The 144,179-nt window shown below is 41.4% G+C and overlaps 1 long non-coding RNA gene across 1 annotated transcript, besides 1 other annotated feature; it reads left to right on the top strand.

The window, feature by feature from the left end:
- Positions 1–54,517: 54,517 nt before the first annotated feature.
- 4930546C10Rik (RIKEN cDNA 4930546C10 gene) lies at positions 54,518–116,559 on the top strand. The gene is made up of 7 exons (NR_038051.1): positions 54,518–56,048; positions 58,551–58,696; positions 61,341–61,415; positions 111,321–111,482; positions 112,783–112,871; positions 115,607–115,667; positions 116,302–116,559. It is a non-coding gene; the product is annotated as an RIKEN cDNA 4930546C10 gene (long non-coding RNA).
- Positions 94,205–96,717: an enhancer, noted in NCBI's record as "VISTA enhancer mm708". NCBI's record gives its function as "enhancer in: limb[6/6]" and the evidence as "EXISTENCE:transgenic organism evidence [ECO:0001131][PMID:17130149]".
- Positions 116,560–144,179: the final 27,620 nt, after the last annotated feature.

Here is a 144,179-nt window from a genome sequence, read left to right as displayed (position 1 = left end):
AACATTTTAGTAGAAATTTAAGTAAATTATATTTAATATTCTTGTTAGATGAATTTAAATATATTAATTTTATATATATATATATATATATATATATATATATATATATATATATATATATATATATATTATTTCTTTTTTTTCCTTCTGTGATGGCTAGTATTCATTGTCAATTTGACATAACCTAGAATCATCTGGGAGAGAAAGGGTTAATGTGGGGATTGCCCACATCAGATTGGCTTTCGGGTATGTCTCCTGAGGGGTTGTCTTGGTTTCCATAATTGATGTAGAAATATCCAGCCCACTGTGGGTAGCACCATTCCCTAGGCTGGGCTCTGAACTATTTAAGAATGAAGAAAGCAGAAAACAAGCAAGCAGGGTTTATGCATTCATTTCTCTCTGGAAAGTGGATATAGTGTGACCAACTGTCCAAGATTCTTCTGTGATTTCCCTGCAATGATGAATTGTGACCTGGCATTATCAGCCAAATACTCTGGAGTACTGTGCATTATTCTTCATTTCACTTCTCTCCATTCCTCAGACAGAATATTCCCATGGACTTACCTTTAGATTTTCTGATTCTTTCTTATAACAGTTCATCTTTTGACTTAGCTAAGAAACCCTGTCAATTATGTCTCTCCAGCTCTCCTTATGATTTTCATATTGTTGACACATTTGTTGACACATTTCCCTAATACAGTGTTCTTCCTTTTGAGTATTTAAAGATGGATATGGAGGTGAAGATCCATAATGTCAGCAACTAGGAAATAACAGTGATGTCCATGGCTATTCTCATCTACATGAGTTCATGGCTAGCGCCAATGATAATGAATCTCTATCTCAAACCTCCAATCTCTCCTAAGCTACAGGAATGATACCTCCATGTATCTTTGTATGCCTTCCACTTTTTGTTTTTACTGGAAAATCCACACTTCATTTTCTTCAATTTTAGCTTTACTGACGCATAGTTAACATTCCAGAATTTGATATATTTAGTGTACAGCCTGTTTTGACACATGAGTACATTGTGAAATGATCACTATTATTAAGCTAATTAATATATTCAGTACCTTATGTAGTTAGTGGCATGAGTATTGTGACAACATTTGGGGTTGATTTCCTAGCCAGTTTTCACTATATAACACAATATTATTACCTGTGATCATCATGTTGTTCATGAAGTCTCCCGCGCTTAGTCACTGTTTATTTATGAGCTAAATTGTCACGTTTGCATCGTCTATTCTCTCATTAATTGGCATTTGGGTTGATTCTGTATCTCTCCTTATTGCAGGAATAATACCACAGCGAACACAGGGCTGGAGATATTATTTCGACATGGTCATTTCAGCTCCCTTCAATGTATACCTGGAAGTGGATTATCTGGATCATACACGAGCTTCTCCTTCCTCTCTGTACACAGCCCCTCACTCACACTGGACATTCTTGAACCTAGGGGCTTACTGGATACTAGGCAAGTAATCTACCAGTATTCGATTTTTTAAAATGATATCAATTCTAACAATTACCAAATGACATCCAGTTATGTCTTTAATTTGAATTTCCTGATTATTAGTAGTGATGAGTGTCACCTTTTCCCCCCCAATAGTCATATAAGTCCTTTGCTTGTTTTTAATTCTAGTCATTTGCTTTCTTGCTATTGGCTTTTTGATTTCCTTATCTATTTGGACACTGACCCATAATTATCCATCATTGCCTACATGTTTAAAAATATTCCCCCATTGGCTGTTTGTCTCTTCACTGTGTTATTTCCTCTTGGCCACCCCTGCCCTTTTCTTCTTTGTTGTCTCTCTCTTAGTTGGAGTTACACATAAATGTCAGAGGTCACTGTGGACACACACCATTGTCACAAAAGCTTTCTCATGTTTTCCAGTAGTTTCTGGTCTCACGTTTAAATATATTGATAGATAGATAGATAGATAGATAGATAGATAGATCTGATTTCATTCTTTTTAGTATTGACATGTAGTTTACACAATACCACTTAAAAATCAAAATACAATGTGTACATGAATGTTTTCCTGCTTGTATGTATAGAACACATATGTTGGTCTAGTACTTATAGGGTCCAGAAATGGATGTCAGATCCCCCGGAATTAGAGCTACAGACAGTCAGCTGTGTGGTTGTGGGTGCTCTAAACAGGTGAGCCCCTCCCAACAGCAGACTGTCTAACCCCTACCATATCATCTCAGCAGTTTGTGGAACAACAGAAAATAGACATGTGTGTTGATTTCTGAACTCTATTCTCTCTCTTTGTTTTTGTTTTGTTTTTGTTTTTATGCTTCTACCATGCACCTTTAATCTCCAGAGCTTTCTACTGCATTGTGAAATTAGTTATCATGATGCCTTGGGCCCTGTTCTTTGAGTCCAAAGGTACTTAATCCATGTGGGTCTTGATAGTATATAAATTTTAGTGTTTTTTTTTTTTCTATTTCTGTTCAAATGTTACCAGAATTTTGAAAAGCAAAACAAAACAGGGCAGATTAGTTTGGATAGTATTAAAGAATATAACACTTTTAATTTTTCCAATTCTTGTAAAAAGGGTATTGCCTCACTTTTTTCCAGTTTATTTGATTAATGCTTTTAGGCTTACATTTACAAATATATCACCTTGTAGTTAATTTATATTTTGCTTATTGTATTTTTTGATACTATATACACAGGAATATTTTATCAACTCTCCCCACCTCTTGCCAGTAATTTTTTTACAAGTGTGTAGATAGAGGTCACATTAGCCCACTGTCTGGTACCAGCTCCTTTGTTAGTTTGCTTTCTGTTGATGTGATAACACATTACCATCAAAAGCAACTTGGGGAGGATTTGCCAGGGATGATCTCTGCTTACTGGTTTGTTCCTCCTGGTTTAGTCAGCTTGCTTTCTTATACAACCCATGGCACCACCCATAGTAGGCTGGGTCCTCCCCCATCAATCACTGGAAAAGCAAACAAAAGACAAAACAAAGCAAAATCAACAAACAAACAGTTCCACAGATGTCCCAACAGGTCAATCATATGAAAGCTTTTTCTCAATTGAGATTTCCTCTTCCCAGATGATTCTAGCTTATTTTAAGTTGATAAACAACTAGCCTGTACTCTTAAGTTATCCAATTCTTTGTATTTTGTTGCTCACATTAGCATCATGATCTTTTATGTGTCTTTAGTGTCACTGTGGTGGTTTGAATAGGTATGGCCCTTCATAGATTCATGTGTTTGAATACTTGATTTATGGAGAGTAGCAATATTAGGAGGTGTACCTTGTTGGAGTATGTATAGACTTGTTGGAGGAAGTATGTCACTATGGTGGTGGGCTTTGAGGTCTCATGTTGAAGCTACATTCAGTGCAGGAGAGTCTCCTGGTGCCTGCAGATCAAGATGTAGATCTCTCAACCCATTCTCTAGCACCATGTCTGCTTGAATGTTGTCATGCTTCCTGCCATAACATTAATGGACTAAACCTCTGAAACTGTAAGCCAGCCCCAAATTAAATGCTTTCCACTGGAAGAGGTGCCATGGTCATGGTGTCTCTTCATAGCAATAGAACAGTGACAAAGGCAGCACCCAATGTTTTCTTATTGATTGTTCCATTTGAATGATCTACCCACTATAAAATATAGGATGACTTTCTTACTATTATTGTATTACTGTCTACTTCTCCATTCAGTTCTGTTCACATTTGTTTTATATATTTACATGCCTTAATGTTGGGTCTGTATATATTTAAATGTGTTATATTTTATTAATGAATTAACTCTTTTATCTTTTTACATCTTCACTTTCTTTGTCCTCCTGTAGAAGTTTTAGCTGAAAGCTATTTTATCCTCTGTCAGTCTACTTACCATTACTTCACTGGAGACTTAGGTTATGGGCATAACTTGGTACTGAGTTGAGCATGGAATTCGGATTTGTAGAAATGCACCTATGATGGTTGGCTTTTAACTATCAATTTGCAGTGACCTCAAACTCACCTGGCAATGATTCTTAATGAGAAATTATCTAGATTAGTTTGGCCTGTGTGCATGTCTATGGAGACCTGTCTTGATTGTTAATGTAGAAAGACACAACCCACTGTGGGTAGCATCATTCCCTAGTTTAGGAACTTCTGAACTACCTATGCACACAAGCGAGGATTCACATATATATTCTCTTTCTCTCTCTTTGATCTTGTTATGGATGTGAACTAATTAGATACTTGAGTTCTTGCTTTGACTTCTCCCAAATGACAGACTGGGACCTGGAAGCATAAGAAAAAAAATATATATCCCTTTCTTCCCTAAGCTGCATTTGTCAAGCTAATCTTTCCTAACAACAAAAATGGAACTGGAACAGAGCATCATCCTGAGGTAGTTGGAGCTAGCTTCATACTGGGGTGGGCCTATGTAGACGGATCTGTGGGGCCCTGTCTGATATTCACAGTCACTGAGGTACATCAAGTTTATTCCATATGCTGAACTACAAAACCCAGATGCTTGTCTCTGGCAAACACCTTAGCAACAGAGTTTTCCATGAGAAAGATTGGTTATGACTAACAATAACTAGTATGAGAACTTATTTATGTATTTAGTCTTTTTTTTATTAGATATTTCTTTATTTACGTTTCAAATGTTATCCCCTTTTCTGGTTTTCCCTCCAAAAATTCTCTCCCCTTATCCCTTTCCCCCTCCCCCTGCTCACCAACCCACCCACTCCTGCTTCCTGGCCCTGGCATTCCCCTACATTGGGTCATAGAGCCTTCACAGTACCAAGGGCCTCTCCTCCTATTGATGACCAACAAGGCCATCCTCTGCTACATATCCAGCTAGAGCCATGAGTCCCTACATGTGTACTTTTTGGTTGGTGGTTTAGTCTCAGGGAGGTCTGGGGGTTTATTCTTCATGTGAGATCTTATCTAGGCATTTAATCTTCCAGGAAGCTATAAGGTGGGGTTAATAGTTGTGACTGAGGTTTCAGGTCACTGCAAAAGTTTGTTTTACGTGTTTGTGCATGTATGTATGTGTGTGTCTATGTATGTATGTTTGTATGTATATATGTGTGTGAGTATGTATGTATATATGTAGATATACCACATCCTTCCTGTAAGTGTCTACAGAGGCCAGAATATATTCCTCTAGAACTGGAGTTTCAGACAGTTGTGAGCCACCATGTGGGTGGCCAATGTGAGTCTTCTACAAGACCACTGGGCCATCTCTGTACCTCCAGTGAGTTCTACTTATATAAAGTTGGTCAATTGTTCCAACTCAATGGCATTATCAGGTTGTCTAAAACTGACATTTCCATATGAATTTTCTTCTTCCTGCTTGGAATTTATCAAGATTTCTTAAATCTCAGTGTCTCCAAGCTACTGTGCTTTGCATGTCTCTTGGGCGGAGAAGAGACCATTAGATTTTATGTTTATTGCAAGAAGAGTATTGTTTTTGCAAAGAAATTAAATCTATTTTGAGCATGGTTTTATTTGTATGTTTTCCACCATTAGATTGCTTGACCCTCTCTCATTAGAGGTACCCAAACATCTGTGGTGCATTCATGAACACTGCCTAAGCTTCTCTTACTTTCTCTTGAGTCTACAGTGAATTTTACAGGCCCTTTCTAACATTAAGTTTCTCTACTTTCTCTCCTTTCAATATAAATATTGTAAAATTTGCTCTTGTCTTCTGCAGATATCTTGTTTGTAATTTTATCATAGTTAATTAGAGGTTTTTAGAATATATTCTATTTGTGTGTATGTTCTCAAGCTTTATAAATACCTATTTAAACTGTCATCACAATTCTGAAGTGTGTGGTGTTTTTGAGTACAAAGCAGGCTATAATTGGCAGTCTTCATCTTAGAGGAAGAAAGAATTTAAAAGAATCTGGTATACAGCGCTAGTGAGATGGTTCAGTAGGTAAAGTCACGTGTCACCAAGACTGACATGCTGGAAAGAGAGAACCAACTCCTGAAGGTTGTCCTCTAACCTACATATGTATTCCATATAATTTGCCTCTGTGTGCCTGTGTGTGTGTGTGTGTGTGTGTGTGTGTGTGAGAGAGAGAGAGAGAGAGAGAGAGAGAGAGAGAGAGAGAGAGAGAGAGAGGACAAATGGAGAGAGTTGACTCTCATTCCACCTGTGGGTCCAGGAGCTTAGAGGCAAGTGCCTCTACCCACTGAGCTGTCTCATTCATCATTTTTAAATATTTGAATGTAGACAAAGGTTACATTATTCACATTCTGATAAAAAAAGGAAGGTGAGCCCACAAAGTAAGAAACCAGTAACTACAATGTAGGACAAAAGCGAAAGGATGATACTCTAGATCTTGACTATAGAAACATGTTTCCTTTTTACTCCCAAAGGGAAAAATACCCCATGCAGAAATTGTGTGAGAATCCTAAGAGTTGGGACAACAAAAATGTTCCATAAGGTTTCATTTCGGTGCCACTAAGAGGGGCTCCTGTTTGATCATTTACATACCTAGGCTGTTTTATGAGCGTGTGGGTCCTCCCCTTACATCAACCTCCCTAGCCCCATCAGCATCCAGGAAAGATGTTGTATCCTTGGGAACAAAACCTTGATCTCCCTTGCTTCCCCATTCCTTGGGTCTATCTCATTAGCAAATCTGGATACAATTACTGCATGCAGTGGAAATGAGACAATATTTTGTGAATTTTACATAACTTTCGAACTTTCCGTTTTGGCAGAGCCCAGGACCAGCCACTACAGCTGTCAGGATGATTTATGATGTTCTTCAGCAAGCTGACAGCAAGTTGAGAAAAAAAAGACTCCATGCAAGAAAAATTTCTTATATTTATTCTACCCAGTTTAATACCTGATGAACCATGTTATAAGAACAATTCTTAAAATAGCCTTGAGGAGAGCATCTCTATACTTCCCAGGACATTCAATCCATCATAGAAACACTCCTGGGGAGTACAGGGTTGACGGTGGCTCTGTTGTGAGTCTGACTCCATTACAGAAGAGACAGTGATTGGAGTCATGACAATTAAAAACAGCAGGCTAATATACATTACATACTAGCTGACGCTCCCACTTACTTCCAATTATCCTATTCTTCCTGTAAGCCTACATCCCAGGTGATACTGTTGCCTTGTAAATATGACTGTAAATAGGATGAAAGAATAAATCTGAGGGAGATAAGTTAAGATGACCTCCAGAGACACCAGGGAAAAGGAGAGAGGGAAAACAACTGGTCTTTGGTAAGGTCATCTATGCTTTGTGAATTCTGAAATCTTGGACTCTTGGCCATAATAAACTTCATCTAAATAAGGCACTGCATATTGGCTTGCTTACCTTGTCTCATAAAGCTATTTGACTTGTGAGTGCCATTTCTTCTCACCTAGAGAGGCGTGCAACCAAACCTTCATAACCCTTCCTCCAGTGCAACCAAACTCTTGTAAACTTTACCTCCGTGCAACCAAACCCTCAGAACCCTTCCTTCAGGGCAGCCAAACTCTTGTAACCATGTTGCAACCTGATGGTAAATATGAAAATCTGTTTCAGAGAACCGATTAAACAAACTATCAAACAAATAGAGAACACCATTTCCTGTTTGCTTTCTTTAGTTCCTAATCTAGCCGAGCATTCCATACTCTGAAAGAGCAGGCTACCCTCGCTGTCTTAGTTTGAGCTTTGTATCTGCTGGGCTTTGAAGCATCCCTCTCTTGCTTCTGTCTGGTGCTCTTTTCTGCTCTCTGCTCCACTGATGGTATTTCTCGTTAAAAACTGACCAGTTCTGGGGCTCACTTATTTTTAACATTCTAACAAAACCTTCTTTAATCAGATATTAACTGTTGTCAAATTTGTATTTCTAATGCAACATATTGATGAACTCTAGGAATTTGTTTTCCATTATTTTTATGCTACAAACATGACATGTTAGTAAGATCTGGCATTCTTTTCCAAAGATTCTTTAATCTTTTTGGCACTTAAAAAGATCAATTCTTTGGAGTTTTGTCCAATGTGTTTTTGCGTTTTGAACACAGTGACCCTTCAACTCTACCCAGATCCATTCCTTTCTCAACTGATCCAACTTGATTTCATTTTATTTTTAAATCCTTCCAGATCAAAATGTTCTGTCCTAATATCCTTGAATATGTGGTCTAGCTCCATTGGAAGACACCAGGATGTCTTGCTCTGATCGCTGAATGCATGTGTCCACAAGCATGCACTGTATACATAAAGTGCACATACAGCAAAAGAAGAAGATGAAGAAATGGAGAAGGAGGAGGAGGAGAAGGGGGAGGAGGAGGAGGAAGAAGAAGAAGAGAGGAAAGGAGGGAGGAAGGAAGGAAAAAGGAAATGGAATGAAGGAAAGCATTTCTGGTTGTGTTATTTTCCTGTTAAAAATTCTTGGATAATTCTGTTGATTACAAGGCAAAGATAAAGCATTTTGAATAAAAATTAAGTTTGTTCTCTTTATCTAATCAGCAACCTCTCCCTCTGTAGTCTTTGATCTGCCTTAAGCCAATTTTTTGCCTTCTAGGCTTTTCTTTATATATACTCAATTTCCATTTAAAAAATTTTTTTGTTTTGTTTTGTTTTCAGAATGTCCCCCCACTGCTGTTGTTCTGACATTCTAACTGCTTCTCCTTTCAAAGTCTATTCTACCACAACTTCTTTTAGGACAACCGCCATTAAGATAGCACTGTGAGGTTGAACGACAAAATGACAGTTTGTGAAATTTTTGTCTGCTCCGTTACTACTTGCTGAAATGGTAATTTAGCCAAAGTTCATTTCGCAACGTTAGCTACTAGTAGGTAATGGATTGAATCCAATTCCTCATTATATGAAGACATCATCCTTTGGAGAAGTTCCAAACATGTGGTGTTAGGTGACTTATCAAAGCAGAGATACGAGCATTAAAGAGAGCCTACACATAACAGGTCATTTATAGGAGTCAGTGATTCAAATGCACACAATAAATAGGTTGGGTTTTATTATCAGAATGCACTCACATCTCTGTTTAAGAATCTACTGTTTGACTTCATGGTGAGGTATAGAAAAAGTCTATAGGTAGCCAAGGACATATAGTGTACTGTCCATATGGAAAGTTTTGGGATTCTTCAACGGGATACCCAACTAATAGGAACCTTTTAGTTCTTCTGAAGGCATCATCTTAAATAAGACCTCTCCTTGCTGATACTGCTGTTCAAGGGTTTCCTTCTGATGTAATTCATTTAAAGTGTGGCCAATCTTTATGACTAATTCACATGTGGGTGGAAGAGGGAAGAGCATGATCTTTTCTCTACACATACGCAGCAAGGAAAAGTCATGTGAACACATAGCAAGAAGGGACCATCTGTAATGCAAAGAGAGAGAGATTGTCAGAAAACATGTAGGATAGAACCTTGATGCTGGACTACCTGGCCCCACACTGTGAGAGAAAGTGCTGTTGCTCAACCATCCAAGTTACCGTACTCCACTAGAACAAGCTGACCATGAACGCAAACCCCATCAGTCATTCCCAATCTCCCTTGCTTTCACATATATAGCAGGAAAATATATATCCATTTATGTTGATGTTCCTATCCTGAGAATTTCATATACGTGGAATATTTCAAAATAGACAGCTCCCTTCATTTAGCATAAATTTTCCAACAGCTCTTCTTAGAATTGTGCATTTCAGTACTTCATTACTTTTTGTTGTTACATAATATCACTTGAAAGGGATGTGTAACATGGATCCATCTGCCAGAAGATGAGTATTTAGGTAATTTCTACTTTGGGGGGTCATTATAAATTATGTTTCTGTGAATATTTTTATGTAGACCATTTTTCAACACTTTTCCATATGTACCTAGCCTTGGAACTACTCTATGGTAGCAGTGTTCATTATTTTGAGGGGCTGCTATGCTATATTTCAAAGTAGCAGAAGCATTTGTATTCCCATCAAGAGAAGTTTCCCGTTTCTCCATTCTTATGAACTCTTGCAATTATCTGCTTTACACTGTAGAATTTTTTATAGTAACAAAATCCTGTTTGATTATAGTTTTCATTTGCCTTACTCTAATGACTGATGGTGTTGAATATCATTGCATAGGGCTATTGTCCATTTGCACGTATTATTTGGAGCCGTGTTTATGCAAGTCCTTTAACTCATTTATTAGTATTTTTTAAGGTGACATCTTGCTATGCTACACAGGCAAGTGCCAAACTCCTGGACTCAAGGGATCTCACCTTTTCAGTTTCAGTGGTAGCCGGGAAACAATGTGTGGACCACCACATATTTTTTTAATATTTTAAATTGTTGAATGGTAATACATGCTTGATGAGAGCTCTTGATAAATTTGACAAAGTGAAAATATTTTTCCTATTTGGTGGGGTATCTCTTTCTTTCTTTCCTTCCTTTTTTCTTCCTCCTCCTTCTCCTCCTCCTCTTCTCCTTCTTCTCCACCTGCTCCTCCTCCTCCTCTTTTTCCTTCTTCAAAATTTGACTAGGTTCAACTTACATGGTTTATTTTGACCATCATTTAATCCTAAATCAGAAAGAATTTTGCTGCATTTTCCTAAGAATGTTCTGGATTCCACACTTATATTTCGGTCAAAGGTCTATTTTGAGCAAGTTTCTTCCATAGAGTACTTGTTGGGTCAAGAGAGTCTGATCAGAAACTCCTTTTTCTGGTGCCCATCACTTCCAATATTCACTAAAGTTCTGTACGTTTCCTGGGACTCCTCAGGACACATGACACCTGTGCGAATTGTGGCGTGGCTGCTTATTGAGAGGAGTTCCATTCACGATGTCAGAGGGCTTACATTTCCAGTGCAACAAAGAAACATTTGTACCCACGTGAAGAATGTTAGTAAAGTTTCAAAGGAGCTTTTAAACTCTGCAAGCTGGACAGGTGACCCAAAAATTACTATCACTGATCCATTTCGAAAATATTTTGAGTTGCTCTGAATGAGTTGTTTAATCTTGTGTAAAATTTTGGAAGATTTATTCCATATGAGTTGGATAAATTTACACAGAAGTCTTCAAAAGTGTCTACATCACATTGTTGATATCCAAGAAGCTCTTTGAATTTCCACCACAGTTGTGTTAAAAACACAACATCCCCATGTTAACAACACTGGGTCCAAGTTGAAATCCTTCCATTTCAACCTAAGAATCAGGATGAGTCTAAGGCACGAAAGCCTATTTTTCTATTTTGAGGAGAAACCTTTTTTTTTTCCTCTGGGATTCTTCTTGAAGGTAACATCTGGGCTTAGGATTAAGCCCAACCCTTGGTGGACAAGTTAATGCTTTCATCTGCACTTTCCATTGGTCATGTAAACTGAAAAGTCCCAAGATCTGGTTGCTGACCAGAGGTACCATAAAGGAGAGCCCACTAAGAAGATAAGTACACACACCCATCCACAGGGTATTTATTAGGGTCACCATTCTCCCTTCAAGGAGCACCATCGATTGAGAAGGTCTTCATAGATTACATGGGTACATTGCAGGTCTTTAGTAAACGATGGTTTCTGTTCACTCTATGGAAAGACAGTCATAAAAGTGGTTTTCATTTGCTCAGCTATTGGGAGGAATAGCTGTGCCTGCAGGAGAATTAGTTAAGTGCCACATCACTGAGCACATTACCTAACCGTTATGTAAGTAGTGATACCCTCCCAGCATTAATGAGCCAATGGGAATCAATAAGAACACAGGTAAGGACTTCTTCTCCTACCTGGAATAGAGGGCTAGGGCTTATAAGGCAATAGATCACACTATTTGCATCCCAGGCAATATTGTTGTCATCACTAATTCTAATGAGCATTTTCTAATTTATGTGTTTAATGTATTTATCCTGAGAACGAACGCAGAATATGTTACATAAGCTGCAAGCTATACAGGGATAGATATTTTGGAGGCTTAGTTTTCTGACTCAGCTTGTTCACTCACTAATTATTTGTTGTTTATTATTTTTTATTTTTAACATGTCCAAAAAAAAAGAGGTTTGCTAAGAAAACATACTGCAGTGGCAAAAAAAAATGTATAGTGTCTTAATATCTGCTTGAACATAGAAAACTGGATTAAAAATGAATTACTGGAAAATTATGAAAACACAGGACCACAGAGTCCACTTGCTTCTCTTCAATAGATAAAGAGGCAACATAATTTAGCTGCAAATAGTTGGTAAGACTCATGGCAAACATTTTCGGGAGGTGATCGATGGAAACAAAGAATGAACAGGAGGGAATTGGCATGGAGTGTGAAATTATTTTCTGGGGAACAGGAAGTCGTGGTTCAGTGCTATGCAAGCAACAGGATCTAAGTCCAGAGCACCTCTTTAGAAGGGCTTTTGTAGCAGCAGCACCCGAAATCTTAGAACTGTGCCAGGCCAAGACAGGAGAATTCTTAGGACTGGCTGGCCACTGTCCCAGCTTCAGGTTTATGGAAATAGTCTCAAAGCAAAGCGAAGAATGGTGGAGCAGGGTACTCAATAGATTCCTCTGATATCTGGACTCATGTACATGCATGTAACACAAACTTGATTCACATGTAATACAACACACACACACACACACACACACACACACACACACGAAACGATGCTTGTTTCATTATTGCCTGAATTTGTTTAGATTGAGAAGGGACTAAAAAATTTTGCCTCTGAACCTTATTGCACTAGGATTTCTTCTTTCAACTCCATCTCCAGAGGCTTGTGTGGGGGTTTAGAAAAGATAATGTAATCTCTAAAGAGGATGCACTTTCAGTGTGTTGACGGAAAGCACACAGAATCAACTTAACTACAACTCTCTCAAACCTGAAAAGTCATAGAACACTTCTTACCATGGAATTATTAGGGAATAACTGATTTCAAGCATTATCGACCTGCCTCATATTCTGTGACATTGGACTTCCTTTCATGGCTAGATCACATTAGATTGATCTTCTACCACACTTCACACAGAGGGTTCAGGATTCCTTACCTATATATTTATTTCTAAGGGTCCCCAGAGAATACTTTCAAAGTTCTGTTTTGGGCTAGAGTGTTCTATTTCCTTCTTAAATTAATTCAATTGTGTGTTTTGGTCTAGAATACTCCTTTTAGCACATCCTGTTGAATCCGCAATATCAGTGCATATCCTCAATCTGAATTATGTGGGGTATCAAAACACTGCAGATTGATATCCATAGAGTAGTGAAGGTTGTCTTCAGGTGTCTTTATGTGGACAGTATACATGACATTCTTTCATAATATTAAATAGTGAAGAAATGCATCTATGTCCAGTGTCTAATGTGCATTAAACATTGAATGTTTGTAAAAGAGAAAAATTAATACATGCATACCAGGAATAAAACTCATATCTGGAAAGTAAACCATTTTGAAAAATTAAGATCTACTGAGATATAATTCTACGTACAAAACAACGCAGCCATCATGAGTATGGTACACACAGAGAGGACGTTTCAACCAACTCTTGGTGAACCCAGAGCTCTATGAAATGATTTCCTCATAGCCAAAGTACAACCTTTCTAAAGATAATCCCAACGTTTGCCCTCTGGGCATGCTGTTTTCTTACAATGAGGGTCCTGTCTGTGTCCTTCCGGCAATTGACGATTAAACATTATGAGGATTCAACTTTATCCAAAACACAGCACCCCCTAAAGTAGTGGGGCCAAATAGGAGGCAAGAGGGAGATGATAGAAGGGCATGACTGATCCTTTCCTGTGCCATCAAAGAGTCACATGGATATAGAAATATCACTTTGCTGGCATTCAGTTTTCAAGACCTGCCTCTAACTTACTCTATAGCTAAGAAGAGTTGAACTTAATATCATTCTGCATCTCCCAAATGTGAGGAGACACGTGTAGACCACCATAACTGATTTGTGTAGTGCTGGGCTATGTACCCAGAATCATATGTATGTTGGGTAAGCACTGTGACAACCGAGCTATATGCCCCAGGCTCAATACTTGATTTCTTAAAAAAGTCAAATCTTAGAGTAATACAGAATGCCTCTAGATCTAGAGGAAGAAGGGGAAGGAGGAGGAGGAGGAAGAGGAGGAGGAGGAGGAGGAGGAGGAGGAGGAGGAGGAGGAGGAGGAAGAGAAAAGAAAGAAGAAGAAGAAGAAGAACAACAACAACAACAAAAACAAAAACAACAACACCCCAAATTCAGAAGAAAGTGCACAGGCTTTGGAATCCAAAAGTTTGAGTCTAAATTTGAACTTGTCCATCCTCCCTGAATTTAGTACCCGATCCATAAATGCTATGTTTCTTAGGTGGTATCTTGGATGAGTCCTTTTGAATGCCTGGAACACACACAGGCTCACATTAAATGGTAGCTAATTTTAAACCTACCAAAGAAACATTTGCTGTATGCCAGGAGCTCCTGGTATATGGTTTCACTTAATCCTGACAGTCCCGCTGCAGAGAAACTTAAGCTACGGGAATGTGGGCCATTTGCCCACTACCTCTCATGGGACTAGGTCGTAAAAGAGCTGAGACTTAACTAAGTAGGCTTGGCCTAACTTTTGTACCTCAGTCAATTGTGTGACATTCTGAAGCTCTGGACTAGCTAAGGGATTGTCTTGGGAAGAATGGTTAAGAGTCCAAAGACTTCCAGCTTTTCTGAGACCCAGAAGCCTCTCTTTCCCATCCCACTGTCACTCCAAGATAAATCACTTTGGAAAATCTTATCCCTCCAGTGTGCATCAGCTTTTCCATATGACTCCATATTTCTGAGCAGACTGCAAGTGACTCATTCCAAGCCCAGAGAACACACTCTGAGAAGAGGACTCAATGGAATTCAACTGATTATAGGGACAAGATAGTCTTCCTGCTGGCATCCCTCTTCCTCACACTCCTGGCTGCTTGCTGGTCGTCAGCATCTTTTGCGCAGGCATCCGAGCAAAGGCAGGTTGGCAAGATAATCGATACAAGAGAGAGCAGGTGATTGCCGAGGGCAGTGAAGGCAAAGGTTATCGTCACCAGGTGACTCTGAAATAATCTACTGCAAAATACTCAGTTAATCTACCAATTACCACATTGCACTATAATACATTTAAAGAGGCACTTGTTTCCTTTTGTAAAAGTCATGCATCTAATTCTAACAAGCTGTTTCCTTTGCAATGTGAAAAAAAGCCTAATATGCTAAAAATTAAATTGCCTATGTATAGAAAACCAAGCTAATAAAAGCCTATGCCACAAAAGACTCCTTAAGATTATGCCTTTGGCTGCAATGAATTTAATAGTAGGGAATGATAGAGATGCAAATATTCTTCCTGTACTTGTATTTTATTGTGTGTGTGTGTGTGTGTGTGCGTGTGTGTGTGTGTGTGTGTGTGTGTGTGTGTGTGTGCATGAATGCAGGTGCCCCAGGAAGCTAGAGACCCCAGATTACTTTAGGATAGAGTTAATGCCTGCCTTGCATGTTGGGAGCTCAACTCATGTCTTCTGCAAAATCAGGAAGTGCTCTTGACTGTTTTACATCCCCACGAATGTTCTTTATTAATCAAAAAGATTATCAAATAATAAAAAATTGAAATAGATTTTGTGAGAACCAGATTCCTGTTTGTTTTTGTTTTTGTTTGTTTGTTTGTTTCTTTTCAGGGCCAATTACATCTAGAACCAGGTGTTAGCTATTGTAGAGTGCTCAGTCACAAGGAACAAAATGCCATCTTAGTTTTCAGGGAACAGTTGATATATTTACAATATTGTCTTAAATGTTGAAGTACTGCTATGGATCCTCACGAAGGGTATTATTTTCCTCTGCACCGGTGGTCGTTTTCTGCTCAAACGTTAGGAAATCTAACACACCCTAATTTCAATTACTTCACTAGCAAAAATTCTCAGCTTGATTATGATTTAGAAATGATAATACGATGAGAAGCTAGAGTGTTTTCTTTTTTCATTTCCCTTTCAAAGGTTTGCCTAAGGTCGCCAGCCTATTCCGTGCCTTCATGGAGAAACCTAAGGCAGCATCTATACATGCCACGCAGAATCCTGCTTCCTCAAAGACAGAATTGGCCTTTTCCTTCAGTGGGATGATTTTTAAAGTTAACATGATACTCCTGTGAAAATGTCAAGGGCTCCTAGGTCACATGACTGTTTAAACTCATGGCTAGCTGACATCTGGATCTGGATCAGTTTGGACTGGGGAGATGCAGGAGGTCTGAGTCTAGAATACTGGGAACAAAGGTGCCTTTGAAGGCTGACACCATCTGTTGTTTTGTTCATGGAGAGTCCACCCTTCACCTTCTGAAGGCAACCCCCAACCTCCTTTTGTAGACTTTCCATCCTCCATTACCTACAGTCCTGGCAAATCTGTTAATCAAAATGACCTGCTTGTCTCCGGTCATGAATGGACAAAAGATATAAGTTTTGAAATCTGAATGTTGAACAAAATAACAACAACAACAATTAAAATGGATTTATTCCAAGGTTGACATGCTGCAAAGATTGTCAATTAGTTCTTGCCATTTAGACAGCAGTATAACTCTTATCTTTCCAATCCTATAAATCTCCTTTTTTGTTGTTTTTTTTTTTACCTTATATCCCAGCTTTCCAGTAAGTTCCCTTTGTTTAAAGGTAGCCTCAGTGATTGTCTGTTCCTAACAACTGTGAGTTTTAACCAGCACAGATTTGCTTAAGGAGCTGTGGATACTGTAGGTCCCTAGCAGCCCAAGAATAATAACTTTCCTTTAAAAACAAAGACAAGAGATGAATGAAAAAGAGACTAAGATAACCCCATAAAGGCAGCAGCTGCACATAGACTAATCTGCCTCCATTAAAGGTAAGATGACCCCAAAACACAGACAACTTCTCTTTACAGACTCCAGGACCAGATCAGAAAAGCCATAAGAGCATTTGCAAAGTCTACAGGGGAAAACTTGCATTCTTGGCATCTCAGAAGCTTAAGGAAACCTCAATTTATATTCTTCTGATTTTCCTCAATTTGCTGTGTGCCTACAAGGAAGATCCAAGTGCTGACCAAATAGGCTATCCTTTCTCATAGCACCCATGTAGACTGAAGCCTTGTTTGAACTTCCCAGGCTTATCTTTAGGAGAAAATTACCAACTACAGCCACTGGGCCAGTGTCACAAGCATACAGGAGCCCGTGGACACCAGAAGACACAGATCCCTTGGAGATAGAGTTACAGGTAGTTGTAGGCTGCCTTGTGAGTACTGGTACCCAAATACAGATCCTATACACTCTAAATTGCTGATCCATCTTTCAGTCTTGGCTTTATGCTCTTAACAGAAACCTCTATACTCATGTATAATGTATCTATAAGTACATTATATAATGAATGTCTGGGGCCGGCTGGAGAAGCCTGTGGGCTCTCCTGCCTCCTATTCCTGTCCACCTTCTGAACTCTTGCTTTTTAAGTTTTGTTTGTGAATTTGGCTTTGGTTCTGTTTTTGTTTATTTTCATACACAATCTTCATCCCTCCGCTCAATCTCCTCATATAAATGTTGCTTGCTTTCATTCATCTCTACAGAGAACCCTAAGTGATGTGGTTTTGGTTTTTACCCTTTGTTTTTGGTTTTTGTCCTACACTCCTCCAGACTAATTCTTGAACACCTAGGACTCCATCTTGAGTTCTAGATACTTCTTTGCATACTTGATAAACATGTCCCAGATGGGATTTAGGATAACCAATTGAGTCCCTGCCGAACATGACAAATTATGTGTTTAATCTGGTTTATTTGGGATGTTGTAACAAAATACATTAGACTGGGTCATTTATGAGCAACAGAGTGTTCTAGAGGATCCTATGTGTATGATCAAGGTACTATCACATTTAAGTATCTGATAGGGGTTTCACAGATAGTACTTCATTCCTACAACCTCTCACGATGGAAATGCAATTATAGCACCTTTCCATAAGAGCACTAATACAACAAGATGCTAGAACTTGTGGTTGCTTATTGCATGTACTTTTGCTCTACTCACCTTTGCTCCAGGATCTGAAGAACTACCAGCCCTCACTCTGCTTCCCTTGATTCCCTGGTTAAAACACACACACACACACACACACACACACACACACACACACATAATTGTTCATTTTCAACTTGCCTTGGAACACAGTTGCCGGGTGTTACAATCATCTGCCTAGAAAACCCTGCCCTAAACTTCCGTTGGTCAGTTGGATCTAGTCCCTGTTAAATATCTCTGACCACCCACCTAAAGGAGCTGCCACGGCCCACTGCTCCTCCCAAGATCTCACATGGTTGCCTGGTTTTCCTCTCTTCAAAGCATGGTAAACTCCTGCCTCCAGGTATCCAGAAATCCTGCCTGTCCTTCCCCCCAGGAACTGGCCCATGGCTTTCTTTACTGACAGATCAAGAACCAATTGGGGAACAGAATCTTAGCATCAGAACCGCTCCCTAAAGGTTGGTTTTAATATTAACTTGTTAGACATTAGAGTCACCTGGGTGAGCTGAAGTCTCAGCTGAAGAAGTGTCCTGGTTGCCTTGATTATTGCAGGAAGGGCTGCCCTGATTGTGAGTGGGAACTTCTGCTTGCAGTTCTGCTTAAAAGAGAAAGAAGAGTAAATGGAGAGAAGCTGGAAGCAATCCCACTAAAATCAGGGACTAGACAAGGCTGCCCACTTTCTCCCTACCTTTTCAACATAGTACTTGAAGTATTAGCCAGAGCAATTCGACAACAAAAGGAGATCAAGGGGATACAAATTGGAAAAGAGGAAGTCAAAATATCACTTTTTGCAGATGATATGATAGTATATATAAGTGACCCTAAAAATTCTACCAGAGAACTCCTAAACCTGATAAACAGCTTCGGTGAAGTAGCTGGATATAAAATAAACTCAAACAAGTCAATGGCCTTTCTCTATACAAAGAATAAACAGGCTGAGAAAGAAATTAGGGAAACAACACCCTTCTCAATAGTCACAAATAATATAAAATATCTTGGCGTGACTCTAACTAAGGAGGTGAAAGATCTGTATGATAAAAACTTCAAATCTCTGAAGAAAGAAATTAAAGAAGATCTCAGAAGATGGAAAGATCTCCCATGCTCATGGATTGGCAGGATCAACATTGTAAAAATGGCTATCTTGCCAAAAGCAATCTACAGATTCAATGCAATCCCCATCAAAATTCCAACTCAATTCTTCAACGAATTGGAAGGAGCAATTTGCAAATTTGTCTGGAATAACAAAAAACCTAGGATAGCAAAAAGTCTTCTCAAGGATAAAAGAACTTCTGGCGGAATCACCATGCCAGACCTAAAGCTTTACTACAGAGCAATTGTGATAAAAACTGCATGGTACTGGTATAGAGACAGACAAGTAGACCAATGGAATAGAATTGAAGACCCAGAAATGAACCCACACACCTATGGTCACTTGATCTTCGACAAGGGAGCTAAAACCATCCAGTGGAAGAAAGACAGCATTTTCAACAATTGGTGCTGGCACAACTGGTTGTTATCGTGTAGAAGAATGCGAATCGATCCATACTTATCTCCTTGTACTAAGGTCAAATCTAAGTGGATCAAGGAACTACACATAAAACCAGAGACACTGAAACTTATAGAGGAGAAAGTGGGGAAAAGCCTTGAAGATATGGGCACAGGGGAAAAATTCCTGAACAGAACAGCAATGGCTTGTGCTGTAAGATCGAGAATTGACAAATGGGACCTAATGAAACTCCAAAGTTTCTGCAAGGCAAAAGACACCGTCAATAAGACAAAAAGACCACCAACAGATTGGGAAAGGATCTTTACCTATCCTAAATCAGATAGGGGACTAATATCCAACATATATAAAGAACTCAAGAAGGTGGACTTCAGAAAATCAAATAACCCCATTAAAAAATGGGGCACAGAACTGAACAAAGAATTCTCACCTGAGGAATACCGAATGGCAGAGAAGCACCTGAAAAAATGTTCAACATCCTTAATCATCAGGGAAATGCAAATCAAAACAACCCTGAGATTCCACCTCACACCAGTCAGAATGGCTAAGATCAAAAATTCAGGTGACAGCAGATGCTGGCGTGGATGTGGAGAAAGAGGAACACTCCTCCATTGTTGGTGGGAGTGCAGGCTTGTACAACCACTCTGGAAATCAGTCTGGCGGTTCCTCAGAAAACTGGACATAGTACTACCGGAGGATCCAGCAATACCTCTCCTGGGCATATATCCAGAAGATGCCCCAACAGGTAAGAAGGACACATGCTCCACTATGTTCATAGCAGCCTTATTTATAATAGCCAGAAGCTGGAAAGAACCTAGATGCCCCTCAACAGAGGAATGGATACAGAAAATGTGGTACATCTACACAATGGAGTACTACTCAGCTATTAAAAAGAATGAATTTATGAAATTCCTAGCCAAATGGATGGACCTGGAGGGCATCATCCTGAGTGAGGTAACACATTCACACAGAAACTCACACAATATGTACTCACTGATAAGTGGATATTAGCCCCAAACCTAGGATACCCAAGATATAAGATATAATTTGCTAAACACATGAAACTCAAGAAGAATGAAGACTGAAGTGTGGACACTATGCCCCTCCTTAGATTTGGGAACAAAACACCCATGGAAGGAGTTACAGAGACAAAGTTTGGAGCTGAGATGAAAGGATGGACCATGTAGAGACTGCCATATCCAGGGATCCACCCCATAATCAGCATCCAAACGCTGACACCATTGCATACACTAGCAAGATTTTATTGAAAGGACCCAGATGTAGCTGTCTCTTGTGAGACTATGCCGGGGCCTAGCAAACACAGAAGTGGATGCTCACAGTCAGCTAATGGATGGATCATAGGGCTCCCAATGGAGGAGCTAGAGAAAGTAGCCAAGGAACTAAAGGGATCTGCAACCCTATAGGTGGAACAACATTATGAACTAACCAGTACTCCGGAGCTCTTGTCTCTAGCTGCATATATATCAAAAGATGGCCTAGTCGGCCATCACTGGAAAGAGAGGCCCATTGGACACGCAAACTTTATATGCCCCAGTACAGGGGAACACCAGGGCCAAAAAGGGGGAGTGGGTGGGCAGGGGAGTGGGGGTGGGTGGATATGGGGGACTTTTGGTATAGCATTGGAAATGTAAATGAGCTAAATACCTAATAAAAAATAGAGAAGAAAAAAAAAAAAAAAAGAGAGAAAGAAGATTGTCTTGCCTCTTGCTCTCCAGACATTCCCCTGAGGTAAATTGCCCAGGTACTGTTTCTGGTCTTGTGGCTGATATCAGAACCAGCATTTCCTGGTTGTCATTTCAGAATAGGGACCAGCAACTCTCCAGGAACCCTCTGGACTTTCAGTGCCAGACTGGGTCTGCTGTGGCAAACAGCCTTGCAGACTGAGAAACTATCTGCCCCTCTCCCACCATGAAATGAAAGACAGCCATTGTAGGACTAATCTAAATGCTTCGACACTCCCACTCCAAGGACCAAGTAAATACCATGTTCTCAACTTTAAGGTATGAGTCTGCTGATGCTACCAATTTAAAAATTACTTGATAAATTCTTTTATACATACATACATACATACATACATACATACATACATACATCATTGCATTGTTTCTGTTCCACTGGAGAACACTGACTAATACAGTGTTTTTACCTCCCAAATGCACAACATCTTAATGCCATCACTTTGAGTTAGGATTTCAACATATATTTGGAGCATAAGACAATATTATTGGCATGACACACTGTTCGCATAGGTTCGGAACAACAAATGTTGAAATCCTTCATATTAGATCTCTGAATCTGTTCTTTATAGGAAGCATGTGTGTGTGTGTTAGAGGAGCAAGCGTAAGAAGCATAACAAGGCACACAGGTAAGAGAAGAGGTTTGTGTTAGTAGCACTTCTGTGGGAAAGCAAGAGCAGAGACACGTTTGTTTCGAAGTTCTGTTGGTTAATTTTATAAAAAAAATTCTCGTACAAATAGAAGAGAAAAATTAAAGAAGCAGAAGTTAGAATATCACTGCAAACCTGTCTTCTTATCATTGTTTGTTTAGATGGACAGATTGCTACGATTGGCTAACGCGGTCAGAATTAGATAATTCATGTGATCTTCAATGGAAGCTCTATAAGTCATCTTAGATTATTTTGCAGTAATACATTATCTACACATCTTTGTATCTGACAAGAACAGCTTAATTCTTCCAAGATTTCCTGCTTATCATATATTAACTATAGCTTGCCCCCATATGTCTTCACTCTACGACCCAAGCTGAAGTAGGCCCTATCTGAGTTGTCACTGGTCTTGTGCGTTGGACACAAGAAGGAGTCACCTTAAGGTTCTTCAAACTCACGCTGAGAGTTGGTGAGTGACAATTATTCTCACAGTCTGTCCCTCCACCATCAAGTCATGTGTCCAAGCCTAACGGCAATCAAGAAAGTCAACGGATATTGCTTATCCCATGAACACTCTCTTCTACCTTGCTCATCAAATATCTCCCAAGAATTACAAATGCTAACAGTCTTACAGACCCTGTGACCCTGGAGTTTTAAGTTTCGCAGACCAGAATCTCCACAGCTCCTTCAGCCTCCAGACCTTTCCCAAACAGCTGCCAGTCTTTCAGTGCTTACAAAATGGCAGACATGCTCACATGCGTGTCAGTGTTTAGAGTTGGTAATGCAAGCACAGCATTCCATCACAGCCCCGGTGGCTGAGCTACGGAATTATTTATGGCTTTCCCATTTATGGCGTGCTGCTCAGTTTCCCATGAGTTGCTAGGAAAAATTCCTGATAGCTACTATGAGCCATTGAAACCTATGAGACTTCATTTATTATGGCATAATATACACATTACCTCACTTGTGTTAGACCATATGGAGAGCTCTCTGTTAAATTTGGCATAGTTACTAGGGTGAGACGGGAACGGATTATGCTTCTAGTCCCACTCAATTACGTTGTGTATTGGGTCACACAGCCAACTTCTACAATCATGTGGGCATTGCAGCAAGTCCCCAGGATAGCCCCCATCACCTTCACCTATGCCAACGAAGACGAATAATGAATGTGATTTGAAAGGGGGTGTGAGCAGCTGGGAACAGCATCCTCGCCAGCTAGATCAATGGGGCTGCCTGCTGACATAAAGCTTGTGAGTGGGAGGTGAAGGAGGAACAGGGCAGAGCCCTCCTGTGTCACTCCTTGTAGCAATAGGATTGAGCATCAAGGAAGAGCAAAAGAGTTCAAGAGAACTTGAAAAGCAGATCTGGTTCTTGGCCCCAGAGAGCAATGATTCCCACATCTTACCTGGAGAAAAGTCCAACTTGAGGATGGCATAGAATGCAACCCTAACATACAAATTTGCATCTCCTTTGCAGCAAGCATCAGGAGAGAATGTTAGTCCCCTTAATATAATGAGGAAGGTAACCAATATAGAGATATTTATATGAGTTTCATTTGTTTTTGTTTGCTTTTAAATTCTGGGGTCTGGTTTGTATGAGCCATCGTGGTTTTGGCTTAATCTGGTGTATATGTAACTAGGGCCCCGTTTTTTATTTTATTTATTTAATTTTTAAAATTTTTGTTTTGTTTGTTTTCTCTTTCTTTCTTTTTTCTTTTCTTTTGTTTCTTTTCTTTTCTTTTCTTTGTTTTGTTTTTTTTTTTTTTGTTTTGTTTTCAAGACAGGGTTTCTCTGTGTAGCCCTGGCTGTCCTGGAACTCACTCTGTAGACCAGGCTGGCCTCGAACTCAGAAATCTGCCTGCCTCTGCCTCCCGATTTCTGGGACTAAAAGCGTGAACTAGGACCCTTTTAAGGAAGGAGCTCATTCTACTTGTACCAGAGTGGAGACCACGCTAAGGCTTTAGGAACTGGATCCGTCATTTTATTATGGTAGTGAATTCACCTGCAATATCAACAATCACGATAGAAATCTGTGGAAAATTCCTATGATGGCCCAAGAAAATAATCCTAATACTTTTCTCCATTGCCATTAAAATATTAAGAATTATATAATTAGTTTTATTGCCAACCCATCTGTCTATGGTGTTTATGAGTCTGTCTCTGTCTATGTCCCTGCTCTTTGTCTTTCTATCACACACACACACACACACACACACACACACACACACACACACACCCACACCCACCCACCCACACACACACACACACACACACACACACACGGTAAAGCCTAGTGAAGAATAAGAATAATTAAGCACTTTCTGAGCAGTGTATCATCACAGTCATATCATCATTTGGAAATGGAACATCAGTACTTGAGGGGCCTCCACTGCACGCTGTTATCACTAACAGTGAGCTGTCGGGGAAACAGACCCTTACCTTCCAAAGGACAAGCTCTAACTTTGATTATGGTTGACTATATGAAATAAGGTCCAAAGATCGGTACCCACCCCACCCCTTTTTTTAAAAAAAAGTCTAATTAGTGTTCCTCTATTGGAGAGGAAGCTGAGCATGAGGCTCCGTCACTGCCAAATGAAATTAAGGCCCAATTATTGATAAATGAAGAGTGGTTTGTGCTGGAGCCTGGCCTGGAGTTGCGGAAATACATCTGTCATTTGGCCTGCACAGGAGTCATTCATGTGTGACATAGCATCCTGTGCATTTATCATGCATCTGTAGATTTTTGTTTTAATTCAGTTAACTGTCTAACTAGATTCAGTGCTGGATGCCTCAAATGGAGTCAGGATTTGGACTGACAGATGCAATTCTAGTCTGAAATGATGTGTGACGGGGCTAGCTATCTTGCATATTAATTATTATTGAGACCATTATAGACAGTGCTTTTACACTAATGGCCGATTCTCTTATCTATTTTGTGGCTTCTATGCTAACAATTGTCCAGTTGCTCCAGGGCAGGTAGGATCAATGGACCATTGTTGTTAAGTGCATTTACTATTATCGTGGAAATTAGAATGGAGGTGTTTGAAAGGCAGGGAATGAAAATACCCCTGCCTTAACATTATGAAAATGACAAATCCTATAAGTAAGAAACACTTTTCATAAATCTTAACAAGGCAAAAGAGTTTATTAAGTCCATTGTTAAACACAAATTGAAAACAAACATTTGTTAGGTTGATAGAAAAAAGAATGAAAGGAAAGAAAGAGAGAGAAAGATGTTTGCCGGGCTGTTCCCATCCAAGCTGGCCATACGGAGATTAGATTAGGAGACTTAATTTAAAGTTCCTGTCATTTCATAGCTAGGTTGTATAAAATTATTGTCACTCTAAAAAACAAACCATTAACACTTTTTTTTCCTGGTCCAACGTTCTGAGAAAATGTCCTCTCTGTAGGACTTTAATGGGATCTCTTCCAGGGGCAACTGTCCTGCCTCAGCTTCCATAATTCTCCTTGGCTATTTACATATTTGTATTTTCTCAAGCTCATGCAGCCCTAACCCCAACTTCTTCCTATGTTAATTGTCCAGGAGAACTGGAAAGCCCCGGGGGGGGGGGGGGAAGAACAGGAAGAGGAGGGGGGAGGGAAGGGGAGGGGAGGGGAGGGGAGGGGGGAGGGGAAGAGAAGAGAAGAGAAGAGAAGAGAAGAGAAGAGAAGAGAAGAGAAGAGAAGAGAGAGAAGCCATTCCAGTTGCAAAGGTTAACTGGAGTAAACATTGCAGCTTCTACCTCATTGCTTATAGACCTCATGTGCTATGAATTGTCTGCACCCTGTGTCTGACTGGGGAAGCCTAACATACACATCCTTTTAAAAGAGTTTATAAAATTTCAAAGGACTTTAATAAATAGACTGCTGAGTGGTAGCACAATAGAATGCATCATATGGTAAGAAATAGACAGTGGTCAAGCTAAAATAACATGACGGATTCCCATCTTTTCAAATAATTCCTGTTGCTAAAGGACATTTCACTTTGGTGTTGCAGATTCAAGGAAGCCGCTGCCTCCCTAAACAAACAAAACTTTCCATCTCAGGACAAATATCTTTTCCTTGCCCAATATTTGAGAATGAGGTGTTTTAGGGCAAAGTCTGGCGCAGTTTAAGAGTTCATTGGTTTGATTATGATATCAGGTTACAAGATTTTAGTAGTTGAAAGTCTCATTGAATAAAAGAGCAAATTAGAAAGCAACCCTGTATCTTCACATAAATAGATCTTAAAATATTAATAGTCATAACATTCAGGGAATTTGAGTAAATTTTGACTCTACGTTTTGGGAGCTATTAACGTTTTTTCATGCAATTACCTCCTCCAATTTATAATGTTTGCTTCGCTGCTTTCTTCCTTTCAATAGTTTTTTTTTTTATCAGACTCCAAAAACTTAATTATGGCTTATGCAAATATCATTTGAGGGAAAATAGGGTAATCTTTAAGCCTCAAAAGCATTGTTAGGTTAAATGCTGAGAGTCACTGTAGGTGTCAAACGGCAATCGGGAACAAATGGAGTGGAGGCTGGGATGCCTATAGGAGAGTTTTCTCATGTTTTCCCTAAAACTCTTTACTTGGATCAGTTTCCCCCAACTTTAATCGATGGTGAATGTTTTAGGTTACTAAACATACAAGGAGGAACATTTGCTTTTGATTGTGTTTTGTGCATGGATCCAAAGCCAAGTGAAGGGGGATTCTTAGGGGAGTGTTTGCAGGGCAATCCTGAGGTCCTGGCTTTGCATCCCCAAAACACACACGATGCCAGATGTGGAACCATTAGCCTGTAAAACCTGGAAGCTCAAGGGTGGTGAATTTGCAAATGTTTCCATTACCATATATGAAAACAAGTGAGCGTGCACACACACACACACACACACACACACACACACACACACACACACGAGAGACAGAGAGGGGGGAGGGAGGGAGAGGGAGGGAGGGAGGAGGAAAGGAAGGAAGGAAGGAAGGAAGGAAAGAAGGAAGGAAGGAAGGAAGGAAGGAAGGAAGGAAGGAAGGAAGGAAGGAAGGAAGGAAGGAAGGAAGATGACCAGTTAACAAGAGGAAAGATATATATTTTTGTTAATAATTACATACGTGCATGGAAGTTCACAGCCAAGAAGTGAAACTTGAAGAAGTGGTTTAATTTGAGGACTTACATGTCATTTTAACAAATGAATAACTTTGGGTCCTCAAGAGACTGGAAGTTATAGGGACACTACCAGGAAATGAGCTAATGAAGAGTAGTGTTACTTCAGTGGGGCCTCTTTATGCAAACTCATCTTAATGTTGGGCTCTGTCTTCGTTGTTGAGGGTAAGCTAATCTTCTCCTGGTAGCTTCCTCCTAGCAAAGCGCAAGGCATCTTTCTCAAAGAAGACACACACCCTGTTTTATGACAGGTAGGAGGGTAGACCTTTCTTCCCCTGTCCAATCATCTTCAATTTTAATTGCTTGCAGTTCAAAACAATCCTCATGCCAATGTTTTAGAGTTGAAGGTGACATAGCCTGATCTCCCTCCAAAAGCAATATTGTGCTTAAAAAAGATAACAAATACTACTATTGATTGGATGGATTGAGTTTTATTCTCAGATTTTCGTTCCTACACTTTCCGCTTTTAAGATGTGCTGTTGCGAAATGATGTTGTGCTTGGTCACAACGTTTTTCCATCTAACGTCATTGCTTGCCCCAATGAAATCTTTGTAACTCAGTGTCATTATTATTAGTCTCCCCCTGCCAATCTCCCCCTATGATTCCTCTAAACTTGGGAATAAAACTCTCAGACATTGTCTTCAAAGAGGATATTAACAAGAAGCCCTTCCTACAGTTCTGACTATATGCTGAGAGTTTCACATCTATTTTCCATGTGATTCTTAACATTAACACCAGTCCTAAGAGGTAAGCCATGTTGCCCATAATTCCTTAGTGGGGATAACAAGACTGACAAAGGCTGAAATGTTTGGTAAGGTATCATGACTAGAGGGTGACCTTACTGTTGATTAAATAAAAGACCCGTGGCTGGGAAGATGCTCAGTTGATAATGTGCCTGCATTGCAAGCAGAGAACCTGAGTTCAGATACCCAGAGGTTCATGGGAAAAAGCTGGATGTGGCCACGTGCATCTGTAAAATTAGTGTAGTAGTTGCTAAGACAGATGGATGGCTAGAACTCTATAGCCGACCAGTCTAGCCAATCCATAAGCATCAAGCTTGTCAAGAGACCTTGTCTCAAAAGACAAGATAGATGGTAGGTCTGATGGCTCAATTGGTAAAAGCACATACCTCCAGGCCCAGGGACCTGAGATCCATTCCCAGGATCCACATGCTGGAAGATGGGAATCTGCCCCTGCTTCTCTGAGCTCTTTGTATATGCGTCTTTGCACATATACATGCAAAATAAATGAAGAGGATAAGGTGGAGAATGGCTGAGACAGACCTTTGACCTCCAGACAGGTGTACATATACATACATATACATGCACATCTGCACACAAATATATAGTACACACACATACACACACAGAGACACACACACATACACACACACATACACACACACACACACACACACACACACACACATACACACACACACCCCAATTTTTATATGATACTTTAAAATGAAAGAAGAGAATATTAACACTTCCTGCAGGGTGACAGATGTCTCAAGGCCCTTTCCATTACAACCTTGCAAATAGAGTCACCTCCCATTGCTGCTCTGTGGGCCAAGAGTTAAGTCAGCTTGAATTCAAAGTCATGCATGCTTGGCTTCTGGAATGTTCTCTTTTAAAAAACAAAAATAAGGAGATTCATTGTGGAGAAATTAGATTTACAAACTGTACAGCACCAAGATGCACAGAAAAATAATTCAGTCTGCACTCTAGTTAGTATAATTTATGTCGAAAGGCACCTACCTACCGACTAAAGTCCTTTCTCTAAGTGGCTGGACAATGAGAAGATGACATGTAAGGGCTTCATTCAGCATGATTACAGCATTTTCATTGCCGAGGAATTTGTTTTACACTCAGAGAAGTTAAATTCATCAGTAGCTGTGTGGACCTCTGACTTCAATTAAAAGTATGCACAATACAATGGTAAACGCCCTGGTTGCGCTTTACAGGGGTTCAGCGATGCACCCCAAGCCCAGCCCCAACTGAAGACAGCTAGGAATTGGCAGTTGTCTGCTTTGAGAGTACCTGATCCTATGTAGTAATTAAGCAGAGGTGCTTAACTTCCTCTGTTATCTGGGTCAGCAAACAAAACCCCCGTGTCAAATGGGTAAAGATGACCGCAGAAGCACAGCCTCTCAGCTCAACGCCCGCGTCACTTCATCCCTCCGTGTCTTGATGAATCCGAATGCTAAGCCTCGAGGTTGACTCCGAGCTCTCCCACCTGCACTGTGACCTGTAACTTTTGAGCTCTGACTGAAAAAGCTTCTGTCCTTGCCAGAGCGTGCTTTCTATTTGTGAAAGAAAATGTAAAACAGCACCAGGGAAAGAACGGCTTTTTCACCCAGTCTTGAAACCATCACAAAGAGACAAATTTTGCAGCTTTTACTTTGTGTGTGATTTTTTTTTCCACACAGCTCTATTCATTGCCTGAAACAATGGGGCCAGTGTTGGCCAGCAAAGAATAGCGCTATTCATATGCCCTGTACCCTGCACAGTGCCTACACTTGTTAGTCTTGGCTGCCCTGCTCGGCTGGCTGCTGGCAAGAAAGTCAGGTCTATGTTGTTGGATGGAGCAGGCAGATCAGGGAATGAATGCTGGCAGCCAGATTCCCAGATAAACCTCTGCTCCGCTAGAAAACTCTTGTTGACATAAGTCCGGGCTTTGAGGGGTGTCTTGGAATTCCAAGCCCTCGCGCCAGGTGTGAGGGCAGGTGGTAAGAGTCTCCCTTCACCCATCCTCTGGCCACAAGCAATGCAGCTTCACTTAGGGTTCAGTGCCCGCTTCAGGAACCAGACAGCTGACTTAAAGTGGGCTTGCGGGTAGAAGGATCTCTAATGGGTCTCCAGCTCCCACAATCTCAGTTTTTCATTCAATAGACAAGGCAGCATACATTACCCACATAACCTACGCTGTGGTTAACAGGGAATGATTGGTAAGTATCCCTGTCATTAATGAAAGGGTGGTGTGCCAGTAAGACTAGCCTAGAACGTTTTCTGTCTGGGTATAAATCAACTACGGTGAAGTGGGCAATACACTTACCACTGTGGTGGTAATGGGCAAATTTGGGGGAGAGGGAAGTCTAGCTTCAGAGAGAGCTGTTTCTCACTGCAGTAGAGATCTAGAATGTCGTCCATAGAGCAGAGGGTATCCATCCACTAGCGGAAGTCACTCAATTTATTACTATTATTAATTAATCTATTTATCTACTTTACATCCCGATTGCAGCCCCTCTTCCCTCTCCTTCTGGTCCTCCCCATATACACAGCCCCTCCCCATCTCCTTTCCACCACACCATACCACACCCCATCACTCTAGTTGTTAAGGACCCTATGGAAGACTGATCATCTCGCGTGTGGCACTGTCCCAGGAGTCCCCACTTTAACTAGCTGCTAGCGTAGAGCCTCATGGGCCTCTTCAGTCCTGCACAACACTGAGTGAGCAACGTAAGACCTATAGCTCATCCCTACCCATAACTTTCCTCTCTTTTTCCTTTTTAAAGAGAGACTGTGTATTTTTTTTTTTTTTTTTTTTTTTTTGGCTCCCATTGGCTTCTGCGGGGGAAGCTAACTGCCAAGTGTAGGCAACCTGTGGCAGTCTTGCAGAGACTCTGGCAGACTCTGGGATGACCAAGTGTAAGAAGCCTGATTATCTTCTTCCCCCCTGGAATCATCCCCGCGCAGAGCCAGGCAGGCTGCTGGAATCAAAATGGGTTATTAAGAGCAGCACTGCAAAAGGGGCTGCCGTTCCACATCAGGTTCAACCTCCATCCATCAATGGAGGCCAAGAGGGAGCCCATCTTTCAAGTTCCTTCCAACCCCTGGTGTTTTGATCTTTGAAGTTTTCCTCGCAATAGATGTTAACTGCCTAGCTACCTTCTGTGAAGATGCTACCATGAAAGCCAACACGCTTGGCACCAATTTCCCTTGGCACGGGTAATATACACATACACTTGTCGTCGTACCAGAGCTTTGCAGTGTGCTAATGTACTATGTGAAGCATATACTAATCACGAGGGCAATGTTCTGGGTTATGTATGTGGTAGAGGGAAGATAATGTGATCGTGGTGGCGATTGTAGACATGTTAACCAAGGCTGTGAGCAGCAGCCCCCGCTTGGTGTGATCACATAATTAGAAGACATTATTGCGATTCATAAATGGAATTAATTACAATTTTAATTAAATTTTAAAAAGATAATTTAATGAAAGTAGGATTGATTGGAATATTATCAATAAATTTAAGGATTCATTTAAGGCATTTGTCTCTGTCACTTTGGGGTTTCGTTGAAATCAGTTAAAATAATGGTAAGGATGTCCATACTAGCTTTTAAATAGGTCTGAGATTGTTTCAAGAGACAAAGAGTACTTAGATGTATCTTGAACTCTTTCATGGAGTAGTAATGTGTGTGTGTGTGTGTGTGTGTGTGTGTGTGTGTGATGTGTATGTATGCCTTTGTGTGTATAGGGGAGATAGATGTGTCATGTGACATTCCTATGGAACTCAGAGTTTGCGTTCGTATGTGTGGGGGTATGTCTATGCATGCTATCATGTGGAGGTCAGGGGATAATTCAAGTGTCTGTCCTCAAAAGCACTCCATATTTTATCGATATAGGGTCTCTTACATGCCTGGAACCCAGGAGAGTAACATGTGCTCCCAGGGACCCACCTAATTTTACATCCTAACTGGCCATTAATGGGATGGGATTCTTTCTCTTTTGTGGGATATTGGGATTAAATCAGGTCTCACATTTCTGGAGCAAATGGCTCCCTAACAGAGATATGTTATTAACCCATTTGTAGCCATTGTTCAGAAACAAATCTACAGAAAAATGTGATCTTCCCACTGTTGACTGTGGAGGTAAAATCTTTCTTATTGCTAAATTCAGTTCATATAAGCTTGAGAAGGATTCCTGAACAATTAAGTGCAGAGGCAAATGTGTTGGTGATCTGTGTGTGTGTGTTGGACCTGGAGATGGCAGGGAACAATCCAACATTCTAGTAGAAGATGGGAAGTGAACATAAAGTTCATTAGCAAAAAGTACTCATCCAAGAAGAGAAAGGCCCAGTTCATATGTCAAGTCCACTGCCTAGAAAACCAGGCCTGCTTGAACTACACCAGCACAAAGTTCACCTTTCTCCAGCATTTGACCATGTTTATTTCACAGACAGAAGCGATCTCAGACAAGAAGGGTCTGGAAGCCCTTCATTCATTTATTTATTCCCTCATTTATTCACTTCACCCCTACAAAGCTAGATTCTATCATACTTGGCAATAAAATTATACAATAAAGTGATACACTAAACTCATTCACCGGTAGGAAATCCCAAATTCACTCACCTCTCGTAGAGTCTATAGTGACTATTCCAGTCTTCTCTTCTTCCTTTATCTAACCAGTTATACTAATTTCTGAACATATCACCCTGCCTCTGTGTCCTCATTCAGACTTTAACTAAATCCTCAGAGGAGGAACCCATTCCCATTTGCCTCATCTCAAATGAGCAATTCTGCTTCCCACCGCTCTTTGTCTCTGCTCTGTAGTATATTCCCACCACTGCAGTCTCCATTCATATGATTAGCCACACTGTATATATGTCTACTTTGTCTTTCTACAGAATATAAGTCCACAAGAGCAGCAGTTTTGTATACATTACGTGCCGCTGTGTCCAAAGAGAGCAAGGAATACATGTTAAATGAATGAAAGGACCACCCTGCTCTTACTTAGTAACTTACCTAAGAAGAAAGATGGTTAGCTGATAAATTTTGATGGTAAAAACTCTGGCAAGGGAAGCAGCTGAACCATAGCATATAGTAAAAAGAACACTGGTCTTTTGGAAGAGGATTATTGAGCTTAAATACCAAAGAAGCATTAGAAATAAGGAAAGTAAAAAGTTCTAGAAAGAGGTCACAGTATTGTTATCCTGTTTACCTAGTTCTAGTCAGGTTGTTCTACCTATGTTGCATCAGTTCTTGGGGATGTACAATCTGTTTCTGACAACAGTTCAAATTAGATTATCTGAAGAGATTCTTGCTACAGAACACCCATATTATATTACTTTTATAATATATTTTATATTCATATATATTCATACATCACTTAACCATGGGAACACTTTCTTATAAACATTGTATTAGAAAGTTTCATCATTGCATAAATACCTCAGACAGTACTATCAATACCCAAAAGAGAGATCCTAAATATACCTAGGCTACTTAGTATAGACAATTGCTTCTAGTTGATGGACATATATAGCATATCACTGTGCTAAATGCCATACAGAATTCTAAGACAATTGTAAGTATCTGTGTATGTAAATGTAGAAAGGTATGTCAAAAATATTAATCAGGAGAATTGTTCTGCTCTATTATCTTTTGGGAGTATCATCTTGCATATATTTAGTCTACTGTTGAGTAAAACATTATTTAGGGCATCCTCTCTATGTGTACACAGTCAAATACTGAAATGAAATATACAGCTTAAACCTGAGACAGAAACAGTTGAAGAAGTATCTTCCCCAAATGTGGTGTAGGAATGCTACATAAGTAAAATAGTTAAAACTGACTAAGACATGTTAGAAAATAACCCTAACAAGAATCCAGAAGGACAGACGGAAGTGGAGAAAAGTCTATGAAGAGGTCATATCTAGAATCCTCTAGGTTTGAAAAATAAAAACAAACAAACATGAAGCCTCAAGTTAAGGAGGGTCAATTAAGGGTAAACAAGAATACATGGGCATATTTTACTGAACTATAAATACCAGCAGAAAACCTAAGAGTAATAAGATAGAAAAAAATCAATCCACAGCAGAATAACCATTCTAACTATAACCTTCTCAATAGCAGTAATGGAAGAAAGGAGCAGAGTAATGGCATCATTCAGGAAACTGATGCCATCTAGATTTTTATACCCAACTACATTGTCACTAAATAAGCTTGAATACAGGGATTGTCAGATTAAAGGCTGGATGCTTCTCAATACCAGTGCTAAGTCATAAGCATAAAAGATGAATTTCAAGAGCAAAAAACTTAAGGGCTATTGCCGTAGCTCAAAGGTAGTTGCTTCCCTAGCATCAACAAAGCATTGAGTTTTATTATCACCACAGTGAGGGAAGAAAAGGTTTAAATTCCAAATCAATTCCTGGGATGTAAAATCATTAGAAAAGAAACTAGCAGTTGATTTACATTAACAAGCAGTGGTTATGTAGAACAACAATGGTAGAATAGTAAAATTAAGTAGGACTAAAATATTGGATAAAGCAGGGTGGTGGTGGTACAACCCCCTCCATAGATCTATATCTATATGTATATAAATATATAATATAGATATATTGGATTAAATTAATTGAAAGTAGTAGAAGGATAAAGTTAGAGTGTTTTTAAGACATGGGCTCTAACGAAATTGGACATAAAGGTGAGTTAACTTTAGACTCTGTTAGGTTAGTAAGCATGTGAAAACCTTTAGGATAGTGCTTGGGTATACCACTAAGTTGATAATGCATGCCTAGCATGTACAGAGCCCCGAGTTCACCCTCTGGCACTGAATAATCCAGATGTGGTAGCGAATGCAAAAGGTAAAGACAGATGATCCGAAGTTCAGGTCATCCTTGGCTGCTTAGGGAACTGAAGACCGGACTGCACTACAGGACAACATGTCTCTACAATAAAACCCACAAGATCCCTTTATGATAATAAGCAGTATAACTGAAGAAAAGTACATATTTTTTCAATGCAATAGGGGAAATCATGAGGATAAGAAATCCAGGGACTTCAGAGTAAATTCTGAGAAAGAAAAAGTCAAAGAAAAAGTTAAGCAAGGGTATTAGGCAGGGTTCTCCAGAGTCAAGAAATCATAGAATAGATATATGTTAAGAGAGGAGACATTGCAATTTGCTTGCAATCAAAAGTCACTATAGACATTGCCACCAACTATTGATGGTGGCTTAATGAAATATGACATAGGATAGATAAAATTTGAAGAGAAGGAAGGCAGTCTAAAGACCTTCTGTCAGAAGTAATATCATTTTGTTTGGTTCTTTTATTTCAATGAGATGAACAAAGGATGAACAGAGAATTCAGTGTGAAAAAGAAGACTAAATTCAAAGGGAAAGAGAACCCTGATTTACTGAGATATGGTGCATTTTCTGTACTAGAATTTTCATTTTCAATAGATTATTCAATCATCAAGGACGGCTAATAATAAGAAACTGTATTATGTATAATTTGACTCAAATGAATAAATATATCTGTTACCGCTCAAGAGAGAGAGAGAGAGAGAGAGAGAGAGAGAGAGAGAGAGAGAGAGAGAGGAGACATTGGACTGGATTATAAGATATGGGCTGACTAGTCTAACAATGGCTACCTGTGCACTGCAAAGTGGAGAACCCAGTGGCTTCTCTGTCCACAAAACTGGTTGCCTCCACAGGCAGTCACAATTATGGCACCTAGTGCTTGCTGGATTCCTGGAAAGTCTTTGGTCTTCAGTTTAGGTTGGAAGAAAGTTTCAGTTCCAATGCTAGCAAATGATGAAGCAGCAGGAGCAGCAACAACAACAACAGAAAGATGCACTGACCAGCGAGAGTAGAGACTGACAGGCAAATGCAGTACAACACTCCCTCTAGACTTCTTTCTATTGGGTCACAATCTGAGAGCTGTGCCACTCTGGATGAGGATCCTCCCACCTTAGCTAGTCCTTCCAGGAAGTATCCTCACTTCTAACCAAGTTGACACTGAAATGAACAACCACAGAAAGAAAGTAAAAAGCAAGTTGGGAAAATTTCTAACATGTGCTCTATGATCATAAATCTAAACAGTCAAGTACTACTAGTGGTAGCAGCAAAACTATACTTCATCTGGAAAATGACGGCACAGGGCTTGATTAAATAGGCAACGAATGTGTGCTTAGAAGTTCTCTAAGAGTCAGAACGTCTGTGATTATCTGTATTTCTAAATCTCTGCATCTGTGTTCATATAAGTAAATAGTTATTACCTGTATTCCCCATAATTTAAAAAGATATGGGATTTTACTTTGTCCCCCTGCATAAAATTGTGTAACCTGTGACATAGACAGACACAAAGACAAACCTCCCACCAACAAGGTGATCTAGCTATGGGGAATTGAATGGAATATCCAGAGTACTGTAAATTAGGACTTCAGATTTTAATAGTTAGAAGGACAAGGGGGAAAAATCACAGTTTTATAAAGCAGACAAATTAAGTCTACATGTAGATTAAAGAGGTAAGAACTTTAGGAGACACCCAAGTACAGAAATATATGCAGCGCCCCAGCTTCCTCTCTGATGGGAAGAGTAGTGAGAACACACTGAGGTGCACTCCCCCAGGTTTGTTTTTCTTCTCCATCATAGCTCGGGAGAGACAGGGAGAGTGATGGTCTGTCAGTTTGATGCTTCTCTCAACTCAAATGGCAGAAACTAACCAGGTGAGTTGTCATAGCTCAGATGAAGCTGGGATAAAAATACACTTTGGAGAGCTGGCTTCCTGATTACAGTCAAAAGCTGTCCTTTCTGATTTAAAACTTAAATTCCTGCCAGCTTGAATGAGTGTCTCTGTTATACCCCGAGTGGAAAGTATTTTGTCTGCCCTCCCTCATATTCTTCTTTGGTGACCACATCCTGTAAACCTGACATAAAGTCACATGTAAAAACAGTAGACTCTTTGCTGTTGCTGCTATCATTACTTGCTTCTGCATTTATATTTGAAAGTAGTTCCACGTTGCCTGGTTAAGTTTCTTAAGCCCACCCCTCATTGAAGAGGACAGGTATTTCAAGTCTTGATTCAGTTGGTTTGTGTTGTGTAGAATGCAAAACAAAATGTGTTGTTTGTCAGCTTTAACTCATAGCTGTTGCAAAGCCTTCAACCGGAAGCCCAAGAGCTTGGTCTTGATTTGGAGAAAAAAAACGGTAGGATCCACTTTGCAGGATAAGACTTTCAGTTTTGCCTCTCCCATCTTGCCCAGAAAAGGGCTGTCAATTAAGGCATGCTGTAGAGCCAGAAAAGAGAAATGGTGATCTACCCAAAGCTATAAGTGACAGCATACGGGACGCGTAAGCTCCTTTGTTTAGGCTGCCTGAAAGTGCTAGTTTAGCTCAAGGAGTGGGCTTGTCTTTACCTTCTGTGGGTTCTTGCAGTCAGGATGTCCTTGAGTTTGGGTGCAGTATGCTGACGAGCAGCAAGAATTCAATAAAACATTTGTTGATTGCATTAATTAGTGAACCAGGCTCAAGAATACTTGTGTCCACAATAAGGTCAATGTGCTGGAATATGAAACTAAAATGCATTTGAGCCTTTCAACTGTTTTCTGCCATGCAGATGATAGTGAATTGCTTGCTATTTTAAATTGCATCCAATTTTTCATTACTGTTTTTATATTTATCAGTTGTCAGATATGTGTATATGTGCATACTCCCTGTTCAAACTCCCTGGAAAAAGAACCCCTGTTTTCCCATCCTTTACGTTTTTGTATTGCTTCTTCATAGTTTGTATAGCCAGCTGAGGGTGTCAATACAGGCTAGCCAAACTGATAGGAAGGGTACATATGGTTTGGTATGTGTGTGTATGTGTGTTTATCCATTCATTTCTAATGGATGTTTGGGTTTCTATTTAATTATTTTTCTCTACACTTTTTCACTTGACCTGTAGTTATTTTAGTGACTGAAATTCAGGTAGAATGAGGAAATCTGAGGTTTCTAGGAACAGATCTCCAGTGCTTAGGAAAACTGGGTACCTGGGCTGAAGCCCCCTGGGAAAACCAAATTAATGAGAGTTTAGAAATTATCTCAATGTATACCTGTCCCCACTCCGTGTGTGTGTGTGTGTGTGTGTGTGTGTGTGTGTGTGTATGTGTGTATGTGTAAGCCAGAGGAAACCCTTCAGTATGCTCGTGTCTCTGCCTCCCGCACTAGGATTCCAAGTTTACATCACTGTATTCAGTTTCATCCTCAGGCTTGCAAGGCAAACGCTCTACCTACTGACCTATCTTCCCATCCCTTATTCTCTTCCATTGGTGCTACTCTTCCAAAGGTCCTATGAGGTAAAGTGGGTGTTTCCGTCTCACACACCTGTCCTCTTGGAAACAAGGCTAGGTACGGAGCCAGTCAGGTAAACGCTCCATGACAGAAACACATTGCGTTTGCATCTATGCAACCTCTTTGTTTTGACAATTTCCAAACTTGCCTAAAAATACAAAGGCTAGTTTAATAGACTCCTACACAGCTGTCACCTAGCTTCAGCAACTGACATTTGCTCTTCTTATTTTATGTATCTGTCAACCCTCACATAAAAGTTTCATATTTATTTGTGTTTTATTTGTTACTAGGGTATTTTGAAGTGAGAATTTAACTCACTTTTTTTTAGCATAACTACAAGGTTAAAATCAGAACCCTATCACCCTACAATTCACTAGTATGATTGGTTTGTCTTAGATTTTAAAGATTGCTTTCAATGTTTTGTAGTTTTTAAAAATTGTATTAAAGTTAATTGATTAATTTTATTCTTTCTCTATGTGTATGTGTGTGTATGTGTGTGTATGTGTGTGTGTGTGTGTGTGTGTGTGTGTGTGTGTGTGTGTGTCACTGTTTATATATGGAGTTAAGAAGAAATTTTTCAGCAGTCAGTTCTCCATTTTCACCAAATGTGTGCCAGGGATTGAACTCCTAAGGTCAACCTTGACAGCAAGTGCCTTTATCACTGAGCTAGCCTGCCCAGCCTCCAAAATGGTCTTGAGATACGTACTAATGACCATATATAAAAGTATATATGCGTGCAATAACACCTAATGAAGAAAGAAGCCATAAATTAGGTAGAGGAAGGAAGGGTATACGGAAGGGTTTCGAGAGAGAGGAAAGGGAAGGAGAAATAATGTTAATTATCTCAAAAGATAAAATAGATCAGTAAAAAGTTAAAACACACACACAAACACACTTGAGCTCTTCCCTTCATTAATGAACTATTGAAATAACCAACCCTAAAAATCTAAAATTTCCCCGTAAACCCCATTTCTAAACTGAAGCCTAGCATCATTGCAGAGGAGATTTTTTTTCCCAGGAAGAGATTTCACAGAAGACCAGTTTTTGAAACAGAGATTGGGATGCTCAATGCTGGGATGGGTCACACCTCGACAATGATTGCTTAGTTAGGCATGCCTCATCCTCTCTTTAACTTGAAACAAGTGTCAATCCTCCAAAGATGGACAGCATCTTTTTATCTATTTCTCTTCTCAATGGCCACACTGAATAAATCTCCTTTCTCTAGTTTTCACTGTGACTTGTCTTTTTAATGACATGTTGGGGATGGGTTTGCTGAGGCCACTCGAGCCCAAGCATCTACCTTAATATCTCTAACATTCTGCCTTTGCCTCCGTAGTTCAGTTACAGAGATATGTATCGCCCCTGCCTATTTTTATCAATTCAAAATCTACCTGAGATTCTGTAAATATTCCAAACATCAATATACACTGTATATTCCTCTACTTATGCCTCTTTGTTTCACTTTCTCTCCGTCTTCCTGCTCCTTTATTATTTCTTTTCCTCTTTAATTTTTGTTTGTTTGTTTTTACGGTGCTAGGAATGAAACCCGAGACTGTTCACATTCTAGGCAAGTGTTCCTACATCCTTTTACTTGTTTGTTTTCTTGTGGTGTGTTTATTAAAGAAAACTAGAAATCCGTACATTTCCGTATAGGACGGCTAGACTTCCCTTATCTATGGTTTTGGCATCATTCTGCACATTTTCTCCTTCTCAGCATCAACAGCTGGAGCCAGAGTGTTCTGCATGAGGCTAAGGTGGAAAGAGTGATCTCTCCGGTGGGGCTGCTATATACTTAGTTTTCTCACATCCAGCACATTATTAATCCTCGGTTTATCCCATTTCTCTACAAAATTAACCAGAGATCTAGTGTTATAGAGGTAGAAACAATGATCCTCTAAACCAAAAGAATCCACATCCTGACCCTTGGAACTTATGAATGGTCCCCTTAATACCTCGTACAATAAAGACAGATAAGGCATCCCTTTGTGGATGTGGCTCACATTTTAGCTGATGAGATGGACATTACTACAGTGTATTGTTTGACTGGGTTCCAGATATCATTACAGATGACTTTTTAAGAGCCGGGAATTTATAGACAGACACACATGCAGCAAAGGAAGAGACAATGCACCCGTGGAAATAGAAAATAAAGCAATACAGTCACAAAACCAAGGATGCTAAGAGCTGTAGAGAATGAGAAAAGTACACACATTTCCCCAAAGGGCACCCACGAAGGTCTGAAATCATCTTATTACCTTGAGTTCTAACCGATGAAATTGATTTTGAACAATGAGAAAATAACTTTGTTAGAGCAGCTTTACACGTACACATACATGGGAGTATACACATGGGAATGCAGCACACGCCTTACTTATCCTTGGAGAAGTTGTCACCAGCTTCTCCAGATATCATCTTAGGCACCCCTGTTTATTGTTGCCTGATAGCTTGGCCATGTAACTGAAGAATAGAAACATGGCTTTCCAACTCTTTACTTCCCCATCCCTCTTTTTGTTACACAGTAGTCTTCTAAATGAATGGTGACTGTTTTCCTCAACAACAATTTATTATTTCAGTTCTAGTCCAACACCGAAAGGAAAAAGTTTCTTGAGATTTCCCTTTATCATAGACATCATCCTGAATGATGGGCTAATTCCTTAGCAACTTCTGATGTGCTAAATGAGAATTGCAAGGAACCCACCGATTGCTGTATATCTCATAAGTTTCCATTTAGGGTCAATGATTATCGCTGATGCTCAAACTGTCCCATCTTTGGCCCAGGAGAACCCCCACTTCGGTCCTAATCAGCTCTCCCAAAGCGAAGCAACCCTTGTAACTGGATGAAGACAGAATATTCCAGACATGACAGTCAACAACAACAAAAAGGGAAAGGCTGATTTTCAGTCTGTGTGTGACTCACCACAGAGCAGCGTTGCTTTCAGTACCTTGCTAAGAATAAAAATGATTGTGGGCTCATACATCTTTTAATATTAGCATTTTCTATCATAAGTTTACAGTGGAGGCTGGTAGGAGCTTTTAAAGAATGTCCCCGCTGTTTTCTGCTCCCGAAGGTCCTGAGTCATTCCTTTAGGTTGGAGTACTGATTCTTTTATTGCTTACAAATGGATCTGATGTGTAGGTAGGATGGGGACCTAGCGTCTAAAGCACCTAGCATCCTTCTGAGATGGAGTGCTAGAGAACCTCTGACCTGCCTTCTACAAACAAGAAAGGTTTGTACTAAGAATATAGGAGTCAAGATTTCAAGACTCCCGTTTACAGTGTGGCTGCTTGCATCCATACTCAAAGAATATTTTATCATCGCCCAAATTAGCAGAACTTTATTTCTGTATTTTTAAAGGTGTATGAACTTTAGTTAGCATAGGTGTGTGTGTTTGTGTGTGTGTGTGTCTGTGTGTCCGTGTGTCTCTCTGTGTGTGTATACACATGCTATGGCTTATGTGAGGAGATCAAAGAACAACTGATAAAGGGGAGATTCTCTGTTGCCTCCTGTGGGATCTGTGGGTGAAACGCAAATCATCAGGCCTGTGTGAAAGTGCTTCTAGGCATTCATCTTCACTATCCAGGACTGAATTACAAACGCTACCTTCCCAGTGGCAGCTTGATATCCTAAGTTCACATTCAGTTTCTTTCCAAACTTTGTTTACTTCCCCATGACAGGGGATATATCCTTCACCAGATTGTGTAGGAGAGCAGTGTCCTCTTTGCAATTGTAATCTGACATTCAAGACTTCGTATGATAGAGGTTTAAATAAAATTGTCACTAATAAAAATCTTTTATATAAGACAATTATAAGGATAATTCCCTCTTTCCTTTCATACCTCTAGGACAAATTCTTTTGGAGTCTATTGCATAAGTCAACCTAAAACCTTCTATGCTCTTTATATGAAGTTTGTGTTTGTGTGTGTGTTGGTTCTATTTTGCTCACTTTTTTACAGAAAAGGATTCTGGGTAAAGGATTGAAAAAAAATCGAAAATACATGTAAGATTTAATATGTGTCTCAACTTCTGTAAGTTTCTCTTTCTGACTCCAAGTGAGGACGGTAAAGGTAAGCAGGTGTTGGAAAACATACTGTTGTGAAGTAGCAACCTGGCAGAAAACCTGCAGCATTTATAATGAGAACACAGTCCAATTGAATTCGTAATTAGCACATTTGAAATGTGCTCATTATTATCGTTATTATTAGCTACAAAACTATGCAGTTTTGGCTCACACCCATTGGAATTTTAGGGTGTGAATCTCGCCAAAAACAGTCAGTATAGAGCCCAATAAAAGAAATGTTGCAGGTTTTATGGATGTAATTGCAAGTTAAATATCCAGGCATGGCTATCACTGTGGAGGAAATGATTTACTGTTCAGAGTCAAAAGGAGCTTTTCCTTTGGAAGCCTTGTGGTCTTGCAGGAGATTCCTGCTAAATAATGCCATAATGATTCAAGAGAAATGGATACACTGTGAATGTAAGGCACTTTAGATGTGGTTCTCAAAGGACAGTTTGAGTTTGAAGTCATAGTTGCAGTCAATGGAGCAGAGAAAATTTCAGATATCTTAGCTAGCTATGCTATGGCAGCTCAGACCTGTAGTCTTAGCACTTGGAAGATTGAAATAGGAGGATTGCTAGGAGTTTAAGATCAATCAGTACGGTGGGTTCTTGGGTTACCGAAGAAGACAATGCCTCAACACAAAAACAATGAAAAGAAAAAAGATGAGGGACATATTCCCATTGAGGGAGTTTCCAGAGGAAGTTGTCCAGCCCATTCATTCTCTGATCATAGTGGGGGACCTGGTTGAGTCTTTCTTGTCACTCGTTTAAAAAAAGAAAGAGACTGGGTACTCAAAAGCTTATAGTTCTCTTCTTTGACAAACAAACATTTAATAGGCAACAAAAAGGTACTCTATTCGCTGCTGTGGGAGAAAGACGAACGACTTCAAAGAATACATACGTATAAGTAAGAGAGGAGGAGAGGATCTTGGAGACCTTTAAAAAGCAAAAATGTCTATGAGTAAAAGGTATGAGTTAAAAAATATGAAAGTAATAATTGTGGACTCAACAGCTTATGCTAAGGCAAGTACTGAGAAAAAGCAAGTTGGAAATAAAAGATTCTGTAGGCGTGTCTGTGATTGTGTGTGTGTGTGTGTGTGTGTGTGTGTGCAGGTATATGAGTGCATATGCCTGTCTTTGCATTTAGAAGCCAGAGCACTCATTCTCAGGTGTTTTCCATCAATTTTTTGGAAATCCTTAGGAGACACAGCTGGGGGCATGTCTGAAGGGACATTTCAACAGTGCTTCAGTTGAGGAATAAGACACACCTTAAACATGGGCTGCTACCCAGACTGAATAAAAGGAGGAAGATGATCAAAAGAGCATTGTGAGCACCAGCATCGCTGCCTCCTGCTTCCTGGCCCATTGCTTTGTGAAGAGGTAAGGAGTCACAGCTAAGAAACTCTTTGGCAAAGCCTTCCACAAGATAGGCTGTGCCCTCAAATAACAAGCTAAATTAAAACCCCTTCCTTTAACTTATACTTTTTGGGTGCTTGATCACAGCAATAAGTATAATCACATATGTTAAGGAACTTGAGAGGGCCAGGTTCATCCAGTTCAACTGAACAGTAGTTGCATATGAACCTAACCTTATCCTAAGTCTTACAAAGAATTTTGTTTTATTTTGTTCTATGTGGAGAATTCCAGGAGGCTTTATGGCATCAAAAATTGAATTAAGAACAGTATAGCTTTTAACACACTGACAAAATAGTCACAGCCTACTTCTATGAGCTAATGTAATGATGAAAGTTATAATGAAATATGGGAGGCATGATCTGGGTAGCTTAGTGTACAAAGGGAAACAAGGCTGAGCTTGGAAGGATGATGGTACATTGAATTAGTGGGGACAGAGTGGGGAACTAAGATCAAAGGATCTCTTGATGGAGTCATTTCTGATGGGGTCATGAACCGGGCAGAGAGGACGATGTAGTGAGAAGCTTGGTTTCTTTGAAAAGCAGAAATTTTATGGGAGTGTGTTTTTGTTTTAATCATAGGTGTGAGAGATGGGGCTGCTACAGATTGTCCACAGCAGCTGAGTATGATTTGCCTCATGCTCTAGCAGAGGTGTGATTTTGCCAGCTGCAGACAGTTTCTAAAATTATGTGACATTTGGAATTCTGGGGACTTTTCAGAGGGTATATAAATGCCAGGGTCCCAAGAGATGGGGTTTTTGTTATTGGCTTTTTGTGGATGGTAGTTGGTAGTTGATTGATTGCTGTTGGTTGTGGCTTGTTAAGTAGTTGTGCACAAAGAAGAAACAACAACAATTAGAAACTAAATATTCTGATTGTGAGGATCAAACTTACCCCCAAGGAGCTGGATACCCTTAGTCAACAGGAAGTACTCTAATGATAAATTTAACCCCCTTTACCTTCTATTCTTTTTTATCTCTGACCTAGTGTTAGGAGGTTGAAAGGATGGGAAAAGTGGTAAAGAAGTAAGTGTAGAAGAAAAAAGAATCCACAAACTAGCCAAAAGACCTGTTATAGGACATGCAGAGTAGACAGCACATAGTGCACCCCAAGTGAATACTTCAAGATGCCTTTGTCTCAATAATGCTTTAAAAGGGAAGAGACACTCAGCTATTAAAAAGAATGAATTTATGAAATTCCTAGGCAAATGGATGGACCTGGAGGGCATCATCCTGAATGAGGTAACCCAATCACAAAGGAACTCACACAATATGTACTCACTGATAAGTGGATATTAGCCCAAAACTTAGGATACCCAAGATATAAGATTCAATTTGCTAAATGCATGAAACTCAAGAAGAACGAAGACCAAAGTGTGGACACTGTGCCACTTCTTAGAATTGGGAACAAAACACCCATGGAAGGAGTTACAGAGACACAGTTTGGAGCTGAGACAAAAGGATGGACCATCTAGAGACTGCCATATCCAGGGATCCATCCCATAATCAGCTTCCAAACGCTGACACCATTGCATACACTAGCAAGATTTTGCTGAAAGGACCCAGATATAGCTGTCTCTTGTGAGGCTATGCCGGGGCCTAGCAAACACAGAAGTGGATGCTCAGTCAGCTATTGGATGGATCACAGGGCTCCCAATGGAGGAGCTAGAGAAAGTAGCCAAGGAGCTAAAGGGATCTGCAACCCTATAGGTGGAACAATAGTATGAACTAACCAGTACCCCGGAGCTCTTGACTCTAGCTGCATATGTATCAAAAGATGGCCTAGTCAGCCATTACTGGAAAGAGAGGCCCATTGGACACACAAACTTTATATGCCCCAGTACAGGGGAACGCCAGGGCCAAAAAAATGGGAATGGGTGGGTAGGGAAGTGGGCGGGAGGGTATGGGGGACTTTTGGGATAGCATTGGAAATGTAATTGAGGAAAATACGTAATAAATAAATAAATAAAAATGGAAGAGACACAGATTCCACTGTTTCCCCCAAATATGAAAGAGGATTGGCTCATGGCAGGTTAAGGTGACCACTCTAGCATACAGGGAAACAGCATGTTAAGGGAGAAATCGGAATCACCCTGCTGTGGCTTGTCCTGTGTCTTTACCATCTCCTAGATGCAAGGCTCAACCCCTCTGAGCTCCAAAGCCTTCTACTAACAATAGACTAAACATTAGTCCCCTCTTCTGTATAGCAGTTATTCCTTTTTCCCTGGGTTATTTCTAATTTGTCAATACGTACAGAGTGTAAAATGGGGACATGATGGGAGAGTAGTGCCAAGTAATTCAATATTCCTTATGTCATTTTCCTTGTCTTAGCGACTGTTCTATCACTGTGATAAGACACCATGATCAAGATCATTTATAAGAGAAAGTGTTTACTTTGGGTTTTACAGTTTCAGAGGATTGGAGTCCAAGATATTACAGCATGAACAGCTGAAATCTTGCATCTAGTTCTATAAGTTGGAGATAGATAGATAGATAGATAGATAGATAGATAGATAGATAGATAGATAGATAGATGTGGTAGACAGAGACCAGGAATGATGTAAGTCTTTTGAAATTTCAACCCCCTGTCCTTAGTGACACACCTCCTCCCACAAGGCTGTACCTAATTCTTCCCAACCATTTCCACCAAAAGGAGACCAAGGATCCAAAAATTGCATGTGGGACACAGAGAAGAGGTAACTCTTCCCCAGTTTCCTTATTTCCTTCCAAAGTCTTCACTCATTCCAAAAGAGCAGTCTATTGTGAAGTCAGTTTTAGAAACACTACTCGGTGTAAACAGTGGCTGACCTGGGAATATTTGACCCAGTAAAATTAACACTTGACAAAGGGTCCCAGCCTGCCTTCACGGCACTATGTTCATTTTCTTTCTAGTGTGAAACAGATAATGATCTGGAGCCAAAAGACAAATGTTCTCATCTCCAGTGGAGCCTCCTCTCCACCTAGTGCTAAGAAGACCCTCTTGTCATTCCAAGCTTCATTTCCAACCAGATGGGAGAACCTGAAATAGAAATCTCCCTGTTCCAAAGGTACCGTGTTATAGGTTATTTATACATCCCTCAAAAGTGCCACATTTAGCTTTGACATTGTTCCTCCTCGTACACCATAAAAATAAAGATCCTAAGAGGCCTCTGGGGTCCTGGCCTTGTTGAACACTTCCCTATGGGTCCTGGTCTTGTTGAGCACTTCCCTCTGGGGCCCTGGCCTTGAAGGTCTCCCCACCATATTTTTTGCCTCTCACTTTACCGCTTATTGCATAACATGGAACTGGACCTCCAGGGACGGCTTTGCTCCCACTGTAAACCTTTATTATAGATCATGTACTTACATGGTTGGCAGCGTTTTATATAAGAGGAATAAATGATATAGTTGCTTCTACCCATTAAACTAAACTGTTATCAAGGGATTGAGAAACTGCCCTGAACACGGCAATTATTTTTTTGGAGGTTCTGTAATGTTTAAATATAATTGCCTAGTAATCTTGTATTTACTGTGTGGACAAAATACAGCTAGCTTCATGTTGGCACCTTATAAAATGAAAAGATGTTTAGCATGGTTAATTCTATTGCCTGCCTTCTTTCCCAACACTGCTCTTTTCCTTCATGTTCTGTCCCCAGGCGTCTAAGTATGTGGCATCTAGAGATTGTCTAAGCACTGTAATTTTTTTTAACCCCATATTAACTCATCCTTGGAGATCAGTAACTTCCTGCTTAGTATGATCTAGGATTTCTGGAGCTCTGGCTGTCAGAGAAGGAGAGCTGGGAAACTCTGAGGCGCAAAACACTTCACATGGCTAGTTGAGCTCTGAGAACCAGAAAAACACATCTGTAAGTGGATGTTATAGACTAGAGAAAGTTTAATTATAGTCAAGGGGAGTGCTTCCTTCTCAGCCACAGATGCCCTGGCCCACATGTCTCTACATGTCCACAAGCCCTCTCCGACACACATGAATCCATATGTGAATTCTCTAGAACCTTCTGTTTGCTTCCTCCCCATCATGGGCTCCAGTGCTCATGAGCTCCTGCTACATCCTCCGTTTTTCTGCTTGTTCGGACAAGCCTGTTCTGGCCTTGCTTTAATTTTTGAAGTCATCGATGGAGAGAGCCTTGATACCTTTAAAGAACAAATATAGCAAAGTAATCCAAATAAAATAGCTGGAAGCTTGCTAAAGATGAGGCCAGGAGCTGTGTCAGCACTTTGTGGAACACTGTGGAGATTGTATGTTTATATGTTCTGTTCTTCTTTGTGGGTGGCAGAAATTCACACATGATGCTTTACATGAAATTCTGTTATGGACTTTTGAGAAAAATTTCATAGCTCCTCACATTAATTCTGATGATTGCAATGGGAAAAGCAACTATTTGATTCTTGCTTATTTTTTATCTCAGGTTCTACAACTGTGAAGGAGTAAAGAAAGAGAATAATGTTATAGTGTATTTTAGTCAATGAAGTATATGAGGGGAAGCCATGAGTTCAGTGTGGTTTAGGGGAAACTACTTTAGGCCTCTATACATTGTAGGACCCTCAAGGTCTGTTGTTCTCAAGTTGTGGGTCTCACCCCCTTTGGAAGTTCCATATCAGATATTTATATTATGATTCAACACATTTGCTACATGTTTTCTATAACAGTAGCAGAATTACAGTTATGGCGTAGCAACAAGGTAATTTTTGGTTGGGGGGTCGCCACAACCTGAGGAAATGTATTAAAGGGTCTCAGCATTAGAAAAGTTGATAGCCACTGCTCAAGGTGCTATCCCACATCTTACAGGGTTTGGTGTGCTCTGCCTGGCTGGTGTGTGATGGCCCCTAGAAGGCTGTCAGAAGAAGTTTGGCTTCAAGTAGCTCTATTCTCCTTTTTCTTAGATTCTGCCTACTGTGGTCTGGTCTGGAGACAGGTCAAAGGTGTGAACACGGACCTTGAGTCAGCGGTATTTTTCACAACTTAGCTCGCCTCTGGACTGAACGTTCACTGTAGACAAGTGCCACATGTTGTCTGTGTCTCAGCTTTCCCATCTATGAATGGAGACTACTCCTGGGAAGTACATCTCAGATCTATTTACTGCAGGCATTTGTCTAATTAACATGTGTGAGTTGAGGCAAGCCTTGTTCCTACTGTTTTCGAAACTCCTCCTTAGACCGACTTTGGTTCCCCATGTTTTTGTGTTTTTTATTTCACGTACCCACCTCTTTTGACAACTGCATCTGTTTGTAGGCCTGGATGAACCAAACTGAAGAGAAGCATATTTTGAGTTGAGGAATGGAGGAGATGGCTGTTTGCTTAAATATTTCAAACCATCGATCATCTTACACAAATGTGGAGAGATTTGCAAAGTTGTCTTTCCTACCTACTCTGTTTTTGTTGTTTTGGTTTGGTTGTTTTGTTGTTGTTGTTGTTGTTGTTGTTTTCTCCTTAACAAGAATCTAGCCTACTGGGTGAGATGGTAGGGTAGACCCCAAACCATAGGTTTCTCTAAGTCTAAACCTTTTAGTTTTCAGAGTCTCTGAACATTATTTTTTTCACCCACGCAGTAGAGATGCTCAAGGGACCAAAAATAAGAGATGAAGGTGAGAACACATGGTTATTTCTATCTCCTCTTCCATATCTAATCCAGCCTCTTGTTTCCAGGGTCAGGGTAGACTTGAGGCTCACTGTTACCCCAGTGGGTGGGATATGCCATCAAAAGCCTTTAAACACATAAACACAGCAAAACTGAAGTCACTTTTTCTGTCCAGCTTGCTTTTGTTTTTCATTCTGCTAGCTAACGGGCAGAAGGAAGGAGGAGAGGAAGGAAGGAGGTCAGGTGTGTGTGGGGGGGGGGGGAGGGGATAATTCCCCATTTGCCTCAAAGGTCCGAGCATCAAGACTGATAAATGTTCAAGTTCAGTGCTGCATTGTGACATAGATCAGCTGTTATTTTTCCAGTCTCAAAGGAAACTCTGAGGAATCTCATTCCTGCAATTGTGTTAAATTATCTGCCAATATCATCCTTTCCCGTCAGAGTTTTTTCATTGAAATGTGAGGCATGGCTGCACAAACAGCAAAATCTCTTTATTGTTCTTTGGATGCTTGGTTTACCTATTGGTTTCACAAGAAAATAATGTAATAAATGGGGGGTGAGTAGAATTGTTACTATAGTGATCCCCATAGTAACAAAAGCAGCCCCTCTTCCTCCACCCCTCACCCTGACATTCAATGCTCTCTCTCTCTCTCTCTCTCTCTCCTTTCTCCAGGTTAAGTGCTGATGGTCAAACATTCCTGGATATTAAATTAAATCCATTTTATGCCTATCCCAAAGAGTTAACAGACACACACGTTTCCAAGAATTCTCTTCCGCTTTTGTTTGGAGGAAAGTCAGACGGGTATTTTCTCTGAGTCTGACAGAGAGTCTGAGTTCTGATTGCCCACATCAGTGCTAGTCTCCACTTTTTAGGGCTGTCCTCAAAAACAACAACCACCCAGTCAAAGGCATCGATTGTTCTTTGTTGGTTTCCCTGGTCTTACATAACTTTCGTGGGGGTGGGACTAGGAGATAAAGCATCTCCAGAATGCAGTATTGTGGGAACACACATGTTTTTAATCTCCTATTTTCCAGAAGATAGCCAGAAGGGATCCCCACGGGGTCACTTGGAGAAGCCTTTTACCACCTGGTAGGGTTATAAATCGATTCTCTGATTAGGATTGCTGTTATTAGATGGAATGAACAGCCCAGGGACTACAGAGACATTAAATGGGAGGCAAAAGCTGATTCTGAACATCATGCCATATCTTTATATAATAGGTATTCATGCATACATGTAAATATGTATATCACTGTTTGTGCATATTTAGCATAAATTTATAAGCCAGTTGCTGAATATCAAGTGGCAGATCTGTGTATCCTGTTTCTTAGCTCATTGTATCTTGAATATTAATACCGACACCCTAAAGGCAGGACCTACAATTGGAAAGCAGTCGGGCTAAATTCAGAACCAGTAGAGACAGAAAGTTATACAGCCAAAGGAAGTCAGGCCAGCCAGTTTCTAGAGCACAAAGCCCCACTAGGTAAAGAGAAAGAAGTGGGAAGGATAAAACACACATCATAAACAAGCAAAATGCACAAGAGGAAATGCACTTCTTAACAACTGTGAACAGTGTCTAATCTCCCTACAAAGCAAAGCAATATACGTGGGAGCAAGTGTCCCAGGATGCTGAAGGGGGAATCCCCATGCTGCCCTGCAGTCAATACAAGGCCCAGAGGTGAAACAACAGGCTCCAAGTGCTGACCCCACATCACCGTTATGCAAGCTTAGGAACGGGGAGGGGATAGGATGGGGTCTGAATCATAACTGGGAGTGGCCAGGGAATAGGGTGATGCGACATCAGAGCACTGGAAACTTCCCACCCCTTTTCTGATGCAGTGTCCAGGGAGAGCTTTTTTCTCTATGTCTCCTCAAATTCTCTGCAACCACGGCAGTGGAGAAGCTGCCAGTAGAACCACTCTCAGTGATTGAAGGCACTAGGGAGAGACAGAGTGGGTACCATCTCCCCACCTGTGCACCTCTCCCTTTAGAGTAGACCAGTTTCCCGATTTGCTCCTGTGCTCGTGCAGTCAGGGAAGAGAACAAGAAGAGCGTCTCAAGCGAGGGTATTCAAGCAGCATCCCATACTTTCACTAATGTTTAGGTATTCTCAAGAATGTACAAATGAGTCCAAGGGATGTCAGAGCCGGCGCCTCATTGAGATGCTCCACAAGTCTATCAATCAGGGCAGTCATTTCCAAGGACAGGGAAAAATGTATAGAGGCCCTGAAAGGCCAAGGTGACGTTATATTCACTCCTTAGAAGAGCCAGTTCCTTGGTACCCCACACACAAAGATAGCATTATCTAGTCAGGAAAGCAGTGATGCCCTGGACGTGGACTACAGCCACCATGTCCACTTAAGTTAGAAGTCTCTGACCCTTTGCTCACATGTCCATCTGCTCTGATACAACTGCCGTGCTAATATGAGATTGCTCAATAAACATGCCATGTTGTTTAATCCCATGATTCTATTCCTTGAAGTATTTTCTAAGCACTCAATCAGAAATAAACACCAAAAAAATGTGCATGGAAATATTAATCAGATGACAACTGTAATATTATCTACAAAAATAATAAGAAAGAAACTCAAATTTCAATAACACAGTTAAATCACACAGGCATATACATAGGATAAATACATTTGATTATTAAAGGTGAGCATCAGAGATCTTTTGATGATGATGCACAGTAACTATATAATTATAAGTAGTGAGATTCAAATACAGCAAGTTATGCTATTCATGGAAAGAAGAATTAAAACACCTAATATCTGAAAACATGTACAGACATGTGAGTGTACTCACATGGTGGAGGAGAAAACTAACTCTTGCAAGTTGTTCTCTGACTTCCACACATATGTACTTCCCCTTAAGTAAAATAAATGTAATTAAAAATTTTTAAAGTAAAATCCAAAAGAAAAGAAATTAACCACAAATCCCACATGTACAAACTAAGCATCATTATAAAATACGTCGACTTATTTAAGAGAATAACAGTAAATAACTTAAGCACAAAAATGAATGAAAATCATGCAAATATTAAAAAAAAAACCCACTACCAAACCTAACAAAGGGTGCAAAAGAAAACAAAGAGATGCAAGGTTATCCATTGTCATTGTTGTTTTTCTTTCTTCTGATGAACAGGAATCAGCTCTCATCACTGACTTCTAAACTTCATGCCATCTGAAGTGCCATCCAGAGGAACATAACAAGCCCGAATACAGAGAGAATCCTTGAAAAAGATGAACAGCAGGGTTCTGCACGACTGGACATGGAACCATGAGCTGTCATCCCCACCACAGTCGCTCTTCAAATGCCTCCCCTGCTAAGGGGACAGTGAAGGCATGAAGGCTTGGAATATATTAGCTCATTTATTCAGAAGGCCATTTTGTGACCTAAGTTGACAGAAGTCTAAACAGGGCAACAGGTGCCCTGGAGATGGAGGCGCACATGGTCACAGGTTTCTATGTGGGTGCTGGGAACCGAACCCAGGTCCTCTGGAAAGGCAGATAGTTCTCTTAAGCACTAAGTCCCTCATTCATGTATTTTAAAGGGACAGTTGCTCACTCCAGTCTCAGGGAAAAAGAAAAGCCTCCCAACTCAGTTTCCAGTTCAGAAGCATCTGGGAAAAGTTAAGGCCGGTATAGGAAGACTCTTTTCAAAGGAGAAGCACTCAAAGCAATGTAAAGAAGACATACATGGCACAGTTGCAACATTTGTCACAAAGGGCCAGTATAGCTAATAGCTAATATATAAAGAGTTTCTAAAAATAGAGAAGAGATGGTGCAGTGTAGCCGATAAATGGGCCAGGGGACGAACAGACTGCTTTTTCTAAACAGAGAAGCAGAGGCTGTTTCCTGTGTACGCTCAGTTTTATTCCTAATAAGAAGAAAGCGAAGTATGAGATCCTGAGACACCATTTCTCACATATCATATTGGCAAAGATCCAGGAGCTGAAGACTACACACAGTTGCCAATGCTCTGAGTGAACCAGCATCTAATATTCTGCTGTGGAAAGAACAATGTGTAAATGGGAATTTGACAATCTGTAGCAAACTTGCACTTTCTCACTTCTCTATTGGAAGAAAAAAAAGTTTTTTTTTTCTTTTAAAAAGAGCATCTCAAGTGTCTTGCTTTTATTACAGCCCATTTTAGTGATGGAAGACAAGGACAACCTAAATATCCACCAATAGGGACCAAGTCAAATGAATGGTTCTTAACATCTCACAGTTAAATAGTATAAAGCTCTGAAGAGGGGTAACAACGTCCTTAAGAACTGCTTTGTGGTAACCTCAAGGCAAGAAAGCAAGAATAAGTAAAATGCTTCAGTTATGCAAACATTTTTAAAAGAAATGTGACTACATTGATAGTTGAGTACTTACAGTCAATAAAAGGAATGGGAGTAAAGTATTAAGAATTTCAAAAATTATTCTTGGTAAAGAGAGTAACTCTATGTAGGGCAGATTTGCATATAAGCATGACTTCTCCAATAATAATGTGTTCTGTCCGTTATATTTTAGAAATGTATAGATATTTCATGTACATGTAGAATGAGATGTTCTGAAAATACAATCATTAATATCTAAGGCCAAAAAAATTGGAACTGAACTATCTGGATTTTGAGTTGGTCACCTAGAAATACAAGACATATCATTTCAAATCATGTTAAAACCCACAGTTATTTTGTGACTTAAAGGTATTCTTGACAAAGAACAAAACAATAACAAATTTTTGACAGATTTATGTAATCACTAGACAGTTGGTAACAATCATGTTATTATCTCCTGAGTGTATTGATTGGGTGGAACATGTCATTCACTGCATTAATCTTCTACTTGATGGCATGTTTAGCACATGAGGAAGACAGTGTTATGATTTGAATGAGAATAGATTTATGTGTTTGAACACTTGGCTCACAGTTGGTGGCCCTGTTTGGAATGCTTACGGAACTTTTAGGGCATGGAGCCATGCTGGAGGAAGTATGTCTCTGGCTGTAGGTACTGAGGGTTTCCACTTCCGGCTTGCTCTTTCTGATTCCTATTTGTGGCTGAGATGTGGTCTTTCAACTTCCTGCTCTGGCAGCCTACTCTCAAGTTATCGTTGTCAAATCAAGCTGAGCATTTTATGCAAGATCGTCTCTATCTTTTTTCAATTTCATCTGTCTTATCCAGTTGCCTAGAAAGAGCTTAAAACTCAGCATGACGGAGCTGTCTTGCTTGCTAGTGTAGAGTCTTCTCTAAAAATCTTCTCATTGAATACTGTTGGGAACAAGAAAGGAATGGGACTTGGTTCCCTGATGCAGAGCAACGGAACTGGCCCATCCCTTCCTCTAGTTTCCTCTGACTGATATCATTGCCTGTTCAGGAGATACGGGGAAGCCTGCGGACTCACTAGACTCGGAGAGAAAGACCATGAGTGAGGGAACAAAGCCCTGTGTCCAGAGGCAAACTGTGAGGGGAGCCTAATTCACCAAGTGAACTGTGCACATGTGCCAAGCGCTGCCCGGGATCCCAGAATTCCAGTCTAGAGCAGCACAACCATCACTCTGATAGTTACTTTCTAGAAGGTTTCACCACCTTCATTTATTCTTTTGCTATCAAATCTTCAGAAACCGCTACGGCTTAATTCAACGCCTCCACAAATTTTACCTGAGAGCCGGAATCACTCATTTGACGATATAATTACATAGCTGAGACAAAACATTAGATTTGGATTAATATTCACTAGGACTTAAGGACGACCTGAAGGCAAGTGAAGGAGACGCTTTGGGTCGTTTGGCTTTGGCTTTGGCTTTGGTTGAGGGGATCTCCATCCTTGCAAGCCACTCAGCGCTGCTATCTTTAGCCATGTTCATTTGGCAAACGGGTTTCGATTCCTACGGGTTCAGAGTCCACAAGCATGTAGCCACGGGTTTTGTACTTTTTGTTAGTTAACAGGTCCTGGAAGGGTCAAGCCAAGCTCTTTAACACCTACTTCCATAAGCGCCAGACTGCGGTGTACCCAGCCAAGTCTAACTCGGGGTCAGACGCTCCTGAATCCAGCCCTTGAAAACCAAAGCAGTGAGTCCAAATATGCAAAAACCCTACGATCGTATCCTTAAAGTTGTCCTCCAGGCCTCAGGATGCAGCCAGCCAGCCATGAGACTGTCTTGTAAATGTTTCTTTGGCTTCCAAATACAAATTCTCTTTAGAGTGAGAACCGGCACGTAGTCACTGTAGATGGCTCCTACGTTGCACTGTGGCATTTACACCTGCTTTTAGTTTTGTTTTTGTTTTTGTTTGTTTGATTGATTGGTTTGTTTGGTTTGTTTTTTGATGCCCAGTGTAATTCTTTGCACCCAACTATTTGAGTCAGACTGAATTAGCGAAGGAGGTACACCCAGTTGATGGTTGCCATATTCTACAAAAGCACTGCTCACTTGGTGAGCCAGTTGTGAGTCATTCGTACTGAGCCACTGCTCACCAAGGAAAGCAAGGTTAGGCTCCCAGGGGCCTCCTGTCATGACATTTTGGCCAACTTGTCAACATACAACTTGTTTTTATGAATGAAAGTACCTTATTTAATGTACATTCCTGATTAACTCTGAACTCACGCATAGCATCATTGTACTCTGTGTGCCTGAAGGATGCTTTCCCACTGGATGGATTTTCTTCACAAACTATCCTACAGCATTCTTGCACTTCCAGGCACCGGACACAGCACTTAGCACTACACTGAAGGACCCTATCCATTACTGTTGTAGGTGCCAGATACTGGACCCAGGACTTTGTGAATGCTAGGCAAAATTTCTACTTGTTTAGCTTCACCTCACCTGCTCAGGGGCCACTCTAAACAATAAAGAGAAGGATCAGAAGACACCACCAGAAAGACCATGATGCTAGTTTACAGCATGGAAGATGAGCAAGAAATTAGACCATCACCCCGTTCACTCTCGACCAAAGAGGTGCCTATCAAATGCTCACATCTCCATTCTGTCTTCTTGAGTGACTGGAAATGTGGGGCTCAGCGTTTGGAGGTGAGAAATCACTCCTGGTGAGGAGGCAAATCCAAAAAAATGTGGTCTCCATAGCTAACAAAATTCAGCTGTACGGGTCACTTCACAACACTGAGGGAAAAGCAGCAAGGGTGAGGAAAAGTAAGAGAAACCTCATCTCCATAGTTACCATTGTCACCATTGTAGCCCCTTTGGTGACCAAAGCTGTAATTGGTGCCAAGCTGGTATTGTAAAATCCCTTAGGCCATTGATCCAGGAAGCCACACAGGAGTCTTTCTTAGAACTCAGCAAAGTAGACCAGGGTTACACACACTGGGAAGTTTATTGTTGTCTACAAGGTCAACATGGCTAATGATATTCAATGTCTTCCATATTATGGCCTCCGTTGGACAGCTTCTACCATGTAGCCCAGGGCAGGAAAGCCTAATGCTCTCTAGGTTGCTGTCTGGGTGTTTTCTGACTTCTTTTGGATCCAGTTGGCTTTGTTTATAAGCCCCTAGACGACCAAATCTTACCCAAATTACCATGTCTTAGAGGCCTAGGGAGAGAGAGTGGGATTGTGATGGGCACAGTCTATCATAATGCATTCTGATGAATGGAACGTTAGAGATTGCTTAGTTTTAACTGGGCATTATCTCTGTGTTTATCTCTTCACTGGAAGCTTAAGTCATCACAGTCCTTTCATGAAGTGAAGAAAAGTCTGTGGAGGAGATTTGAATCTTTGTCGCAGAGACTGTAGTTCCTTTTATTTTTTTTTTGGTAGTAGCCGCATCAGAACTGTAACAAGAAGTGGGACTTTTGCAGAACCCAAACACCCTTTGAAAACCACTTCTAGTTCTATGATGTATTTGACCAGCATGACACACCCATAACATTTTTGAGAATTAGTCACAAAATAGGGGAAACTAGATATCAGATGAATAGTATATGTTCCTATATGATGTCTCTTGACTTATCTTCTGTAGTTTAATTCATTCTATGTACAGTTACTTTAATATAATATTTATAGCAAACTATTAAGCGAGTTGGAAGTCAAAGAATATTCTTAAGTCTGCAAGAAAATGACTGATTACTCTGATTACTGCATCGCTCATGGGACTTATTTTTATGTTTTTTGAACATATGACTTGGAGCCTCAGCTTCCGCAGAGAAAGGAATAACAATGCGGACTTCAAAGAGTATCTATGATTACAAGTCAGATGTTAACCAAAAGTTTGCACAATTAATTATAAGCTGGTGTCACACACGAAGAACTGGCATCAATACTATTCTCTTTCAGTTCTTGCTTGTATCCAAGTCTCTGACCAAGGCTCAAGTGTCCTGCCAGATTCGCTACCTTTCTGACATCATTTAAAGCTTTCTTCTGCACTCCAGCTACAGTGCTAGATTCTGCTCAGTCGAGGACTCTGACTTTTGGCTTTTTTCCCCCATACTTAATATATTTGATGCATACATTAATGTAAAGGTAAAATATGAAAGGAAAGAACTACATCTCGTGTAGTGCTCTGTTTTTAATAAGCTCTTGGTATGTACTAAATGGGTGGATGGAAGGGTGTATGAATGGGTGGTGTGATGGTTATTGCTCAGGTTATCTAGATGATTCTGTATAGATAAATGTAAGTAACATAGATGTCCAATGAGGAATGGATAGGACATAGGACTCCTTCCATCCTGTCTCCAGGAGCAAATCTTCCAAACTCTGAAACTTCTGAGACACCCAAGCAAAGCTCAGGTCCGAAGGCTACTTCTGTATGCTCTGCCTCTCCATCAGCTTATCTCAGCTCTATATAACCACCACGGCCTTTCTTCACTGCTACGATCCATACTGAATGGTGCCCAATCCTCTCCAGCATCCCAGCCACCTCTGGACAGCTGTTGACAGCAGCTCTCAGTAAGGGAAGAGGTAACTTCCCAACAGCACAGAAGAGCTCAGTTTGAACTGTCATTATGGTTTTTAAGTCGTCCTTTCTCCCTAGATTTAAAGAAAACTATTACTCATATTTATTTATTGGGGGGAGACATGCTATAGGGGTTGTTCAGGTCAAAGGACAACGCTAAGTAATCTGTCCCCTCGTTTTACCATGGATTCAAATTGTCAAGCTTGATGTCCTATTAGTTGTAGAATCATCTCAGTAGCCCCCTCCCTGAGTCAATCCATCTCTCTGTCTCTCTTTGTCACTGTATTCTCTGTATCTATCTTTCTGTTTCTCTCTGTGTGTCTGTCTCTTTGTCTCAGTCTCCTCTGTCTCCTTCTCTCTGTCTTTTTCTTCTGTCTCTGTTTCTTTCTCTCTCCCTGTCTGTCTGTCTCTGTCTGTCTCTGTCTCTGTCTCTCTCTGTGTGTATATGTGTGTGTGTGTGTGTGTGTGTGTGTGTGTGTGTGTAGTCCTCTGTATATTGATATCTGTGCACATGTATGGATGTACCTGTGTACAGGTAAAGGTCAGAGGAAAATATTGGCTGTCATTCCTCAGGTGCCATCCACCTCTTTTATTTTTATTTTTTTAATACGGTGTCTCTTCCCAGCCTAGGACTGGCCAAGTAGGACAGACGTTGCCAGCCAGCCCCAGGGATTCTCCTGTCTCTGCCTCGGTGGAACCGGGGTTGAAGCATGTCCCACCACACCTGTCCTTTCTGCAGGGAGGTGGAATTCATCTCTTCATGAATCCAAGGTACTAACAGAGCTATCTTCTCAACACTGTCCCCTTCCACTTCTCCCATTGGATCTTTTCTCTGACTTCTTGCCATGCTCCTGCCAAGTGGGTAAGCCTTCTCCAACAGTCAGGAAAGGATCAGAGACCAACAACCAATTTCCACATTTCAGGGAATGGTTTCATGCAATATAATTTAGTTCTCTTTCTCTCCCTCCATCCTTCCCTCTCTCCTTCTCATTCACTTTCCTAAGATAGCAGGGTTACCATTTACAGAAAAGGGGCCCATCAAGATACATAGCTCCTTGCAGTTATGCCAGGCCAAAGCAATGGAAAGCTGATGCTGTTTAAAATGATAAATGTTTCCTGAATGGGTAATTTTAAAATTCTTTCACTTGGGATTTCTAGAACAACATGAGTTAGACTTAGCCTATCAGTAGCCTTCTCTTTGGTAATCTAAGGCTGTCTCTGAAGTCTTCATAAGGGTTTATGTCTCATCTTGGGATGCTGAGCTATATAATGCACAGTAATGATGACTTTCGGTTTCTTCAGGTTCTTCATGTACCCAGTGCATTAGTCAGGCACAACAGACACTCAAGTGGATCTTTTTCACATCATAAACTTTGGAGATAAGATAAACTTGTCTTACCATCTGACTTGGAGCTCGGCAGCCTGTCTCCATCTGTTCTAAGAACATCATTTAACTTAGGCTATGGGGACAAGAAGCTTGACATGATGTACTCGGGAAGAGACCATCTTAAACAGCTTATCTTTTCTTTTTATCTCTCTTCTTCTTTAAATCTCTCTACTGTCTGTCATATGTCAGATTTGTCCTGTTTATTAACACTCTCTGGCTAGATTCAGTGACTACCGTTTTATGGCACCTTACACAAAGCCCCCTTTGAGGGATAGATGTTGGCTCTACACACACAGATTAGATATTAGATAATGGTAGGCATCATGTACCATGTTTATTTTAGAGTCCTTATGCTTACCACAGCACTAAATACCCATAGAAGGAATTAACAAATACTGTTTAATATTATAACAAATTAAACATTTTTAATAACTCGAGAATGAATTATAAAAGATGAAATGAAGGATGGAATTTAGTCTTCCTTGACATGTCAAGCTAAGAATTTGGTTAACCAGGTTGTTAGTTGAACATTCACTATTGATTCATATTAGTGTGTTAAGGGATATCAGAGTGGGCTTTCCACTCATAAAAATTAGAAGTATTTGCTTTCTTTTAATATATTGTAAATACTTCTAATTTTTCATACATTTACTAGCTATAGAATACCAACAATTTTAAACCCAGGTAACTGTGAACAAAGGAGAGAACAGTAGTGCCCATGAGAACATTTAGCAATTACTAGTTCTTTCAAAGCTAAACACAGTTGGTCTTCACAAAGTCATTCTAATTTAGGCCAATTGCTTGACAAAATGGTTTACAATGCAGACAATTTGGGACTGAGAGAAAAATTACATATTTTTTTTTAAAAAAGCAAAGACAGTAGAGTGCTAGAGTTCCTGTGAAGGGCTACTGTCCGTTAGCATGTCCCATGGTCTTATGCCCGTCCTGAGGATGTTTCATTGAAGGATGCTAATGAGAATTTCTGTTTTCCTGTCCTTGAAATGTCATCACCATTTTAAAGGCAATAGGGTGGTTTCACCCCAAACAAACCATAGCATCCCAAACCCACCAGGGATTCCATCCTAGTCTGGCAATGGAAACATTTGCAGGAGCTACCTTCAGCCCATGAAGCAAGAGGGAATCTGGGAGTCATCTTCTGTGGCAGTAAAACACGCCACAGTCTGTGTTAGCTATTGCCAACTTTACACAAACTAGAGTCACCAGGGAAAAGTGAACCTCAGTGGAGGAGCTGCCTCCATCAGATCGGCCTGTGGATTTGTCTGTGGAGCCTTTTCTTCATTAATGATTGATGTCGGGGAGCCTAGTCCACTGCTATATCTAGGCAGGTGGCCCTCAGATATGTAAGAAGGTAAACTGAGCAAGCCAGTAAGCAGCATTCTTCCACGGCCTCTACTTCAGGTCTTTTTTGTTTGTTTGTTTTGTTTTTGTTTTTTTTGTTTTTGGAGACAGGGTTTCTCTGTATAGCCTGGCTGTCCTGGAACTCACTCTGTAGACCAGGCTGGCCTCGAACTCTGAAATCCACCTGCCTCTGCCTCCCAAGTGCTAGGATTAAAGGCATGCGCCATCTCAGATCTTGTCCCCTAGTAGGTGTTCCGAGTCTTGCCCTAACTGCTCCCAGGGATGGACTGTGTCTGGGAAAGTAAGCCAAACAAACCTTCTTATCTCCCAAGTTCCTTTTTTGTACGTGTTTTACAGCAGCAACAGAAAAGCCATGAAATTGAGTCTTTCCAGAAAGCTAAGGAAAGCTAAAAAAATCCATTTCCATACATTTCCCAAGGGACTTCCCTACAAAGGAAGTTTCCAAGTGCAAAGTAGTATAAATGTTAACTCTGTCCAATGTTTTAAGAGTTAATTACAGTAGTATGAAGTGTTGCTAGGTCAATGCCTTCCAGAACATCACTGTCTCTTCTCATATGAAACACAGGATGATATTTAAGCAGTTTCCAGTCAATTGAGCCAACCATCCTTCCCAGCCTAACTAATGGGTCTTCTGTAATTTGCCCTCAGCCAACTAGAGGACCCAGGTGATGCCAAGATGTTCTGGGGATCCAGAGAATCAAGTTTGAACCTTTCTCCCACACAGTAAGTATTCTCCCTCCCTGTCTTTCCCTGCAGTAAACATCTTAGACTCACTCAGTGATACTACTTAAGTAAGTAATATCTTAGTCAGGCAGGGCTAAGCCAACCATGCCGTGGCATTGACTGTAACAGAAGCTTGGTACTTGCTAGCATCTGCCCTCCCTCGTTTATTTTAACGACTTTATTAAAAGTAAAATGTATCCTAACCTCTTTATGATCCAGGAGGTTTGGTTGAAAGACTTATCTGATTGTAGATACCGAAGGGTGTCTGCTTATCACACTGGGTTTTCAGAATCCTGGCCTGATGGTTACAGTAGGGTTGTATCTCCACGTAGACGGACTAAATCCTATATCCCAAACAACGTTCAGGGCAAGGCAATGCTGGCAATATTTGTACTCCTCTTGTAAGTTACCAGAGGATGATTCTCCAGCACATGTCTGTGGAGCGTCACAAAAGTCCTGGGAGGTGGAGAGAGACCTGGCCAGGAACACGCAGGAAACTGGAACAGCGCCACCTGCAGGATCCCAGAGCCTGGGAGTCCGGATGTGCACAGATTCCTCCGAGACAAAAAAAAAAAAAAAAAAAAAAAAAAGCCAAAGCTGCTTAAATGGTCAAAGAACAAAAACATAAAGCGAGCTGCAAGGGTCAGATCTGGAAGGGAGCCCAAGTCTGAGTCTCCGCGTCCATCTGGGGATAAACTTGGCTCCTAATCAGGGCCGACAATTAGGCCGTACAGTTAATATTTTTACAGCTGTTTTATTAATAACACATACAGTGCATCCAGCCAGGATTTGTTGGAGACACCTCAGGAAAACGAATGATGTAAATAACAGATGGGTGTAGACTATTCCTACAAACAGGCATAAAGATATTCCCTTCTTGTTTAAAAAGAATTTAAATAGACAGATTGTAGATAAACAGGCAGACAGAAACGGGGAAAGGGAGAATTTATGAGATTTGAGGTAGTGGTTGCAGGCGTTCACACGGCAGAAAGCATGGACATAAACGCCCCTGCTCGGTGTATGGAGATGTTACTCAGAGCTTTGGCTTCTGGAAGACAAACTTCCGTGGTGCAAGGGGGATGCGCGCACAGTCAGGGGAGCCATTGGAAGCAGGTGTGGGGAGGCCGTTTCTCGGAACATCCTCCGGAACGTGGTGGGGTCCACAGAGGTTTTAGAGCCTAGCCAGGCCTGCTTTACCCCAGCCTTGACCTACCACAGAACCCAGGAGTGAACTGTCTTTTTTTTTTTTTTTTTGCCTCTGTCAATCATTTATTGGATGGCCTGCACACTCTCCGATATCACATGCGAACTAGGAGCAGTGATATTTCAATTTGAAAAGAGACATTAAAAATTCAGGATCTTCATGTCTTTTGTTTTCACTCCTACTATCTTTTTTTTTTTTTTTTTTTTTTTTTTGTACTGCTTTTTCACGAGCCTGCTGCACTGTGCTCCTTGCCTTACTTTGCAACCAGATGGCTCAGGAATGAAGAACAAAGGCCACTAAAAAGTGGGCGGGGAGAAGGGGGGGGAAGCATGGGGCTGAAAGTCAAGAGGAAATCTGAGAGGGTAGCACAACTCAGTTGTTTAATCACCAGTAATTCCGGGGTAAATTATGAACCTAGGACAGATGTCGCTCTTCCCAGCGACCCTCTGTGCGAGGTGTGCTCGTGTTTGCTGTGCCTCTGCTTGGAACAGGCACACCACACACACACACACACACACACACACACACACACACACACATAGAAGTCCTGTTTTGTTTGCAGTGGTGGGGACCGAAGATAGTATCCTGTTTTCTTCTGTGAATCTTCTGTGAATCTTCTTACTTCCCTGAACATGTTGAAAGGGGAGAGGATGCCTGTATCGGGAGGGAAAATTATTAGGCGTCATCCCTCTGCCTGGACATTACAGTGCAGTTGTTCAAACAGCTCAGAGAAGGAATGCCTGGCTTTTCACAGCTGAGTGACCTTGGGCAGGCCGCTGACCTCTCGCTTTTAGTTTCCTTTTTGGAATGTCTCCCTGCAAAAGGACACCATGGCTGCTAAGGGGATAATATCTTGAAAATGGGAATAGGCTCTGTGGAAAAACTGTGGTCATCATAGACGTGACAAAGAGGAGGCCTCAAGGCTTTGCTCTCTGACAGTTGTCCGCTTAATTTCCTGTTGCACTTAGCCCTTGACCTAACCTGCCTTTCCAGATGAGACCTCTGAACCTTTGCCTTAAAAGAGTCTCTTTAAAGTGCCTTTGTAAATCACAGTGAGTCTTTTGTCTGACTTGTCCATTGCACTTACTGTACACATGTCATTAAAACTCTGTTAGATTCCAGGATGATCTAATGCCTACTTGATCTATTCATTGCTCCTATGTGAACCGTAGAAAGGTTTTGTCTTCTCTTCTCTTCTCTTCTCTTCTCTTCTCTTCTCTCCTCTCCTCTCCTCTCCTCTCCTCTCCTCTCCTCTCCTCTCCTCTCTTCTCCTCTCCTCTCCTCTCCTCCCCTCCCCTCCCCTCCCCTCCTCTTCTCTCCTCTCCTTTCTCTCCCTCCCTCCTTCCCCTTTTCTCTCCTTCCTTCCTTCCTTCCTTCCTTCCTTCCTTCCTTCCTTCCTTCCTCCCTCCCTCCCTCCCTCCCTTCCTTCCTTCCTTCCTTCCTTCCTTCCTTCCTTCCTTCCTTCCTGTTTGTCTTTTAATTTCTACACACACAAAGCCATCAGACAAAAGGAATGACTATTGAAAGATAAAATTTTACACAGGTCAAGTGGAGTAAAAAACTTGAGAAAGGAGACGGAGATACACAAAAGCTTCTTTCTGCAGCCTCCGCATGTTGACCTTCTATCCATGAAAATGCGTGGGACTGAGCAACAAGTACAGAAGACTCCAGGCAAGGGTTCTGAGTGCCTTCTTGAGTCCTTCCTCCCTCCTTTATAAAGTCTTCAAAGGGAGCTACATTTCCTTCTTGCTGCAAGGTGCACGGTTAAAATTTCTCTTTTCATTGAAACCACTCAGAAATTTTCAAGGCCTAAGTTTAATTTTTATAGGAAACTTGTATATGAAAATATAAGTCTGCAACTTGTATTTTCTTCTATGCTCATAAGGATGCTGGGAACTGAAACAGAAATTCATATATAGATGAGTAAAAGGAATAGACTATTTTTTGTCTTGTGTGTGTGTGTCTGTGTGTGTGTGTGTCTGTGTCTGTGTGTGCACATACACATGGCCCATATATATAGGAGTAATAAAAGAACACTGAGTATCGGTTCCTGCTCTCCCTCTTGTCTGAGACGAGGTCAATGTTTCTTCAGTACTGCCTGTACCATGTTTTCTGGCCTAAGAACGTCTGGAGACTCTCCTCTCTCAAAGGCACTGGATTCCAAATGCCTGCCATGATGTCCGTTCACACTGGTTCTGGGAATTCAGAGGGAGGTTCTCAAGCTTATACAAGTACTTTTACCTTCTGAGCCATCTCCCAACCCTAGAGAGGATTCTGATGAGCAGGGTGCTCCTACCTAAAAGTCCAGGAGCTAGGTGATGTCTCACTCTCAGACTTGGCATGGGATCTAGGCAAAAGACCTCTGCTCATCTGTACCACATGCCCACTTGCTAACTGATGCTCAAAATCTTGTGTGTCTGGCAGCAAATCATAGAAAAAAAATTGAAAGACTGGGAGTCAGTCTACAAGTTTCAAACCAAGGCTGTCCTGCCAACAATGTGCTCCTAACCTCTCCAGGAGCGTTAAATTTCCCAGTCCTTGTAAAACAGCATCACGATTACCTAATACATAGGATGAAGGGCGTGTGTGGTGAGGTGATGCATGGAAAGCAATTAGCACTTGCCTGAACGTAGTAAGCATTCCAGACCCTCTCACGTACCTGTCGTTTCGGACTCAGTGAGCATGCCCTGTCTATCTCCTGGAATGGTAGAATATCAGAACTACATAGAATCTTCTAGAAGAGGTCTTCAAAGCTTTCAGTCAAAATTCTCAGGGCATACTGGATCTGTTTTACTTATTTATGTGTGTGTGTGTGTGTGTGTGTGTGTGTGTGTGTGTGTGTGTGTTTACCATTTTAGCATAAGTCACTTACATAAAAGAGACTTAAACATTAGGAGGTCTTTAGTCTTTGGGTTCTAAGATGTACATGTACTCTTGTAATTTTTGTTATTAAATAGGAAGCCATGTAGTATAGAGGACAGGCATGGAGTTTGGAATTGAATGAATGGACTCTCAAGTCTCAGGTCTTTGATTTATCTGCCACGGATCTCAAGTGTATTAGCTGATAATTTTCAATCTTGGGTTTCTATCTATATGTCCATGGTGAATGTCATGTTGTCAGGAGGCGTTGTGATTGCTCCTGAGTGCTGCTTGTAATATTATGTCACTGGAAAATTATAGTAAGTATATTGTAGCAGCATAAAATATTGTCTGTGTGGATGGACATTAATGTGCTAACAAGTTCTGTGACAGTTTTAGTGCCAGTAAACCTCCATGCTGCTGCCTCCTCTGTGTGATTCTGCTGTATTTATTTTAAATGTTGCTGTTGACTGTCCTACACACTTCTAAAACCTCTTAACTCATCACTAATGGTCTGGACAAGAAGGGTACAGACAATGCACTTTTAAAACATTTGAAACTTTGTAATTAACCAATTTGCTTTTATTGTATGTTGATGGATGGAAAAGGAGACTGTGGTACGCTTACATAATAAAATATTATTCAGTGGTTAAGAAAAGGAAAATTTCAGACAAATGGATGGAGCTAGCTAGCAACAATTATTCTGAGTGAGGTAACCTGGGCTCTAACAGAGTGGAAATAGAATGTAGAGTTATAAAGGGATAAAGGAGAATTGAGAACAAGAAGATTAAATGGGGGTGGGGTGGGGTGAACTGTGGGGTAGAAGAGGAGAAATGGGGAGGGACAACTAAAGGCCTTGTGGAAAGCTACATCAAAACCTACTCCTGAAGAAGTTCCCTAAAATACATAGATACACAAAAAGAATTTAGATGGAGTTCCCTTATAATGGGGAGACAAAACCCCAACTAGATATCATATGCTACCAACAAAACACTCAGTTCCAGAAATGGGTTATGCCATTTTTAGTGGTTGGCCAAAGTGTGTCTCAAAACACCCTGCCCGACATTATAGGCTATTGATGGTGCTTTTGTTACACTCTACAACATGCTAAGACCCCATTGACACCATATACATATGTCATTGAACATGGGGAGACAGAGCTGTAATATGCTTCTAGAGGAGAAAATCAATCATTAATATCAATCAGCTACGAAGCCTGTAAGCTGCAAAAGCAGCCTGCCTGCGAGGTATACCCATTGGTACAACAGTGGCACAAATGTTGCGGGGTTACCAACCACCTTTGATGAGATTATAGGCAAGCTCCATGAGATGGGACCCCATCAATGAACCTGTAATTCAATAGGTCATGGACCTTAGAAGAAAACCTACTACAGATATTCTGCTTAATGAACATAGCAGTAAAATTACTGCTACCAATCTATTGGTATACCCATATATTACTACATCACTGAACCCTCATCCAGAAAGGGCAAGAGATGGTAATTAATACAGACATAACCAATGAACAAGAGACCGTGGAGCACTCAGTCCTAAATGGGACATCTGGATAATATCCTTCCCCTCAAGGTTCAGGGAAGAGGAAGCAAAAAGATTGTAGAAGAGGGTGGAGGAGGAGAAGGAGGAGGAGGGGGAGGAGGAGGAGGAGGAGGATGGGAGGGGGTGGGGGAGGAGGAGGAGGATGGGAGGGGGTGGGGGAGGAGGAGGAGGAGGGGAGGGGGTGGGGGAGGAGGAGGAGGAGGGGAGGGGGAGGAGGGGAGGAGGAGGAGGAAGAGAAGGAGGAGGGGGAGAAGGAGGAGGAGGAGGAGGGGAGGGGGAGGAGGGGAGGAGGAGGAGGAAGAGAAGGAGGAGGGGGAGAAGGAGGAGGAGGGGGGGAGGAGGAGGAGGGGAGGGGGAGAAGGAGGAGGGGAGGGGGAGGAGGAGGAGGGAGGGAAAGGAGAGGAGGGGGAGAAGGAGGGAGATGGGGAGGGGGAGGAGGAGGGAGATGGGGGAGGAGGGAGATGGGGAAGGGGAGGAGGGAGAGGAGGGAGAGTGGGAGGGGGAGGGGGAGGAGCAGCAGCAGCAGAGGTTATGAGTGACTCCAAGGAACCATGGTATTCCAAACACAGCAGAGCACATGTACATAGGACTTCACAGAGACTCTGATTTGCACAAGTTCAAGAAGACAAAACCCCACCACAGAGAAGAAGTGAAGACAAAGACCACCCTTAACCAAAATTAATAGCTATTATGAGAGGGAAAATCAGCCCCGTCCCTACCCAGCAGTGGAATACTGGGTCTATCAGCCATACTCCAGGCAAGCCCCATACTCACAAGTATCACACAAAATGGACTCCAACGTTTGTTTGTGGGATGTGCTTTTGTGTTCTTTTTTAGGTTTGGCTTCATTTTAAAAGAAATAATATGTGGTTGGATGGGGTGGGGAGGGACAAAGGAATGTGGGAGAAGTTGGGGAGGGAAAGAATATGATCTAAATATATTAAACTTTTTAAAATATAAAACTTTGATGTAATTAATTTTAACTTTACACGCATACGTGTTTTGCTTCTACTTATGTCTGTAGCAAACGTGTTCTTGGTGACTGTTGAAGACTGAATTTGTCAGATCCTCTGAGACACGAGTTACTGATGGTGATGAGCAGCCATGTAGGGACTGGGATTCAAACTGGGGTCCTCTGAAAGAGCAGCTGGTACTTTTAGCTGCTCCAGCCACCATAATAAAGCTTCATTTTATAGATAAATAAAGGAGACTTAATGTTGTTCATGTAATACTCTATAAGAACAGAAGCAGAACTTGACCCTGAACCTGGGTCTCTTAACTCCAGGTTCTAGGAGCCAGGGAGCAAAGGCCAGGACGAACATCCTTGTTTCTCTGATCACTGTGACATGAGAATCAGAAGCCAGGTCTTCTCCATGATTGGCTTATCAGTCAGGGCATCAAAACAGGCCTGCCCAGGTCACTCTGACATATTAAAAAGAATTGCTGAATCTTCAGAGAGATGTGTTTGCTGCACTGCATTGGCAGCTTGGTTGGAAAGTTACTTGAATGTTTGTCAAAAATTGTTTATAGATTTGAAAACTGTTTGGGGTTTGCCGTTGCTTCTGTTGTTTGCCTCTTTGTATCATCTCGTTTTTCAAAATTTAATAAACACTTTGAAGAGGAGCAAAATAATTGGTCACACACTCGCAGGCTCCCAGATTTGTTTTACATGTGCGTGCAATACAGAGTAACTGAAAACATGTTCAGGCCCAGCGCATCAAATCATGTCTGTTGCTGTGGTCAAGATCAAGGCAGAAGCAGCAGGCATCCGCAGCCCCAAGCCACATCATACACATGGCCTCTGACCACAGGGCGAAAGGGCCAGACTGTGGAGTCAGTGATGCCATCAGAGCTCACGGATGGGAATGTTGTTGCAGGCCTCGATGGTACTGGAAGGTTTGCCTAATTTGTGAGGCAGAAGGACACAGCAGGCACTTTAGAAAGCCATCAGAGGCATCAGAAGCCTGTCTCTCACTCAGCGGCACTTCAGTCCCACCAAGGACTGCCAAGCAACATTTGCCTTGGGAATAATTGAAAGATGTGATGAATGACCCCACAGTTTTACTTCTTCGGCATCTCCAGGACCACCTTGCTCTATTTTGTTACCCACACATGTTGGTTAGGCATATTATGGTGGATAAGGGGTATTCTGAGTTGTCTTTCATCCCCCAGACATTTGTAAGTAAGGTATAAGCTGGTGCTCCGCTGATGGAAGGGAATGTTAGTACTTCTTGGCATGCAGTGACTGCTTGAGTAATGTGGCTAATTATATCAAAATACTCATCGAACATGTATCTCAGGGGACCAAATAGCTCTGAACTTGGCTTTTCTGGTAGTAGACTGAAGGCCAGGGTGGTCATTTCAAGGTTTGTGGGGTATCAGGACTGCACTGAATGAGCATCTATGAGGTAGTGAGTTTAGAGGTTTGAACTTGAAGCTCCAAACAAAAAAACTTTCTCATTCTTTTTGACAGGGTCTTAGTATGTAGTCCAGGCTGACCTAATACTCACCGTATAGTTATGGATGACCTGGAACTCACAGAGACCCACCTGCATCTTTGTCCTCAATGCTGGGATCAAAGGAGTATATCACCACTCCAGCCCTAGTGCTTTTTTTTTTAAATGAAAACTCATAAATACACTCGCATGGATTTCAGCATTATACAGACTCCTCAAGGGCCATGTGTGAAAGTCAGAACATTGGCCAAGTAAAAGCAGGACTCCTTGACCTTGAGATGAGGCATCAAGGTCAATTGAACCAGGCGTCATGGAGCTCAGCCCAGTGATAGCAGCTCAGGGCTGTGGGTTTGTGAAGACTAGCTGCTTTTGACTTGAAGATCTTTGATGGCTTAACTTAGGATAGCTTCGCACAAGAGAATGCCTATTAACTAAAATGTAACCACCTATTCATATGTATAACTGGGATTCTCTTTCAACCAGCTTCAGGAAACATAACTCAGGAGTTAGCTTACATAAAAAAAAATCTACTATTTTGTTAATTTATAACATTAGAACCATAGGGTGTATGTAGAAAGTATTTCTAAATTAAACTAGTGTATTGAACTAAACTTACAAGTTTGGAGATGTTGAATCGACCACCATATTAGTTAACTGTTCTTATTCCTGTGATAAGACACTAGAGAGGGGCAATTTCAGGGAGGAAGAGTTTATTCTGACTCACGGTTTGTGAAGACAGCCCGTCATGGAAGAGAAAGCTCAGTGGCTGGGACTCTCTGATGGATTCTGTTTATTACATTGTGAGGAGAGAATGAGCAGGTATTCAGGCTAGTTGGACCACTGACATCCCCCAGCCCACATACACATATGGGCCACTATGTCCAATGAAGCCCTTACATGTTCCTAACCTCCTGGAAGAACACTGCTAACCGGAGATCTAGTGTTCAGACACGTGCCTCTGAGCAATACTTCACACTCAAACCACACAGCTCAATTGCCTACTGTTCCTCTCAATTTCATCTCCATGCCACGCCCCAGAGCAATGTCTACTCCCAACCTGCCTTGCCCTTAAACTCTACCATGAACAACAAACCCTACTCATGTGCTTATTATATAGTTTATCGTCTCCTGTGTCCATTTCTCTTCCTTCTCTCTCGTGAAGAAAGCAATCTTAAAACCAGTGACCCAAACAGTCCTAAGGGGAAAAGAAAGTCACAAATGTTAAATGGAAATGAAACAAAAGCAGGCATATGTGTCACCAAGCACACTCAGCCTTGCTGGATTCCTTTATACTGCTACCACACACACACACACACACACACACACACACACACACACACACACACACAGTTTTACTCACTTCCTTGTTCTTATCTAGTTAGGATTTTAGGCATAACAGTGCTCACATTTTTTTAATTGTTTAACGACTTCATAGATGCATAGAATGTGTTTCCAGCAAATCCACCCCTAACTCCCAACCCTTGCTCTATTCTTCCCGACAAGTTCCTTCCAACTCCATATGTTCTTCTATTTATGGCCTTTAAATCTCCTAAGTCCACCTGATGTTCTTTGGATGTAAATGGGTGGAGGGCCCTCTATTGAAACAAGAGTAGCCTGTCAGTGGCCACATTCATAATGAAAAATAAACTGACTATGTTCCCCCAGAAGCCATCAATTTTCAGTAGCCCTCTCATGAACCACTCCTCGACCCTTGCTAGGGTTTTGGCTAGCCTAACCTATTGCGGTCACAGGGACTGTGAGTTCCTGTGTGCAAGAGACTTGCCATGTCCTAGAATACTGCCTTTCTGCAGATGTCTACTACTTCTGACTCTTACAAACTTCCTATCCCCTATTCCATGATGATCCACTGTACAATTAACTTTCTGTGTCATTTATCCAATGTTTTCTAGCATTATACTTGTATAATTTATTATTACAAATGTATGCTGTTTATTAACACTTAGAATTTATTTTGTGTATATATTTCATTGCCTTAAATAACCTGGAATTGATCTATAATTTTATATAATAATTTTAGGAAAAAATGCTTTCAAAAAGCCAGTCTCAATGAAATGTTTGGATTAGAATAACTTTGGAACTATTTTTCTCTTCTCTTCTCTTCTCTTCTCTTCTCTTCTCTTCTCTTCTCTTCTCTTCTCTTCTCTTCTCTTCTCTTCTCTTCCTCTCCTCTCCTCTCCTCTCCTCTCCTCTCCTCTCCTCTCCTCTCCTCTCCTCTCCTCTCCTCTCCTCTCTTTTCTTTCTAATCCTTTAGGCTTGTGTTGAGGAAGGAAACCAATAATTCCACAAAATGGTTAAGGTCATAGGTCCTGGAGTCAAACTATCTGGGTTCAGACCTGGGTTTTGCTGTGCATTACCTTAGATTTGGGGAAAACTTTAAAGAACTCCTGGAGCCTGAGTGTCTTATGCTGTTTTCTGTTGTTGCCGAGTATATTCTCTAACTCCTCCGTTTAGGAGCAAAATGCCCAAACTTGGTTGACTGGATGTGTTTGACTTTAAGTGTAGATCTCCTTGACTACTACATTCCAGCATGCTCCCATCAGGAGACATCATGCTCCTATAATAAGCACCAAAGAGACAGATAATGCATTGGTGGTGGGGTGGGGAGGAAGGAGTTTCAGAGACCAGACTACTTACTTGCTTTCTCTCTTCCTTCCTTCCTTTCTTCCTTCCTTCCTTCCTTCCTTCCTTCCTTCCTTCCTTCCTTCCTTCCTTCCTTCCTTCCTCCCTCCCTCCCTCCCTCCCTCCCTCCCTCTTTCTTTCTTTCTTTCTTTCTTTCTTTCTTTCTTTCTTTCTTTCTTTCTTTCTTTCTTTCTATTTCTCTCTCTCTTTCCTTATTTATTTATTTATTTATTTATTTATTTATTTATTTATTTATTATTTTCATTTATATAATCTGTTTTTGTATAAACCAAATGGACTCTCCCATGGACTACATAGCACATCGATCCTTTCTGAGTGCAGTGTGCCAATAACCTAATATCCTTGCCATAGGCCTCACATTTTCAAAGTTCCATCACTTTTCAGCATCCTCACCCTGATAAAGCACTCAACACATGTCCTTTTGATGCATCCCCAAACCGTCATGCTAAGTCTCTTCATCTTTGTAATGTACCACACACATGGCTGTGTTCTGAGTATTAAAGAAGATAATCAACCTACAGGAGAGTCTGTTTGTCATAAAGAAACTGTGTGTGTGTGTGTGTGTGTGTGTGTGTGTGTGTGTGTGATTTCTAGTTATCAGCCTCCTGACAACATGACATTCACCATGGACATCTAGATAGAAACCCAAGATTGAAAATTATCAGCTAATACACTTGAGATCCGTGACAGATAAATCAAAGACCTGAGACTTGAGAGTCCATTCATTCAATTCCAAACTCCATGCCTGTCCTCTATACTACATGGCTTCCTATTTAATAACAAAAATTACAAGAGTACATGTACATCTTAGAACCGAAAGACTAAAGACCTCCTAATGTTTAAGTCTCTTTTATGTAAGTGACTTGTGCTAAAATGGTAAAGATTTTTTTTTAAATGTTAATGGCATAAGTTAGTGAGTGAAACTAGTTTGGATCAAAAGTGATTGTGTTATTGACTATACGGAAAGAGAAAGTGAGAAAACATCGCTCCTTATCCAGAGTGAGGCTCACAAATGGGCTGTAACAACTTTCTAAAGGAGCCACATCATGTTTGCTTGCGGGACTCAGGCTTGCTTGGCTGATGTTCTGGTCTCTGCTATTTCCCTTCTTGTTTGGGGGAAAGGGATTTTAAAAAAAATCATTCCTTCTAATTTATAACTTGTTGTACAAAAAAGGAGCCTTTAAATGTTATGAATTTTTAATTTTTTTCATTTAGTTGACTCTCTTGCTGAGAAAAGTGGCTGCCAAAGTGTTGTGCCTAAGCTTCGGCAATAAACACCAGTATCTGGCTCATTAATAATTTATACATAAATAATCAAACAGAAATGATCTGGCAGGTCCCTCAGGTGAGTCACACAGAGTTACAAAAATGCTGCTATGCTTAAATGGGGCAACTTTGAAATAAAATTTTACTCCAAATGTGGTCAGAGAATGTTAGAGATGCATATCTGTCTACATTAGAGATACAAACTTTAATCTTTTGCTTACTATATTGCTCTTTGTTGTTTTTTGTTTGTTTGTTTGTTTTGTTTTGGGGTTTCTTTGTTGCTTTTTAAAGTTGAGAACAGAACCCTAGTGGAAATTTCAATAGGCCACCCATTACATACAGAACCAAGTTTAGATCTCCTGTAGAGTCCATATCCGTGCACCTTGAGAGATATTTAGCAGATAGTTTTTGCTTGGTTTTGCTCAATTCCACTCAGTTGTTTAGTCTTTAGTTGTCACTTTAGATACCACTGTACTATTATTGCTAGCTGTAAAGTGGCTATATTATAAAGTTCCAAATTAGTGGCTTGAAACAACATGAATTTATATTCTTAGACTTCTTTGAGTAAGAAGTTCAACTTGAATCTCCATGAGCGAAATTCAAGGTTTGGAGGAGTGAGAGAGAAGTTTGGAGGTGAGAGAGAAGGGTCCATTTCTGGTATTCTCATACTCTAGAATTTGCCCATGTTCTTATGCTCAGGTCCCCTTCCTCTGTCTTCAAAGCAAACCACAGAGTGCCAAGTCCTCACATGATGCCACTCCAAATTTCTCAAGTGTTCAGCTTACAAGCCATACTCCCAGGAGACTCAGTCATCTTGTTTTAGAGATGTGTCCTTATCTATCTCAATTCCTTCTTTTGTTTGAATTTTACCATGTCTCTTCACATTCATCATAGGGCAAAAACATTAGGGCATAGACCTAGATGGTGATTCAAGAGTCTATTTCCACTGTAATTCACAGAAGCACACTGTGTATTCTCCATCCATTTCCTATTGCTGCCATCCTTTTGAGCTCCTTGGCCCACAGAGTAAAAGTTTTGTGCCATCCTTTCTAAACTGCTTCTTTATTCCAGCTAAATGCCTTTGTTTCTCTCAAAGCCCACCTACCTTCCATGGTCAGTCATGTCCTGCCTTATGCATGGAGTGGTTCTCATTTCACAGTGCTCACGGCTAATCTTGCTCCCTTTTCTTACCATCCATTAAAATTCTATTGTATTGGCAATAGTTGTCTGACTCACGGGGCTCACTGCTCCGTTTGCCCCTTCATGTGTTTGTATTTCCTTTCATGCCTACAGATTTCAGTTTCCTGGAAGCCAAGACTGTGCCCCACCCTTCCTACACTTCTGTTTCTTTCAACTTCCATTTTGAAAAAATGGTATCTTCAGCCTTGTTGTTCTTGAGTAACGTTGACCTTCATGGGCATATTTCACTGTAAGTAATATAATCCTGATATGGCTTATTTATGGGAAAGATTGATCAGACATAGAATTCAAAAGTTGTGCAATGCCCAGAATGATCAACTCTCAGAGTTTGAAACTTGAAGAACTTCAGAATCAGGCAAATCAATAACTGTATGAGAATTAACATGCAAGAAACTTGGTAGTCAGAAAGTCTCAGACTTGGGCCACATCATGTTCTGACTTTGTGAGTGGAGGGTGCTGCTGGTAAGAACACTTGAATCGACATCCAAATAGGACAACCTGCAGTGGTAGAAGATTTCCCCCACAAACAAGGGACTCATGAAAAATTGCTGACTAGACAAATTAATGGTGGGCTGGAACTACATCTAAAATAAGACTTCCACGCTATTTGGAATTAACAACAAAGAACAAATAGGGTGAGTAAGGATGACTCTTGATGTGCTACAGTCAATTTTAAAGTCTTTCCCTCTATTCTCTAAACAAATACCCACCACTCTCGATTTTCTTAAAAAAAGAAAACTAAACAAATAATATGCTAAATAGGAACACTACCAACCACACATACTTACTGCTCAATCATGGTCCAGGCAAGTATCAAAGGATTCTTTTTGACTGTCCCCTAGAGTTGAATTCCATTATTTTTCTTAGGTAATAATAAGGGGCTGAATAATGAGCAACTACCAGAGACTTACCATACCTTCTACTTACTAACAGCAATGGGAAGCAGCAGAGCAATGAGGCACAGGAGACCTGGACATCATTGACATGGGGAAGGAAAAGGCCCTGGGAAGAACCTCTAATATGACACAGACACTGTGGCCTGTGCTGGAAAGCGAGCGTCTAGTAGGAAGTTTGATGCTTGGACAAATGATCCCAATAACACGTGAAAGCTCTCCTAGAACTCCTTATGAATATAAACAGAACTCAGAGAGACCCAGAACCCAGAGGAGGAAAGGGGGGTAGCTTTGGGGAGCTTCTGCAAGAAAGTGGGTCTAGAAGAACAGGTAGAAGCCAGAGGTAGTGGCGCACACTTTTTAATCCAAGCACTCAGGAGGTAGAGGCTTTGGGATCACTAAGTTCGAGGCCAGCCTGATCTAATGAGCAAGTTCCAGACCATCCAATGTCGTACAAAAAAATCCTGCTTTGAAAAAGGAGGAGGAGGAGGAGGAGGAGGAGGAGGAGGAGGAGGAGGAGGAGGAGGAGGAGGAGGAGGAGGAGAATCTTGGACAAGAAACTAGGGCTGAACCTCTGTATCCAGAAGAGAAAGAAGCTATGGTTTGTAGAGTGCTGTAAGCAGCATAGTAGATTTAAAGTATGTAAGTATCAGTGAGAAGCTAAATACGAGACCAGCAGAGATGAGCCTGAAAACAGGTTTTAGCCAGTGGTTAAAGAATTTTAAACGCCACACAGGGATGTATGCCTGTTAATGACAAGGCTGGATTTGCTTGGGAGCTTGGAGGGACGGTATAAACGTTGGATTGCTATGGTAGAGCCAAAGGCAGACTGGGGAGCTGACTATGAGACAGAAAGAAGGAAGTGAAAGGCGTGGGATGAAGTGAGGCTGCAGGGAGGATTGCTGTTCTGGGGGAAGGGACAGATAAGGGCCCATATGGGCCGCCACTCTGAAGAGGCAGTTCTCCCCCTAAGCAGAGACACTCTATTTATCCTCCCATTCTTCTTCCCTCTCTTCCCCCTTCTCTCTCGAGCCTTTTAAAAGTCAGTCCTAAGATGGGACTGTGACTGAGATTTGCATTCACAGCACCTGGCCCTGTGCTGGTTACACAATGAAGCCTCAAAAAGTCATACATTCCTCTCTCTGCTTTTTCCTTCTTTGGACTGGATAACTCTTCTTTTTCTCATAGAGTGACTGGAACTTCTGAGATGGATGTATCGAATAGCAATGGCACACTGACTGTAGGAGAAACTGCAAGACCCAATCGGTTTCTATTCCTTTACTTCATCTCATGACAAGAAGCTGTCCCTAAGAAAACGACCTCACAGGCTGCTAGGCAGATAGCCCAGCTGGTAGCATGCTTAATATATAAGCAAAAGAACCTGAGTTTGAGTTCCTAGCACTTTCATAGGAGCCAGGCACGTGTAACCCCAACTTGGGAGGGGTAAAGACAGGATTCCAGGAGCTCCCTGGACAGCCAGTATAACTGAAAGTAGGGAGCCCCAGATTCAGAGAAAGACCCTGTCTGAAAAAATAATGTGGAAGGTGATGGAGCAGGATACTCTTGTCTACACACACATACACACACACACACACACACACACACACACACACACACACACACACACACACACACAAAAGATAAAAATGTCTTTCCATGAACCACATAGAGTTGGCCTGGCCACAAACCATTCCCATTTCCTCTCACACGGTCCTACAGTTTCAGGTCATAGCTGGACAGTGTGGGCAGCTCATGAGGGTCTAGGCAGAAAGAGGTAAGGTGATGAGCAGCCTGTCTCTGATGGAATAAACAAGGAATGTGATCCTGCTGCTGTCTGCTCCATTTGCCCTGCTCACATCCCAGGTGATGGCCCAGGGGATAGAAGTGAAGAAGAAACCAGAGAATGCAGACACATTGGAAATGACTATAAGCCATCAAACCAGGATTTCCCGGATGAAGGAATGCTCTGGGAAGTGTCCTCAGAGAGAAAAATGAAGGCCTTATGCCATTCTCACAATACATACTTTGCATCAAAGGTAATCTGTAATTTATAAAATTTACTTTTTAAAAAAGGAATAGTCCATTTAGTGTGTGTGTGTGTTCCTGTGTGTACATGTATGAAATACATGAATACAGGAGCCTCAGAGTCCACAAACAAGTGTCTGGATCCTCTGGAACTGGAGTTACAAGTGTCTGTGAGGCACCAGACGTGGGTGCTAGGAACGGAATGGAGATCCTCTGCAAGACAACAAGCGCTCTCAGTGCCAAGACCTCTTTTCAGACCAAAACAATTTACATTTAAAGGGAAGAACTTGTCACAACTTGGTATTCCGATCTTTGGAGTCCCGTCCAGAGGGATAGGCACAGAACCAGCCTGATTCTGCAACGCCGACGCTCATCACTCGAGAGATGTCAAAGTCATCTGCGCATGCCCATATGTGTGCGTGGGGTCACAGTGTGTGAGGGTGCACATGTGTGTGCCTGTGGAGGCCAACAGTCAACTTCAGGTCGTTCTTGAGGAATCACCTGCTTCACCTTTAGAAATGGAACCTTCCACTGGTTCAGGCACTCTAAGCAAGCTAGACTGGCTGGCCAGCAAGTCCCACGGATCCTCCTGGCTCTGCCTACCCAAGTGCTGAGGCTCCAAGCATGTGCCACCATGCTTGGCTGTTTTACATCGGTTATAAGAATTGAACTCAGGTCCTCAGATTTGCAAAGTAAACCTTTTGATTGAAATGCCCCCACCCCACCCCCAATCATTTTACAATTGGTTTTCTGTCAATGCTTGAGTAGATTCTATTATAGTCTGTTTTTAATGCAAATTGAGTTGTCTTTTATCTATTTGAATGGTTATATCATTGAAAAAAGACATTACTAAGCCTATTTCGCATGATTTGTATCTAGGATGCGTGGTTTGTTTGCTGTTGTTTTCTATTGAACTTTATCATAAATGTTTCCCATGATATGTTTTCATAATTAATATGCAAATAGATGTATAGTTTATAATTAATTTCAACTGGGCACAGTGAAGAACTTGAAAACCTCAGCATGCAGGCATCTTTTTTGGTAGAAGTTCAATGAAATCCCCCAAATGTCTTTGTTTTTGCAATCCATAATTTGCAGATTATTAATACAATAAATCCTTGTTGTCTGTGAGAATTGGCATCATACCCATGAACTCCTGTGCAGAGAGCTCACAAACTAAAAAAAAAAAGGGGAAAGAAAAAAAAAAACCCATGTGGTTTCAGTGTATGCTCATTACCTGCTTCTGAAACCACAGTATTTCAGCCTTTTATAGATGTTATAACGGCCTCTGCCGGAAGCAGCTGCAGTCATTAGCCACAGGACAGGTTCAACACACAACCTACAGGAACAGAAGCCTGGACCAGCTCAGGAGATCACTGTCAAGGGTACATTTGTAGCAGGGGAAAAGAACAGATTTGATTCTTGGCTCATTCAGTGAGTGGTTCAGTTTGGTCACAGCATTGTCTAAGTCTAAGGTCATGGGTCACATAAAAGACAGAGCTAGGCCTCAAAGCCAGTGCTAGCATTTTGGGTTATTTGTCCACATTCTCTCTACCTCTTTCCAAACACACACACACACACACACACACACACACACACACACACACACACACACACACACACACACACAATCTCTCTCTCCCTCCCTCTCTCTCTCTCTCTCTTTCCACTCCATCAGGGGCTCTTTGGGGGTATCTGGAGAAGGGACAGCAGAAGAATTAGGTGGCACCTGTTCTGGTATGTCACACCATTGAGCTTCATGGCTGGACATAAAACTAGCAAGCTGATGATTCCATTCCCGAGTTCTTCCTGTCCCACCCTTGGAGGGGAGAGTGGAGCCACATGGAAACCAATTCCAGAAAGCAAAGTGTCTTGATATTGTAATCATGTAAGCCGTAACAAATTCTGCTGGATGGGCTGGGGTTAAAGAGCTGACAGTACCAAACACTGAGACAGAATCGCTGGTGCTTATAGAATTAGGGTTCACCTTTTTGAGAGCGCCTCCCTGCCAAATGACAACCAATATCCCAGTGTCGCTGGAGGGAGCAATGGCGCCCTGCATTTCAGGGAAGATTTAAAATCAAGATCCTAACTGCTCAACATCATTAAAAATCTCCAGGCAGTTTTCATAAGAGGAAGGGGGTGGCTGCCTGAGGTTTTGGCTGACAGTCAACCCAACTAATTACATTCTGTCTACTGTGTCCTCCTGCAGTTTCAATTGGATGTGTTATTTTATTTTATTTTATTTTTACTTCCCGTCCTAATCTGAATGAAGGGATGCTGTGTGTTCCTGAGCAGATACTGCCATTCTTCCTGGTGATGGAGGCTTGGCAGAAAGATTTGCTCTTTCCTCACAGAGAGTTTAGTAGACCTTAAATAATTCTTCCAAGTGATCCTGGTACCATGATGCTTACAGGTAACAATCAATTTTAATGTTATTTCCTCTCATCAAGTATTGACATGAGCAGGAATGTTTCAACCCAGGGTGATGATATCTCACTTAACAGCGTCATACCAGTTGCCTTGAACACTCTTGTCTTTTCCTTGGTTGCAAATATTACCGTTGGCATTACTGGTGTATTACACGAATAAGGCACAAATTTTAAGGCTCAGTTAATGAGAATAAGACACACTGCCCTCTCATCTGCCCATTGGTCCATAGGTAAATCCATCTGTATATCTATCCATTTATTCATCTACCCATCTTGCTGTAAGCCAAATAAAAAGACAGTGGGATTTATTAAAGTGCTGATTTTGTTGTTTGGTAGAATTAGTCTTTGAATGTCACCAGATGTGGCCATCCATACACCATAGACCAACACAGAGTTCTTTGGTGGGAAGTCAGGAAGCAAGGCAAATGATTCTTATTCCTTCCCTTACTCTCCCACCGAGGCTGCCAGCTCTGTGACCTTCAGCACATACTCTTACATCTCCACTAGACACACAGGAAGGAGAAGAAGGGAGGTCTTGAAAATTCTTAGAACCTGCAATTCTTACACCTTCCTCCACGTTTGAGAGGAAGAAATTATAGACTTACACATAAAGCATTAGGAATGAATTTATAAGAAGAATTCCTTTTTTTTTTTCTGAAGAAGAAGAAGGAGGAAGGGAGGGGGAGGGGAGGGGAGGGGAGGGGAGAGAAGAAGAAGAAGAAGAAGAAGAAGAAGAAGAAGAAGAAGAAGAAGAAGAAGAAGAAGAAGGAGAAGGAGAAGGAGAAGGAGAAGGAGAAGGAGAAGGAGAAGGAGAAGGAGAAGGAGAAGGAGAAGGAGAAGGAGAAGGAGAAGGAGAAGGAGAAGGAGAAGGAGAAGGAGAAGGAGAAGGAGAAGGAGAAGGAGAAGGAGAAGGAGAAAGAAGGAGAAGGAGAAGGAGAAGGAGAAGGAGAAGGAGAAGGAGAAGTTGTTCAAGAGGTGTTTGTTTCTGTTTGTTTGCTTGTTGGTTTTTGTTTTTGTTTTCTGGAGAGATGTCTCAATGGTTAGGAGAGCTTCATGAAGACTGAGGTTCAGACCTAGCGCCCATGTAAAAACCCAGACACCGTAGCACCTTCTTCTGCATCCTGTGCATGTACAAGTATACTCCTTATACTCACACATGGATATGTATACATTTATGCATGTGCAGATATGTTTATTTATTTGTGCACATATACTTAAATGATTTTACATATTCCTTTTTCAGCTTAACTGACATACTTTAAAAGACCTCCAACTAGTAATTTTTAAAGGGCTATGCAACAGGCAAGGCAAGATCCTGACTCTATGGTAATTTATATGATTCTTATTGCGTGCGAACTTGCCTGGAATTCTTGTTAGCTCATCTCTGTCTCAGTTCTTGTTCTGTTGCTGGGAACCCAGGGCTGCAGCTACTCTTATAAAACAAGCACTTAATTGGCGGGGCTTGCTTACAGTTTCAGAGGTCTAGTCCATTTTCATCGTGATAGGGAACATGATGGTATGCAGGCAGGCATGGTGCTGGAGGGGTCACTCAGAGCTTTTCATCCTGATCCTCTGGCAATAGGCAGAGAGAGAGAGAGAGAGAGAGAGAGAGAGAGAGAGAGAGAGAGAGAGAGAGAGAGAGCGAGCCTCTAAGTCTACCCCTTCTTCAAGAAAACCACACCTCCTAACTCTTCCAAAGAGTTGCCAACTGAGGGAGTAAGCATGCAAATACAGGAGACTCTGAGGGACATTCTTATTCAAACAACGACATTGTTTTAGGGATGAAGTTAAGAGGGTCATTTGAAGGTCTAGTGGCCCACAATAGAAAAGGGAGAAAGCTTGGATTTCATTGAGAGTTCAAAAGCCTGAACTCCTCACTCCTGGGAATGCTACCTTCCCAAGGACTTGTGCTTAAAACATGTCTCATGCCTTAATACTTGTGCATTACCATAGTAGTCAACAGTGTAATCCCCTCTCACTACTTCCTTATATGAAGATTTCGAAAAGGAGAGAACTAAGATTGTCTTTTGCATGTTAAGCTATTAGTCTACACTTGGAAAATCAAAGCAGAGCTATCCTGAATTGTTTGGAAAGCAATCCCTTTATTTTGTTTTTGTTTGTTTGTTTGTTTATTTATTTTGTTTTCACCCACATCGATCTGGTATTTTAATCATTTCTCAATAGGTGAGTCTCCCTTGCCTTCTGGCTTTCCACATACTTAGTGCTTCCTGGGCTGCATGCCAGAAGACAGCTTACTACCTTAAGGACAACTTCTCTTAAGGAAGAGAGTATCAGATACAAAGAATGATATTTACCCTGGAAACAGTGGTAGTGTATTCCTGAGTAGAATATTACCAAGATGAAGCTAAAGGAGAGAATTCCATGGAACTGAATTCTATCTGACCAAGTGCAACCAATGCATATATTCTTAAAGTATGGATCGCTCAGATATCTCAGATTTAAAGTAGTCCGTCTTTTGGACATATATCCATCACCCTAATTAGTTTAAGCCCACTTGATTGCCTTTTGATGATGACCATCTGGCCCATCATCATCATACCTACAGGGGAAATACGTTTTCTTTTTTTTTTTTTTTTTTTTTTTTGAAATACGTTTTCTAGATGATGGCTCCACTTTTCATCGTATACCAATTTCTGGAGTACTTCAAAAACTGCCAAGATCTGTACTCCTGTGACTGTCATTGACACTAGCACACATCAGTAAAGCTGCTCAATTTCTGAGACCTAAGCCTGAGAGTCACAGCTGATCCCACCGCAAGATCAGCGCGTATTCTTCCCCCAGCCCCTGACCATTTAAACAGCTTCAGGACATGTATCTGTTCCTTCAACACTGTACACAGTGTCTTGTGAGCCCCGGGTCTGTGATAGGCATATATGCGTGGTTCCAGAGGAGGGAGACAAGAAGTTTGACTTTTAGTCTCAGCTTCATACCTCTAGGTACCCCAAGCTGTGGTTCTCAGGGAGGGATGAGCTGAGATTGCTGACTTATTCTTCCAGTGCCCCTGGTACTCATGGTCACATGAGTATCTCCATTTGCAAAGCAAAAAGAAGTATAAAATATGAAATTGCCACAAAACAAGAAGTGTGGAATTTGTACTGATTGGGGTGTGGTAAATGTCAAAATATTAAGTCTCCCAAGGGAGCAAGCAGTCTCCTCTGGAATTCTTGCCAGGCTACTAATGAGCACACACTGCTAAGGCTGTGTGCAAGGCTCAGGGTAGAATTCCCCATGCTTTCTCTCGGGCTGAACATCTTTGGGTTTGAAAATTCAGACATCACGGTATCAGTAACAAAGTAAGCTCTAGAACAAAGTCTCAGAGGATCTGAGATGGTTCTGGTTCATTGTAAAGAAGGAAATGAATAGATGGAAATTTCCCCAAAACTTCACGGAGCCCAGCTACTGTGTGGAATACACACAGAATTGAGACTTCAGAAAAGACAGGAAAATACCAATAAGAGCACTTTCTGTTATGTTAATATGTTCTAAGGAAGGAAATGTGTTCTTGAATTAGTAGAAGTAACCTGTTGGTATGTCTCTATTAGGTCAATCTTAGCACAAGTTAGAAATTATAATATTAACCAACTAGCAAGATGGTTTGCACTGACCTAACCAGTCAGTACTTGCGAAGTCTGCAGATGTAGGTCTGAGCTGGTAGCTGGGCAAGATACAACTGTGATGCTTGCCTGAAATTTCTTTAGGTCTAGTAAAATAAAGCTACATGCAAGAAACATCCAGAAAATGAAACTACTAGACCCAAGATGAGGTTACATCAGCGATTCTCATGCAATTTTGCCTCTGAAGTGATAAGATTGTGCCTGGAGCATAGGGCGTTTATGAGAGAGGGTTTGCTGCTGGCATTGGTGGGATGCTACCAAGCATCCTACAATGCACAGACAGCTTTCACCACGAGGGACAGTCTGGCCCCAAAAGAAGTAAAGTGGAGTCTAAGATTGCACTGCTAGAGGATGGCTTTGCAGTGGGGAAACTCAGCTCTGGCACTGGGAGTAAAGGGGCCGGGGCACGAGGGCAGAGAGGAAACCCGGAAAAGGGAATTTGAAGACAAGAGAGAAAAGTTGTGGCGATCTGTTTGTCCACGCTTCTCACCACTAGCATCCCCGGCTGCTGTCTGCTTAGTCTTCCCTCTTGTGCAGTTATCAAGGCCAGATTAATACTTAAATAAAGAGTTATTTTTGTTAGGGCCTTGGGAGTGAGTCCTTTACAGGATTTCAGTCATGAGTTCTGGCTCCAATGTTTCAGAGTTGGTCCTTTTTTTAAGGATAATGAAACTGAATTTTGGGAAGGTAGTCTTTCCCCAAATCACACAGCTGGTAGATGTTGAAACTGCATTTTTTAATCCACGTACTAAGATTTGAACCATTACGTTCTGCCCTCTCTTTCTCCTGGGGGCCTTTTTCCATGCAAAGAGATCAGATTTTGTTCAGGTACCTTCTGCAGTGAAGTAATGAAGTGTGTCCTTGTCGAACCCCTTGTTCAGTGCTATCCAGGGGACAGCAGGTACATCTAGAAAATCCCAGAGAAGAGAGCTTGTCACCTTCTCTCTTCTGACTCCAGAGTCATTCCTCTTTAGTTCCAAAAGGAAAAAAAAAATAGAAGGGCAGGGTGTTTTCTCTTCTCTGGATCACAATCCTTAATAAAAAGAATTAGACTATGGAATTTAAAATCAGAGCTTGAAGAACAGTAGGCAAAGTAAATTTCAGACTATTAAAAAACAAATAGAGCCGGGCATGGTGGCACATGCCTTTAATCCCAGCACCAGCATTTGGGAGGCAGAGGCAGGCAGATTTTTGAGTTTGAGGCCAGCCTGGTCTACAGAGTGAGTTCCAGGACAGCCAGGGCTACACAGAGAAACCCTGTCTTGAAAAACAAACAAACAAACAAACAAACAAACAAACAAAAACCAATGTTCTACCTTACAATGGAATTATTCCTTTTGTTTGTTTGCTTTAACTACGGGTTTTCTCTTTGTAGCCCTGGCTGTCCTGAAGTTCCCTCTGGAGATTCAGCTGAACTTGAATTCAGATATCGGCTGCCTCCTAAGCACTGGGGCTAAAGGCATGCACCAGCAGGCCCAGTTTACAGTGGAATTATTCCTAAGAGGTTACATTAGAAAGTGTTTATATGGGATGTCACCACAATATGCTGTTCATTCAAAATAGAAATCCATTGCTGACCAATGCAGGCAGCATATCCTACCTTGTTAGAATAAAATGATGTTTTTATTCACACACAAAAATATCAGAACAATCCAACTTGGTCTTGTCAATAGCAGAGGTGGAGTTTCAGTCTCACAAGGTGAATTTTTTTTAAAAGGTGGGGGAAGAAAAAAAGAAAAAGAAAATTCAAAGGTCCTCTCTTCAGGCCTTTGGAGATCATGTACAGGATCAGCGCAGAACAGGGCTGCATGACAGGGAAAAGTGTCTCCAGAGGGCTCAGCCCTAATTTGTCACTGAACACAAATCATCTACTCACCATCTACTCCCTCTCTGCAAACAGCAGTAAAGGAAAGAGGACTCTCAAAAATCCTCCCCTTCTACCTGTCTCAAAGGAGCCAGCATCCTTCTCTTTTACCTTGTAGTGTGCTTAAATGAATGGTGATCCGCCTCCCGGAAATTTCAAAGGCAACAAGTAGATAAAAGAGATGCTTCAAAAGCGAATCTGCCCTCCTACAGGCAACGAGTTTGCAGCGTTATCCCTTTTATTCAAAGGCATTAAAAAACAACCATACATTTATTTTCTTTAAGTATCTAGCAGCAGATAGTATCCCGAATACCAAAGGGAATTTGAGGTATGATAGTCTAGTTTCTGCCTTCAGGCAGTTAACACAAAGTAGTTGGAGTGTAAATATGCTCCTGTGTGTGATGCTTTCAGGGGAGAAACCCCAGAGGCCAGGTGAGGAAGCATTTATACCTGCTTTGAAAACAGCCTTGGCTTCTCAAGGAGGAGAGCATGCTTCAAACAGGGAGGCTAAGAAGATGAAGGGGAATCTAGGGAGGGGGAGGATACAGAAAGGAGCAGCATTGGGCGTAGGGAAGGAATATAGTCTCTGAAGCATGGCAGGGCGATCAAAGAAAAGGACGTTTGGCCAAGAAAAAGACCCCCAAACAAGAGGATTGGGCCCCAAGTATCACGCGGCAGCGCACTAGTCACCTCACGTGCGTGGTCTCAGTCCTTACCAAAGCACAATTTGCAGTTTAGCCCATTGAGGCCAACTGGCTGCCATGACATGATCTCAAGAGCTACAACTCCCAGGAGCTCAACTCTAAGTACTATGTACTCCAACGTCAGCGTCCATCGTCTTCTACCAGTTCCAAAAGAGCCATCTTGAGCATGTGTGTGCTTGTGTGTGTATGTGCATGCCTGGGGGTGGGGTGGGGGGGGAGGGAGGGGGGAGGAGGAGGGAGAGGGAGAGAGATGAGAGGTTGCATGGAAGATAATCAGGGATTACATATTTTTCTAGATACAGAAACCAAAGGTCCTTGTTGGCATTCCTTCTATGCTCCCCTCAACTGGTACCTAGCAACAGCCAGGTAAGCCTGGCTTGCTATAAAACGGACTGGTTGGCCTCTCTCTCTCTCTCTCTCTCTCTCTGCCCCTCTTCTTCCTCTCTCCCCCTCCCATGCCCCAAATAAACTTTATTCTGTACCACACCTGTCGTATGACGTACCTTTCTGGGAGGGATGCCTCAGCCTGCGCCTACTGAGGGACCCCCTGCCACCTCATTCTCTAAAACATATCCTTAGTTTTATAAAACACATCAGTCCCGTCCGATCAAACCTAGAGATGATGGCTGGTCGATAACATACAAATATGGTCTGGTCTTCAAAATCAACCACTGAAAGTTATATTTTATGATCTTGTCCCCACAAGTTGTCAGAAGTGTAGTCTCTGTGCAGAAAAGCCAATCAGCTGAGCTAGTAATTCTTTTCATCTCAGTCCTTTGAACCCTGAATTAGGAAAGGAAAGCTTTAGCCTTCGAAGAGCTCACTACTCATGGTGCTGGAAGAGCTCCCAGAACATGATACTGGACCTCTATGAGAGGAAGACGTTTGATAACCCTACTACTTTCTACCGTCCCCCCTTCCCCCATCTCCATCCATCCTATCTTTCCCCTCTATCCTTCTCCTCCCCCTTCCTCCCCTCCCTCCCCCTCCCTCCTCCTCCCTTCCCCTCCCCATCCCCCCTCCCTTCGGCTTTCTACTTGCTTGCTTGTTCTTATCCCTATCACTGAATATACCCTACACGTTGGACTATTGGGTCAGGACACATATTTTCCACCCTCCTTCCTATGAGTCTTCTCTTTTAGTTGACCAGCCCAGTCTGTAGGAAACACAAGCATCTTTTCCCAAAGTCTTTAGAACCACTTTGGTTTCCTCTCATGGCTCACTTATCTCCCCTGCCTGTTTTATTGGATAAAAATCATGTGAAGCTAGGAGTCAACTGTGGATGCCTGCATAAGACCTACACGAGAAACTGAGACCTTTAGCACTCCATCAGAAGACTCACAAGGCCCTACCCTCCTTGAGGAGATATTAACAATCAGTGGTTGCCAGTGGTGGTATTTTATTTAGTAGTGTAGCCATTGGTTAAGTTGCTGATGATCCAGTAAATAATCCCTATTCATGTTCATAGAGAGAATCCTATTAAACTAAGAGAGAAAAAAATAGGAGAACTTACTTGGGGTCAGCAGGAAGCAGTCAGGAGAAGGCAACGGGGCAGATAGGATCATGGTACATTGTGTGTGTACTGTCTGATTTTGTGTGTCAACTTGACACAAGCTGGAATTATCCCAGAGAAAGGAGCCTCCCTTGAGGAAATGAGATCCAGCTATAAAGCATTTTCTCAATTACTGATCAAGTGGGGAGGGCCCATTGTGGGTGATACCATCTCTGGACTGGTAGTCTTGGGTTCTATAAGCAAGCTGAGCAAACCAGGGGAAGCAAGCCAGTAAGGAACATCCCTCCATGGCCTCTGCATCAACTCCTGCTTCCTGACCTGCTTGAGTTTCAGTCCTTATTTCCTTTGGTGATGAACAGCAATGTGGAAATGTAAGCTGAATAAACCCTTTCCTCCCCAACTTGCTTCTTGGTCATGATGTTTGTGCAGGAATAGAAACTCTGACTAAGATAGTGTGTACATTTGTACTTGTCAAAAATGTTAAACTCAGCCAAAAATCTTTTTGCTAATAATATGATTGAGTAATATAATTGAAGTTATTTATACAAAGAAAAAGCAGGGGCTTGAGAGATTGCTCAGTGGTTAAGAACAATGGCTGATCTTCCACATGGCAGCCTATGACTCCTTCTAACTCCAGTTCCAGGGGGATTGGGGCTTTCTTCTATGCTCCATGGGCATCAGGCACATGTGTGGCACACATGCATACATGCAGACATTCATACACATAAAATAATAAAAATAAATAAATAGAAAGAAAAAAGAGACATAAACATAAGAGAGAGGGAGAGAGAGAGAGAGAGAGAGAGAGAGAGAGAGAGAGAGAGAGAGAGCGAGCTCAGAGGCCAAGTCTTTATTCTCGTCTCTCTCAAGACAACAATTCTCTTGTATTTAGCATACATGATATTTAAATATGAATGAAACCTTCTTGTGTACAGATAAGTAAAAAATGTAGGCCTATGGTCCACATGAACATTTGGGCATTATCTTAGTAGTCATTTGAGTTTGGGGAAGGAAATCTTCACCTAACTGCAAACTGACGGAATTTGTTACAACGACACAGAGATGTCACAAAGAGCCTTGATGCAGGAAGCACAGCCAGTCCTCAGGAGCCTGAACTGGGACCTGGAGAACCATCAGGAGCTAAAGCAGTGTCTCTCCCAGTCTTGCTTTTCTCTCCAGGGCCACATGATCCACCATCTGCTCCCTTCTCTTGCTCCTCTTGCCAGACGCTCTCTCTGCACCAAGTTTTCATGGGCCAGGAATCACCATGACCTCTAGTCTCTTGTCTCATAGTTCAACTTAAAAAAATAAAGAGAGAAAGAGAGAGAGAGAGAGAGAGAGAGAGAGAGAGAGAGAGAGAGAGATTCTAAATGGTACAAGTCATGAATCAGGTGTCTGGCCCTGGTCCCAAAAACTATTTCCAAGAAGAATTTGAAATCTCTTGGTGAAACAAAACAAGATAGGAACCCAGTACTTCAGCCATGCAGGAAGCTTGCCTGGGAACAGTTATAAAGACAAATGTGTGTGTGTGTGTGTGTGTGTGTGTGTGTGTGTGTGTGTGTGTGTGTGTACACTGTATATTATGGTTAATCATATTAATTACAAGGTATATGTGTGTGCATGTGTGTGTGCATGTGTATGTATATCTGTATGTGCATGCGTGTGAGTGTGTTTGTGAGTGTGCTGGTATGTGTGTTTATGAGTAGACATCTGTTAGTGTCCACATGAACAAATGGACAAGCTAATCCTTAAAGTATTAGTGCCTACATTTCATGCTGAAGGAAAATGAGAAATGAGTTTGTTTCCCAGTGGTAAAATAAAAGCAAGACAAACATTTTGGAGACTTGTAAGGACAGGGAGATGAAAATAGACAGAATACAGGATTCAATAGAAAAGCACACACTTTGAAAGTGTTTTTTAGGAAAGAGACTACTGACATCTATATACAGGGCAGGCAGGATCTGGAAGCCACGGAGAGTAAGGAGCCCATTTAGAGTTTGGATTTTATAATCTTCTGTTCATGATCCAGAGCCAGACCACAAAAGTTTAAAGAGTGTGGGCTAAGTGGCCCTCACTCAGAATGCAGCGTTTTGTTGGAGATATTTAGAGATTGAAAGCAGAAGCAGCAAGTCTGCTGTGTAATATTTACTGATTTGAACAGCTCTACACTACAGACATCTTACACATAAATTTAACTATTATTGTGTTGCCCTTTTCCAAAAAAAGGGTAAAGTAGATTTGTAGGAGCGCTTAACACATGTAAATCCCCCACCTCTTTAAAACGAAGCACATTGTATTAAAGAGCTACATAAATTTTACAAGTATTCTGTCCTTTTGAGAACATAGCACTGTTTTCTTTCTTGGGGCGCAATTAAAGCGATGCCTCTTTGCAAGCCAGCTTTGGTGAGCTGTGATTGAAGCAGTCTCACAGAGGGTAGTGTTTCATGCTCTGAGAATATGGTGGGCGAAATGCAGAGGGTCCAGGCTGGAGCACTTTAAGGGATCTGTCAGCTGACTGTTTCATTGGCCACCGCAGCCTCCTTTGAACTTTATTCACTTACTGTGTTTTCTTCTTCTCTTAAGACTGGCTTCAAAAGATGAGCCAAAGCAGGATTTCTTTAAACAGTGAATAGTCAGTGCAACCAACTGGTGCTTACGAAAGAACGCTCACACTGATAACGGTGGAATCTCAAATGTTGTATTTATTCCCCTGCCAAAGAACACCCCAGGCAGAGATGTATGAGTTTTGTCTAGTCTCTCCCTAGTGTGTTTACTCAAACTTAGTCCTGAAAGAAAGGAAGGAAGGATGTTATTCTCAAATTAAAAGTTATTCATACCAAAGGATTTTTTTTTAATTGCACATAGGATACTAAAGGTACTTTGTGCCACAAATTAATGACAAACAATTTTAATCAAATATTTTTGTACACTGTCATGACCCTGTAAGATCAGTCAGAAGAGGGACAAAGCAGCGATCTGAGAGTCTTAACTAATCAGACTTAGAAAATAGCATTGTAAGTTGGTTCTAGTTAGGCAAAGAAGAATCTGGAATGCAACTCTCTTTAAATTCGATTATTTCACCCGTGCTGTGTGACATCCGTGTCTCCCAGGAGGGCAAATATTATGAAATCGTGACTTTGAAATATGCTTCCATAATAGTATCCAAGAATGTGATTTTTGCCGAGTGCACAGTACTCCATCATTTGCCTTTGTCATGGTTTGTGCTCACCGATCTTTCACCTATCATAAGTAACTCTTTGGTTAACATGCCTACAGATAAGTTCTATCTGTGAAACTTGGTTCCCTGGCTCTAGTCTCCCTTTGGACCAATCAATCCACTCCTCCCCTGCCTTCGGCAGATCTCTCTTTGGAAACAGCACCATTGCCCCAAACAGTCATCAGATGTTCTGGCTGTGCTCAAACCCCGGACCATCTAACTCTAATCTCCTGTTTCCCCCAGGATCTCCCAAGGCTCTACCTCCTGACGTTTGACTGCATCTAACAGTTGGTTTCTAGACTAGCATCCAAATCACTTTCCCTCAGGCACAGAGGAACTGGTAGGGAGAAGATGCCACCAGAGTCCTTTCTGAGTGAATTTTACAGCTAAAATCAACAGAGACGCTGTTCTCTGTTGGATGACTGTGGTGCGCATATAGAACGGTTAGAAGCTGTAACATCAGATATGGTTTTTTTGTTGTTTGGACTATGTAAAAATTGGAAGTGTAACTGGAGAAGGAACAGATACAGAAAGGAAGAGGAGGAGGAAGGGGGCTAGATAGACTGGCAGGCATCATAATAGACATTGCAGGGAAGAGAGGGAGAATCAGGCTGCCTTGCCTGGGTGGGTAAATGGCACAGGTCAGAAGCCAGGAAGTAGAAGAGGAGATCCAAGTCCTGGGAAGTACTTGAACTAAGAAACTGGTTCTCTTCATCGCTTCATAGCTTGTCAGCTATGCCAACCTCTGAGCTGGACCAGAGTGAGCCACATATGTGGATGGATACATGCTACACCAGTGTATAGATGTATAGAAAAAGATTATTAGGCATGTTTTATCAACATTAGACCATCCCCGTGGATATTCTAATGACACTGCACATGTAGTGATAGAGAGCCAATTGCATTGCTGAAACTCTTCCCTGGAATACTTCTCCATGGGTTGGGAGGGACTCTCTGACCCATTGCTTAAAAGGCAGAAGGTTTTCCCCAAGAACATACTACTGAGACTCTATAAATGGTCTCTAAACAACCATCAGAAGAAACTGTAAACACTATATTCTGACTGGTTAAGGGGGATATAACAGTTGGCAGTCAGAGTTGAAGGTGTTCAGAGTGAAGATATCTGGGTACTGTTACCTTATGCTTCTAGACTTGTATGGTGCCACAGTCTTCTTTTCTAAACAGACTAAGACCGCAGAAATTAAAGAAGGAACCAACTCGGAAGCTTGTTGTGTGCATTGTTTTTCTCATTGACAAGAACATCATCCTGAAAGGACGTCTTTGGGTTCATCGCTTACAAAAGAGTATACTCCATCATGATGAGAAGGCACAGTAGCGGGAGGATGGGTGACTCGTCATCTTGCATCTGTAGTCAGAAGCAGAAGCAGATCGACCCTGGTATTCATCTGCCTGCCTTTCCCAACCCTTTTATTCAGACTGGGAATCCAGCTCATGGTATGGCAGCCTCCACATTCAGGGTAGATCTTCTCTCACCATTATAGATCTCTGGAAATGCCTTCACAGACATACCCAGAGGGAATACTAAATCCAGTCAAGTTGTCAATGAAAGGTAATGCTAACAAGTCCATCCCTTAACTGGAATCCCAAATACATTTGCTTTAGCTCATATAACATTTTATCCCTGTTCCTCAATGGCTCCTGTCAGTCTCATAACACAGAAATGCATTTGGCCCAACTGTAAGGATATCTAAAGCCTTAAAGGTCATAAGATTGTTTGTTATACACGGTACAAGGGCCCAAAGACTCTTTTATGAGTGAAGGAATTCTCTTAACTGTGAGACTTTGTAAAATTAAAAAAAAAATTAGCAGACCATAAACTTCTAAAGTCACAAAATGAAATTTCCGTTCCATACAGGCAAGATAATGCGAAGCAAGGAACATGAGATCAAAATAAGACAGACAGACAGTAGGACAAAAAAAACAAAAACAAAACAAAACAAAAATAAAACCAAAATCAAAACCCCACATCTGACTCCTGAGGCAATAATTTGTGATCCAACAGCCTTGGGTTGAACCATCTTTTCAGTTCCTCTACCAGAATCCAGTCAGTCCATCTTTGGTGGCTGCATCTACCCAGTGTCTGCAGCTTTCCTTGGTAAATCTTCCACTGTCTTGGACTCTCCAACATCCTGAAATCACCAGTGTGAAGCTTCCTCTTCCCCTGCATTGCTTTGTGATAGGTAGGTTCATCTACAATGGACTTCCAGGGCTGCATTGTGGAGAATCTGAGCCTGCCACTCACAGCCTGGCTTCAGCAGCCTTCTGGGACCTTTGCTTCAAGCTTCCATCACCCCTGCATCGCCATGCTGCCTCCCTGAAAAACTTGTGTAATGGAGATGATGCTGCCAAACTCTGTTGCCAGCCTGAGATGTAGTCTGGACTCATTCTTCCATAGGTCTAGTGGCCTCGATGTGTATTGGTGGCCAAAGCTGGGGAAATACTTCTCCGAGGAAGTGTTTTCTTTTTCTTGCCTAACTTGCCATTTTCATGTCTTTCTGCTCTATCTACTATTTCTCACTGTAAATCTTGATAGGACAAAAGAGCTGCAACAACTCCATAGCCTGAATGGACTTTTGTCTTGAGATTTCCTCTGTCAAGCAACTTAGTTCATCACTTCTGAATTCAACCTCACTTATATTCTCCGGCTGTTAAAAGAATGTGGGCTGTTGAGATAATGCGGGTAGAATCTTTGCCAGAGAGTAACATGAATGGCCACTAGTCGACCTCTCGGTACAGACCTGGTTCCCTCTCTGAAAACCGATGGGTGGAGACTTCACTATCCCAGATTCTATTATCATCCTTACCTCCCACATCCCCACCATTGATGTCTGCTTACAGCCCTTAGGGCTTCTGAATCTTCAATACCCAGTCTCTTCTACTTTCTTCTTTCTGGTTGCAAAGCCCATGAACCACACAGGCAGGCTGATAAGAAGACAGTATGAGATTGTGGCTCTAATCTTCTCAGTTTGTTACTTTTCTTCTTGATGTGATCAAATAACCATTAAAAAAATGAAATGTATAGGGGGAGGTTTTGTCTGATGTGTTAAGAGAGGATATGGTTCTTTACGGCAGGAAGATCTGCTATCAGGAGTGGAAGGTCCTTCCTGTGTAAAGTCTCTTCATGTCCACAAACACAAGCCAGGGAGACACAAAGGCTGGTGCTCATATGAATTTGTCCTCCTCCCTCTTTTAACTCGGTGTGGGAATATAGCCCATGTGATGCTTCCACCCACGATCAGGGCTCTTATCTCAGTGAAACCTCTGAGGATAAATTTAGTCACATTGGCAATGACAGTGAGTTTTCTAACCTGCTTAGAACCCTTCTTATGTTAGAACCTCTGTGTGTGACATTGTTCTCTGCTCAGTTTTCTGGGGTTCATTCCCCATCTCTCCTGATATTTTTCTTTCGAGGACTAATATTTTCTACTTCCACCTAAACCATCATCTCTGCTACTTTGAGCCCTCTACAGGGGGATTAACGAGAACTAGATACTCAATCTATCCATAAGCTAATAGAGTCCTTGTAATGATAGGTAGTGCAGATCATCACATTCCTGGCTGGCATTTATAGGCAGGCCTATCTGGACAAAGGAATTTGTGAAATGAACACTGACCATGCATGCAGATTCACTCCTCCTGTTACTTCCTCTGAAAGACCTATGTCAGGAAGTTCAAATAAGATCTCTGCACGGTTACAATTAGGTGCTATTCTTCAGCACTTAAATTAGCTTTCAACAGGCACTCATGAGTTTGACGAGAACTCGTTCTAGACTTTAGCAAATGCAGAAATGAAAAGACAGAGTCTATCAAAGGTCCAGGCTCAGGAAGCAGGTGAAGGCCAGTTGAATGGCAGATAGACCTCTGAACTCGGGGCTTGATTGACTGCCCAACATTCAACATTTTCAGCCAAGGGGTGAAAAGAAGAAAACGTATTTGGCAGCTTAAATCGGATAATTTTTTAAAGGTATGTTGAATATAAACTCCCAGGTTTCGTCCATCTGTTTAAACTTAGGCAGAAGCACGTCAGTCTCACTCAAACGGCCCAGGCTACGTGATGAATATGCTTTTGAAATGAACGCTTTCAGCTGGTTCCTTTTATGAAATGTGCACAAAGATGTGTACTGTGGCAGTGGGGTTGGCCTTGTAAGACATCTGGCCGCAACATGGGCCTCATTAAGTTACACCTGTAAGTGCAGGCTCGTTTTTTATACCAGTAATATTAATAATAAAGGGCTCATTGAGTAGGATTATTAATGGTGCCAGGTGGAGGATGTGGTATTAGTTACAGCCTGGTAGGAGATTGGTTAATGTCTCCTCCCGCCAACGTTTCTGGTTTCATGTTTACAGACAGAATACTCCAGATGATGGCTGGCAACGTAGTCCATTGAGAAAATGAATTCCTCATCTTTCCCATCAGCAAGAACATCTATAATGGTTACTGGAAAATTTGAATGAATCTGCTTTCTAATTTCGAGCTTACATTCTCTCTCAAGAGCAGGTTAGGTGTTTACCGATTAATTCAAGGAAAACTGGAAGAAGTCAGCCTCAGAATACTACTTTCCCTAACTTGGACTTCCATTGCACATTTTCAGTGCCAGCCGCTTCCCATCACTTCTTATCTGGTGGGACATTCATCTCTGCTTTTCTCCCTGTGGTCATAAACTGCAAATTGAAGGAAAAGGGGGAGAAGAAGAAGAAGAAGAAAAGAAGAAGAAGAAGAAGAAGAAAAGAAGAAGAAGAAGAAGAAGAAGAAGAAGAAGAAGAAGAAGAAGAAGAAGAAGAAGAGAAGGAGGAGGAGGAGGAGGAGGAGGAGGAGGAGGAGGAAGAAGAAAAAGAAATTCAAAACCTTCCCTTTTTTCTGTGGAATGTTTGCCCCTGCTGTTTAACTATGCAGGACTTGTAACAGAAGGAAATAGATGCTCGAAGTAGGGCACTTTTTAATGTGTATTACTACAGGTGTTAGAGAGTCTGGTAAAGTCAAAGGATTGTTTGATTTGGCAACCAGATTCCCAGACTTAGAATATCAATTCACACTTTAGCTTCAGATTACATGCAAGTAGAGTAAGAATTTAAATTTAACAAGGCAATTGTTGAACGTTAGTTAAATTGCCTTTGAGTAATAAAAACCCAACTGATTGTTAAGAGCGAGCTTATAAAAAAGCATAATAGGAAAAAATGTCTTTTATGTATCTTTAGCCATTCATAAATACACACACATAAACTTTGCACAAACAGCAAACTGGTGACTGCTTTAAAATATATTTGTGTTGCTCTTGACAGTTTAAAAGTGAGTTTTCACATACATTGATAGCTCTGTAAAGTATTGTACAGAGACAAAGAAAATGAGAGTTCAAAGCAACAATTCCGGAATACAGCTTGTGAGTGGCCTCTACAGCAAAAAAAAAAAAAAAAAAAAAAAAAAAAAAAAAAAAAAAAAAAAACCAAAAAACCTGTGCCCGTGGAATCTAAACTTTTATGCCTGTTTCCCGATCTGACATCTGTTTTTCCTTTCTCAGCCAATTAACTCCCTCCAAGAAACGCCAAAAAGCCAGCCATATCTTCTTAATTTGGATGATTTTCATTGAGTTAATGAAGAGTAGAGACCAGGAACCTGAAAGAAGCTGGAGTGTACAATTCTGTTTCCACATCACTCAAGTCAGTCAGAACTAATCTAAGATGACGGGAGTCAGAGAGTCAGAACTGTGGTTAGCTCCAGGTACAGGGCACTGGCTGAGATTGTGGGGGAACATTCTGAGGTGTGGAAATCCTAAACTGTGTAGCAAAGGCAAAGCCTTGTTCATGTGAAAGGTGAAAGGGCACATGGTATTTGGAGGGTTAACTGTACCTGTATCATAGGCCAATAAGTAATTAACTTGGTAGCTTATAGATATGGCTTCATGGAGGAGCATCTGTCTAGCGTAGGTAAAGGTCTTTAATGCAGTGGTTCTCCACATTCCTAATGCTGCAACCCTTTAACATAGCTCCTCGTGTGGAGGTGACTCCCAGCCATAAATTATTTTGTTGCTACTTCATGACTATAATTTTGTTGCTTTTATGACTCATAACGTAAATATCTGATTTGCAGGACATCTTACAGGCAAACTTCAAAGGGGTCACAACCCACAGGTTAAGAACCATTGTTTTAACATCTTAGGGTTAAAAGAGTTACACTGATTCTTAGAGCCCTATAAAGTTTTCTTCCCCATTATCTATTCTAATGGTTCCCAGTTATTTCTCCTACCATTTGTGACAGCATTTTAGAACTGTCTGCATTCAGGACTGACTCTTTAAGGGCAGAAGTCATTCATTCCTTTTGTGGATATTTTCAGCATGTATTTACCATGATACCTAACATAAGGTATTTACCCAATTATTGCTGGTCAAATCCCTGGAGAACAGAAAACAAAGTAAATGAATGAGTGAATGAGCCCAAAACTTCAGCTTGCTCTTTTATAGCTCAACTTTAAGATGCAGGCCATAGCTTCCTGTTGTATAGTAGGAAATGCTTTCATAGATGGAGCTTTTCAGGAAACCCTAAACAGGCAGCTCTCAAGGGCTGTCCAGCACTTGAGTGTCACAGCACTGTCCAGGAGGCCACAACCAATAGAGAGAGAAATGTGAGCCTCAGAGAAAACATGAGACTCTTTCCGCTGTTAGACTCATTGGTCTTTCTACCACATAGCTTGCCCTACTCATATCCAAGGGAGAGCATCAACTCCAAGCCTTTCTACATTTCTTCCCTTTCACTAATCCTGCCTCAAACTCTGCCATCATAGAAAGGCATCTTATCCAAGCCCATACCAGACCCTGCTCTACACACTGTTCTGTTCATGAGGCTTAGCCTGCCAGACTTCTTTGTTTCTATGAGGACTACACTGGAATTATCTGGGGCAACTTTCCATTCTGAAGAGCTCACCTCCAGAACACTCAAAGTTTCAGTTTCTGCTTAGAACTCTCTCTCTAGAAAGCCTGGCCCTTAGCATAACAGTGACAGATGCCGCACTTCTTCTGGGTATGTCCCTTTCTTTCTCAAGGTATTCGTCCTTTCTATGCCAGACAGACTCAAAAGAGTAGATAAGCCTGAGCAATTTGCAGGAGCATCTACAGGCTAGGCAAAGCTCTCAAAGAAGAGAAATGAATGGCGTTAAAAAACACTGTCCTCTTGGCTCAAGCCCACTTGGTCAACCTTTGATTGCACTCATGCCTGTAAATTGTCAAGCACTTAAAGAAAAACTGTCCTGTGCATGCATCATTTGAGAAGATGGCACACGGAGTCACTGGCTACTGGGGAGCAAACAAGCAAACAATCCACAAGTGCTCCAGTCGCTGGTCTAATAAAAATGCAGCTAAGACTGGTAGATGCCCAGTCCCCATCATTCCTTATAACCTTAACTTTGTTTCATTTTGATTTGTCTTCATGTCCTTGTTTGGATGGCATATATATTCAGCATTTTACAGATTTTGAGATTTTTGTTCTCTGGGAAGACATATCACCAGCCTGTTGTGGAATACCTAAGTGCTACCAGGAAAGTCCTTTAGGTGACAGGATTTCAGGACTGAGGGAAAACTATCTGTCTTTCTTTCCTTAGTTGGTGGATTTTGATGATGTATTGGAGTAACTTCAATGAAGGTGAAGAAGACAAGGAAAAGACAGGTGGTGGTGGCTTGGTGTGGGAAAGGGAGAATATTCTCCAAATGTGAATGTCATGGTTGCACATAGCGCTACCTCACAGTTGCTTTTTTCCCCACTTTAAAAGTGTTATAAAGTATGTATAGATGCGAGCCAGCATGTGGGTGCATGCACGTGAGAACACAGGTGTCCATAGAGCTCAACAGAGGGTGATGCACCCCATAGCGGTAGTGATAGGTCACCCCACATGGAGGCTATGAACAGGCCTCCATTCACGTAGGAGCAGAATATACACTTAACCCATGGGACATTTCTCCAGTCCCCTCGTCCTCTCTTTAAGGAAAAGGCATTTGCCCCACGTCCCTGAGAGGAGTCAATCTTAGAAAGCTGAAGATGCCTTTGTGTCCCAGAGAAGTTCAGGGTATTGCATCAGTGGGGACTTCCTGTGCTCGTGTCTTCCTGAAAGATTGACTTTCCTCTCTAAGCCTCCGCTTTTTCTATTAGTATAATTGGAATAACAATCAAGGGCACTGCAAACTGCTTTAGATACTAGTCAAGAACTTGTATAAACAAAAAAAAAGTCCAATAAATAGAGAAATATGATTCGTGGCCCAAAGTCTAAGTGATTCTCCTACCTCTTACAGGAGGAATGTGTTGTTAGCATGTTCTGATTGGCAGCCCACAGTGGCCCACACATGCGTAATAGTTTCTTCAATGTCTGCTCACCCTGAAACCTTCATGATGCCTGGAGACAAATGATGACAGAGAACATGACCAGAACAACCAATCAGATAGTGCCAACTACATGGAGTGAGCAGTTATGGACCAATGGGGCACAGGTAAAGGATATAAAGGCACACCACAATCCTGCAATAAATGAGTCTGCATCTGCTTCTAAGCCGACTCTCAGACCTATGTCTGCCTCTCACCTGACTCCCAGAATCTGGGTCATTGATTCCATACCTTCTTACCACCTCCCCCTAAGGACCATCCCAAGGGGCCAAGGGCTAAGGCAACAGTTCACCATTCATGGCATCTCTTCTTTCATCAGTGAGACTCCTGTGAACATGGGTCTGGACCTAGAAGTGGCTTCACTGGCTTATGTGCTATGTTCATGTGCTGGAAGAAGTGAGCATGGAAGGTATAGGAGAAACCATTAAAGGCTTCTTATGTCATCTACGCTGAGGTAGTGCCAAAGGGTTTTCTTGCTGGACACTAGGCATGGGTTCATTTCTTACACAGAGAGACACTTAGTCAACTCTACATGATTCTTGTACAGGAATTGCAAATAATTCTTAAGAGCTAATGTCTTAACAATAGAGGAACGGTGGGACAATTGAGTAAATTCCTCTTGCACTGCAATTTGATGATCAAGAGAAATAAGCACCAAAGAGTTACTTTTGAACTGTTTTCTTGACGTGAATAGTAACCGTTGACATGCTACTCTGTCTGGCATGCATGAAACACGGTTTGAGAGAACACTGTGCTCTTACATGTTGTGCTTATTTTGACATGAAGTGTGGCTTGCTTGTTCTAGTGGCCACAGACTGCCTTTAAGAATAGCCACACGAATTATGAAGACAATGGGAGTTTCCAAAATGCTGAACTTGGAAAAAGGAAATGACCCGAAGCTACGCTGTTGTGAAAGCGTCAATGTCTGCCCAAGCAACCTTTCAATAGCCCAGGCTGGTGACACATCTTAAATGAAGATGCAGCCATATCCCACCAACTTGGACTCCTTTTTTCCTCCTTGGTTGTCCTGGGAGAATAAAAGACCCTTAGGTGGTTATTGCATAAGCCAAACAGGTGAATTTGAGAGGACACAGATGTCATGAAGGGGAGAGAATAGGAGCTGAAAGACTCTGAGGTAACCATGAAGGGAGGTGAGTGGGTATGTGACATCTTTGTGAGTGTCTTGAATACAGAAATGGCTTGGAAACTGGAAGAGGATGAAACCTGCAACCTGAAAGAGGCTACTTATGGCTGAAGACCCACATTTTCCCTTAGAAAGCACAGAGCAAACATGAACAAGGAGAATAAGAAGTGGACCCATTTCTGGATGAGCGAACTGAAAAGAACACTGGGGAGTAACTCCAAGACGGTTTGTAAGAACAGAGATTCCTTCCCTCTTTTAGCTGCGTGTTCCAAAAGTCAGGGGGCGGAAGTAACGGGAGGGAACATTTATTCTGTGCCAACTCTGCACCAGACATCCTGCTTGCACTTTTAACTTCACCTCATCTAAACTCCATAGGTGCCGTCGGTTTTATAAACCCAGAAGCCACACTCTGTAGAGGTGAAACCACCTAAGGTCGCAGGTGAGGCAGGCAAGCCGGGCCAGGTGTGCTGACTGCAAAGTGTGTTCCCACACGGCTGTGCATCGGATCCAACATCCCTGATATTTCTACGAGGCTCGAAACAGGGTTCACAACAGATGCTTTGACATGTTGTCCCTGGGATTTTTCAGGGACTTAAAAGAAAGGGGGCAAAGCAGAAATTCATAAATGCAAATGATTTAAGTAGATAAACTAAACGTACTTTTACAAAACCCAATTAAAATTCTAAATAGCAACCGTTTTCTGAACAATGACTTGAAACTAACAATCTCAACTTTAGTTATCCAGAGAAATTGAAGTCCCCAGGTCTGGCAGTATGCTCAAAGCTTCCAGATACCCTCAAGATGCAGACATCAAATAACTAGGTTCCAGAGACCGCTTCAGGACTAAGCCATACCTTCACTTTATATCTAACATGTAACATATGTCTTATGATAGGATCTGGTATAAGGTGGAGGCTATATACGATGTGTGTACAGAAATGATGTATTTCGCTCCAGCAGTTATTAGAGTTGAATAGTTTAACATATTCCAGAGAAAATGAACTGCATCCCTGAATGAAGTCCAGATTCCTTGAGCATCATCTCCCAGCATACCCTGAGACTCGCAAGGGTACAGATATTGAATAGTGAAGAAGAGGCTGAAAGGCTATTTGGAAAGAGAACTAAGGCGTGGCTACAAAGTTGGGCTGGGGAGCAAAACCTTTGGAGGTCAGCGTATGTGTGTGTGTGTGTGCTAGAGATACCTCATATCAATTCTTCCTGGTACCTATTCAACACTTTGTATACTGTTAACACAGAGTACAAGGAAACCCCTCAGAAAAGCATAGGTGTTAGAGCCTATGGCCAGTCCCTACATGTTTCTTCCCTGATAACTCATCCTTTTTGTATAGAGCTGGGGATGAGGTGAAGATCATAGGAAAGACTCCTGCCATTGAAAATTCTTCCTTACAGCTTAAGGTCATGAGGTCTTCCCCAGAATATTCCGGAAAAGTGGATCAGGCCTTATCAAGGTCAAGCCTAGGCCAGCATCAACATGCTATGTTCTGCCATGATAGTAAACCCTAATAGCTCTTCATTCCTTATACATAAGACAGACTTTCCCAGTATAACAGAAGATAAGATCTGCCTCTAAAGCAGATGGGGATGAAGGAGATGTTACATGGGAAGGTGTGGAAGACTCTGGTGAGCCTTAGCTTACTGGGGGATCCCCCTGAGTGAACCACGTGCAGCCGGGAATTAATGCAAAAAGCAAGAGGAATTTATTGTTCCAACCTGTTGGGGTCGTCCTACACCCGAAGGAGAGATGGCAACCTCCCTCACCCCACTCCCCACCCCTGACCCTGCAGCCCATTTGGTCAATCTTTATACAGTTTTCAGAGCAGCAGCCATTAGGCACAATGCGATTGGCAGAACAGTGTGACTTTTGAACTGATTGGACTTTAGCAAATGAGGTGGCAGGGACTTTACTTGGCCAACATTTGGTTGTCCTGTGGAATGTGGAATGTGTTTACATGCTCTAGGCCTCCACACCCTCCCACCACCCCCACCCCCACCTCCACCCCCCTAGCAGTTGGCTGATTGGCAGTCTGTCCTGTGGAATGTTAATTAGCCTTCCCCTTCCTGAAGGAAGGGGTCTGGTAGAATTTTCCCAAAGGACCTGACCTCTTCTTGTGCCCATCTTTATCATTTCAATATTAGCCGATATAAAGACAATGGTGATGATGATGGTGGAGCCTTCATCTCAGCATGAGTAGGCACCTTGCAGGGCTCAACCAAGTATGTTCATTCATTGCGTCAGGATGGCTCCATGTGAGCAGATGATGGGGTGAAAAGGCATGCGCAATAATTCTTTTTGACAGAGGAGAAAACAGAGAATGATTAGGCAATCTGCCTGAAGCTATATAGTGAGAGGCCAAATTGGCAAGAGGATAGGCCTTCCAATTCCTACTCTGGTCTTCTCCATCATGTCACCAAAACACGGGGAGGCACACACACACAACAGTAGTAGCAACAACAGAAGGATCCACAGTACACTCTGGCCATTCAGCAATATGGTTACTCCAAATGTTTGAGGTCTTGAGCGATCTAAGGGAGACACTCTACAGTCAGACAACCGCTGGATCAGGTGTCTAGCTAGAATTTGGCCCCACATTCTGCAGCCACCTGCAGTAAGAACTTCTACCTTGAGTAACCTAGGAAGTCAGTCTGATGCTCTAAGTCAGGACGACCAGCACCGGGAGAACCAATCCCAAAGGGATTCTGTTCTCCTCTTAAAGTCAGGCCCCTAACAGCTTCCCTAGGCCAAAAGTGTCCTGTGAGGGCACAATGGGGGCTGCTAATTGCTCTGACCCCTAGTGAAGCCTTTTCTTCCTTCCTTTTGCCAGTGAGATGTGGAACAAAAGACTCTGGCTCCCTTGGTGTAGCCTCCGGGAGAGTTGTCTTTGCTTTGCACTCAGTTGGTCCTCATTCATTTTGTCAGGAGCCCCAGCCTGAGTGGCCAAGAAGTAGAGTGAATACTGAAGACAGACAGATGCTATCATGGAAGAAGGAATAGACTTGGTGTTCTTCCACCTGACACTCTCCCAAACTCCGCTGCTTCCAGGGTAGCTTTTAAAGGGTGGGAAGAGAGAGAGAGAGAGAGAGAGAGAGAGAGAGAGAGAGAGAGAGAGAGAGAGAGAGAGAGAGAGAGAGAGAGAGAGAGAGAGATTGCAAGATGCAAATCAAGAATAAGCCCTGATTAGCTGGGATTCTCTGTGGTTTCATTCAGGGCTTCCTCAAACAAGAAGAAAAGGCCTCTTTATTGGAATGAAAAAGAAGAGTCTCTTCCCTCCCCTCTCTCTGACAGTAGAAGGGTCTCTTGTTGCATTGCTGTCCCTTAAAGGACCACAAGCCAAAGCTGGAACACTATTCCCTTACTAATTTTTAGGCACAAAGTAATACTCTTGTCTCTTAAAATGACAACTCTGCCAACAAGCAAACAGAAACGAATGGAAAATAAAACCTTAAGGCCCTGTTTCTGAGCAAGCCCCTTGATATGGTCATTCCTTCACTTACCATGGCTTGCTCTCACTCTTCCATTTTCATATCTTAGGCAGGGAGGAAACCCAAATAACCAATAACCGTTTACAGCTTCAATGTGGAGCCATAAAGCTGTTTTCCTATGAATATAGATTATTACATTTTTTCACAAAGCAAGCAAACAGATGCATAAAAATGCATTATTTCACAGGCATAGGAAAACCTGAGAGAAGTGTAGTGCTTTTAATTTGTTTTTATGATTACTTGTAATTAATTAGCATCAAAAGTAAATTATCAACATCGAAATTGTACTATCAGATGTGAGCAGGGCACTCCAGGAATGATTGGCAGCCTCATCTTTATACCAAGTTAGCAAATGGATGATCTTTTCTTTTTTCTTTTCTTTTCTCTTTTCTTTTCTTTTCTTTTTCTTTTCTTTTCTTTTCTTTTCTTTTCTTTTCTTTTCTTTTCTTCTTTTCTTTTCTTTCCTTTTCTTTTCTTTTCTTTTCTTTTCTTTTCTCTCCTTTTTCTTTTCTTTTCTTTTCTTTCCTTTCCTTTTTCTTTTCTTTTCATTCCTTTCTTTCTCTTCCTTCTCCTTCTCCTTCCCCCTCCTCCTCCTCCTTCTCCTCCTCCTCCTCCTCCTCCTCCTCTTCCTCCTCCTCCTCCTCCTCCTCTTCCTCCTCCTCCTCCTCCTCCTCTTCCTTCTCCTCCTCCTCCTCTTCCTCCTTCTTCTTCTTCTTCTTCTTCTTCCTCCAATGCTTTAACGAAAGAGTCAGAAGCCACTGCCAGCTCAAAGGAAGATATTTAAAACAGAATGGTAGGCAATCCCTGTTAGTTGTTTGCTGAGTGACAATTGGTAGTGAGGGGCAAAAAATCCACTGTACAAGGCACAGTCATGTAAACTTGGTTGCATTGTGGGAAAAAAAATGAAATTCCCCTTTAAAAATGATCGGAAAATAAAGTCAGGCATGGTGGAACATTCCTGCCTGTCATCATACCACTCTGAGAAGTCTGAAGACGGGAGGGTGAGACTTGTAGTCTAGCCTGGGCTACATAGTGAGATCATGTCTCAAAACCAACCAACAACAGAAATAACAAAGGGTTATTAATTCTGCTAAATTCTGCTGGTTACACTTGCTCCAATCCCTACACAAAGGGAAACATTTTGACAAATGTTGCCATTTTCTTTAACTAACCCTTATTTATCACCATTTCCAGCACTGCAGCCCCCACCTTAAGATTAAAGATGTCAGTGTTTGCTGTTGTTTTGGTCAAATTAAAAAGAACCAGTCTGTTCCATCGAGCGACTCCCCTGACCTCTGGCTATTTTCTCTGACATTTGCTGCAGAATCACCCTGCCGTGAGCTGTCCTTTGTAGAGACTGGGGACAACAAAGAAAATAGATATTTAGTAAGCAAACTGATTTTTATCTGAGCAGAATTTGTGTGGGGATTTAGAAAACTCAGGCACATCTATTTTATTAAGAAGAATGTACTTGAACCAAAAACTCAATATCTGCACTACAAATAGAATCCAACAATAGAAGGGGAGGGAGTGGGAAAATACAATTAAAAGCCCAGGCTTTTTGCTTAGTACCCTTCCTAAGAATGGGGGGCTCCCATGACGAGACTGTGGAGCTTCCAACAAAGTTAAATAAAATAGATTTCCTTTTAACACATTTCATTCTGCGGCAAGCTCTCCATAGTCACACACTACAGTTCTTTGTTTGGGGAGAGCCTTCTGAACTGAAACTATATGCCTGTATTTTTCTAAATTATTGGTTGGGGAAAATATAAACTGTTCCATGTTGCCAGAGACCCAGGGGTTGATTTATACCTATGCTGATGGCAATATTGATGGTAGAATATAAAGCAAATTGTTTCCCAATCAAGATAGTTGTGGAAGTGGTGACCACAGACAAGCTCTTCATTATCTTGTCCCTTCCCCTAGGGATTCCAGTGCGGGTGACCCTGATACTACCAGTGACCTTTACAAGTTGCTAAGGAATAGTGTCAGAGCTATAGAGTCCCTGGGGAGAGGTTGTTATGTCATATCAGGGATGTCTGTACTGTAGTTACTGTTCTAAAAAATATCTACACTAAATTGTACAAGAACACTAAATATCGAGCCGAGCATGGTGGCACGAGCCTTTAATCCCAGCACTCAGGAGGCAAAGGCAGGTGGATTACTGAGTTTGAGGCCAACCTGGTCTACAAAGTGAGTTCCAGGACAGCCAGGGCTACAGAGAGAAACCCTGTCCTGAAAAACCAACAAAACAAAACAAAACAAAACCACTAAATATCAAAGAAAACCCAGGCATGCCAGCTGGGCTCTGGCTTAAATGTTTAAATTAAGGGTTCATCAAGTGTTGAACTGTTCTCAGCTCTCCCGTGCACAGCTGCTGGAAGTAGAAACCCGGCAAAACTTAAGTATCAATAAAATTTTCTTCCACAGAATTTTGAATGAATGAATGAATCCACAGTCCCAATTCCCTTTAAAGTTGTCATCTTTCAAGTTTCCAGAAGACATTACCTCCCTGCAAATATAATGTTGAGGGCACCAATGAGAGGAAGGTACTGATTTTTACTTTAATCCAATGACAGAAAAATGATAAGGCTATTCAAGACAGGAAAGAAAAAAATTATTGTCTGGCTATTTACAGAAAGTGTCCCCAGGTCCCAGTACACTCACTGAAGTCACCCCAAAAAAGGGCAGGGTTGAGGTTAGAAAGCTCATGTTTTGAGTCCACAGAACTTCAATTTGTGATTTGCGTTCCGGTTGTGAGTGGATCTTGGATTTTTGTTACGAAGTTGTTTTCCTGTGGATCTGGTAAGGTTGTTCAGCTCAGTGGCCATCGGATCACTATTTCTTTGTAACTCTAGATCATTCCATCATTTGTCCTTTGGTGGTGGGAGAGGAGTTGTTGCTAAGGTGATTCCTACCAATCTAAACTTCCTAGGTTCATCTGAAGATCAGATCCAAATGATGGGTTAATGTCCTAGACACAAGGCTAGCCCAATCTACTAGGTCTACTTCAAAGTCTAGATGATATATCAGTGGTAGGGTACACTTGAAGGTGAACCAGGAGAGACAAAATCATTCCAAGCCATATTCTATTCTGAAAACTGTTAGACAGTTTAACAGGGACATCCCTGGAGAAAATTATTGAAGGTTATTCTTCTCATCTTACTCCTCTGAAGATATTCTGCCTTCGTAGATTAGCGGCTCATCTTGTGATCAATCTCTTGAGATACTGTGTCCAGATTCCCAGAGTAATCTTTGCATTAGACGATGCTGATGCAATTAACTGGTTGGATACTATTGTTATTATTGTGTTTCCCCTTTAAGGAGATTCAGGAAGATGGAGCCTGAGAAAAGATCTCCCTGAATACACAATGGCTTTAAGGTCCAAATACTCAAGTAAGTGTCTGTCTAAGAAGTGTTAATAGATAACACCTTGAATGGTCCTGCAGTTGTCTTTTGTTGACATTCTGACAGATTCCTTCCAGATATCCTTTTTCCTTTCCTTTCCTTTCCTTTCCTTTCCTTTCCTTTCCTTTCCTTTCCTTTCCTTTCCTTTCCTTTCCTTTCCTTTCCTTTCCTTTCCTTTTTCCCTTCCCTTCCCTTCCCTTCCCTTCCCTTCCCTTCCCTTCCCTTCCCTTCCCTTCCCTTCCCTTTCCTTCTCTTCCCTTTCCCTTCCCCTCCCTTTCCCCTTTCTTCCCCCTCTCCCCTCCCTCCCTCCCTCCCTCCCTCCCTCCCTCCCTCCCTCCCTCTCTTCTTTCTCTCTTTCTTCCTTTTATTTTGTGATTGTTTTGATTTCTGTGTGTGTCCTTGTGCTTACAACTGGTATATGCCTATGCTTGTGCATGTAAGTATGCTCACCCAGATGTACATGTATGGAAATCAGGTATTTTCCTCTATAACTTTATGCCAATCCTTTGGACTCACTGAACTTGGAACTCATTCATTTGCTAGACTCTTTTTCCTTAGTTGAGAAAAACCTAAAGTGATATTGAAGGAACTATCATTTCCTTTTTCTTGTTGCCATGACAAAAATAACAAAAACAAAATTTAGGCAAGAAATGCTGATTTGGGGTCGCAGTTTCAGCCTGCTCTGTGGGGAAGGCATGGCAGAAGTCCAGGTAGAACTATCATATGATGGAAGTTGCTCACATCAAGATGAATAGAGGCACAGAAGCCTGCAGTAGAAATAGGGCTAGATTATGACCCTCAAAAACCTGTCCCTGGTGATCTACATTTACCAGCTTTGTCATGGGTCTCAAAGGTTCTCTAACTTCCACGAACAATGTCACTAGCTGGGGTCCAAGTATTTATCAAATAAATGATTCCACACCTACACCATAAGAAAGGTGATGGCTCTTTGATAGCTCTGCATCCATTTCAATAACTCCTGAGCTTACCTGTTGGGCACACATCAGCTGCAGACTTCAAATCACACTTCACAGAGCTTGGCTCTGAGTGAGTGACTCCCTAATTTTATAGTTGCCACTATTTCAGAAAAATTTAGCTACACATTCTGAGCCACGGTGGGCAGAAGGAAATCCAACCCCGAGTTCTTTTAATCCTTCTCCAAGCAGAACATTCCAAGCTTACTCTATGACTTCTTCCTAATTATCTATTTAGCTGGCCAGTTAAGGGACATTCTCTTTTGGGAGAGAGAGAGAGAGAGAGAGAGAGAGAGAGAGAGAGAGAGAGAGAGAGAGAGAGAGAGACAGAGAGAGAGAGACAGAGACAGAGAGAGACAGAGAGACAGAGAGACAGAGACAGAGAGACAGACAGAGACAGAGAAAGACAGAGACAGACAGATACAGAGACAGACAGAGACACACAGAGAGACACACAGAGAGACAGAGAGAGGAAGTCAGAAAGAAAGAAAGAAAGAAAGAAAGAAAGAAAGAAAGAAAGAAAGAAAGAAACCTTGACCCAACAATCAGTCACATGTACTGTCTAGACTTGACTCCAATTTCTACCCCACAAAACACAACTCTGTCTCTGTCTCAGGAGTCCTGATCTACCAGACTGATGAGCAGAAAGAATTTCTGCACAGTTGCAATTCTTTTGACCATTGTCAGAAGTTAGACTAATAAAGAAAAACGGCAGGATCTCATTAAACTTTCGGGTGCACAGGCACTCAGTGACTTAACAGGGCATTAATTTGAGAGTAGGAAAGGGGCAATGAAATGTCTTTAGAAATATGCAGATGGAAGTCTCATAACCATAGGTGCCAGTTAGGCAAGCAAAAAGTTGTGGTAAGAAGTTGCATGCCAAACCGGGCGTGGTAGCGCACGCCTTTAATCCCAGCACTCGGGAGGCAGAGGCAGGCGATTTTCTGAATTCACGGCCAGCCTGGTCTACAAAGTGAGTTCCAGGACAGCCAGGGCTATACAGAGAAACCCTGTCTCAAAAAAACAGAAAAGAAGAAGAAGGAGAAGAAGAAGAAGAAGAAGAAGAAGAAGAAGAAGAAGAAGAAGAAGAAGAAGAAGAAGAAGAAGAAGAAGAAGAAGAAGAAGAAGAAGAAGAAGAAGAGGAAGAAGAAGAAGAAGAAGAAGAAGAAGAAGAAGAAGAAGAAGAAGAAGAAGAAGAAGAAGAAGAAGAAGAAGAAGAAGAAGAAGAAGAAGAAGAAGAAGAAGAAGAAAAGAAGAAGAAGTAGTTGTGTGCCATGGGAAGAAATCGTAATTTTTCTGGGAAGAACTAAGGAAGGTTTCATGTTATCTCCTCTCCATGTGAGCCCACATTGAGGAACTGCTGTAGGAACCTTATCCAGAGCAACAGTGGTCATGCAGTACGCAATTCACTGTTGTATGTAAAAGTCCGTTAGCCTAACAGGGTAGGTAGAAGGGGACAAATAGAGTCACATCCACCCCACACCCTACTACTCCCTTAGTTATGTGTCCTTAGAGGAAGGGTGGTCAGCCTGAACAGAAGGATGCCATTATGGGGCCCTCTTCAACCTTAGCTATTCCTATAACAAGGTTTTCTTGATCATAGGAAGGCAACCCAAATTTGCCCTGGAGCTGTGGCATTCTACAAAGAGGGATGATCCATAAAAGGCTGCCTTATCTTCAAAAAGCAGCAAATCAACCCAGAAGGGTTGATGTCCCTGAATTGATGGCTAAGTAACCGTAACTCATGGGTGCAGGTGGTACAGCTTGAGCGTGTGTGTGTGTAGTGAGCATGAGTGTGTGGGAAGGTGTATCAGACCCAGCCATCTGAGAATACTTAGCCTACCTACAAGGAAGGGTAAATTTGAGCTGTGCTATGACAAAAATATAATAATAGAGACCCCTCTAAGGAGCTATGCACTCCCTCTTAAAAACCTTAAAAACTCCAAGTTAGAAGGCATGATGAGAGCAAAGGCCTTTTATTATTACTTTTGACCTACTAGGATTCTCAACTTCTTACTATTTTTATGTGTTAAACCATCACAAATACCTTTTTAAAAAGTACTGGAGTGTGAATGATACATAGGAACAATACATAATATCCTTTGCCTAGCGCTCAGACTCAACTGTTTAGGACTCCAGATAACTGACCTTATTACTGGAGAAGTCAGAGCACATGACCTGCTGTCAACCTTTAGTTATTCACTTGTAATCTAGTGAGAACACATCATATTGCTGATACCCTGATAAGCCCAGTAATAGATGCAGGGTTAATAGTTAATCTGTTTCTCTTGCAACAAGCAAATTTGGCGTTTAGATACTTTACAAGTTCTCCTGTTAGTGGCATATAACTTTGATGCCTGACAAATACTTCACCTGCTCTACAGACACCTCCAAATCTTCTCCCTCTATCCTCACCCCCAAACCTTCAACCTAGCAACCAAAACTTTAATGTGGGACACAGCAGGGACCTTTGCTCTTAGGAGCAGGACTACTATTTGTCCCAATGGTGCCTCCAGCCCGATTTTCACTCAATGTTTTGGGCGTCACTCTTTAGTATGTTAGGTGCTAAATGATCTGTCTTACTGTTATCATTGTTATAAATAATAATGGCTGTAATTAATTAATAACTTCTCATGTTGCAATTTAACATTTATAATTACCCACCAAGGGAGTAATTATTAGTCCTTCTTTACAAATGAGGCACCAAGCTCAATGAATTTAAATAGCATCATCAGAGGAAAGCTCCTATGTGCAGAGACAGGTGTGTAAGCACGGTCGCTGCAGACTTCGTGTCTGGAGAGGCAGCCTGGAAAAGACAGGTGAAAAAGACTGGCCCTTCAGGGAACAGGAGGACACTTCTGGCTAAGATGGAAGACATCTTGGCCAGTTGGGCATGTAGATTCACAGGAGCCTCTGAATTCTACTTCTTACAATTGCCCCCCTAGTTCAATCATAGACAGGAACTCAGGAAGTGACATCATTTTTTAATGTTATTCTATTTTTCTTGAGCTTGTTCAGATGGAGCAGAACATTTTGGGGATCTTCCTGGCTCCCATAGCCATTGTCTGGCTTGAAGTCAAAGTTGAAGCTTCTGGACTGTGATCTTGAAGGAAATGTCTCCTCGGCTCCACAATGAGAAGATTCACACTTTCTATTCTCTTTTGTGCTGTGGTAAGTCAGATTGTTTGGTTTTCTTTACAAAGGGGGAAATGCCTCATCTCCAAGACATACGACAGTGTAGCAAGAGAGAAACTTTCTCAGACTCTGTGGGTCAAGAGAAGGTGATACTTCATGGAGTAGAGAAGAGGTGAGAAACTTAAGGGTGTGCGTTGACTGCTCAGCTAGCAATGTGCTGGCTGTGTAAACATGAGGACTGGGGTTTGGTCCCAGCATCCACATGAAAGAGCTCAGTGGGTTAATATACACATTAGTCCTAGCACTGGGGAGGTGGAGACAGAACCCCAGAGACACTCTAACTAAATCAGGTTAACTGAGAGACCCTGTCTCAAAAATAAAAGGTAGAGAAATGACTGAAGGTATATGATGCTGACTCTGACCTCTATAAGCATTCACACACACACAAACATATACATCTGAACACACACAGGCACACATTCCTGTAGACAGAGAGAGGGAAAGGAGGGAGAAGGAGAGAGAGAGAGAGAGAGAGAGAGAGAGAGAGAGAGAGAGAGAGAGAGAGAGAGATTGATTGGTTTCAAACTTAATTGAATAATTGGTGCCCCATCATGGAAGCAGAGCAAAGATTTAAGACTGAATGGAGAATAATAGAGAAGGGAAGAAGGGAAGGGAGGGAAGGGAAGGGAAGGGAAGGGAAGGGGAGGGGAGGGGAGACGAGACGAGACGAGAAGAGAAGAGAAGAGAAGAGAAGAGAAGAGAAGAGAAGAGAAGAGAAGAGAAGAGAAGAGAAGAGAAGAGAAGAGAAGATGATCTTTTGTGTTATGATTTCCTTATCTTGTTTTTTGTTTTGGTTTGGTTTGGTTCCTTCCTCTTCTGGGGGAGGGAAGGAGCAGAAAGCAAGCTGAGGAAACTTTTACCAAAATTACCCATGAGTTCCCAGCTCTAGAGTTTCAAACTGAGCTTTCATCAAGGCAAAGGGCAGGAGCGGCTTTTCCGAAGTTGAGTTTCATTATGGTCTCTGGTGATTCTGAGCACACCCCTTGTATCAGTTGACAGTTGCTGTGATGCCCTCACAAATGTGACCTGAGTGAGGAAAGTGGGCTTCTTTTGTGGCTAACGATTCAAGGGTGTATTTATTCATCTTAGGAGAGAAGTTGTGGTGCCCAGAGCATGAGGCAGCTGGTCAAATTGCATCTCCAGGCAGGAAGCCAAGCAGTGAACACTAGGATCCAGCTCACTGTTCGCTTTCTATTTAGTCCAGGATACCAGCCCATGAAATAATTTAGATGGGCCTTCCCATGGCAATTAATCTAATCTAGATAATTCCTCTCAGGTGCATCCAGAGTCTTGTCTCCTTCATGAATCTAGAACCTGTCAAGCTGAGAGCCAGTATTAACCATCATTCCTCACCGCAACTCCCAGGTAAATTGCCAGGCTACGCCTTAGGAAATGCCATAGCTCTCTGCTCACTGTGTTTGAGAGCTATCATTTGTCTTCTTTCTTACTCCAATGTGAAAAACTGCCTAGGTCTGTCTTTTTCTACTGCCACCAGATCATATGTCAGTCCAGAGTCCCAAACAGCATCTTTAAAGGGAATACAAGGTACTAAAATCTCTATAGGTTGGCGGCTCCCTGGATTCCCCTGGTTTAGCTGTCTTTTGGCTTAGACAGTGTGCTGGATAGTTTTAGGTCAACTCAACATAAAGTCATCTGACAGGAGCAAACCCCAATTATAGAACAGCTATGGCTTGCACTGTAAGATCGAGAATTGACAAATGGGACCTAATGAAACTGCAAAGCTTCTGCAAGGCAAAATACAAATAAGACAAAAAGACCACCAACAGATTGGGAAAGGATCTTTACCTATCCTAAATCAGATAGGGGACTAATATCCAATATATATAAAGAACTCAAGAAGGTGGACTCCAGAAAATCAAATAACCCCATTAAAAAATGGGGCTCAGAACTGAACAAAGAATTTTCACCTGAGGAATACTGAATGGCAGAGAAGCACCTGAAAAAATGTTCAACATCCTTAATCAGCAGGGAAATGCAAATCAAAACAACCCTGAGATTCTACCTCACACCAGTCAGAATGGCTAAGATCAAAAATTCGGGTGACAGCAGATGCTGGCGAGGATGTGGAGAAAGAGGAACACTCCTCCATTGTTGGTGGGACTGCAAGCTTGTACAACCACTCTGGAAATCAGTCTGGGGGTTCCTTAGAAAATTGGACATAGTACTACCAGAGGATCCAGCAATACCTCTCCTGGGCATATATCCAGAAGATGCCCCAATCGGTATGAAGGACACATACTCCACTATGTTCATAGCAGCCTTATTTATAATAGCCAGAAGCTGGAAAGAACCCAGATGTCCCTCAACAGAGGAATGGATACAGAAAATGTGGTACATTTACACAATGGAGTACTCCTCAGGTATTAAAAAGAATAAATTTATGAAATTCCTAGCCAAATGGATGGACCTGGAGGGCATCATCCTGAGTGAGGTAACAAAATCACAAAGGAACTCACACAATATGTACTCATTGATAAGTGGATATTAGCCCAAAACTTAGGATACCCAAGATATAAGATACAATTTGCTAAACGCATGAAACTCAAGAAGAATGAAGACCAAAGTGTGAACACTGTGCCCCTTCTTAGAATTGGGAACAAAACACCAATGGAAGGAGTTACAGAGACAAAGTTTGGAGCTGTGACGAAAGGATGGACCATCTAGAGACTGCCATATCCAGGGATCCACCCCATAATCAGCTTCCAAACGCTGACACCATTGCATACACTAGCAAGATTTTGCTGAAAGGACACAGATAGAGCTGTCTCTTGTGAGACTATGCCGGGGCCTAGCAAACACAGAAGTGGATGCTCACAGTCAGCTATTGGATGGATCACAGGGCTCCCAATGGAGGAGCTAGAGAAAGTACCCAAGGAGCTAAAGGGATCTGCAACCCTATAGGTGGAACAACATTATGAACTAACCAGTACCTCGGAGCTCTTGACTCTAGCTGCATATGTATCAAAAGATGGCCTAGTCAGGCATCACTGGAAAGAGAGGCCCATTGGACACACAAACTTTATATGCCCCAGTACAGGGAAATGCCAGGGCCAAAAAAATGGGAATGGGTGGGTAGGGAAGTGGGGGGGAGGGTATGGGGGACTTTTGGGATAGCATTGGAAATGTAATTGAGGAAAATACGTAAAAAAAAATGTCTTCATAAGATTGGGCTGTAGGCAAGTCTATGGGACATTTTCTTAATTAGGGATTGATGGAGGAGGGCTGAGACCATTGTGGGTGGTGCTGTCCCTGCTGGACTCTATAAGAAAGTGAGCTGAGAAAGCCATGAGGAGCAAGCCAGCAAGTAGTACCCTTCCATGGCCTCTGCAACAGCTCCTGCCTCCACGTTCCTTCCCTGTATGAGTTCCTGTCCTGGCTTCCTTCAATGATGGACTATGAGGTGAAAGTATAAGTCAAATAAACTCCTTTCTCCCCAGCTGGCTATCTGGCCATGGTGTTTCATCATAGCAATATTAACTCTGACCAAAACAAACACCTTACCTTCTAAAAAGAATCTGTTTTCAGTTCCAGATAGGTTTGTTCTTAAATTTATCCACCTCAGTTGCCTATCTGTTCTGCTTTAATAACATATACTGACCCATTTGTTCAGACTGTATGTTTGGCTTAATAGAGAGAGAGTTTCAGTTTGAGCCTTCCCAGGACATCTGTGGACGATGTGAGAAACAGACCTCCCATGCCAGCGTGCAAGCCATGTCACCATGACACTGCTAATGGGATCTCAAGACAGAAGTTCCAGAACATGAACAGAATTTCATTTCTGACCCCCACAACAGCACCAAATTCTATTTAGGGGGTCTCATAGATGTAAAAGTGTGATAAAGAGCTAAAAAAAGTAGATGTGAAATTTGCTTCAGACGGGATCTGAGAAACAATTATCTGGATAGGACATGTTGCTCACCCCACGCTACATGTGTGGCTTGTTCTACTTAAGATGCACCTTGACTTTTGGTCTCTACTTGGGTGAAAGTGGTACACATTCTCTTCTCTACCAGGATTCTTTAATGTCTTATTGTGACAATGTTTTTTTTTTTTTTTCCTGTATTCTTCTCGATCTCTAGCATGAAGATGTCTTCAAAGGATGTTACAGCCCTCATTTGCCCCCATCTTGATAGTCCCAAGGTAATGCTTCTTATAATAGACTTGTGGCCTCTAGATTCATTTGATAAATTGTTTAAAAATACTAACTACAAAGCCAAAAATAAAATAAAATAAAATAAAATAAAATAAAATAAAAAAAATACTAACTCCTTGTTAGTCATTAGGATTTCGGGGATGGGTAGCTTTAAGACAGGGTCTCACTATATAGCTCTACCTATCCTGGAACTCACTACATAGACAAGACTTGTTCCATACTCACAGAGACCCATCTGCCTCTGCCTCCGGAGCACTGAGATTACAGGCTTGCTCTACCATGCCTGGCCTATTGCAGCTCATTTCTTTGACTATCAATTGTTTGTAATATTTTTCAATGATTTAAGTTATTTCTACTGATCTTCACTAGTCTTTTAACCTAGGCTTCCACTGAACAGGTGGGTCAGCTACAACTCAATAGGATTAAAATAAATTTTATGCCACGCAGCTTGTAAGTGACAGAGCTTGATTCAGATCCCAAAAAGCCCTGATAATATGCTCACAATCCTTGATTTTTAAAATATGAGTAGTTCGGAAAGTATTCTTTAAAAAAAAATCATCATAGCAGAAAAGAACACACACTTTTTATCAGATTCCCACTGATGACTTCCTGATTACACAGGAGGTCTTGGCCAGAGTGGGCTTCCAAGGAACGCCAGTCCAGCAAGAGCAAATTGGTTTCAGTTCCTCTGTGTGGTAGTTCTGACCTGTGCAGCAAGGTCCCCTGCTGAGCTCTGTTGAAAAAGACTGAAGTCACCACTGGATCAGCAGAAAAAAATCCCTGCATTAGACATATCTGCTCTGACCTCATCGGAATGACTTGAACAAGCAATCTATCTTTAAAAAGTCATGAGACATTAAAATTTGAACATGGAATATCAGATGGTGTTATGAAATTGCTGATTTTTCAGATGGGATAATGGAATCTGGGAGACATTTTTGGAGACTTTTGTTTCTTTCAGAGAGACTTTCAGAAATACTGGGGGAGAACCCTGATGTTGCCTATTTGTTTCAAAATGGCTGTGTTAGGGGCTTTAAGTGCAGATAAGATACAGTACTAGCAAAAAGAGTGTATGCAGATGAACAGAAAACAAAACTGGTTACAATTTGATTAGTTTCAAGGTTGGGGAATGGGTAATTGTCAAAACAGCAATCTTGTATCTAGTATAAACTTAACTTTTCCTTCCATGGGTATTTTGTTCCCCCTTCTAAGAAGGATCAAAGCATCCACACTTTGGTCTTCCTTCTTCTTGAGTTTCATGTGCTTTACAAATGGTATCTTGGGTATTCTGAGCATCTGGGCTAATCTCCACTTATCAGTGAGTGGATATCATGTGAATTCTTTTGTGATTGGGTTACCTCACTCAGAATGATATCCTCCAGATCCATCCATTTGTCTAAGAATTTCATAAATTTATTATTTTTAATAGTTGCATAGTACTCCATTGTGTAAATGTACCACATTTTCTGTATCCATTTCTCTGTTGAGGGACATCTGGGTTCTTTACAGCTTCTGACTATTATAAATAAGGCTGCTATGAACATAGTGGAGCATGTGTCCTTATTACAAGTTGGAGCATCTTCTGGGTATATGCCCAGGAGTGGTATTGCTGGATCTTCTGGTAGTACTATGTCCAGTTTTCTGAGGAACTGCCAAACTGATTTCCAGAGTGGTTGTACCAGCTTGCAACCCCACCAGCAATGGAGGAGTGTTCCTCTTTCTCCACAACCTCGCCAGCATGTGCTGTCACCCGAATTTTTGATCTTAGCCATTCTGACTGGTGTGAGGTGAAATTTCAGGGTTGTTTTGATTTGCATCTCCCTGATGATTAAGGATGCTGAATATTTTTTTAGATGCTTCTCAGCCATTCTGTATTCCTCAGTTGAGAATTCTTTGTTTAGCTCTGTACCCTATTTTAAATAGGGTTATTTGGTTTTCTGGAGTCTAACTTCTTGGGTTCTTTGTATATCAGCCTCCTATTGGATTTAGAATTGGAGTTACAGAGACAAAGTTCAGATCAGAGACTGAAGCGATGATGATCCGGAGACTGCCCCACCTGGGGATCCTTCCCATAAACAACCACCAAACCCATACACTATTGGGGATGCCAACAAGAGTTAGCTGACAGGAGCCTGATAAAGCTGTCTCCTGAGAGGCTCTGCCAGTGACTGACAAATACAGAAGTGAATGCTCACAGCCATCCAGTAGACAAAGCACAGGGTCCCCAATGAAGGAGCTAGAAAAAGTTCCCAAGGACCTGAAAGGGTTTGCAGCCCCATAGGAGAAAGGACAATATGAACTAACCAGTACCCACAAAGCTCCCTGGGTCTAAACCACCAATCAAAGAAAACACGTGGTGGGACTCATGGCTCTAGCTGCAAATGTAGCAGAGGATGGTCTAGTCGGTCATCAATGGGAAGAGAGGCCCTTGGTCCTGTGAAGGTTCTATGCCCCAGTATAGGGGAATACCAGAGCTAGGAAGTGGGAATGGGTAGTTTGGGGAGCAGGGTGTGAGGGAGGGGATGGGGGGTTTTTGAGGGGAAGCTAGGAAAGGGGATAACATTTGAAATGTAAATAAAGAAAATGTTTAATTAAAAATTTAAAAACTTAACTTTTCGAAGTACAAACTTTTTTTTTTTCATTCATAACTATTTTATCAAGTTTGGAAGTGGTAGGGTTGGGATGTGGTGTCTTACTGTAGGCTAAGGGCTAGTTCCGTGTTACTCCTTTTAGGCACTGTAAGTGAGGAAACAGGTTCAAAAGGGAAAGGAGCTTGCTCAAAACCACATTGACAGAGAAGAAAATGGTTCAGTAGTACAGAGTCTCTGAGCCTATTACTCTCCTTACTACACCAACACCCATCCCCAAAGGCATGCATGGCATGTGTGCATGTGCGTGTGCATGTGTGTGCCATTGTATCATAGCTGGAGATTCCTCTTCTTGTCTCCATGCCTAAGATACAGAATATATCATTTCAGTGAGAATCTTCATTAAGGTGTGTTTTAATATTTGCTACCACAGCATAAAACATAGCATCTGAGAGACTACTACTGACCCCTAAGTATTCTGCTAGTTACTTGGATGGGGATCCAACTAGTGAAGAGAATTGGAATAACCCAACCCAGAACCTAAATGAAAGGAGATAAGAGCAAATCCATCTGTATGTGCCAATCACTAAGAGCCCAACTTTAGAAGTGAAGAGTAAGACTGGTTTGCACATAATGGCAAATTCCAGCTTTCATGCCTTTAAGTAATCAATTTTATTCTATCTCTCCCTTCAATAGGCAACCTGACTACAAAATAGAGTTTAGTTTCATTTTGTTTGTTTTGTTTTTTCTAAGTGCTCCACAGGCTTGCCTACAGGCTAATCCGATGGGGTCTCCTCTCTCTGATCTCTCTCTCTCTGATTATATATATATTATATATATAATATATATAATCTCTCTCTCTATATATATATATATATATACCACTAATGTCTCTCTCTCTCTATATATATATATAGAGAGAGAGAGAGAGTCACTCTGTTCAGAAACACCAGAAGAGAGCATGGGATCCTATAACAGATGGTTGTGAGCTACCATGTGGTTGCTGGGAATTGAATTCAGGGCCCCTGGAAGAACAGCCAGTGCTCTTAACCTCTGAGCCATCTCTCCAGCCCCAGAGATTTATTTTTTTTAGATCTATAAAATGGAATGAATATACCTACCTCCAAGGCATCATTTGAATGTGAAAATGAAGTAATATTCAGAAACAAATACTTTGGAAACGGTAAAGCTACTGCAGAGCTACCCTGAAAGTAGTGTGGTAGGTTCCAAGAGCAACAAATGAATGATAAATAATTAGGCTTACATCAAAATTGTTTCTGAAAGTACTTCCAGGATATACGTGGTAGTTTATATACCAATAGACACTGGTTTATCAAATTTAATGTAAATCCCACTTTTTGAAGGCTTCAAGATGGTCTCGGATGCTCTATCAACAATCAAATAAATCAGAAAACTTGTTGAATGTCTTGAATTTCATCTAAAGAAAAAACCATGATAGCTTTAAAATCTGGAATCAGAAATGACCTTAATACCCTCTATAAATAAATCAACGACCAGAATACGTGCGTGACTTTAAGCCTTTTCCTGATATTGCAGTCTATTGTGAACATTTGGCGTGCATCTCTAAGAGGTTATTCAGACTTTTGAGGTTGAATGAATGTATTTTTACTTTATGAGTTGCCCAAGACCTTATAAAGAAAAGAGGGAGAAGCTGATGGCTGAAAAAGTGGTATGCTTGAGTGTCAAGTTGACAATATGGATTTGTCATAGTTATCAGTGACTTGATAAAATTTAGAGTCACCTAAGAGTGAAGTCACAAGGATGGCTGCAGAGACCATTCTGACTCTGTTAATGGAGGTAGGAAGAACCAACCAAAGATGGGTAGCTGCACTCTGGGGTTGAATCCAGGACTCTATCAAAAGGAGAAAACTTGGCATAAGCATTAAATGCTCTGTTCAGGTTTTACAGACTGGGTACTTCATGTCTCTTGGGCTTCCCCACCGGGAAGGACAATTCCTTCTGACTGTGAGCCAAAATCAGTAATAAACCCTTCCCCCCTTGCTTGTGTCAGGGCTTTTTCTCACAGCAGCAGGGGAAGCAGGAGAGACTCACAGTAACTTAAGTTTTAGCTTTAATGTTTCATTGACCAACTTTCTTAAAAAACTGTTAGTCTAAAGAAGGGACAATTTTACAGGTATGGAGTGGCTTTAAATATATATATATATATATATATCGGTTTGTATGCGAAAGAGAGAGAGAAAAGGCCACAGCTATGTACATAGGTCATGATGTAGGTCATAGACAATCAGTTGGAGTTCGGTCACAGGGGTCAAGCTCATCTGGTTTGAGAAAGCATGTTTACTTCTGAGCAACCTCCATGGAGTCTTGTACCATAAGCTCAGAGCCCCAAAGCAGGGCTCACCACTAATGTCAAACCATTGGTACCCTTAGGATTTGGTAGTGGACAGAAGACATTAACCTCCCAATTGCTTCAGTGTCTTCATCTTTGTTTCTATTAGATATTTACCCTCTCCTTTGTTGATTACACCTTCATCAGCTGCCCTAGTGGGAGCACCCAATCAGCATATGCCTGGGCCCACTTTTGAGCATGTCTCTTCCTCTTATTTCCTGGCATGTTGTGAGAATTTGTCTTTCAAATAAGTATTGGGAATTGACTCTTCTCAAATATATTTGTTCACTTCCTAGAAAAAGTCACCCTGGAAGAACTTCAACCTACAGAAATTTTAGAAGTCATAGTATTGAGTGGGGGGCTGTCATGGAGAACCACCATTTTTAGTCTTAAATGCCAAACCTTGTGCTCTGCCTACTGCCTCATTAGTTATTAAAGAGGCAGCATATTTGTTCAAAATTTATGATTGTTGATTTGCCCCCATCACTGTATGAAATATTAACATAGCATTTGTACTTGCAACCATTTGCAGACATTATATCGTGCATTTGCATATTCATGAGCACTCATAAATGTTTAAGGAGACAGTGCAGAAAGCATGGGAGCTGTCAGACAGCCAGTAAAAAGGCATATTTACAGCGTTAATAAGTATTTGAGTTTATAGGCCCCAACGATGAGCAACAAATTAAGCGAAACTCTGTTTTGCCCATTGTAGAAAACTAGGGATTTTGCTAAATTATTTTTAAAGCTTTGTAAACTTAAATTCATTTCATAGGTGCTGAACGAATGCTTAGTGTTTAGTCGCAAAATGCATGGCCTTGATGCCAAGGCCTTGTTCTGAGCATCAAGCTGTTAGAGGTTCTTGTCTGGGCTTCCCTTCTATTAGTGTAATGTGGAGAAGCAATCGTCTCTTCTCGTGCTCAACCAAAGCTATTGTAGTTCTATTAAGAAACTGGAGAGATAGCCGGGTAGTGGCGGCGCACGCCTTTTATCCCAGCACTTGGGAGGCAGAGGTAGGCAGATTTCTGAGTTCGAGGCCAGCCTGGTCTACAAAGTGAGTTCCAGGACAGCCAGGGCTACACAGAGAAACCCTGTCTCGAAAAAACAAAACAAAACAAAACAAAACAAAACAAAACAAAACAAAACAAGAAAGTGGAGAGATGATATGTCAGTATACAAACCAACATTCTTGATTAAGTTTGTCAACTTAAAGCAAAGGGGCATAGTGGGAGCGAAAGACTCAAAATATCCAATTCACAGGCTTGTTTGTGACTTACCAATAAAGTATGCAAATGGACACTAACACGCAACCTATGCTATCACAAGACACCTCATCCCTTGTGGTACTCTTGAAGTACCCCTTGAGGTCCATGGTGAAAGTCATATAAGCTTGGAATTTTATGAGCTGAAGAAGGAGATATTCAGTTAGCATGTGAACTGTAACTTCTGTTGTGATGCTCTAATTGTTAAACTGGTCCAATTGTGAATGGTTAATCTTCCTGCTGGCATCCTCAGATGAAACATTTAGCAGGTATCCTTTTGTCCCATCCCTTCTTGTACTCAGTTCTCTCAGGTGACTTAGCAATGCATCAGTCTTTGCTTGTACCCTTCATAACTGAGACAGGAAGTTACTTTCCCTTGGGATTCATCCCAGGCAACTTGTTCAGAAGGCCACAGTAATGAGTGTGATGCTCTGAAACCTCACTAGCCAGAAGTACCATCACCCTGTTTGTATTTCCCTCCACAGGGCATGTTGGACCTTCTAAGTAGTTTTGAAGGTGTGAGGAGCCATGAGATGTTTTAGGACATTTCAGCAATGTCACATTAGCAGGACTTGCATTCTGCTGTATAGATTAATGCGAACTAGTGGATTGCTCCAGTATCTTCTCAGAGTCCCCCCCAAAAAACAAACAGAAAGGATGCCCTGACCTCTCAGAAGTGGTCTGATTTCCACTGGGGGATGTGAGGAGATGTGGAAGAGGCTCCAGCATCTTGGTTTCTCTTGGTTTCTCTCTCAGGCCTTCATCAAAATCATGGTGGCCCAAAAGCAGTGGAATTTTTCTTCCTGTCCTTGTTAGCTTCAACTGTCCACTTGACACAGCCTACAGTGAACTCAGAGAGTCTCCGCTGAAGGATTGCCCAGATCTGATAGGCCTGTGGCTACTACGTCTGTGTGCAATTGTCTTGGTGATGATTCATGTTTGAGAGACTGGTCTGCTGTGGATGGGGGCATCCCTAGACAGCCAGGCCAGGGATGCTTAGGGAAACAAGCTGAGCAGGAGCCTATGAGTAAATCAAGAGTAAGCCAGGAAGGAACATTCCTTCAGGGCTTCTGCTTTCAGTTGTCATCCCTCAGTTCCTTCCTTGATTTCCCTCAGCGATAAACTGTCACCTAAGAGTATAACATGAAATTAACCTCTCTGACCCTGTGTTGCTTTTGGGTAGAAGATTTATCATAGTAACAGAAACTAACTAGTACACCCACCTTTTGCAACAATCTTACAACATAACACTAATATATACATATACATAAAATATACATAAACACATACACATATACATATACACACATAGTTATATATATATGTAAAGAGAGAGAGAGCCTTTTGTTTGGGGTCATGATGGCAAAAGAAGTTGCAGAGAAAATCCACATACTGACTTTCTAAAGAAATCGTCCAACCTTCTATGTAAACAGCCTTTGATAAATTAGAGACAAGGCATATTCCCAATACACACACACACACACACACACACACACACACACACACACACACATTCACACTCAACTCTTTCACAGTAGTTAGGTTTTTGTCAGCCTGACACAACTGAGAAAATTCCTCTCTAAGGTTGACATGTAGGCAAATTTGTGAGGGCATTTTTCTTGCCTGATTGATTGATGTAAAACTGTCCAGCCCACTGTGGGTGGCACCATGCTTAGGCAGGTGGCCCTGGTTGTATCAGAAAGCAAGCTGAAAAATCAGAAAGAGCAAGGTGCTAAGTAGCAGCATCTCTACTAGTCTCTCCTTTCGTTCTTATCTTCAGGTCCCTGCCCTGACTTCCCGCAGTGATGAATTGTAAGATGTAAGTTGAAAATAAAACCTTTTTTCCCCAAGTTGCTTTTGGCCATGATGTGTATCACAGTAATTAAAAGCAAACAGAGACAACACTTATTTCATTTCTAACCAGAATAAATTAATTTCCTAATTCGGCGTGTATCTGTAATGATTCCCATGTAAGCATAGTAATTCAGAAAACAGAAAAAAATACTATTTTTAAATGTTCATATTCTACTTTTCAAGGAAAAAAAAGCATAGTGAAGAAATGGATCAAAGATATATCAGGTTACTATAAGACTTTCCTGATTTTGAGTCCCAGGTCTGTGGGATGGGATGGCTTCTCTTTAGGGAGGAATGTGATGTTTGGAAGATAAGAAACCAGCTAGGGAGCTGCTGTGGAATGGGCACGAACTGGGACCCTAGCTGCCAACAATGGAGAAACCGTTGCATTCCAAAGACATTGCAAACATAGGACCAGCGGGACTTAGGCAGCCAGTATAAGAAAAAGTCAAAACTAGTTCAGGGCTGGAACCTGTACAACTTAAGTAGTATCAAATGGAGCCAATGGCAGGAGGTGCAGTGTAAGGGTGAGACTTGGGATCCAGGTGAAGACATATTTAGAGTGCAAGTCTCAAGCTCAGGAATGCAGAATTGTCAGCTGGGGGAAGAAGAATTCTGAGGGTGGAGAACAAGTTCAGGTCAGATATGCAAATACAAGCAAGCTATGCAAATATATTTAAAGCCACTGTGCAGGGCAACATCACCTAGGGAGAATTTTAGATGGAAGAAGAGAGGGGCAGATATGGATCATGGAATGTCTTACTATTATACTAACTCTATCCAAGAAGAATCTAGCAAAGGAGACAACATAATATTAGGAACAAAAAGATGGTGAGGTGGATACTGAACTAAAACTGTTGCCCGGGAGGAGAGTGTGTGGGATGCAGATTGTCAGTGGCTTAGAGGAGCAAAGAGACTTGATCTCCAGCCTTGAAATGTGAGAGCCACCAGTGCCTGGTGCTACTGGTGTCCATAGGTTCTGGACAAGACAGTTCAAAGGAGAACAGGGGCAAACTGTTATAAGCAAGTTTGATTTTTTGACAGAGGCATCCTGGAGATCTGTTGTAGGACCTCTTAAAATGGATCCTGGGTGCAGACAGAAGGAAATGGAGAAAGCACCACCTCTTCCTGCTTAAGGCCCTTTCCTGAGCAGTCTGGAATGAGGGCAATCTCCAGGGTTCCTGAGGCAGGAAGACATGAGGTCTGTCAGTCACTCAGCCCAACTGACGTGCTGAACACTCTATAACATGGAAGCCTGACCCCCACTCCTGGTTTCATTTCAGAAGTGTTTCAGAGCATTTAAGAAGCAGGATCAATGGCCTTGGACATGCAACATCTGTGGGGGGAACTGATGGGCAGAGGTCTTAGCTGGTAAAAGGGTGACCCCAGACTGGCTTTTTGAAGAATGTGACTAGTAAGGCTCCTGTCTGTCTAGCCACATAGTCTAAGACGATCCTGAGAACTTAAAAGCCATTGGCACATACTCTCTCCTGGTTTTAAGGCAGGGAGTCAGAATCTTAGAGCTCTAGTTTAAGTACAAATAAAATCAAATGAGACACTAAGGTTCCCCAACTTTGGGACCATTTGGGGAGCGGCCTAGCCAACATGATGAGTGAGAAATCCAGTCACAAGTATAAAGAAGAAAACACGGAGGATGGTGCCTGAAGACTGACAGCCAACATCGTCCTTCATGAGCTTCTGTTCAGGGACACACAGGAGCACCCACATACACAAAAACAGAAAAGATAAAGATATGCTTGATCTATGTAAATTACTCTATTAGTTATAGTCATAAACAAGGCTGGTCAGTATGTCTATGTTGATGTATTTAGTGATGTGTGTGTGTGTATGTGTGTGTATTAAGAAAAAGAGGGGGAAAGGTAAATTTTCAGTGATAAATAATTGCTACTTTGGCTTTGTTGGTTTTCATTATTTGTTCCTATAAAGATTAACTATTGTGATTACTTATGAGGTAAGCAATTAGTTTCTATTTTAATCATAAGGCAAGCTTTTGTGGTAGCCGGTCAGGACTTTCAGGTCAGGCTGACCCCAACCACATCATGCTGTCTTATGACAAAGACCTTGGGGCCTAGTACCACAGCCAGCATTTATCTCTTACTTGGGATGAAGGCCAAGACTTTAGCTCTAAATCCTGTTTATGTCACAGCACTATTTGGAAATATTTGGGGAGAATTTCCTCATATTATATGTTTCCTTATCTATCATGTAAGTATATGTATTGTATAAATCATTGGCTCCCATGTGTCATAATTCTCTGTATGATCATCATGGACATCAGTGTACAGTGTCAGCTTTGGCAGTCTTTGGGGAGGACATGCTAGTCTCCTTGTTGTTGGTCACAGCTTTGGCTCGCCTGGAATTTTGTGTAAATCGTCATCTTTTCCTCCTTTTCTGAGCTGCAGCCTAAGACTGCGGCCTTGATCTCCCACTACAGGGGATGGTTCTCACTGATACTCGTCTAGAGAATTGGGACCTTAAAGTGCCAGGCTAGATAATGTATTATTTGTTGATATTATATGCATATATGAGTGTGTGTGTAGGTATATTAAGAAAAAAGTAGGTAAGTTTTCAGTGAGAAATAATTGCTAGTTTGGCTACTGAGAAACCAATTTCCATTATTGGTTTTATAAAGATGTATAAAATTTACAAATTTTAAATGTATACAATTTATTAAAAAAACGATTTGACTTTGATGTTCCCTTTGCCAGGACTATTGGGTACTTTCTTTCCACTTTGGGGGTGTGTGTGTGAAAAACCCTCAAATAAAGTGAACTTAAAAGGAAAATTCCAAATGTCTTAGTGTCTTGACAAGAGAGACATTTTTGTAACAAGAAATTCCCATCATCCTATGAATCGTCTTTCATAGAAACCATCGGCATGGATAGGACACAGCAGTGTCTAGACCCTTGTATTGTCCATCAGACACAGATTCACCATTACTAACAGTAGATAAGCTGAATCATGGGTCCCGCCCCCTGCCCCCTGCGCCCCCTGCGCCTCCTGCACCTTCCCCCCTCCTCCCACCCCGCTCAATCAGTACTTGTCCATCCTACGGACTCGTCCATCCTATGGACAAAAGCCTTTTAGGTGGTGAGCAATTTGTAAAGCATAACTTGGACTCATAAATGGATATTTATTTTTAATATACTCATGGCAAATTGAGGCTGTTACTTTACAGCGGTGATTAAAATTTGAAAGGCATTAGGGCAAAGAGAAGATAATAAAGGGTCATTATTTATAATAGCCATATTTACACTGTAGTGCCGAGTTTATTTTAATAAATATTAATTTGTACTTATGAATAGTCATTCATAGACAAGACAATACAAACTTTTGCTTCTGCTTACTAAATGTTCTGCACAGCACACAAATGAAATCTTCACTCCACCCCTTCCCCGTGTGTACTTTGAGCTCACTGTGTTTTATCGGCCTAGTCAAGTTTCCTCTTTCTTAGACTCGGTTTCTTTTATAATAAGTGACTTTATAGGCTTGGTTCAAACTCAGCTACAAATGGAGCAGAATTACACCAATCACCCAAGAAAGAAAAGAAAATGTGAGTGCATTTTATCAGCATATTCCAGTCACAGATGAAAACCATGGTAGTTGGCAATTTCTTTTGTGTAGCAACCACTCACAGGCCTCCAAACAGAAGGCAGTTAATAGCAGAGTCTAAGTCACTTCATTTACCTCGGGTGACACTTTTATTTTCCAATTTAACAAGATTTTTTTTCTGCTTGATTATTTTTAATAACCTTAACTGATGACAAAGGGATTTTCCCCCCCTCGAGGAAAACATACTACAGGGCTAGAAGTTTCTCACTCTTGTGTCACATTCTAACTTAAGACAATACATGTCCTAATATGTACCCAAAGAAAACTATTGTCAAAGTAGATTTGATGTGATAAAGTGACTCGCTAATTCAGATTAATGAGAAAAAAAAACCAAATTTGCATTGAGACATTAAGCCTACTGTTTTAATCAGTCAAGGATTGGTATTCATCCCAAACTCTGTACCAGTGTGGGTATTTGATGAAACAGTCTGTATAAAGTGCTGTGGGCAGAATGAATGCCTATGAGGTTGGACTTCACAGTCCAGGACTCCTCTTGGAAGTAGCTGAGGGGAGGACCAGACCATAGGCATCCCCTGAAGTGGTTCATAGACAGTGTCCAAGAATGTTGTTAGAAATGGAGAAAGAGAGATTTTTTTCTGATAGGAAAGGTAGAGCCAAGGAAGCTGCCATGAAATTAATGAACATGATTGTTTTAGCAACTTCTGCTTATTGCCACCCAATCGGACCTTAAGGTCAATTCTAACAACTGAATGGGAATTTTATGGTCCCTAAGATGAACCCAGAATATCTAACTTTTGCTTTTTTGCTTTCTCTAATATCAAAATATGGTTGTCTACAGAAATGTCAAATTCTGCAAGCCACATATAAGACATAACCACTAAAATGCATATTAATTTGTTCATTTATCTCTTCACATAGCTAAATAATGACACAGGACTTTAAAATTATCCTCCTTCCAGCAGATATTGTAAGTATAGATTTACTGTGAAGCATAAAATAAGATTTATTTCTTCCACGATCCCATTTAGTCCAGTGGCTCTCAACTTCCCTAATGCTTGTGACTCTTTAATACGGTTCCTCGTGTTCTAGTGATCCCTAACCATGAAATTATTTCATTGCTATTTCACAAGTGTAATTTTGCTTCTGTTATGAATCATAATGTACATATTTGATATGTGGAGTACCTGATATGTGATCCCTGTGGTGTTGTGAACCACAGGCTGAGAACTACTGCATTAGACTCTAGGTTCCAATGAGTCATGACTCCCAGTTTTAGCAGGAATGGGGGATCCATCTCCATGCAAATGCCAGGGCAAAGCAGTCCCCAAATATCCCCTGCAGAAGGATGTAATTGGAGACTGCCTGAGAGGCCAAGGATGGCAAGTACAGACAACGTCAGCCAATCAGAAATTGTTGTTTAGAAGAGCTGTTTTCTTGGGACCAATGGGGTGCAAGTGGAAGGTATTAAAGGCACTTACAGTAGTGTTTAGATGAGCTTGTTAGAGTGTTTTTCACCAGCTACCAGAGTCTGTGTCATGAACTCTGAGCCATTTCACCTCCAACCCCCAAGGGCAGGTACGATTGGGCAGCAAACACTCTAGGGCACAGGCAACACCAGTTCTCCTTCCACTGTGCCCCCTCCAGTACTGGCTCTGAGTTGGATCAGTGGTAGATAAACAACCAAATGCTTGTGGAAGATTAGTGACTCCTCACTCATTACAGCTAGCTCTTTATCTGAGTGCTCACCTTTAGAAGCTAGCAGAGGTGAAAAGAGACACAAAGTATCCTGGGAGAGGCAAAGGAAGAGGGAGAGGGATGGGGGCAGGCACTACATCCTTCCACAATCTACCTACCAGCTACCCACCTTCCAGTCCAATACCATAGTCTTATGATGGTAAGATCTATTAAGACTATTTCATCCCCAGAAACCTTTTGAGAGCTAAATTATAAGAGAGATATCATGTGAGATGGGAAGGAAAAACACCTTGCTGAGCCTATTCCACAGATCCCCCGAGGAAAGGTTATTTTAATTGGCGAAATTTGGGGGTTGAACTGCTACATTGTAACAGGTATTGGTAACATCAAAGGGCCTTAAAGAAAATGAAGAAAGAAAAGAAGGGAAAGAGGAGGAAGGAACAGATGTAAAATAACCTCACATTTTAATTCTATGCATCTAGAGGTTTACACCAACCGAACAACTAAGACTTAGCGCTTTCAGTTAGCAATAATTTTCACAGTTTATATATAACTATTAAAATTAATTATATTGTCACTGTCTAGTACATGTCTTCGAAGATAGCAAGTTCCAGAGTCAGCCTCCTGGAGGAAATTTCAGCCACTCCGATGATCAACTGTGAACTTTGTGTGCAGCTTGGTGAAAAAAAAAATCCATCACATTTAGAATCAACCACAAGGCTGTCGGACATAACTATTGCATCTCAAAGCCCACATTAACTGAAAATTGCACTGCCAGAATTATAAGCTGCCATCTGCAAAGGGTTCTCAGCGTCGACTGTCATCTAACACCTGCCTCTCTGGTTAGGGGCACCGACCTTTGGAAATTTTAACGGAGGATGCTTTTAAAATTTGTTTCTCTTCAGTTATTTTAACATCGGCCTTTATGTCGTCTTTGGATATCCAACCCTAAATCACATAGTGAACTCTAGCAATTTATCCACATTGAGATTAATCAAGAGCCCAGGAAGGGGCATTGGAAAATAGCTTATAAAAGTTTGGGGGGATGGTAAAGGAAGAAACAAAAATCTGAAAGATGGCTCTTGGCTTCATGGCACATCCTCTTCCTTCTCTCCTTAACAGAGAACTTAGTTATGCCATGTGCCTCTGTTTCTCAAGGGATTCTGGGAGTCTAATGAGGCCAAATTTCCTTACCTGCAGCTTGAAGATTAAGGATTTAGCGGCTTCTTCAGAGGAATTATTGCAAGGGTTTCCATTAGACTGAGGGCAGGAACCGCTGCTCTAAAGAGACAGCACAGTCCCAGTTAAGGCAATCTTGCTGTGTGCATGCCAGCCGCTTACCTACGGAGGAAAAGTGTGGCGTTGAAATCGCCAATGACTGACAGAAATTTTAGGGGAAAAAAGGTTGTAAATTATGAACCTTACAGCTAAGTGGGCACCGTTGTAGAAAATTCATTAGAAGACCTGTTTCAAATGGAATCTAAATGAACTAAGCTTTTCTGAACATTTATACTTTGAAATTTTAGCTGAACTTTTAAAAAGAAGAAAAAAAAACACATTTGGTTTTCTAAGATGGGATGTTGCTGTGTTTCCCAAGCTGATCACAAACTCGAAAGCTCAGATAAACCCCTAGCTCAGACCTCTAAGTACTAGGGACTATAGGATCCTACCATGATACTTGACAGTCATAACTTAAATCTTTGCTTTCAAATATGTAGGAGGTATTAGTTTACTATTGCTGCTGTAAGAAAAAAAAATACCATGAACAACAGTGTCTTAAAGGGATGTGAATTTACTCTTATGTTCTAGAAAGGAGATGTCCACATTGAATTTTGCAGGGTTAAAAAAGTATAGGCAAGATTGGTTTCTTTAGGATACTCCAAAGGGAATCCATACCTTGCTACCACTGGCTCCCAAAGCAGCCAGCATTCTGGGCTTATGGCCCACCTGTCTCTTGTTATGACATGCCCTTGTCTTCTGACACCAATCATCATGTATGTATTTCTTAAGGATCTTTGTGATACATTCTACTTTTCCAGAACATAATTTTCCCCAAGGTCTCAAAGTCCCTCTTGTTATGTAAAAGAACAATGAAAGGTTTGAGGGATAAGAATTGTAGATAACTTGGGGGGACTTACGTTATAATAAAAAAAAACTTACGTTATTCCCTTTATCACACAAATCAAGTCTTTCTTAGCCAGTATTGTTTTATAATGCCTTTTAATTAAATCATTCAAAAATTCTGCTTTATAAAATAATTAATAAACCCAAAGCCATAGTGTTTTGGTTATGCGAGGACTTTTCAGAGCCCAGGACTGTTGCTGAGACTGGTGATACTTTCATTATGGCACATTCAAGATGCAAAACTCACTTAGCTTGGATTTACCCAGGAGGAAATTCCCTCCAGTCCATGGCTCTAATGTCAGGAACAGCTTCAGAGGAGAGCAATGTAAGGAGAGGGAGCTGATACCCAGTAAAAAGGGGGATTCTGAACCCAGAAAGGAGAAGTCCGTACAGAGGCCTGCTCCTCTGCAATCCCCCAACCACGTTGTAATTTCTTTACGTGAATTCTTTTGCATTTTATTTTTTATGTCTTTTCAAAAAATCCATTCCATATGCCTCCTGCTCACCTTTAAATTCACAGCCTCATTTTAATTTACTATTTGTTACTGCATGTGTATTATTAGTACACACACACACACACACACACACACACACACACACACACACACACATTAGATTAAATAGGCTCCTGTAGGTTTTCAGGGCTGATTATGATTATTTGGCACTGGACAGCCAGTTGGTGTGATCATCAGTTCTCCTCAGTTGTCTATAGTACTTTGCATATGGTTGAAGCCTCATGGGCTTGTCTCTGTCCAGTTTGGTATGTCCTCTGTTGCCATCCTTGGTCATCGCACATTTGAACAGTCATACTGGTGAGACTTTACAAGGTAGAGCTTCTGACGTTACTAGCAGACACGATCTCACAGCAAAATCCCTAATACTCCCGGCTCTTAAAATCTTGTCTCTTCTACAGCATTTACTGAGCCTTAGGTACAGGAACATTTTGAAGACGGATTGACTGGGACAGTGATCCCGGCTTCCACATTTTGATTGGTTGTGATTTTCTATAGTAGTTTCCCTCAGCTGTAAAGAGAAGTCTTCCTGACGAGGGGTGAAAACTACACTTTTCTGTGGGTACAAAGACAAATGTTTATAGACTGTTGTCAGGGATCATGTTGGTTTAGTAAATTAGTGACTGTAGCTACTCCTCCAATAATCATGACATCACCAGAGCTGCAGAATTAGCTTGATTTTCACTACGGGCATGTTTTCCTTTTATTTAGCAAGTCTTAAGTCCAATTAGAGATCACTGGTTGTTGGTTGATGATTACCATCAAAGTGTGTGTGCCACTATTGCATCCTCAGGGTTACTGTGCAGGCTGCTGTGGTCCATAGGCATCATTGCTAGGTAGGCGGACACCTAGTCTTGTAAATATCTTCCTCTGAAGCACTTAAGGAGATAAGTTGTATCAAAGACAACCACAAGATGTTATACAGAAGCCACGTTGGTGGCTTTGATGGTGAGAAGACTCAGTCACGGAGGAGCAAGAGTTACTGACATCCCCTCTGTCAGAGAGCAGCAGAGCTAAGGTCCTCTGCCGTTCAGTACCATGTCCTTCACACCCACTGTGGAGCAGCATCTTTACCTCATCTAGAGGCAATGCTTCTGAGAACCCTGTGAATACCCAGGACCATGAGCAACCCCAAACCTTGCCTCTCACTGCATTCATTTCCTGTACACATGGACCTAAAATGAGGTCTAATAGACAAATTAGGCCCAGTAAGAGATTAACAATAATGGAACAAATCAGAAAAATCATTGTCAATGTAATATAATAAATGTTACATGAATTTGGTTCCTCTAAGAGAGAACTTTGCTGTGCCATACTTAAAACTGAAGGGGACGGATCTGAGCTTTTGTCTCATAGGACCCTGTCACTTTTGCGGTTTGAGATGTGACCGCACATTAGCAGGAATTCCCTCGTCCTTCTTTACATCTTCATTGAAACTTTCCAGTGGAGCAGTTAGACGAGAGCCCTGCTCTACCCACTGTAAGAGAGAGGCCTGCAGTTTGGCCAGGGTCTGTTGCCTTCGGTTTGGGGAGAGTAGAGTCTCATTCTCCAAGGTGTCTCTGTCTCCGTAGCTTTGTATTACCTCACAGAAGAGAATGCTGCAGTTAAACTTTGGGGGCAGCTTGGGAGGGCTACAGAAGGGACACTTGGTTTGACTGGTTGTCACATTCTCTCTTGCCATGAAGCTTCAGAGGATGGTGGTATCTATCAGGGCTCATAGCTTTTCCTAATGAGGCTTCACCATATCTAGGGTGGATAGAGTCTGCAAGCTGTAGTCAGTCTATTTGCAAGTAAAGGCTAACCAATACAGATTAGAAGGTGAAAGTATTGTGTTAATCAGTAGAGGACCAATTTCTCTTGTCCTTGTTCATCTAAATACAGTCCAGAATAATCATTATTTCTCTATCTAACCCCTATGTGCATTGCCAAACATCTTTGGTACAGCCTGCTAGGCTTTAATCCTAAAACCTCTTAGACTGGTGGTGGTGGTGGTGACGACGACAACGACGACGACGATGATGGGGTGTGTGTGTGTGTGTGTGCGCATGCACATATGCATGCATGTGGGGCCAGGAATGAACATAGACTGTATTCCTCTATAGCTTTGAACCTTATTTTTGAGACAGGGTCTCTTACTGAAGCTGGAGCTTCACCCTTTGGGCATAAATTAGTCAATGAGCCCTGGAAATCTTCCTGTCTCTTCCTGTCCAGTGCTAGGGTTAGAGATGAACCACACAATCCCACCTTTGATATGGAGACCCTTTAAGGATTCAGTGGTCAATGAAATAAAACAGTCTTAATGATCTCAAAGTCATCGGCAGCCAGATTTGAAGAAGTTTCAAGAACCCTGTCTCGTTCTCATAAATTCCATGTGTATTCTGAAGGTGACATTGTTCATACCGGGAAGGGAGCACAGCCATCAGTCTTCCACACCCCACCCCATCCCCGGAGTGACCATAAAGAGAGAGGCAGTCATTTGAACTTCACCATCCCGGCTCAGAGCCAGGGCCACCCCAAAGCTGCACTGGAAAGGGTTGTGCAGAGCAGCGGGTGTTTAAAGAGACAAGGCATGTTATTAGGAAAAATTGTCCCCAAGCCCCGAATTGGCCTTTTATCACTGTCACTCTGGCTTATAGACCCCTGTAATGTGCAGCTTTCAAGTAGAGGGAGCTTTCTTCAGTAGCCAGTGCCCTGCCAAGAGCTATATAATGCACAGAATAAAAAACGACGAAAGGTTTCTCTGGCTACACCACTTTTCCTGTGAACCCCAACTCCCTTCCCTGGGTGGGGGGATCACAAACACAGACAGCTCCTTTATTATTTCTCCGAGTTCCTTTCTCAGCAGATGACCTATAGAAGTGATTTAACACCGAGCTGCTGGAGTCCCCCACACTTCTGTGCGGCCCTCGGGCTGAGGCAGCTTGATTTCTTTGGGGTGTTAGAAGTATGACCTGCTCCATTAAGTAGCAAACAAAATCCAGCTGGATATAGCGAACTCAGCTGGGCTCTTTGCTTTCACACAACCGGCTTGATTAGGCGAATCGCTGTGCCCTTGTCACGCGGGCGGCGCCTCGTGCAGCCTGCAAAGGTTGGGCTGCCATTGATTTCTGCATAATATGGATTCACACTGCCTTTCGACAGCAGAGTGGCTTTCACACCCCCCACGATAACCCAGGGAGCACTGTTGTTGTTGGACTTTTTCCCCTCGCTTTCTTTTTCTTTTCTCTCTTTCTTTCCTTTTTCTTTTTCCTTCAGTTTTCCCGCTACTGTTTCAGGCTTACAGTAGGATTTAGCTCTAAAAAATCTGTCACTCCTGGAGGTAATGTGTGGCTTATTACCCAACACTTTTCAACACATTAATTCCAGCTTGATTTAGACATTTCCCATTTGGTGACTTAGTGACGATTGTACAAACATGCCATGTTCTAAGTCAATAACTTGAAAGCAGAAAGAGAGGCAAACAATTGGCCTCGTCTTAAGTCCCTGTTACCATACCATGAGGACGGCTGTTTATTGGGAAATCAGGGTATTTACGCCTCTTTCTTTAGAGCTGTTATTGACCCTGAAGATCAATAGTCTTCGGGGTCCCTACCACTACCCGTCTGTGTCTATCTTCTTATTATAAATAAAGATCATGAAACTTACAAATCATTGCAACAAGGTAAGGAGATTTTTATTACGCACGATGTGAAAATCTGTGCAGTAGGTAAGGAAAAAAAATATTTGAGATAGGCAAATCTTATCTTGAGTCAATTTAATTTGACTTTTAAAAGCAATAAGTAAGCATCCTTCAGGCCGTCCCATGGTGCTGTAAAGTGTACAAAGAAAGTTAGATAATCGAATAAGCGGGGGGGGGGGGGAGGGGCACCAGAGACAGATGTGATACACGCTGGCTCAGTCACGCTGTGAAACAAACTTCAGCCATTAAAGTGACACAGATCTATATTTTATTAGATGTTCTACTGTTTAGTGAAAGAAAAAAAAATCACAAAACGAATTTACAGTATTTCGTTTTTTTCTTTTTAAAAAGGCAAAAGACGACTTCTGATCCGGTTTTGTTTTTGAGTAGAGGGATTATGATTTTTAGTGGTTTATTGTTTTGTGCTATAAAATATCACTTTCATATAGATAATATTTTTTATACATTTCTTCATTTTCTGGAGTTTGTTAAGCAATCCACTTTTACTGTTACAATTGGAAAAGTTGGAAGAGATTGGAGCTCTGTCTTAAAATGACAGAAAGCCAATTCCAACTCAGTGGCACAAGAAAGACTATGTGGGTTCCCACCACATGGAAGCTAAGGTTTTAATCCAGCTGCAGGCATAACTGGATCTAGGGGATTCCTAATGTCATTGGTCACCTTTTTCCAGAAACTGCCCCTTCCTTTCCCTGATTTTACTCTGCTTTTGTCTGTGTTGGTCTCACTCCTCCAAAGGCTTTGTCTTCCATTTGGCTGCTAAGATGTCCCATGTAGCGCTAGTCTCAGTGTTAACAGCTAAGAAAGAGGAGGCCTCTCACTTGAATACTTGCTAATAAATACCTAAAACTTCTGACTTGGTGTCCTTGAGTTCTGGGCTCACTCCTGTGGATGCTGTCAAACACACACACACACACACACACACACACACACACACACACACACACCAATTCGGCTTTATTAAATGGCTAAAATGCTTCATAATTAAGAAAGAAAGTGGCTGCCCTGACTCACCTGGAACCTGTATGCAAGACGATAACCTTTAACAAGAATTCCCTAACAGTTGTTAGTCTGGGAAGTAGATCAAGTTTTCCCATCCCACTTTTGGCCATTTTTCCTTCCTTCCAGAATCTGGTGTCATCAACCTAGAGATAACATGTTGTTGTTTTTGTGAAAACATTGTGCCATTCTTGTATTTGGAGACATGAGTCAAGCAGCAATTTGACACTGATGTAATACTGCTCCATTGTATTGTATAATCCTGCTCCTGTTTTGTAGTCACAACTATCTAAATAGATTATGAAATCTTCCAAGCCTACAACAGGCTCGGGTTCAGTCATTAAAGTATCTCTCCATAAGGCTTGGACCATAAAGCTAATAATGTGACCAGAACAATAGATTCAAGTTTCTTCTTCCTCTTTCATCCCATCTGTATTTTGGGGTGACTGGATTGAAGGAAGGTTGGTATCTGAAAGGAAGTGAGTAGAGAGAGAGAGAGCTGGGAGGAGAAATACTCTGAACACACGGGTGTGAAGAAATACGTAAGCAGAGAGACAAGGATGGAGGAGGAAGGAAGGATGGAGCTGGAAGGAGGAGAAAGAGAAATAAGGAAAAGAAGAGGGAGATGGGGAGGGAGAGAGAATTATAAGAGGACCAGGTGACCCATGTGTAGTAATGCATTTGTATAATCACAGCTCTTGGGAGGTTAAGGCAGGGGAATTGCCATGAGCTTCACTGTAATTTCCAGGGAAGCCTCAACCACACAGGGGAACTCTATTTTACAATCCAAAAATACTGCAATCAACCTGACAAAGGGCAACGTGATCCCATGCCATTTCGTGGTTTTAACCCTTATCCACCCTGCTTCCCCTGAGTTAATACTTTGCACATTATCACTTTAGAAGTTTCTCATTTCCAGCGATCTTCCTAGAAGTAGCAGTTGACATGGTGGATGGAGAATACTGAATGTTCTTTCAACTTCTTGGAAGAAACAGAGTGAGTACGACAAGAAAGAGATGAACAACACAGTTCCCAGGAGTAACCGAGACCAAATGGAATGTAGGGCCAAGTTGAAAGGAGGATGAGTGATCCTCCTTGAAGTCTCAATGGGAACTTCAGGAGCTCACTGAAGTGTTTCAAGGAAAAACTTAGTGGCATCGATGATGATTTTGTAGATAGTAAGAATTCACTGCAGTTAGAGAGGACATCTGGAAATTCAGGAAAAAGTAAACTATAAAGAGATGTCATGATGTTTCTTGAGTAGCCAGGGCAAAGGAGGGGACAGATTCTTTTAAACAGAGAGAATTGGGAGTTATTTTTTTAACACCCACATTTCCATGGACAGGAAGACAGTTAAACAACTTGTGGACTGTTCATATTATTTATAAAAGGAGCCAATCAATGCGATACAGTGACACACATGTATCCGGGACATCATGACGAAGGACAGAAACTATACGGAACTCAGACACAAAGTATGATTCAATTTATATGATTCTATCTCCATTTCTCGTTAGAAAAGATTTGTTCTTTCTTATGTTTATCTCTGTGTGTCAGTGTCTATGTATGTCATGTGTGTATTAGTGCCAACAAGGGCCAGAAGACAGTATCAGATGCCCTAGGTCTGGAGTTGCAGGCAGTTGTGAGTCACTATATGGAGATGCTGGAAGCAAAGCTCTGGTCCTCTGCGAGAGCATCAAGTGCTCTTAACCCTTCAGTCATCTCCTCAGCCCTTACGGGACATTTTCTCATAGGGAAAATTCTACTCCAGTGAGAGAACTTAGAATGGAGTTGTAAGTGAAGGTGAGATGACTTTCTGGATGGCAGGGATACCCCACCTCCAGTAGGGGTTCGAATAAACAGGTGCGTGTGCTTGCAAATTGTGTCCTCAGAACTTGTTTTCATCCTTGAATGCATTTTTGCCTGCATGAAAGTAAGTGCATACCTGGCTGAAGTGGGGAAGGGGAAATAGGGCTTTAAACACATTGATTGATTGTTAGACTATAAATATGGTACAGAGATCTGGGAATAAAAATCATATTAACAAGAAGTTCCATTATTTTCTTTGAAGTTGTAGATTGTTTCTTGATCTTCCATAGGAAGACACTGGACTGTTTGGAGAGAAGGCTGACAACATATTCATACTGTTTTTCCCCCTAAAATACCTTAAAGTAGTCTTGCTTAAACAGTTAGTGGCATGTGTGTCCACATGTATGCTACATAAAAGCATATGGAAACACTTTTAATGGAAGCATGTTTGCATTTCTCTGGCTCGCATGAAGTCATCCTCAGAGTCTCCCTTAAGTTGGCCAGTAGGAGCCATTTTGGTTGTGAATTTTCATGGCAGGCTCTCAGACAACAGAGGCAGGGTATACAGATGACGCACAAATCCTTGCATCTTCCTAGAACCCAAGAGCACTAGTCTAGAAATAAATAGGCAGCAACTGAAGAATCTGAGGTGAAGGAATAACTTGGAAATTTAATAAAAAAGAAATGACATGTTCAATTTGAGGAAGAAATTGCTTTACAAGAACAAAATCCAATAGGCTTGCAGCCCAGTTCTTCAAAACGCTACCTGTTTGACTTCCTCAGGAAGGAATCGCCATCCTTGCTGAGGAGACTATAAAGAGTCTATTTCTTAAAAAGCAAGAGAAACAAATTGAAACAACTATTCATATGACGCAAATCACTGGATGTTCAAAGAAGAGTATTTCTTTAATGCTTTTTTGCAATGTTAAGGGTTATTGAATTCTCACACACTTGAGTGGTGGTCACTGAGCAAAAATTCTGATAATTCTTTTCAGATTCTCTGGCTTGCAGCTAAATCAGTATCTTGTTGGAATGAAAAACATATTCTCAATTCCTCAGGGGTGAAAAGTATCCTGCTTCAACTGCAGCCCACTTATTTGATACCCCAATCAATGACAATGAATGCTCCCAAAGGAGGACTCCATTTCCCCTGGACTTGCCCCATTTCCCTCTTTCCGTGAATAGATGAGATTCACTTAGTCCAGGGTCTGGGACAGCTACCATACTAGGACTGACAGCATCACACATTAGGCACTGATAATCTGTGACTTCTTCAAGCCCATGCTTTCATTTAGAAAAGCAATAAAATTGTTTTGTGAATGTCTTGAAAGGAGAAAGCATGGCTTCTACCATCATCACAGCAGTGTACACAAATCAGTCAACAATTCTGGAGACTGAGATGGTATATTAATGAAAAATATAAAACAGTCTATGTCTAGACACTTAATCTTGGCTCTTTCAGTTCTACACCACTTAATTATGGGTTTCTATGATTTGAGTTCAGCTGAGCCAGTGAATAAGATGAGACACAGCTACAGATTTTGAGAACTTTTCTTTAAGAGATGGGTGGTTGTACTACTCTTGGATTCTGGCTGTATCCCAGAAACTACGCTGACCTTTGGACCAGTGAGGTTTCCTAGAATAATAAATCCATATCATTTGATGTTATGAGTCTCTATTTGTATCATTTAGGACTTTCTGAGATAAGGTCTTTTATGTAGCCCAGGCTAGCCTAGGATCTACCATTATCCTGCCTCAGCTTCCTAGGTGCTGGGATTATGTTTGTGTGGCTGTGTCCCGCTACAAAACTCTATTTCTTTTATTACAAAATGGGTTGCCCAGTAATGTAAGGTTTGTTTCAACCATACCAGCATATCTGCTTTCACATTTGGTTAACAAAGAGACTAAATTAGACTGCGGTGTGGTGCATCTTACAGGTGGTGCCTAGGGAACACAGCAACATCTGTGAATCTGCCCCGAATACACAGTCCGTGGCCAACCACAGACTTATAAATGTGGGCTCAGGCAGCAAAGCCCAGTGCCCTGGATGTTAGACTCAATTTTGAGAACCACTCTTCTAGAATACAGAAGAAAAAATTTTACACCCTTAGCTGTAAAGGGAAGAAAGAAAGAAAGAAAGAAAGAAAGAAAGAAAGAAAGAAAGAAAGAAAGGAAGGAAGAGAGAGAGAGAAAGAGAGAGCGAAAGAGAGAGAACAAGAGAGAAAGGGAGAGAGAAAAGAGAGAGAGAGAGAGAGAGAAAGAAAGAAAGAAAGAAAGAAAGAGAGAACAAGAGAGAGAGAGAAAGAGAGAAACGAGAGAAAGAAAGAAGGAAAGGAAGAAAGAAAGAAAGAAAGAAAGAAAGAAAGAAAGAAAGAAAGAAAGAGGAGAGAGAGGGAGAGAAACAAAGAAAGAAAATGAGAAAGAAACAAAGAAAGAAACAAAAGAGGAAGAAAAATAAGAAAGAGGGAAAATGATTTTCATTAGGAAAATGCAACAAATTGAGGGGAGAACAGGGAGGCAAGGATGACGTAATTTTGTTCCAAGAGTTCTACCAAGCATTATGGAAGACTGGCTCCGAGACCCACACATCCAGCTGAATAGCCCTCTGAGCCAGGTTGGCAGGGTGTGCCTATAATCCTAGCACTTGAGAGGCTGACCCAGAGGACAGGAGTTTAAAGCTAGCCTTGGCTACATAGCAAGTTCCAAGCCAGCTTGAGCTACATAAAGAAACTCTGTCTCTAAGTAAATAACTGTCCATTTGAGAGTTACTATCTCTTCCTGGTCTACGGATGGTATCTTAAGTAATGCGTCTGTATAACTAATATGAGGTAAGAGACTTTCTCTTACAAAAGCTACACCTGTTCAAACCTTAAAACAACCATTTTAAACATCTAGCCCTCAATACTGAGTCCTGGTTTGGAACAGTAACTCTTTCAGCCATGCTGCAATTTGACAGGATTTTGGTACAGTATTAATACGTGATGGAGAAATCACAAATGTAAATAAATTAGAATAGAACACTTTACTATTCAGGAGAAATTCTTTACATTCAAACAGTAAGTCTATAATGTCAAAATAACGAGTAGGTATTAATCAGTATCTGGGCTATGTAAATATTTGCTTGTTTCCATAGTGATTGGCAAGCCCAGATACAGGAAAAAAAATCCACACATGCTATCACTTCCTAATAATATGATCATAAAAACACGACTCAGGCCAGACTGAGAGGAGAATAAACACCATTAATTAAAAGATTTATAAAATAGAGGAGGAGGTGACAACTGGTGTATTGGGTGCTAAAATGCACAAAGAAAGGAAAATATACCTTTTTTTTATTCTGAAAGAAACTTGAGCAACCCTTAATTATCTTTCAAATGCTATTTAGAAATATTCCAAAAATAAAACATCTGACAACTGCTCCAAGCACACAGCACCCCCCACCCACAAAATATACACTTTTAGAGTGGATATACAGCCATGGCTGGTGCAGCCTGTTTGGGAAAAAAAAAAAGCGAGACTGTTGGCATTTCACTTGAAATCAACTGAGAAGTTCTTTACTAAAGAAGTGAGAAGCTTAAAGCTGTTTTTCGAAGCTTTAGGGGAGTCGGGCATCTTACAGAGCAGGAGCATTTGGTCAAAGAGAAAATTAGTAGTGTAGTTCACACATTGCACAGGAAAACCTACACAAGAGCCACAGTTGTCTTCAATAATCAGTCCTGTTAACAGGCCCTTGGTTAGGAAATTTCTTCACAAGGCACTCACCAGCGTGATGGCTGCTTTTAGAAACACTTTTGTTCTGCTGAGATGCACTAGGATGGTGTGTAAGGGCACCCCCTCTAAGAGCACCCCCTCTAAGAGCACACTCTCTATGTGCACACATGTGCGCATGCGTGGGCATGCACACACACACACACACACACACAGAGGCACACACATGACTTCTAAAAATAGCAGCAAACATATAACATGCAAATATAGCCTCAAGTCCAGAGAGAAGGAAAGAACACAGCATGTCAGGCTGTTTCCATAGGTGCTGGGTTAGAGAGTCTGGAGAAATGGCTGCCAAAGGCTGGTCAAAACAGAGGAAGGCCAAATTGAAGAGCTTTTCAGAAGATCCTTTTCTGAACACAGGGAACCGCCATATCTAAAGCATTGTTGTGGAGGGAGGAATTGAGGTTGACTAAGTGGTTTTTGTTTTTCTTGTCTTATATTCCTGCAAAGGCATGGATAAATAGTCAGATGTCTAACAAACAAGTTATACGGACTACAGAACGGATTGTCCACCTTCAAGAGTAGTGATAGAAAACAAATGGGCTGGAAGAAAGTCACTGACAGATTTGAGAGTGTAGATGAGCATACAATTCCATGAAAAATAAATATTTGATTGGAAGTAAGGGGACTAAAACAGAATAAAAATATATGCAAATGTTATGTATAAGAGGCCAATCTAATAAAAAAGGAAGATGTCATTTCACTAAAATTTAGTACTTTTATATTTAGGACAATAATTCTTCTATTCTACCCATTATGTTGATATAAATAAATATTCAATGGTTAGCCATAGTGTGATCGAGATGTGCAGGTCTGAGCTCATTCATAATGTTGCAAATGAGAAATGTTTACAAACAATTCAACCTTCAGGAATCTATGTTGTAGGAAGGGATAGGACACATTTACATGAAAGTTTATGTAGGATGATATATATTCTGGCATTTAGCAAAGATACTAAATTGGAAGCAAACTAAACAGCCAAACAGAGTTTTTATAGAGTCTCCTTAGAATCATTTTAAAGCTCTAGGATGCTATACTAAGTCAAGAAAGTGATCCAGGATGGTGGCAAAAAAGAAAAATGCCCACTGGGAGAGTGAGGTGACAAAACGGACAGACAGACGGACGAAGCAACTGAAGGAACACCTTCCCAAAGTCTTCCATTTGAGCCTCACCCTTGCAGCCCCATCATCCCTGACAACTAGCAAGAGACACTTGATTCTTCCAGCTGTTGGTACTTCCTTTAGTAGAATCAGGCATTAGCTGTCCTTCCATGTCTGGTGTGTGTCATTCAGCATGGCGTTTTCCGTTTCTAGCCACGTTGTCCCACAGGTAAGAAATGCTCTCCCTTTTAAGGCTGAGTAACACTCCACCTCATGTGTTCTGAAACTGTTTAACAATTAAGGATGAGCCTTTCCAATGATTTGTGAAAACGAAAGCTAAAAATGTCCCTATAATGGACATCTATAACAAATGATTGTGCCAAAAAATCTTGGCAATGGCAAAAAATAAATTTTGAAGCAATTAAATATTTATCAGAGATGTGTTTCTATAGCCTGAGAACATTGCTTGGTTGTCTTCACTCAGCTCTGACTAAAGTGTAGATTTTTAGTAGGAAGTGGTAGGAAAAACAGGAAAGGAAAGAAGATGTGGGAGGGGGAATGGTGGGAGGGATGGGTGGAAGGTGGGAGGGAGGAAGGGAAGGAAAGAATATCTAACACTTTCTGAAATTAAGCTTATACCAGGCACTCACTGTCTTGGGAGCTTTCCATTTTTAACCTCCTTTCTTCTTTACACTAATCCTAGAGCTGGATCCTATCTTCATTCTTCACCCTTAATAGTCTGCAGCTTCCTGCTGCATGACACAGTAGCAACACTTGAGACTGAGTTCCTCAACTGCAAAGCTTCCATGGACCTCTGAATACCAAGGACAGTCTGTTCAAAAGGATGCCATGTCTGTTTACTAGAATGCCCGCAGTTGGAAGTAGATGGTGTTTCTGGACAGTTTTCTTCCCAGCTCCCCCGTGTTTCCATGTGTCTCTCTTACATTTCCTGACAATTGAACTTCAGAGACTAATCAATGAGATGACCCAGCAGGTGAAGGAGACCAGAGAACTAAAAAACCAGCTGAGAGGGAAACTACGAAATAATGAATACCAATACTGCCAAAGCAAAAATTCTGATGTTCACAAGACCTGTGAAGCTTGGTACTTCTCCATCATTGGA

Source organism: Mus musculus, chromosome 18 (genome assembly GCF_000001635.26).
Source record: "Mus musculus strain C57BL/6J chromosome 18, GRCm38.p6 C57BL/6J".
NCBI classification, from domain to species: domain Eukaryota; kingdom Metazoa; phylum Chordata; class Mammalia; order Rodentia; family Muridae; genus Mus; species Mus musculus.
This window is presented reverse-complemented; position numbering and strand designations above follow the sequence as displayed.